Source organism: Pelecanus crispus, chromosome 7 (genome assembly GCF_030463565.1).
Source record: "Pelecanus crispus isolate bPelCri1 chromosome 7, bPelCri1.pri, whole genome shotgun sequence".
NCBI classification, from domain to species: domain Eukaryota; kingdom Metazoa; phylum Chordata; class Aves; order Pelecaniformes; family Pelecanidae; genus Pelecanus; species Pelecanus crispus.
The window spans coordinates 21,424,977-21,546,872 of NC_134649.1; the positions used below are offsets into that span (position 1 = coordinate 21,424,977).

The 121,896-nt window shown below is 40.0% G+C and overlaps 2 protein-coding genes across 3 annotated transcripts; one reads left to right on the top strand and one right to left on the bottom strand.

Annotated features, from left to right (window-relative positions):
- The first annotated feature begins 22,018 nt into the window (after window positions 1-22,018).
- On the top strand, window positions 22,019-85,307 carry TMEM266 (transmembrane protein 266). The gene is made up of 9 exons (XM_075714186.1): window positions 22,019-22,032; window positions 24,261-24,449; window positions 50,068-50,311; window positions 52,918-52,974; window positions 54,732-54,870; window positions 56,400-56,515; window positions 66,260-66,446; window positions 78,803-78,853; window positions 84,712-85,307. The coding sequence occupies exons 1-9, from the start codon at window positions 22,019-22,021 to the stop codon at window positions 85,305-85,307; spliced, it is 1,593 nt and encodes a 530-aa protein (XP_075570301.1).
- Window positions 85,308-85,964: 657 nt separating this feature from the next.
- Window positions 85,965-119,785, bottom strand: ETFA (electron transfer flavoprotein subunit alpha). 2 transcript variants are annotated; one of them, XM_075713875.1, is made up of 12 exons: window positions 119,747-119,785; window positions 112,318-112,467; window positions 110,409-110,490; window positions 110,226-110,308; window positions 108,631-108,730; window positions 107,302-107,412; window positions 105,956-106,057; window positions 105,074-105,142; window positions 103,946-104,028; window positions 90,601-90,666; window positions 86,949-87,029; window positions 85,965-86,058 (listed from the first exon to the last, which is right to left on the bottom strand). In XM_075713875.1, exons 1-12 carry the CDS (start codon window positions 119,783-119,785, stop codon window positions 86,020-86,022), a joined length of 1,005 nt encoding a protein of 334 aa, XP_075569990.1. In that variant the 3' UTR covers window positions 85,965-86,019. The 2 variants fall into 2 exon arrangements, with proteins under 2 accessions (XP_075569990.1, XP_075569991.1); XM_075713876.1 differs by lacking the exon at window positions 112,318-112,467.
- Window positions 119,786-121,896: the final 2,111 nt, after the last annotated feature.

Consider the following 121,896-nt stretch of genomic DNA (forward strand, 5'->3'; position numbering starts at 1 on the left):
AGCACAAGCTTGTAACATAGTCTCTAAATGCATAGCAGATACTAAATTCATTGTTCAGAAGTAGTTTATTTTTTAAAGTGATTAAGTGGGACACCTTTAAGAATCTTTGTTAATTTAGGTCTTGTGTGTTTTGGGTATATCCAGACACTTCTGTTTATCTATGTATCAAGGATCAACACTGGCAAAGAGGAGTCTTATTGTCTTTGGCAGCATGAGCGTGTGTACTTTTTTGTCATCAAATTACTAACATTGAAATCATAATAACCTAACTTTCTTCTAATTATCTGAAGGAGTACCACTGAAAAAACAATTGGGCTATATTTATACTATAATATTCTGAGATCTTATCTGGAGATAAGAGTACCTCCAAAAGTAATTTTTAAATTCAATTTATTTTATACATATGACAGCTAACTTTCATACATTGTCTGCTTTGTCAGTCAATAGTTTGTTTTTCATGTAGCTACATGGAAAATCCTGTATTTTTTTAAAACTGGAAGAGGTGGTTATAAAATCAGAAAGTAAGTGGGAGAGTCAGAAGCAAGTACTTATCTGAAACAATCTTTCTTGCTCTTTAGATCAGGCATCCTCACTTGTGATTGTTACATGCATATTTATTATGCAGGACAGTGCTGCAGTGACCCCACTGTGATATGAAAGTGCTTGTGATAATAGTTTTGGCTTTGGGGAGGGGAGTGGCTAGAGTTTGTTCACTGCATTCTTTAAAGTTTTTATTTTGTTTTACACAGAAGCACAGTCAAGTTTCTAACACAGCATTGGGATTTTTTGCCTTTTTTCCCTGCAAGAGTCAATTTAAAAGACTGTATGTCACTTTCTAGAAGGCTTTTGTCCTGTACTGAAACAGGCAATGAGAAAGATGTTCATTGCAAGTTTTCCAAGAAAATCTAAGTATTTTAAAATGGAAAACCAACCCTCAGTACACAGCTGTGAAACCAGGCTTACAATGGGAATACTGAGTAGTTTTGGGGAGAAAGAAATATTTAATGGCTTCTATTACAGTCTCATGACATCTATTGGTGATCTACAGCTGAATATCTGTAGTAGGAGCATCGCTGAGGACAGCCAGCTCTGCTGTCTGAAACTGATTGGTAGGGTCTGTTAAATCACTGCTGAGCTGCATCTTGCAGTACTTTGGATGGAGGTAATTCTTATGTGAAATGTTGAAAGACTTGTGCTCTGTGGAATTTTTTTTTCACATTCAAAAGGACAAAAAAACCCACAAAAGGCACAGAAAAAGCCAAAAGTTTGCTTTTGGCTCCCAAATGGGAGAACTTCAGAGGCTAGTTAGTGTGTGGTGGTTGAGTTTTTTAAATGCATAGTGTTGCATGACTTGTGCTGAAGCCTTTTGAAGATATATAATTTAAATATTCAGGAGTTTGTTGAAGGATAAATCTGTGATGGATGTAACTGTGACAGGCTGAGATTTGTGGATATCTTCCCCAAACTTGGCTCCCAGCTATTGTTTTCTAATGTGAAAATGAGGAAGAATTCCTTCAGTAGCCTGCTTCTTGTGAGGCAGAAATAACTGGTAAGGTAGTTTCTCTATGGTCTTAGAAGTCAGGATCAGGTCACTATAGTGACTCTCAAGACTAACTAAATCTAAACTTTTTCTAATGTTAAAGATATTAAAGATATTTAGTTTAAAGATACTGACCATTTTCTTGCATCTATTATTCTGCTGTAGAATAATTAATTGTTGTGCAGGTAAAATAACATGGTTCTAGCAAAGCAAGAGACTGTAACAGTTATCTTAAAGTGCTGCTTTTAGGCTGGTACCCAGGCTTCATATCCTGCCAGAAAGTGGAGGAGTTTTGATGTGTAAATGAAGTATTCTTTGAAATGCTGGGAAGGCCCAGAGTGCCAGGCAAAGGATTCCCTCAACAGCTGGAGGAATAGGAGCTAAGGGACTCTTACAACCCTTTGGATATTGAGCTACATACTGTCCAGCTGTAAGGGTGACGGGTTTTTTTAATTACCTTCTCTCTTGATAAAAAGTGCTGATCAGCAACTCCCTTGTACTCTTCTGAAATTTGGGAGCTATGGAAAGAAACTTGGTCCTTTTTCCTTTAGTGGCTTGATGTTGCACCCAATCTGAATGCACTGTTTCAGTCTGAAGATTAGATAGGTTTGTTGCTTTTGAAGAACTTGTTTAAGTCTTAAGATTTCCCTTTTTTGGGGGGGAAGGGAAGGGACTGCAGTCAAAGTAGCTGGTGGTCTGCCAAGGCCTGAATGTGAAAGCGCTGGATACAGTGAACTAGCAAACAAAGGCTAATTGGTTATTTGTTTGACACATTTGGAAACATGGCCAGTTCTTGGAGTGACTAGGTGACTGACATCAGCTAGTATCTGATTGATATTTGCTGGGTTAAATGAAGTAAGTATATCATCTAGTGAGAAATGATCCACATCCTCATCTATAAACACTGTTAACTAGCACTTTCACAGACTGCCTTGGTGGAGAGATTTCATAGACTTGAGTGAACATGTGATGTGAGCTTTCTTCTGCTTCATGCCTTCAAATAAGGATTAAGGCACATGGGACAAATTGACTGGGAAATACAGGCTTGCACAGTTCATTTGTCAAGAGAGGGAGGACTTCATGCCTTAGTGCCTGTGTATTTCACAGGCTTTAAAAATAATTTTAAAACATGCTCACTTTTTGTTGTTGGCTGTGTGGGACAGGAGCTTTCTCTCCAGGTAATGTCTAAGGTAATGAAATACTTGTCTTGATTATGATGCCATCATAAAGCAATGCAGTGTTTTAACATAGAATGAAGTTAGAAAAAGGGAAGGCCAGTGTTCAAAATATTAAATTATAAAATGAAGAATTTGGTATCGGAGGAAAAACAGGTGGTGGTGGTACTTTCCCTAGGACATCTGATCTTGAGGCTCTACACTGTTTTTTTAAATGGTTTAACAAAGCACTTCAGTCTGAAATAGACTGTTTTTCTATTAGTTTCACTGGGTGTATAAAGCATACTGCATGAACAGCATTTGGCAGGAGAAGAACATAATGTATCTGAAACCTTTAATTATATGCTGTAGGCAGCTCTGTCTAGGTCAGAAGACACCATATTATCAAATAACATATTATAGGCATTCAGAACTTGCACAGTAGCTTGATTATTCATTGAATAATTGGTCTTTGTTAAGCAGATAATGGCACTGTTTGCATTCAGAGCCTAGGTTTGAAGTGTGTGATATAGAATGTTTGTATTTTAAATCATCTGTTATCCAGCTGATGTAAGAACTAAATAGAACAGAGTTCAGTAAAAGCTTTTACAGCAGCAAAGACTGCCTATTCTACTCTGCATGTCACACTTCTACATACTGTATGCTACCAGCAGTTCTGCAAGTGTCTTAAGATTTTTTTTTTTTTTATTGAATTTAATTTTGTATGGGTATTTGTCTTCAGCAACACTTAGGACCATACAGACTGTATTACAAACACAAAACAAAAAAATGCCCTGAAGACTAAAACAGTTTAGAAGCTTCCCAAACTGCTTGAGGGATGAAAAGGAGGAAAATAAATAGTGAAGGAGAACAAGTACATGATTAAGACACACAAGTAGGAGTTACAAGAGAAATGGCATGTCTTTGTCATACACTGTACCTTATTTTACTTATCTATAGAAGAGAAAGTATTTCTACCTTATGAACAATTACTTAGGCTTTTAAATGTTTTAAGATCCCAAGGTGGAATAGGGAATTATTGACTGCAGTGTCAATAGCTGATATTTTTGCAAGTATGTCAGAGTATGATCTAAGGTAAACTTGCAGGTTCCTCTGGGCACTCACTCACATAAGCTTGTGCTTGGAGGTAACTATCAGCTTGGTAAAATCGCCGGTTGCTTCAGTACTCTGTTTTAAAAGGGCTGGGGAACAGGTGATGACAAATGGACCTTTTTCCTCTAGATTTCATCCTGCTTAAGACAAGCATCTTATTTTCTTTTCCCAAGCTAGAGTTTAAAAGGAAAGCAATAAGGTAATAAAATTATTGCCTTAAAGGACAACAAAAGTGATCAAATCCACTCAAAGTAATGGTTTTATTGTATCAAGTGCAGCATACTCGGTTAATCAAAACACGTGTTCTATATCTGTAACTGTTTAGCCTGCAGAAGATCAGTCTGCCTTGCAGTAGGGAAGTTGTATTTTCAGTATGAGCTATATACCCATTTGAGCTGTGATCAGCACTCTTTGCCTTCCCTAAGGAGATGGCAGTGATTGTAGCATTTATCATACATAAAGGAATCTGTCTTGCTGCATATAGCCGCCAAAAGACATGTGAAAAATAGGGACAAAGAAGGCAATGTCCATGATCTCAGTAACCCTTCAGACAACAAAACTGATGGTGAATTAAGGAAATCGCTTCCCCACTTCTCACCTGAACCCCATATTTAGCCACAGCAGTAGTTCAGTTGGGCTGATTTGGTAGAGTATCTGTAAAGGAATCTGCTAGCAGGATATTGTCTGAAATGCTGGTGTAGTGGTCTGTGCATGAAGCTGTTGACCGGTGCTGTGAAGAGATGAACTTCTAGGTGAAAACAAACTCCAGAAATTGAGTACACAGAATGCTGTGGCTTATGTTAAAAATGGTTGCTTGAAAATGAAGTGAGATGATGGGCAAGAGTTTGAATTGTTAGTGTTCAAGGAAAAATCCAAATGCATACCAGTGTTTTAATAAGAGCAGGGAGTTTGTCTGGATTATTTAGGATTGAAAAAAACCCCAGAATGTAATGCATGTTCTGCTACCATCAAGCAGCCCTGTGACTGGAGCGGAGACATGAAACCAAGGGCAAAAGTTCTATTTAGGGAAGATCGAGCAGACTGAAGTGGCAGAGCACTTTTCCAAGGAAAAACACTGAACATTTGGACTTTGCTTTAGTCCTCTGTGCTTTATAACATGTAGCAAAGATGATGGATCAGTGATTCTTCTGACTTGGCAAAATTAAGGCTGGTTTCTGGGAAGTGCAGCAAAACAGCCTCAAAGGCTGCTCTGGAGATGCTTACAGATTTGCGCTCCTATAAGAAGTATGTGCCTCTGCAAGGGAAGGAGAAGGGAAGGACGTGAAAGCCCAGATCAAAACAAAAAATAATATATCAAGGTGCCGTACGTGACCTGATTTTCACTTCTCTGCTATGGGCAATGAAGCTACATGGTACTTAATTTCTAATGACTTTCCTCATACCAGGCTAAGCATTCTCTTCTTTTCACCCCCAAAGGACTGAACTATAAGGGTTCTTGTGATTTGAACAAGGAGAGAGATATGTAGCAACGGCTACTCAATCTACACGCTGGACCTAGCTGCTCCCCTTCTTGCCCATCGTGGTGTTTGGTGTCAATAGCATTCAAGTTGCTAATTGTTAATTTAATATCCAAATGAAAAGCTGAAGATACGGGTATGTCGATACCTAGAGTATGTGTACCCCTATACAAGGGGTATGACAGTGTTGTATTCAAGCTTAGATTTTTGTTACTTTTGAGATAGTTTTGTGTTTGTTTTAGTGCACGTATAAATGCATGTTTAAACTAGTCCTCATCTTTTCCCCAAGGTATAGTTTTGCATTTTTATAATAATTTATAACTGAAGTGTTGGAGGAAACTTTTCAGGCATGAGTATTTAATGAATTAAGATCTAGTAACACTGTTTGCTGTTGCAATCCATTTGCCTAGAAAATCCTACCAGGTTTTTCCTTAAATAAGCAAGTAAGATCTCTTGCTTTTCCCTGGTTTTGCACAAGTTTGACACTGTCCACTGACAAAAATGTGTAGGTCAGGTTGGGAAAAGTATGTTCACCTTGTGGAATTTTTGTCATTATCTAGAGTGTATGTATGTACATGTGGATCCTGTAATTTTTGTGCCTTCAGAGTTCTCATTAAGGTCATCCTGCTGCAGAGGTTACAGTTTGATTCATACTTTATACCAAGTTGTCTCTGATACAACCTCTCATCCCATTGATTTGCTGTGATATTTTTATGCTAACGGTAGCAAAAGGAGAAAATGTTTAAGGAGAACTATCTTAAGAATTGTAGATGTACTTTTCATCTTTTGGACACAAACTGGTACAGCAAAGGGGAGGAAAGTCAGCATAATGTGACCAATCATCTCTAAGTTGTTGATGGAGCATAGTTTGACAACATCTGGACTGTAAAATGCATCTCTTGAACTTTCATTGATCGGTTCCTTGGGCTGTCAGCCATGAAGTATATTTTTAGATACTTGCAGCAAATCTTACTGCATGTGAAAGAATGCCAAATCCATAGTTTGTTAGCTGCTGTTTTTCAGTAGGGAAGGAAAAAGGGTTTGGGTTTGAGTTAAATAGTTAATTTGCTGCTGCATTGCAGACTGCAGTTTGTACAGCTATACCCGAGTTAGCTTTAAACGAGGCAGCCTGGCAACTAGTATCAAAGTCCAGCTGCAGCAGTGCTAGCTCAGCATGAGCTGCTGTAATCCTTCTCTCTAATCCAAAGAGGAAAACTATTGGCCTGGACACAGTAAAGCAATCTTTTCTTTCAGTAAGCCATTTTCTCTAAAAGCAGAGAGGGGAAAAATGTATGTGTGTGTTTAATTTTTATGGCCCATGTTTTACTATATTTTTTTACAAGAACAGAGGGAGGCATAGTAATTTAATGGAAAATGAATGGGTTGACTCATTATGTGGGTGAAAGTTCGATGCATGCTAAAATTATGTATCACACTATAGCATGGATATTCCTTGGGACTTTTGAAATGGGGCATGCTTTTGTTGAAAGTAGGAGAAATTAGTTCTGCCCTATAAATGTGTGCTCTGTCTACCATCTGCAGCAGTATGCAAATTAGTGGTAAGATGCTTTAAAAGTGTACAGCTGCCTGAACTGATCTAAACTCATTGATTGTCTTAGTCCCATAGGAGTTAGAAGTGTTCTGCTCTTGGATGAGCACGCACTGTGTTTGGCCTGTCTGCACTTGGCAGATTATTTTGCTAGCCTTTGGATGCTGCCTAATGCTTCTTTCTGAGTATTCTCTGAAGTTCATTGTGCTTTGTTTGGACACCTGTCTGTTTTGTGCTTAGTAGAAGGGTGTTTCTGTATTACCAGCTGTTAAAGAAGAGTAATGGGCATTAAAAAAAAATTCCTTGGTAACAGAATATTTTTTCAAAAACTTGTTCATCTTTGATTCAAGACAGATGTTTTCCTGTCCTGAGGCATTCCCTGTTTCTCAAGCTATTTATCCTTCAATTTTTCCTAAAAGATCCTATCTTCAGTATCAGAATAAGTATGATAGGTCTGTTAAACCAACCTGTATTTATAAGCTATTTAGTATATACTTGTTCAAAACTGTGTGATGCTGTTACTGCAAACATTGTCTCAAATTAGATTAAATACTTCGGAGCAGTGTTTATGTCACTTTAAAAAACACCTTCTGAAGTACCTAATGTGTCTGTAAGTAGCATGTGAATAACAAAAGTATGGGCCAATTTTTCTTGCCCTGAAAGAGTGTTCATTTCTAGAACTTTAAAAATTATAGAATTCTGATTGTCGTCTTGGTTATCTTTCCCATCTCAATCTTGCAGTGAAGTTTGCAGTGCATGCATTTGACAACTCTCACTGAGAACAGATGCTTGATATTATCTGAAAGCTTTCTATCCTGCATTTTTCAATGTTATAAACTCAACAGGTCACGACCTGTCAATTGTCAACATCATGTTTGAAATCAGTATATGGAGAGAGAGAAGGATAACACAAGAGAGTAAGTTTTCTTAAGGAACAGTATTTTGGAGCTATGAAGATTAGAAATGAATGATCACAAGGTATTGCCTCTTTAAACCCCTTATTGGTCTTTGCAGTAAGCAGTTTGTCTCATTTCTACTGCTTGTTTTTACAGTGTCAAGTGCAGTAAATCTCTGACCTGAGGCCAGTATAATCTTAATTCCTTGCAGATATTCTTGTTTTATTGGAGAATTTGTACTGATTTTGCAGTCTTTTATATTTCTGATTCAAACAAGACTTTCAAACAAAATTAATTTTATTTTTGGAATATTTTATATATGTATTTAAAAAAACCCCAACAACCTACACTTATAATACTGGACGCTCTTCTTTCTATTGGGAAGTGGCATTTTTCACCGAGTGCCAGACCAGAAGTCAGAAACATGAGTTCTAATCCAGACCCTAGCACCTCTTTGCGATGTGGTCTTGGACTGTGGGTTTAGGTAAGGAGTATGTACTCATTAGTTTACTTAAATTTTATTGAAAGTGCTAGTCAGTCTTTGGCTGGAGATTGGTTTGTTATTTAGCAGATAGTGATTGGGTTGGAGGGATTAGTGCAATGTTGATGTAAAAATATGTCTGAAAAATTTACAACAGTTTGACCAGCTCTTCATGTTTTTAATCCAGAAGCTATCACAGATAGTTTTCTTGGTCTCATCTGTCTGTCTTTGGACACTTTTTTCTGAGTTTCCTACCTTCTAGCTATGTTAATGAATCTATCATGGTAAAGTTTTTTTTAATTTTAATAAAGGTGAATTGATAAATCATAACAAAAGTCTGTGTTTGCAGCTGTAACAGACACAGTTCAGTTTCAAGCAGGTGGCTGGTATGTGTTACGGGTTTAAGAGCAAGAATGTGTTTTATTTATAGCTTAGCATTTGTTTAGTGTTTTGGGGGTTGCATTGCAGTATGGATCCCTTGCATAACCATTGCTTGAAAAGCATCCTTTTATCTGATCAGTGTATTAGAACCTCCTTACTGGATATGGGTCATAGAACTAAATAAGATACTGCTAAAACAGAGCTGTGGAGGGTGGCAGGATGACTGCTATGTTGGATCACACAGTAGTGGCCAAAGCTTTTCTGTCTGTGTGGTGTCAAAAAGAAGCAGAATGCCCCTAACTTGCTCTGGTGAACGCTTAGGAAACAGCACAGAATGTTGAAGAACAACAGAGGTTTTTCTGTGGGCCAGTGTGGTTGGGTTGTCCTGTTTTCTTTATGATCTTCTGTTTTAAAGAAAATAGTGAGCAAACAAAGCTTTTTCAAATACATCTGCTTTACATATTCCTTGGACTGAACTCCATGGTGGCAGAGTCTGGTCCATAAACTTGTCCATTGTACTACATTTCTGCAGCAGACACTGTCATGTGTGAGAGAAATGTTCACAGAATATTGTTGTATCTCCTTTAATAAATGTTTGTTATAATTATTTAATACACAGGCAAAAGCAACTGTAGTCTGATTCAGAGTTAGTGCCAGGCATTTTAAATGAGAATAACTTTTCTCAATCAGTTCATCTCCCCAACTTTTTTCATCTGTAAATAAACAGCTACGTTTTTAGGTTCTATATTTAAAGAGCAGCCTAGGAATTAACATGACTTTCAGTTGAAAATACATGAGGTTTTTTTATATGCTATTTGTTTCTTCTCATGTTGCTATGGTTTGGTAAGTATTGAGTAAGACGGTTACTGAGAAGTTCACTTTTGGAATTGCCAGAGAAGCTGAAGCCAGGTCCTTGCCTGTGCTGTGCAATGTTTCCTGTGCTTTCTTGCTGCTTTGTCAGTGACAGCAGAAGCCTCGCTGGGCTCTGCAGTACCTCTGGGGTCCTTGGTGCCACTTCAGGAAGACCAGTTCTGAGGTGAGGGTCCTCTGCATTTTTGTTACATTCATCAGTTGCTTTCCCTTAGCATTGCATCTTATCACTATGCTATCTTTAAGTTTATGATCAAAACTTCTCTAAGGCAGGGAAGTACTCTTCCCCCCCACCCCCTTCCTTGAAGGGAGAACTGTGGTCCAGGAAGCCACGATCTAGTCCTGTGAGAGCACTTGGGCACCTGAAGAGGCATGCAGGCACTGAAGTCCAAACAGCTGAAGCAGCGTCACTGCTTAACACTCCTGTTTGAACCATAGCATGAATTTTATCTGCCTCTGACATATTGAAGTGTTGTTCTTATTGCTCAGTGCCTCTCACTAATATTCTGCTGGGGTCTTAGTTGATTATCATGGTCAGCTGTGATAGTGCTCAGTTTTACCATGTGTCTGTAAGGCCCTGATTCAAAGTGCATTACAGAAAGCCTGTGAGGGAATATAGACTAAATTTGAGATCTGAATACCAGAGTACCATCCTCATTGCATTACCGCATGGATTTCTTAGTATGTTAGTAGTAGCCCCAAATTGGTGTGCCACAGTGACAGCTGGTTCTCTGCTCACAGTTACAGCAAGATTGACTTCCTAATGAAGAGGAAACTTTGTGAGCCCTTAGCAATTGAGAATTTAATGTCAAGTTTCTCTGTGATACTGATGCTGTCAGTGGAAGAGCACAAGCTGACAGTTTTCCACTTTAAACCAAAGGGAGTTAATGGGTGTGTGTTCCTGCATTCTTTGGAATTTATTCAGTAGCTTGTGGTGCCTTCCATTTACTCATGTGACAAAAGTATCAGTTCTCTCTGCTGTTGCAGGGTTTAAGAGACAAGGGCTGGGCAGGGATGGTGATGTTAGTTATGTATTCTTGAAGGGGGAAAAAGATCAGTTTAGCATTTTTTACTTTCCATGTGTGGTGTATTATATGACATCATATTCATTCATCCTGCAGGAAAAATTCTGCATGCCTGTGCAGAGCAAATACTTTTCAACACTTCCAGAAATTAATCCTCTTGCATACCTCAGTGACCCTTCTTGTATTCCTTACAAAATAACTAATGAATCAGTTGCCTCTAGTAAAGTTCTGAAAACCTAATGCTTATGTTAAAGTTCTTAAAAAAAAAAAAAAATTGTTGTATTTTTCTAAGTAGAAAAACTAGAGCTTCAAAGTTCCAAAGCATATATTTAGGCACAGATAGTGCCTGAAATTGTTATTTTTAAATGAACATACTATTTTTTTTAAGCTCAAAAATAGCAACTTTAAATGCACAATGTAAGGTAGAAGTGTAATTATTCATGAGGTATATTGTTTGTAGTTGTATATTGAACTAGGGGTGTTGGCTTTTTGCTGTGTGAATTCTTCACCAGGCCATATCTTGGCATTTGGCTGCAACGGGTGTCAAACCCGATCCTGTCCCTTCTCTCTCCATGCAGTTTGTTGCTGTGCTGCTTATCATAGAATGATTTAGGTTGGAAGAGACCTTTAAAGGTCATCTAGTCCAACCTTCCTGCAATGAGCAGGGAAATCTTCAACTAGATGAACTTTTGCAGAGACTGTTCAATTTTCTGCTTTTTCTTTCCCCTTTATGCATGGTAGGATTGGGGAAATTATGCTAGTCCTTGCACTGTAGCTACTTTTTGCTGCAGGACAAAGAGCAAGCACTTCCCATCCTGTTTCCAGGTCCAGTGGGAAGAATTGATCTCTTAACTATGCAGTTCGCAGCAGACAGTCTAGGCAGACTCCAAACATACACTAGCCACGTGTGTCTTCTCTGTGATGTTGTCTTCCAGACTTCAATTAGAAGTGAGGGGGGAAGGTGCAGGCTTGGCTACTGAATGTGGAAATTACTGGCCAGTTGACATGGCTGCATTGGGCGGGCTGCTTCCTTCAGATTGTATGTAGGACTGTCAGGGCTGGATCTGCTTACTCACAGCTTGGACTGAGTCCTTCACCATCAGTATTTTGTGGCAGAAACCTGGCCTATAATTTGTAGTAAATGCACTCCATCACCTGCTGAGGGAGCCAGGGTTACACAGTTAAATGCACTAGCTGTGTATTAAAATAATGACTATCAGTATGCTGCATGCTATGATAAGGCAGTCAAATCTTGCATTTTAGGTTCCCAGTGGTCAGGAAAGATTTTCCCAGCCACAAACAGTACAGCTGTTGTGTCCCCATGGCACTGTGTGAAATAACTTCCCCTAAAGTACCAGGCAGGATGTGAATTCAAGAATTTTTATTAGCTGTCTGATCTTGCAGAGTAAGGTTTACCCTGTATGCATCACTAGGATGAAATACTGCAGCTATTTGTAAATTTTCAATCAAAACAGCTGGGCTATTTGTTTCCAAAAGCTAAACTACAAAGCATAGTGCTGTTTGAGAGAAGACCAATGTATTTTACATCAATGGGCTAATTATTACACAGTTGCTTTTAAGATACACAGTATCTTCCATAAATTCATATAAATCTATTGCATTTTGTCTGGAATGTTGCCCACAATACTTATCAGAAATGACAGAACATAGATATTTCTCAAAAATATTTGTAGTATAGTTCGTTCTTATAATAAAATCTTTACTTCCAGATGCTGTTTTTGACTTGTCTAATAGCTTGACCGGATTTAGTACCGGTCTACTTGGGTTTGTTTTGATATCTGTACTGCTGATTACGTGAGAGACACAGAACTGGTCTACGGAACTTTCTTCTCGGTCTCCTTCTTATATAGGATTATAATATTTACAGGTGTCACAGAAGCATAATTGGTAAGGTGCATTGAAATCCTCGGCTCCAAGAGAATAAATAAATGCGAAGAATTTCTCATGAGGTTTTCTCTGTACTTTCCCTCATTCTTATTGTAGTGTTGTAAATGTTTTGTGTTTTGGTTGACATTAGCTACTCTAGAAAGTTAGAGAATACTTTTAAAATTTTCTAAAGGTGTTTCAGTCCAAAATCTGTTAGGCCTAGGATTCTAAAGAAAATAAAATTAAGAGCTTGAGGAAGAGTCTTGAGGCTGAAGTCTATGGCTGAAAGGCAATCTTCAAGTTACATTAATCTAAGGGTATGGGCAGATACTCAAGCTTGTATTATTAGAAGGTTAACCTCCAAGTAAGATGAGCAGCAGATATTGTGGATGGAAATTAAAATTTAAAATTTAGTGAGTTTTAACCATTTTCATGGCAGATGGGGGAAGGGGGGTGACCATAGTACTTTCACATGACTAAGTGTTCCCTAAGACAGACAGCATCACCCCCCTGAATTGAGACGTACATAGTACTGAGGGCCATCTCAAAGCAGGCTGACTCAAGTATTTGTGTTACTCTGTTGCTAGTGTTAAAGGCCTGAGTGAAATTCCAGCTCTGTCCAAATAAATTTTGCTGTTGGATTCAAATGGACTTGTATTTTTACCTGAAAAACCATTAGCAGACTGCAAAAATTTAAGTGCCTGTGTGATTAACTCAAATCTAATCAGAGAAAACCTGCCAGGTATCTACATAGAACTAAAAACATTCATGCTAGCATGTTGAAAAGTATATGTATTTTTTTCTTTATTATCCTAAAGAGTGGCTGGACCTATCTTGCGTGGCTTGAAAACAAAAGACATGGCTGCAGGTCTCTGGTTAGTGGCTTTTCACTGCAGTTCCAGGGAGTGAGAAAGAGAACTAGAAGCAAAATCCAAGAGTTGACTCTTGACAGACACAAGTAAACCAAACTTCTTTGAAAATAAATTGATGCTTGATGTGCTTCCAATAGTAATAATTTGGCTTAATACGACCCAGCTAGGTTATTGTCATCCCCAAACATTTGAAATTCAGAAATGGAATTGTTGTTAGCCAAACAAATACAAACCAAAGTTTGATTTGGTTTCAAATTTAGTATTTTAATATTTAATCCAAGGGAAATATTCTTTTTTTGTATTTTTTTTTTGAGAACCAGAATTTGCAGCACAAAAAAAAAAAAACAACCTAGCTGATTTGGGGAGAGCCGGGGGGGAGTGCCTGTGTTATGAAATGTGTCCAAATGATCTTCTAACCATGTGCTGGCTGAGCCCAGAGTCATTTAGTTTCCCAGACTGGAAAAAAACAGATGTTTTCCGTCCAGTGGAGCTGTTGATGCCAGGCTTGTTCCTATCAACATGTGCAGCGGCACATTGCAAAAGCTAGCTAATATTGAGCTTTCCAGCTGTGAGCCTAGAAGCAGTATCAACATAGCATCCTGCCAGAGCTATTTATCCAAGCCCATGCTCCTGTTAGTATCCTTGTGCTGGGCTGTAAAGCATTGGAACAGGCTGCCCAGAGAGATGGTGGAGTCACTATCCCTGGAGGTGTTCAAAAAATGTGTAGAGGTGTCACTTTGTGACATGGTTTAGTAGGCATGGTGGTGTTGGGTTGATGGTTGGACTGATGATGTTAGAGATCCTTTCCAACCTTAATGATTCCTAGTTTTACTTTCATTAAAAAAATAATCCAGCCACCAAGCCAGGAAACATGAAATTAATTATTACTCTACCCTTAATTGGTTTAGTGGTGGACTTGGTAGTGTTAGGTTAATGGTTGGACTTGATTATATTAAAGGTCTTTTCCAACCTAAACCATTCTATGATTCTGTGATCATCTCACTAGGAGCCATGTCTGGTCTAAGTGTTCTGCTTTGCATGTGTAGATATGGCCTCACTTTTTCTCAAATGAAAGTACCATCTCCAGCAGTTGGAGGCGTAAGCAGAGCAGGAGATGTTGAGACAATGCAGCAAAATAGTGTAAGCTGGCAGCCTTGTGCCTAATGCTCATGTGAAACACCAAGCATGCTTTTGTGGTTTCCCTGCTTATTAAGCAGGCCCAGACTTTGAAGACTAGACAAATCTGTAAAGGGACCTTTTAAATATATGATTGCTCTCTCTCGTCTGTTCTCTGGACTCAAGAGTCCTATAGTGTGGGTGGGGATTTTTTCCATTTTAACAGCATGGGGAAGTGACAGAGAACAACTGTTGGGTTCACCAATTTATTACAGTTAAATGGGGACAGTTTGTAAAATGGTGAGGTAAATGGCAAGCTTGGAGAGTTACTCCAGAGTAAGAGATCAAAAGGAGTAACCTTCTTGCTGAATGAATGCATGTTCTTTATTAAGGAGCTAAGAGCAAACTTTCTATTTGGGTAGCCTTGATATTTACTTGCTTCTTCCAGATTTTTGGGATGCCATATTGATCCCATTATTTGCCATAGAGTGTTAAAATTTGGCAAGTAGAAGGCCCTCAGTCCAGAGAAGTACCTTTTCTTTGCTCCATGACATCTTCATGCATTAGCTACATTGTGGATTGCTTCAGTACCTGCTGGACATGTGCCTTTTCTGGAAAATGTTGGTAGTGTATCAGAACAACTGAATTTCAACAGTGCCAGCATGCACTGTACAGCATGAACTGGAATGAGAGCCCAAAGGAGCTGCCTGGGAAGCACCAGTATGTGTTGAAAGCATATTCATGCTGGGTACATAGCCCCTGCCCTCTCTCCACAGTTTCTACGTGAAGAGATAGCAGAGGGAAGGAGCATGAGTGGAGTCTTTTCATAACCATTCCAAACAGAGCAGGTCCTCCTGTTTCTTTCTGTCTGGAAGTACCATGTGCTGCAGATCTGCCAACTCCTTTGAAGAAGGTGAGCTTGACTGGGCTGTCCTGGGAATTTGTATTGGTCTAGTCCTCTAAATGCTTTCTTCCAGCTAGTGTTATTTGTCCCATAGTCCAGATTTGCAGTGCTAAAAAGTTCAAGATCCTACCAATGATCATGATGTATTTGCAGAGAGATTATGATAATTGTGCACAAGATCTTTTTTCTCTTTTTTTTTTTGGCCTGTCTAAACTTCTCTCTAGAAAGTATGAGCTATACTTATGAGTAATGAGACAGTCTTTAGTTACATGATTACATGCTCTTTTTTCCCCAGACAGCTTTCTGCTTAATTTCAGCATACAGGATGATCCCACAAGGGGACAGAATTAGAGCTGCATGAGCAAGTTCAAATCTGCCATTTCCTAATTTCTGAATGCCTGATTTTTTCCGATCTAAATACCTTTCCTGTGATGAAGGGCTTTTTTCCTTTTTTTAATGTGATGAATTTTGAAATTTAACTGTAGATCCTTCCATAAAAAAGATGCAAAATTCAATGTCCCTTCTGCCTGGAAATAAAAAGCTCTATCTCTTGTACCTCTTTCCTTTTATGGAAACTGGATGGGAATGTTAAAGCTATGAATGGAACTGGGAATCTGCAGTGTTAAAATAATACATATCAAATGTACTTGACTTGTTAAGGAAGTTAATTTGCTGTTTGTTTTCTGTGTGGCATCTCTGCATTCATAATCTTTTGACAAATCTAATTCTTTTGTTTAAAAAAAATAAAGGAAGTATTCCTTATCCACCTACACAGAGCCATATAAACAAATACTTTATCAAATTATTGGCTTAACTAAAAGTGGGATTACAGAGGGTCAGTTTAATCAAAAGAAATTTTAATTTTTCATCACAATGAACTTGTTCACCCATTAGGGCAAGAAGGAAAAAACAATCTTGTTCAACCTGAAGTGAAGCGAGGAAGTGCTGGGACCTGTGCTGCAGGGGATTTTCAGGGTTTCCCCTTCAGAAGTGCGGGTTGCTGGATTTCTGAAGGCAACAGTTTTGACATACATGACCAATAAAACTTTATAAATGCAGATGTGTGGAGCTGGTTAAAATTCTCAGAGAGGTTTAAACAAAAACATTTGTCAGAATTGTCAGGTTATGATACCAGGGAGCCTAGTTCCATTTCTGGAAAAAATGTGACTTATACTAGTAGAGAGATAAGTGATCACATCATGTTCATGCTGATCCTCAGGGCAATATCAATGATGTTAATCACAAAAGAAATTTGGCTAGTTCATTCACAAGAGCTAAATGTAACTACTCCTAAATCACACTTGCCCTTTCTCTTTGAAAGCTTCTGGGGTAATGTCTGGTTAGGTGTTTCCCCTACTCCTGTTTCAAATCACTCCCTCTTTCCCTTTCTGTTTTTCTGGATAGCTCCATGACCTCCTTAGGATTGCCCAGTAGGAACCTTAATACCTTCATTTGAATTTGAGCTTTAGCCTGTATAAGAATTTTAATTCATAGACTGAAATAAGAACATACCTTTTTTGCACAAAGGAAACAAAATTCCATTTCCTGATGTGTACTAGATTCAGAGTAAAGAGCTCCAGTGTGACACAGAAGGAGGGGAAAAAAAAACCCAAACCACAGAAGCCCTTTTTGATTTCTGCCCCTTTCTCAATCTGTTCAGTGTTTTCAGGTTGGGTGCTTACTCCAGTTGAGTATTACCAATGGTGAGGGCTCAACACATCTTTGATTTTGAGTGTTTCTGATCTTAAGTTTTTCTCCACTATGCTGTTTGTTTATATGGCTGTGCCCACAGTGCACTGCCCTACCCTCTCAGTTTTGCTGACATAACTATTTCTGGAGCTGTACTGTGACCTGTATCAAGGAAGCCATCCTGCTTTAAAAAAAAAAAAAAGTGCAGGAAAAGAAAACTAATTTTGATGTTGATTGAAATGCCAAATCAGTTTCCTGGTCCAGCTCATAGTAATGGCCTGTGTGCAGGTGCATGGCTGTGGCATGGGCAGAGGAAGGAGCGGAAGCTGGGCAAGAATACCTAAAACATGGCATGCTAATAGCAGTATTTCCTCAAAGCGTGGCCTGTTGCATTCACTTTGAATACAAACTGGAGGGTGTCCATGTGTCTAAGCTGCTGTTTGGGGGGCTGTGTGGAAGACTCTTCAGTTAGAAGAACATGTCAGAATTTGGTTTTGCAGCTACTTGTAGTACATAACTCAAATGTTTCAGTTAGTGTCTGTATTTTGTGCAGGAGCTTATGGCTTCATGATAATACTCCTCAGAACATGAGCAAATAAAACAAACAGCTCTGAACCATGTGGTCTTGACTTCAGCTCAGCTAAACATCGTGCAAGTTAGTAGAGACTTTGGTGAAAAAGGCTTGAACTAAACTGTCTTCCTACTCCCTACCCCCAGTTGGGCCTTCTACACTGTGGCACATATTTTGTAAAACTCTGCTTAAACCAGTGCTAAAAGTCATGGTTTTCATGCATGAGTGGAGAACAGATTTTTTTTTTTTAAGGTATCTTCCTACTCCCTACCCCCAGTTGGGCCTACTACATTGTGGCACATCTTACAAAGATTGTGCTTAAACCAATGCTAAATTTTTATTTAAAAAAAAAAAAAATCTTATTTTACCTTGGAGTGTATGTACAAACAAAAAACAGTCTCGCTACTCAATACGCTACTATCTCACTGCTATGCTTTAACGTATGCTTTCCAAACTGTTCTATGCTTAGTGTTGTTTAAGCTGGACTTTATCTCCTTATTAGCAAGCCACAGCCAAGATGCAGTGACTGACAATAGATGGTTGATCTAAACATTAACAAATTAACTTGGTCAGGATGTGTGCTGGGCAAGGGCAGGAGCATGAACCTTTGCTCAGCTATAGCACATGACCCCACTTTTCAACCTGCATGATTCTGAGCATAACCCATGATCTGTAAAGCAGTTGCTTGCCAGTGCCTCCACAGAGGAGGGGGTGAAAGAAATCAGAATCAAGCAAGAGGAACGCTGGCATGTGTAATACCTGTGCAAAGAACAGAGGAAAGCTGAAGGTCTTGGAAGGCAAGTACAGCGCTTATTAAGCACTTTGAAGGTCTTGCCTCAGGAAGAGCTCAGTGAACTGGCTGCAACTTCCTTTACCTACTGCAGAGGGGGGAAGAGTTGAGTCAGCTTTGCTGAGATTTGAACTGTGATCCCACACATTTTAAGCTGGGCTACTAGTCTACAAACTTGTCTCTATACAGAAAACCAGATGCAGAAATATGCTTCCCATCATATTGCACTGTCCTCTTGGTACATACAAGACAGTATGTCAGTCATTTAGTCCACTGAATGTTTCTGGTTTTTTACACCACTTCAAAGCTTGCACTAGAAACTTTTTGGGACAATTCTTTCCTTTCTGTTGTATCTCCTTTTTAAACTAATTCTGTTTAACTTGGGAATCTGTGCTCCTTCTATAGCCATCTCACCTTGAAAACACATCACAGAACAAATAGAATTGCTGAACTCTCATGAAATGGGTATTGCTCATACTCACATGGCAACTCAGCATGCACCGTGTGCTGTCTGGTCTCAGTTCCAAGAAGTGAAAAACCCCAACCCTGGAACTGTTAACTAATTCCCTTGGATGAGACTGTGAGAGATGAGGATTTTTTGTCTACCGAGCACTGAGTGAGATAGGTGTGGAAAGGGCTGTCTGGAAAAATTTCAGCGCTCGGGTGGTGGATGGAATACCCAAAGGTTGCCCCTCTGCCCCCTGCCTGTCTCTGTTGGTAGGAAGGAGAGCCACATCATTGCTCTTTGCCTATACTATATCCTATAGGAATGCAAGTGAGAGGTAAGTGCAGAAGAATGGAATCTCTCTGCAGTTCCTTGTTGCTTTTAAACACCACTTGATTGCACAGAACTTTCCTGTGGAAGTTGGAAGTGCTTTATGCTGCTGTAGATTTTTTTTTTCTAAGGAAGTTTTGAACATAACAGGTAGATGAGATTGAGTGGATGGAAAGAATAAGTTTCTGCAAAATATCGGTATATGTTAAGACATTTCTGTTGCTTGCATAAAGCCTAGAAAGAAGCATGGAATCACTGTAATCCCTTTAGGATATAGATATACACAACCTTTTATGTCCATTTTGAAGGTTTCAGTTGTGCTGCCCTCTTATCATACATATTAACTACTAGTCTTTTTAATTCATTAAATCAGCTAATACATTAGTCATCTGCACCAGAAATTACTCACTTTTTGCCACTTTTTCTCTCAGGAAGGGTCCACTGAGTCCTTTGGAGACTTGACTCCCTCTGTCTCCTTTCAGGTCTCTTTCCACGTTAGTCCTCTCACCTTTGTGAGCGCCTTATGTCATGGTAACGATCCCTTCAGCTAAGGCGAGTTGGACTCTGCTCCCTGTGGAGCCACCAGAGCTATCAGAAGAGCTTGCTGCCCAGCTGTGAGTTGCTCCTTCAGTCATGGTGGTAAGCAAACTTTAGCTATAGAGCTGCTAACTCCAGTAAGAGGCAGCAGGTCTGCCTTATTGGTGTTGGCACTGGTCAGATCTGGTTGAGTTGTTAAAACAAAGTTCTGTATGAATGTGAACATATTTCCAGCTTTTTTTTTTTAAAAAAAAAGACTGAGTCTGTATTCTGGAGAGGTAAATATTTCATGTTCACGTCCTATATGTTGCTGGCCCCACTGTTACCACTTTAATCTCAAGATTTTGAGGGAACTTATCTAAAAAATAAGAATTTTTAAAATCTAGCTGTACATTTTTTGTCATTGCTTTGTTTTCTTAAACTCCCTTTGGGAGAGAGGTATGAGTATTAGCACTGTGTTGTCTCCCAAATACATGGTGAGGTTTTTACTATGTTAAGAAATTCTCGTATCTATATCTGTCTGCATGTCCTCTGAGGCCAGTTTCGATCAGTTTTATTCCCATTTCCTAAATCAGCTGTATCCCCATTTACCTGTTATTTTCCAGGCCTGCAAATGCAGTTATAACAGGATTCTCAATTGTCTCACAAGACAAGTGCACAGTACCTCATGCCTTTACCATTTTGTCAGGCTGAGTGCTTAGAACATGGCTTGGGTAAAGTTTTTTGTTAAAAATCATTTTTTTGAAAAGTGTTGTAAAATGTCAACCCAAAATGAGATGTTAAGGAGTTAACATTGTAAAACAAGGCTGATATTTGTATTTTAGTTTTATTGTGTTGGTAGGTGTAACAATTGCTATCATAAAGCTGTCATCAGTACAGATTCACCAAATCCCTGCAGTGCGTGATTTAAACATGCATAATTTTAGGCAAATGTTTTAGTATTTTGCTACCTTTAGAAATATAATAAATAATTCGAAGACTACAAAGACTAGGGAAGAGGCTTCCATTGATATCGAATGGATGTTGAATCAAGTCTCCGCTGTATCAAGAAAGGTTTATCTGAAAAAAGTTTGCTTCTTACTCTGACTTTAGAAGCATGACAAGGTTATAGATAAATGGAGTGTGTTTTTCTAAAATATTTGTATTTTTCTGTTTTAAAGGTGGTTATGTTTCTTCATATGAATAATTAAATTGCTTTTGGCTGACTTATCTACCTGAGGAGGGTGATCACAGTGTAGACCCTTTCTTTTTGCATACCCAGATGCATTATCTGGAAAATCTGAGAATGCATTGACTACATTTTACATTATTATAAGGTTACAAGACATGAAATAAAACCTTGGAAATGGCTCTACAAAAGATGTAAGTTCAATTTTATTATTTGGTGATTGTTAAGGGTTGTACTGTTGCTGCCTTTATATGTCTCCACTGTAAATACCTGACTGATACTAACAATTCGGCCTTAGTTTAGTATAAGAAGCATTTTTCATTGTCATGAATTTTTTTTGGTGTTATTGCCAGTCATTTTCTAATTTGCCAATGACTATTCTGTTTAGTTAAAATAAGATTATGTTTTTATGTTACTTTTTGAAATTATTTAGCATATAATCTTGACAGTAGCTTTACAAAGTCTCTCAGGATAATCTTTTTCTGAGAATTTTTGTTTATATTATATGGTATTCTCCAGTGTATATTTTTCCAGCTACCAAAACCAATCAATTTTGTTGATCAAAATATCATCTTGATAACAGCCCATCTAGAATGTTTGACAACATGAATTAATTCTTGGAAGAGATTTTCTAAAGTAGCAAAGGGAGTCAGGAACACAGTTTAAATTGGAAAATGGAGAACAAAACCCAAACTTTGACAAAGCTAATGCTCATCTTTATAAAGTATATTAAATTGTAAAAAAACCCCCAAAATCAGTCAGCTTCCAGTAGAATTTGCACTCCTGAAGCCATAAGCTTTCTTTGAAAATCTGCTCTGCTCCTCCCCACCACCCCCCCCCTCCCCCCCCCCCCCCGCCCCATTTTGGTTATCTCTCTCATCAATCTAGTGGTTTAAAGCAAAACCGGTGTTCTTATGGAAGTATGTGTGTGAGCAGGTGTCCATGTGTATAAGTAAATACAATGTAAGTTTACCGCTTCCATACTATGGAGGAATTAACCTGGAATAAAACCACATTGAAAAGGAATCATGGGGGAAATAAAATTATTAGACAAACTTGCAACATGACAACAAATATCAGTGCTGCCCTTTGGAGGTCTTTTGACTGGTTTTTAGATAACTTTGTTTTCCTTCTCATAGAGACCTGGAAGGCTAGAAGTTCTGTGCAGAGCAGCTGGAAGTAGTTAACTGGAACCACTGCTGATTCAGTTGCATCCTCCAACATGACCAATCCTCAGTAAGTACCATGTGAGGATAGTTATAACTTATTTTAAAAAGAAGGAAACAGGTTGCTACCTGTAGGAGAATGATGTTGTGACATCAAGAGGGTTCTATCAGTATTACTGGAAGGAAAAGTTGATATTTTGAGAAGGAGTAGTAGGATTTGGTCAGTTGTCTGAAGAGTGTAAATTAGCAGAAAAACAATGAATGCTGTAAGCATGTCTGATGTGTTACTAACAGCCAGTGGCTGGAAACTAGTATGTCATATTATTTTCAGATCTGTTTGCCTCTTTTCTTTCCTGCTACCAAACCGGTCCCAAAGCTGTTTGCCAACACTAGTCTGTTGGTTTGTTTGTTTTCAGTCAAATCAGACAATATCTGTCATTTAGCCTGTCTGAGAATACAGAAGGTAAATACTGTTGGGAGAGGGAAGGCTGCACCAACCCATTTCCTTTTTCCTGTACAATACTGGAAATTGGATCATTGTATGCTCTTTCATGCAAAACTGAACTGGCTTGGACTTGTAAAGGTAAATGTCCACAGGATGGCACTAAAGGTGAAAATCAAAGAAAGAAAATTCTTGCTAAAATTAGCTCCTCTGTCTGGGCTTCTGATTTCAGATTGTTTACAGAGGAATACAGTTCTGTTGGAAATGGAAGAATCTCATTACTTTCCATTATTAGTTAGACAAGGACTAAAATAAAACAAGCCTTTAGGTTATTCAAGTAGTACTTCCTTTACCTCTACTTTCTGCCATAGTATGACACAGTTGCAGCCTTTCCTTGCCAAATACTTGAGATATAACAGCATTTTCCGATTTTTAAAATTACTTTCTTGTGTAATGCTGGCAGCAGTTAGCTCCTTTTAATTTAGGAAAAATGTTTTCTGTCTGAAAGGGTTAGTCTAATGGTGAGGCTCTGACCAAGAGAATCTTTCTCTGTCTCTTTCACATAGAATTTTAGTTCCTTCATCCACATCCTTAGACTTACAATATATATGAGTTAGGAACTCTTCTAAATTACTCTTTTTTTGGGCAGGGGCAGAAATGAGGTGTTATTCAGGTTGCTTGAATAGCTGGAAGATTTTAATAAGCTTCTTTAAAACAAAATCACCAATGCAACTTTTGCAGTCAAATAATAGAAGGAAGTTGGGTGGCTAAGCATTTTTTAACTGTATCCCTAAGGAAAAAGAGTATCTTCACACCTGCTGTTGAAAACCTCTGACAAGTAGCCTGAGATTTCTTCAGAAGTTAACAAGCTCCCCTGGATGAAAGCAAGAGAAGTTTATGCTTGCACCTACTCCGAATCAAATGGAGCAAGCACCTTTCACTGGGTACTGCAAAGGATCAACCCCTGCTGGGGCTTGACATGCAAGCTCTCTCCTACAATGAAGTCATCCTTCGCGTGCACTAGATAACATGCTAACAAAGTCTGAGTTTCTAGATAAGTAGTATCTTGTTATAAATGTGGGAGACATATACATAGTCAGATTCTGGTTTTACCTGCATGGAGTTCCCATTAATGTTAGTGGGGTGGTAGAATAATACACATTCAGATTTAGAAGCCGTACATAAGGATAGTTAAGATAATCTTTATAAAGGAGTCCATAATTTTTCTGAATTGTTCTCCTTTCAGAATTATTTTGAAATAACTTGTAAGACAATGATCCTTTCTAGTTGAATGATGACAAAGTAGTCATCCATCAAAACTATTTGAATATTGACCCATTGTGGAAGAGGGGTCAAACTGCATCCATTAATTAACAGTTGATTTGTATATAATGATTAATGAGCTTACCTATTTGTTGCTCACTGATACAACTTACGAAGCAGTGAGTTTTTAGTTGGCACAGTTACATGCCTTCTTTCTGTTTTGCACAAATATTTTGCTTTTGGGTTCACGCATTGTTTCTGTATTTGTTTGTTTGTTTATAACACATCCATTTATATTTAGTGCTTTTGAAGCACGTTCAGCAGAGTGAAATGCTGTTCTCCTTTGTGAGGTTTCTGTTGATTGCAATGGGATCTACAAAAGACAAGTTTGGAGAGATTTAGTCTGCCCTGTCAATGAGGACACCTCACTCAGTGACCTTGCAAAGGCCTTTAAAGTTGCTGGCTTTTTAGGATTCTGTGAAGTTCTTGTCTCTAACTTACTTTTGCTTGCTTGCTTATTTATTTATATTTGTTTGTATGTATATGTGTGTGTGGAGAGAGAAGGTTTTTTATTTTGTTTATTACATTTTCAGGCCTACAATAGAAGGCAGTGTTTCAGAAGTTGAGATAATTTCACAACAAGTGGAAGAAGAGACCAAAAGCATTGCTCCTGTACAGCTTGTTAATTTTGCTTATCGAGATCTACCTTTAGCTGCACTTGATCTGTCTGTGGCTGGGTCCCAGCTTTTGTCAAATTTAGATGAGGAGTACCAAAGAGAAGGGTAAGTACAAAGGACAGAATTTTGTTTTATAGCTTTAGGTATGAATTTTATGGCCTGTAAAACAGAAAACCTTGAGCTGGAGAAGTGCAGCCAGTTGTCCTCAAACTCTTTTTAAAACCATTGTCACAGGATGGAAGTGACCTTTTCTAATATAACATATCTGTGCTGGTTTGGGGCTCTTTATAATTTTAAGTGATTCATAGCTGCTATTTGACCACAGTCTGGAAGCCTTCTGTCAGGGAATACTAGACTAAGCATCTAGCCCGTCAGACAAGCAGAATGGCCTAGTGAAAGCTCTTTGTGAAAGGTGTTTCAGGAGGATTTCAGGATGACAGAGTTGGCTGCTGTGATTCCTGTACATAGTTGTACATCTCCTGACTGAGAGATAATGACTTAATACTGCTGATTCCTGGACAGACTGTGTACTTTTCACAGAATAATTTGAATTGTGTCATTTGCTTATGTGAGAACATTGTCTTTGATAATATATATACATATTACTCCTGTTTTCATAGAAAAACTGTTCCAGTTTTATTGGAATAAAAGATCTTAATCAGTTCATAACATTTGTCCAAACATAACCCAGTGTCAGATTATGTAGCATTGTTGTCCTATAGGATATTAGAAGTCATCCTTATGCCTGGTTCAGGCTTGAAGTGGCTGTAGGTGGACTCATATACTAATTTTTTCATGACAGATTTGGGTCAACTGGAGAGAATCCAGAGGAAGGCAGTGAGAATCATTAGAATCTCAGAAAACCTGGCATGGAGTACTGATTGAAATAACTGTTTGTGTTTCATGTGAAGAAGAGACTTTCAGGGGAGCTTATAAGAGACTTCAGTGAGGAAGAGAACAGTGTTATTGATCTCCATGATGTTTAGGACAAGAAGTAAAAAGCTTGAATTGCAGCAAAGAAGAGAATAATGAGGGTAGCAAAGTGCTGGGGTAGAGTACTGGTGTGTATGAGGAGGAGGGGAAGTCTTTAAGAAGATGCATTTGTCAGGAATGGTAACACTATAGTTTAACATCCCTTGGGACAGAGATTAGGTGAGCGCTTGTGCCTAGCTCCTCTGATTCTGTGATTACTGTTCCACTGTGTGTTGCATTGAACGTATGTATATATATTCCACTGTCAATAAGATCCATCTAAAAGCACTTCACAGTAAGTCATATAGAGCTCTCATTGATGAAGACATTAAAAGGCTTTATATAAGTCTCCATTTATTAACAGCTCTGTGTTTTAACCTGTGCTCTGAAATCAGCAGAGAGACCTGCTTGATCTCTGCTCAGCAGGTATTCTCTATGGTAGTCAGGAAGCAGTATGTGGGGAAGGCTCTTGCCTTTAATTTCTTTCCAAATTGGATTTTATGAGATATCTCCAGAAAGCTGTTACTCCAAACAAGGGGAAATACATTTCAAGTAGGTTATATAAGTATGGTACAACTGTAACATAAAATACCCTGCATAGCAAAAGAGGCACTTGAAAATTAATTTGAGTATGCAGGTGTAACCCTCAGGCTATTTTGGTGCTGAGTAAATACCAGTTGAGTTCAAATATGCATTTTTATAGATTTTTATGATCTGAAACTCAATTCTTCACTGTGCCAAAGTGCACAGATCTCTCATTGTGACCATTTGAGCAGCTTTGCAGTCTTAAGCATGGAAATAGACTTGTCATTCCTCAGCAGAGATCTCTTCCTTCACATAGACTTCTTCTGTGGCTTTATCAGCCTGAACAGAAATAAGCAGGTTCCATCCAGACCTCCCAGCTTTAGAATGGATTCTCTGAAGAAAATTCAGAGCTTTAGTTTGTATGTCTCAAAGCATTTTGGCTGAGCATGTTCAGCTGAGTCCCAAGACTGTGTCTGCCTTGTGGGAATGGCAGCTTCATACCTTCAGAAGCACTGATGGCAACTGATGCCCTGTGAAATTTAGGAGCAGAGCTGAGCTCAAGAAACCCAGCAGCAAAAGTAAAATACTGGCCCCATGCCACCTCATGGCTTGGTTGGGAATACATCTACTTTTATGAATGTGATGTAATTGCTTTCTCATGGCCTTGTTAGATGTGACTGGCTTCCACCTGAGTAAGAAGGAGATAGGGTGGGTCAGATCAGTTTGGTACAGGAACTGACAGCTACATCTCCCTCGTGTATGAAGAGAGTGATGTGGGAAGGGCAGCACAGGAGGTGGCAGAAAATGTCTTAAGTCCCTGTAGTTTCTGCCAGCATCCATATTTGTAACTGTGAAGCTCTGTTACCCCAATGCTGCCATACAGGTTGTAGGTGGAGATACCAGAAGATACTGCTAATGCCAAAGTACTAAAAGGTGATGTAGGACTGCCCTTCCCTGGCAGTCTGCCTTTGTTGCAGACTCCAAGTGTTACCTTCTGTATACTCATCCCTGAGAATTTCAGGGAAGATGCTAACCTGTATGACCTGCATATATTCTGTATGGCTCTGTTGTTGTAGATCTGTAGCTGATCTAGGCAAGTTGTAGTCCTTCTAACTGCAAGGCTCTGCTGCAGGAAGGTCTGGCACATACCTGTGCTTGGAAAATGCTGGGTGGTTGTTATGAGCTGCATCTGTCCGTGACCTTGTGGTTTTCAACATAATTGTCTACAGTCCCTAGTTCCTGATGTGGGTTGTCACACTTCATTGCTAGTAAGTCTCCATCTCCATGCACAGAACAAGAGAGACATCAGACTAGAGGTGAATGAGTGGGCAACAAAGGAGTCTTCTGATTTAATGGTTTGGTTGTGTGGACCCCAAGGCTTTCCTCTTTAAGGAATATGTAAAGCAGATGTATTTAACTTTTCTTCTTTAAGGTCAGAAGGTGTTCAGGGTCCAAGCACAAGTGCAAATTTAATATGGTTGCTAACTAGGGGAGCTTTTTGTTTTGCCTGAGAGAATGTTTCTCTCAATAAACCTGATATTAATAGACAACCAGGAATAGGTAGGTCGTAGCTCAGTCCTCTTTGTGTGCCTGGAAACTCTCAGATTGCAGCAGATTAGCTACCCTTCCCATGAGAAATGAAAAAAAGAAAAGGAAAAGCAAAAAGATAGGAAAATTATGGTCTGTCTTTTGTTAGATTATATGTAAACTGGCATTCGCATGGCTTTAAAGATACTGGAATAAAATTCTTATTTTGTGCAGTTTGATGGGTCTTTGCTCTATTATATCAAATGCTCAGGGCAGTCAGTTCCCATCTGTCAGTATTGTTTTGTGGAATTTTGTGGACAGTTTGAGCTGTATTTGTCAGAAATTTAGTTTACAATGCTGATCCCTGTGCTAAGCAACAACGGAAGGACTGCAGATTAGACAGTGCATTAAGCCTGTCTCTGAAGTACACCTGTAAGTAGGGAAAGGGTAATCAAGCAAGAAAAACTTTTCTGCTCTCCCAGAAACACTCAAACAAAATACAAAATTTGTCTTCTAATGTGGGTTGAGCAAAAATTCTTTTCCCTCTGTAGATTTCTCCAACAGGGAAAGGACAAAGATTTACATGATGGAAGTTGATTAAGTTGGATGGAATCTGCATTGCAAATATTCTCACTCATTATAAATCATGTGGGTGGGCTAGCATTGCCGCCTTTGCCCTGAAGAGGAGTAAGGTGCCCGTGGTCTCCGTGTGTGGGATAGCAGGGATTCCTGCATCTGGCTTGCTTCCTAGCTGCAGTGAGGCTGATGTGCCTGGTGTGAGCTGTGGGTCTTACTCTTCAGGAAAAGGAAATTTTCTGATAAATGCCAACAATATATAACTAAAACATTTTGAGTTTTATGTGACTATAGCAATCTCTGTTTATGAAGGTATATCTCTTCCACCCTGTGTAGCACTGTGAAGAAATAGTAGCTTGGTTCACAGGACCAATATGAATGCGATGTTCATTACTTATTAGTCCCGCTGATCTGCCCTGCAGTTAACTTGTTAGAATCATCCTTGGATATTGCTGCTCTGCACTGTACTCCATGCTTTTGGACATTGCAGAAATGCTCGAGGCATAGGCTGGAGACATGCATATGAGAAATAAACTCATTCAAAAAAATGTGCCTTGGATGCCAAAGGAGAACACGTGGTGTACACTTCTAACATATCTGTAAGAGATTAGGTGATGCTCATGTATGAAAAGCAGCAGCAAAGTTGCCAGTTTTCTCTGTGAATTTAGTGGAGAGGCTGTGTCTGCATTGAACTCAGTTTGCATGAAAAGAATATGTAAATGTTTATTTAAGGAAAACAAATCACCCAGAAAGCTAAGGAGATTTTTAAATGTTAACATTAGCTTTAAGTGCCACTCTTAATTTTTTTTTTCTAATCAAGTATTCTGTTTTCCAAAAAATACTGTCTCTCTTCTATTTTTGCCTCAATGACCAATAAAAATGATGGGGAATAGTTGGAAAACTGACAACATGCAGAAAGTGGTACATGTGTGCTAAAGAGAAGCAGGGATAGGGAAAAGCTCTCCTGCCTGTATTTTCCTTAAGTTCCAATTAGGAGGTGTCGTTCGTAATAAATTATAAAAGAATTTACAGATAGTTGCACAACAGCTTGGTTGTGGGGGGGTTTTTGTGAATATGCAGTTAGGCAGTGAGCCTGTCTCTTGAGAAAGATCTGTGTTTAATGGGGGTGGGAAGCAAGGGGAGAGAGATGCACCAACTTTAAATTATTTGTTGTATTTGTTTTAGATTGCAGCTCTTGAATTTTTATATGTTAAACAAATTTGAAACAAGAAGGTGCTTTCAAATACTGTGTTTTACATCAACAGCTGTAAAGGTTGGGAGTTCATACAGTTAATGTGACTCACTTGACATTAGCTGTAAATAGTCATGCCATTGTAATTTAATCATTTATGATCATCTGTTCATAGCCTTAGATTTGTTTGGTTGCAGCTAGAAAGTGCATTAAACACTAGGAATATCTGAAAAAAGAAAGCTATAGGAAGGGGGAGAGAGATAAAAAGGAAGGGAAAACAAAACTGAACAGATATGTACAGAGATTCAGAAGTTAACACGGGAAAGTCGTGAGCTTTTCATTTTAAATTGGTTGCAAGCCTTCACTGATGGATGTACTCACCTATCCTGGGAGAAAAGGATGTCTGTTCCTTCAGTCTGTCTTCTGTAATTGGATCAAGAAGATGCCATTATTTCTGGCTTTCATATTAATTTTTCAGTTTTTATTTTGATCTCTTTGAGGTATTTTACTTGTATTTTCTACAAAGCTTAAAGGTGCTTTAACTAAAAGAACTCCAATGGGCCAAGTTCTCACATTTCTCTTGTTTTCTGGTTTTCTTGTCTTTATGTGGCAGCATAATTAAAAAACAGTCCCTTTTCTGAAAAGTTCTGTGCACCTCGTGCAGATCCTGGAGCACATGATATTGATAGGTGGTGAATAATGAGGTCCAAGCTCGAGATGAAGTGCAAAGGTTTTGGAGGGCAGAACTATTTCATGTGGCGAGCAAGCTCCTTGTATTTACAAAAGTTACTTTTAATTTATTTTTAGCTGCCAGCCACAGTCTGAATCCAGAAAGATGGTGCAAAATCTTAACAGCAAAATACAGTGAATAAGACTGTAGTGCTGATTTGTTCTTTGTGCAGTACTATATCACTGCTACCCTCTGTGCTCTGGTCCAAAACTAAGACCTGCACTGCAGCAGGAAATGAACATTTAGGACAACAGAACCTGTGAGGTGACCAGCTCTTCACTAGAGAATACATGAAATTTTGGGCTATGTTACAGGGATGTTCAGTGATTTAGAAACTTCTTTCTCTGTACAGGTCCTTTTAAGTGTTTATCTTTGTAAATGTTGTTTTGCAGCTCATTACTGTGTTTATGCTAGTACCTAAATCCCTTGAGTGGGTCCCTCTAATGTCTTTTATCAGTAACACCGATTGGTAGAGGGAGCTCTACTCTAAGTAAAAAAAATAATTCATTTGCTAGCTCGGTGATTTTCAGACTTCTTTGGTTTGTAATCTTTCTGTATTTTTCCAACAGAACTTGCTTTTCCCAGGTACTTTTTGTGAGTAGAAGTGTAGTAGTTCTAGCCCACAGACCACTCTTTGCAAGGCTCTTTATTGGAGGGGGGAAATGACATGGGTCTAATTTATCTGGCTTAACACTGGAATTAATTGTCTAAGTTGGCGAAGATATGGCTTGGTGCAAAAATTGAGAGATGGATAACCAATAGGACAAAGAAGAAATGTGGAAAAGACAAATATTAGTCTGGAAGGAGAGTCGATGAAAAGGGCAGGTAAATGCTAAACATCAGTCTAAAAGCAAATCAGATGTTAGGATTCATTAGGAAAAAGAGTAGAGAATAAAAGAGAGGCTGTTGTTGTGCCTCTCTGTATATCCAAGCTTTGCTCACATCTTGAACATGAGTGTAGTTCGGGTCCCTGTCAAAAAGGATATGGTAGATATGAAAGGACTGGAAAAGATTCGAAGGAAAACAGTGATCAGAGATGTGATACGACTTCTACTGGAGATTACTATGTAAGCTAGGACTCTTCAGTCTGGAAAACAGAAGGCTGACATTAGATTTGATTGCGATCACAAAATCTGTGACACAGGTTAAAATAAGGTTTGACACACCTCCCCACCTCACCCCCCCAATGCAGGTGCTTGGGTACATTAATAGATTAAGGCCCAGTTCAAAAGAAACAAAAAGAGGTTGCTCTTTGCACAGAGGGCAGTAGATGTGTGGAACTACTTTCTAAAGGATGTGTGGCTGCTAATAGCTTATCTAGCCTTAATGGGAGGATGGACAAGTTTGTGGAAGAGAAACTCATTGATGCTTACTAAGTAGAATCTGAGAAACCACATCTGTCTCGGGAAGTCACCAAGCTGAAAATAGTTGGAGGCTGTGAGAGTTTTAAGGGGAAGTATTATATGTTCACCATGTTCTTACGCAGCTTGAGACATCTAGTCATGGACACTATTGGAGACAGGATACCAAGCCTTTGTTCTGACCTAGTATGGCTGTTCTTACATTTCTTAAAGGTTGGTTTTGAGCATGAGATGTTAATATTTCGCTGAAGACCTTAGCATAAAAAGGAAAAGCCTAATAAGCAATTTTCTAATGAGAGGAGTAATATACCAGGTAGTCACAGGATGTCTGTGAGCAAATGGTGTGATATACACCTACAAAGAAAGCACAAATGATCCTAGAAAGCATAAAGTACTTCAAATAGTGCAGGGAAGCATTCATGTAATTAAACCTATTCCAAAACATTATGTACCGCTCTAGTTTTCTGTATTCACATGCAGAAGGGACTACTGGGACAGTTGTAGAAACTGAGTGTCAGTTTTACAAAAAGCATGGGCTTTAAGTAAATTAAATGAGGGGATGCCATTGTTGTGTATAAATGCATCATGGACAAAGTGCCAGCAAGGGAGAAGAACTAATCAAGCTACAGAACAATATTGGCACAAGAGCAGATATGTATAAACTGGCCATGTGTGAGTTTAGGCAGAAAACTAGGGGAATCTTTCTTGCCATTTGAGCGACAGAGTTTTGTAGCGGTTCTCCAAGAAATGTCATGGGGTTCAAATAGGGAAAGAAAGGATGAGGGTGCTCTCAATAGTTAAACTTCTGTAGTTAAACTAAGCTTCTGGAAGTCCAGGAAAGGGGTGCAGAGTTCTATGTGTTCCTTAGAGTTGCTCAAGGCCTCCAGCTGCTACCTGTAGCCTGCTGTGAGGCTCTGCTCTCTGTTTTGTCTAAGCCAGATTTGTATTGTTACTCAGCCTTTCTGTGTTCCTGTCACTTCCTGACTTTGGCCTTTCTACTCCTTCAGATAGCGATTTGGATCTCATCCATCCTTCTGTTTTTTGATCATAGCCATCTTGTGAGACGCAAACACTTGCTGTTTAGCAAAAAAAAAAACCCCAAACCAACAAAAAAACCCCAACCAACCAAAACAAAACAAAAAAAACACAGCAGGGTAAGGTATAATGCAGATTTTGGGGTATTTGTTAGCAAGACCAGAAAACAGAAACAGTGACAGCTGTTAACAGCTTGAACAAATTGTTTGTAGTGGTTCCTTACCAAATAAATATGTTAAACCTTTCCCAGTTTTGCCTTATGTTCTTTTTTCCAAGCTGTTTATTAATAAAACTAGCAGTGGTGATGACAGATTGGTTTTCTACAAAGCCATGTGTGAAATTATCTTTAAAAAGAATTACCCCTGGTAAAATTCCACTAAATATATTTTAATGTCTCATAACGAAACTTTACAGGCCTGTATCACCATCAACCAAGAAATTCCCATGCTAGTATATTTATTTACTTCATCCAGGCATTATAAGAAAGGTAAATATATTCCTGTTGTAGAGATGGAGTAACTGAGGTACCTAATGAACCCACTTGAAGTCGCCCAGTAAAGTTGTCCTAAGTCATACTTTACTTGTGTCCGTGTAGTGCATGGCATCCACAGACAGCGCAGTCAGGACACCAAAAGAAGTTGTACTTGTTCTCTGAACAAAATAGGGCACTTTTTTTTTTTTTTCTTTTTTTTTTGGACTGGAGTGAGGGAAAAAGGTGTTTTACTTGTATATGGTTAGTATGTAATCTCTTCATAAATTTATGAGCTGTGTAAGTTAACTTTTTTTTTTGAAAGGTCTGTGTAGCTGAGTCTCTAATCTGAGCTTTAAACTTAGTGTAGCTTTGCAGTATCACAGGGAAAATGGCCAGGATTTGGAAGGTAAAGTTAAACCCACACCAATTCTGGTAGGGATTTGTTTTTCTCAAATACCAGATTTCTCATCTGTTGAGTGAATGAGCCCTTACACATCAGCAGGGAGAGATACTACTCTACTAAGACAGGTCAAAGAGTTGAAGGAGATGAGGAGATTTGTGTATTAGGAGTCAGTGTGGTTAGCATGTCAACAGGTTTATCTAAAATATATTTCTAGTTGGATTATAGTTCCGTTTATTATTTATGTCCATCCTTTACAAGAGGTACAAAGTAAAAAAAACCCCAAAACCAAAAAACAACCACCCAAGGCAAGATCAGGACTCTACTATACAGCAGTGCAGAAGTACAGCAGGGAATGAGCTAGCTAAGCAGCACCCAGGAAAGAAACCATCCAGTGCTCCTTTTAGAGCACAATGTGATTGTTAATGGTAGTGGATCCAGAGGACTTAGAGGAGGAGGTCTGGGAAGAGGTCTGCTAGGCAGTGATGTGAAGATCCTAGTCACTGTCCGTTCACAGGTCAAGTGTTGAACAAATGCATCTTGGTGTAATAAGTTAAGATTTGAAACTAGAGGTAGTTTTTCAGTGCTTAAATGTCAAATACTTTTGTGTCTTTGAAATCAATCTATATATTCTATGAGTGATATATAGGTGTAAACATGCATGTGATCTGCACTTGACCTCTTAAGTTGATTACTTTTCCCGTCATAAACTGATAGTTCCGTTCAGAAGATTCTTGGAATCAGTGGAATATTAGTACTGCACAGACAGAATAACTCCACATTCTTTAGCATTCTATTCGTAATGGTTAGCTCGAATACTGATTATTGTGGCTATATGTAATGTGTGCTGAGTATCACAGTTGGTTTATTCTTACTGGTACATTTGGTGTATTTGAAAATCTCGACTATGTAGAGATTTTAAAGGCATGTACTTAGGCCCTCTACTGATCATTCTGAGAATAGGCCAGAGCTAAAACTGCCCTGGAATATTAAAATGCTGGCAAAATGGGTCTTTTTGGAAAATGGAAGATAAAGGTAGGAAGAGAATAGACCTAAAAACTGTTCTGTTTGAACAGGGCCATTCCCTAGCACTATTTTTAGAAAGAGCTAAAAAAAAAAAAACCCCACCCAAAATAACAGTTGCAGTAAACACAAGTTACCCTGTTTTGAGATGATGTAAAATAAAATCCGTTAAAAGATCAAGTTTGCAAAAAGGCCCTATCCTGATGCCTTTTTTCCCCTATGCTTTAAAAATACCTGTTTAAAATCTAGTGTATTCTGTATTCATGCTAGAACCATAACAAAGTTAAACTAAGGGCAAGTCCCTGATAGTAATACTTGTCAAATCTTCTCTGAAGTTTTAAGAGTCAGTTGAGGAGGTCTTTTACAGTCAGGTAATCAGGCAATCTGAGTACAAGTATTTAGCTGATATGCTTAATTCTGAGAAGCTGCTTGAAAGTGTCAAGTCCCTGAGCACTGCTTAGCATCCCTTTTTCCCTCATTTTTAAGTGTGGGTATGTCAGGGAATGTTTTGCAATGTTTTTCCAAGTGTTTGATTATAACATGAGTTATTGTGTCTAGAGCTGTTTATTTGGAATTGATCAGTATCATCATATCTTTTGTATACCATTGATTTAACAGTTGGACTTGATGATCTGAAAGGGCTTTTCCAACCTAAATGATTCTATGATTTCTGTGTATTGGTATTTTAGTTCAGACAGTGTGGTTACTGCACCACACTGTATGCTTTCAGCTTCTTAAACCCTAGTTAATAAATGTCAGCTCTTTAATATGTATTACACTGCTTTGAAAATGTGAAGTGTCAGGCAAGCATCAGAACTTTCAGAGGTGGGCCAGAACAAGAACAATACAAAACACTGTGATGAGAAATGATACAATACTGTATCAAAGAGAAATTGTGGGGGGATTTTAGGAGAAAAAAAAAAAGTATCAGGATGGGCTTTATGCTTCTGAAGTCCATGTAAGTGTTATTCCTATTACAAATATTTTCAAAAGAAAAAAAAAATTTTTTTTTTTAACAACCTACTTGCAAATGTGTTTCTGCATTAACACAATACTAGTGCAACATTTACTGATTCATCAACTTCCTTCCAGAGTTCTGGTCCTCGTAGCCTCCTCACAGCTCCCTTCATCTTGCCTAAACCTTCTTTTTCCTCCAAAACAAGGTGATCTCATCTAAACTAGGTTTGGGAGCAGTCCCTGGGGTGTGCTGTCCCCAAAACTGTGCTACCCCGAACTCTTGGAAAGTCCTTTTTGGCCTGGCCCATAAACAGATTGGTGAGGATTAGACAAATAGACAAGCTAGACAGCCCTGGCCGGTGGCTTGACACTTTGCCAGGCTGCATATATTTGCTAGTATAGGTGTAGCTGTGGAGTCACTGAAGTTATTCCTTGGTGTTTTCCAGATTCCTATTGCTCTTTTCCATGATGTCATGTTCTGATTATTGCAAACCAAATTTGGCAGCTCTTGTCTGATTTGTCTCATACTAGAACAGGGATAAAGGTGCATGACCATAAAATTCAATAGCAGAGAAATTCTTAAAAAAAATCATTATCTTCTAACCTAATAGAGTCCTGCTATGCCTTGGTACTCACAGTTAAGTGAATGCAGCATGTATGTCAAAATAAAAACACATGCAAAATAGTAAGAGAGGAAGAAAGTAGAAAAGTATGTATGATAATTAGGGTTGCGTTACTCAGTGCATTGGAAGGCACGTGAACACTGGTACGCACCAGAGGGTTGGAGAAACACGCAAGATCCCCAGGGTGAAGTTTTTTGTGAAGTGTTTTTCTTGGTAAAGAAACTAATAAAAGTGAGTTTTGCAAAGTCTTTGTACATTATTGCTGAGTGTATCCGTAACAGCAGAACTTGTAATTTTGAGTTCACTGCTCTTTAGCTCTCTTCCTTTTTCACTTCTTCTTTTCTTTTCTTGTTTTTCCTCTTAATTTTATTTCCTTAGATCTAACTGGCTAAAACCATGCTGTGGGAGACGAGCAGCTGTGTGGCAGGTATTTTTGCTCAGTGCAAGTCTCAACAGTTTCCTGGTAGCCTGTGTAGTATTGGTGGTGATTCTTCTGACTCTGGAGCTCCTAATAGATATAAAGCTTCTCCAGTGTGAGTAGGAGGATTTTTTTTTTTTTTTTTTTTTTTTTTTTAATTTTGGTGAAATAAAAGCTTAACTTGCTGGGAGGTTTTTGAAGGGGGGAGGATGGTGGGGATTTTTTTTTCTTACTATTTAAATGATTACTAGGCTAGGTAAGAAATGTATTTTTGTGGAACCCTGGTATAGTGAAGTCAGTCTCTTCCTTACTTTGCTGACCAAATTCTGTATAGGACAAATTTTCAAAGATACAAGCAGAGTGTATATACAAAGATCTGCACATACTTGAAAAGGTCTGTCCTTTACAGACATGCTCCATATACACAGAAGAAAGATCACTTGTGCATCATTAGTGTCTTATACTTTTCACATGCATGTGGGTAGACAGAAGTGATGAACTTGCTAGGGTATTTGATGCTATCTCCATTATTAATTTACTTCTACTGAGGTGGGTAGGAATTGAAATTATGGGTTTCTGTTTTGGAATGCACTGAAATGATACAGATCTTCATTCTACTTTGCTAATACACTGGGAGTCAAATAATAGCTTAAATGGACTTTTGCCTTCACTTTTGCTGAATTCACTCTACGCAGGTTCCACAATGGAAGTTTTAATGCTGCTGTTTTGCTTCCTAATTAATCTTTTTTTCCTACTGCTCTTCTCCCCCCCCCTTTTTGTTTTGCTTTTATGATACAAAGCTGACATGAACATAAATACCAGCTACGTTTTTCCCTATGCTAAATGTTGATGAGCAGCCTCTAGCATCTCCGTACAATCTCAGATATGTTGAAATGGCAGTGATGTGATTCAGACAGTCCCATAAATGCAAGAATACATAGCATGAAAGAGTCAAGGTCTGGTATCTTCTATGGCAACTTTAAACTGAGCGAATGAACTTTTTATTCTGTTGAAGTCCTTTTTATTTTTGTGATTTGTCAATTGATATTAGTGGAGTTAGATTTCACTGTAAAGATTTAGGTATTGCAATTCTATTAAGATTACTTTAGAGGACTTTCTTGATAATTGCAGCTATTTTATAAACCCTATAAGATGAATAAATGACTAAACTGTCTTTCTACACTCGCCCACCGTTTATACCCTTGTCCATACTGCACGCACTGTCCTGCGCGTGGCCACTCCGTTACAGTTATTTTCTGTAGTCTCTGGTGACTTACCATTTTGGATGAGGAAGCCCAGAATTTGGACAAGTCTGCTGCCTTTGAAAAAAGTCAGGAATGCTAATTATGGGTGTAAGTCCTTAAAAATTGAATGAGGAAGAAGTTTTCAACAATATTTATTGAGGTGCCACATCTTTCTGTTTATGTAGAGAATTGTCAATTCCTGTAGAGACAAGGGGTTTAAAAACTGTTCCTGTTTCTCTTAGATTTTTTTTAACACAGTTTTGGAGACTCTCCTCTGGAAGCACCTGCTTTCTTACCATTTATTTTCTGAAGAATCTTCTAAAGAAGGCTTTATTTTAGGGATCATTCCTCCTCTATGTCTCTAGTGCATATGATACTCTTAAAAGCTCTCCAGCTCACACCTTGTGCATGACCTATAGGTGTTTGGTCGAGCCAGGTGATTTCACTGTTCAGAGGCTGCCCCTGCCTGTATGGATTTTCTCAGCACCTGAGAAAGGACCCATTCCACTCTGTGTTGCTACTTTGCATTTTAACTAATGAATCAACCCATCAAGCTTCTTGCCTTTGTTAAGTTGAATACCTTCTATTTTGTTTTAAATCAGATAAAGGCTATCTTGGTGGGGCTGATGTAAGTATTGCAGTTGTCATATGAGGAATGTGTCACGCTAAGGTTTGAAAAAGCCATTAGACCATAATTATGTTTTTCAAAAATGTAAATACAGTTTTAAATGATTCCTTATTCTATATGAAATCAACCAATGCATTAGGATATATTACAGCACGTCACTGCCAATTTTGTTCATAACAACTGCTAATCCACATTATAGACTGTAATTACTTAGGAAGCCTCCTTTTTTAAAAAAAAAAAATCTGGTGTTTTCTTTGGCTGTGACATTTTGAGAGCATAATTTTCTTCTCATACTTTTAGTGCAGTCTTTGGTTACACTTTGGTTACACTTTCCCATACACGAAACTGTCAGCGTCAGTGATGGAGACCACATTTGCAAATGTGTAGGTCACACACATGAAAAGGACAGAGACCTTTTAGGGTATTTTAGCACAAAGAATGTTCATGCCAGAATTAGAAACCCCAGAAAGCAGGGGACATATAATAGGTCCTTTAGTATAGGTCTCTGTTCTATAATAAGCTTTTTTAGTTCTATCTTCAAAGCTCTTCATATGCATTAACAAAATAACATCTCAATGCCTTGTGATGTTTTGCAAATGCAGAAATAGATGTATGTTAAGTCCTCATGTATATATAAGCACCTCATTTCAAAAAAAGAGGGTCATGGCAGGTTCCAACCCCCACTCCTCAGAAATATAGACCATGCTGTACCTTCCTCATCTTCAGTAGTTTTGGGGGAAAGCAGCTCAGGAAATGGTCTTAGTATTGCCCTCCTCCTGCAGTCAACTGCAGCAGGTGTGTCTGTAAAAGGCATCAGGCCTTCCTGAAAACTGTGAAGCTGAAAAGCTCCACTGGTGTCTATTTGGTTGCTGCATCAGGGCCTTGTCTGAGTATATGCATAGCTGTGCAAAGAAAATGCACATTGTGGTGCAGCAGTGCCTCAGTAAGAACAGCTTCAGGGCTTACCCAAACCACGCAGTGAGCATCTGCTGTCTGGTCCTTGCAGCAGCAGTATAGTTTGTATCTGCCAGAAAATCATCATCAAGAACAACGTCCACCGAAAGCAAGTGCTGGTAGTACAAGCTTCTATAATGGCCACTCAGGGTTTGTCAGGAAGTATTCGTCATCCCTCCCCTCCTGGATATACATTTTGAGGAGATGGGAAAAGGGAGAAGGTAGACTGAGTTTGGGTTGTACTGTGCATTTTATACTGAACCATGTTCTTCATGACTAAAAAGCATCTGGATTTGTATTCCCTTCTTCCCCATGGCACCAGACAAGCAAAATGTGAAATAAAGAACAACTTCTGGCTTTTAGCTACAATTTGGGGGAAAAAAGGTTACAAGTTCAACAAATGTGAAATTCTGTTCCAGATAAAAGTAGAAGCTGAACAGCTTAGGTGCTTTGCCTCAAACTGAATTCCAGTGATGTATCCAAACCACCACAGAGCAGGGATGAGCACCTCTTGGAGAAGACCCTTCTCCCATTTTTGTAGCTTTTTACTGCAATTTTTGAAAGGGAGTGTTTTAGAAGAGGCAAATATCCAGATTCAGTGTATGGGCTAGTGATTCAGCTCTTGTACAAAAGCTTCTTACTTGGAAGGCTTTTTCAAATTTACTGTTTTACAGGCAATTTAATTGCACACTGTCTGGCAGCGCATTCAGCACTCTGCTACAGTTCATGCAGCGCCAGAAATTTATTTTCTTTCCAAATTCGTGGTTGTTGTATCTTTTTTGTCCACTAAGGGGCAGCTGGAGCCTTGTATGTCAATCCACAGCTGTTTGAAAAATAGCTTACAAATGGTTTCCATTTCTTGTTTTTTATGCCACCCTATAAAGACAGTGTCTTGGGAAAGTTAAAGATGTTATATTTTGCCGATTTGTTTCATCTTTAAGTAGTTCTTCTACTGCACCACAGCAAACCCTCTCTTACCAAGCCCCAGCTGTGAGAGTTTTAGTGGCAGCCCATACTAACAGTTTTCTTGTATCCTGATTTCTCCCTACGTCCCTTCCCTCCCCTTCCCATTTTAATCAGTTTTAATTTTAAAATAAGATGCTTTATTTAGTGCATGCCCTATATGTTCTTGGGACTTAGTTAATTCTGCCACAGTCATCAATTGCCTTAAATTTTGCTGTTACACAGTAATTCTTTGAAACTGCAAGACCGCATAGACTATTTTAATCTGTCTGCCACAGGGATGGTAGACTCGCAAACACCCTGAAGTAGAGAGAGAATTTTTTTCTTTTCATTCCCTTATTCCAAACTTGAGAGCATGTGACCCTCAGAGCAGGAGTTGCCAACAGTTCAGATACTGGACCCTTTCAGCTGTCTGCTTTGTTTTGTCAGCAATGAAGGGAACTTTGATCACAGAATTTCAGTTGAACTTACTTATTAAGGAATCCTCCAGATTTCAAGAGATTCATTTAAGCCCGTAAAGACAACCCATATCATAGAGCTTCTTATGTAGTCTTGCAGCAAACTCATTTCTGAGTTTATTTAATTTTATTTCTAAGCAAAATAAGTTGAATCAAATGAAAGTCTGATTTAATGCCAGTGAGTGTCTGTGCAAGGCTTTAGTACTCTGTAAAATCGTACTTTTAATGAATTCAGATAAGTTTTCCTGAGTGTTCCGGCTAGTCAGTTCCTGAAAGGACTTTTGTTCAAAGTCATTCCACTTTGCAAGTGGAATAACTGTCTCAACAATCTGCATGCGTAAAGAGTATCTATATGGGAAGTCAGTGTGTAGAATCCAGAGTTTCATAAATTACCATTTTAACTTACCATTTACAGACTTCTTTTCATGGAGGAGTTTGAAATGAACATAAGTGATTTTAATGGTCACTGTCTTTCTGAAAAAGAGCGCTTACAAAGGAAATTGTGTGTCTTAACCACAATTTTATTTAATTTACTGTAACTTTCTTGAGTGTTCTCATGGAAACTTGCTTGAAGACAAAGCTGTCCATATGATAGCCATGTGTCCTGAAATAGACTGTACAAAAATAGTCACATTATGTTTGTTGTACAAAGTAGAATTGCTGATATTTCACAAAGTTCTTAAAATTAATATATTAAGATTTGGTCTTATTAACAATGACATTGGTTCTTTCTGTTGCTTTTCTCACTATGGTTTTCCTGGAGTCAAACCTGACTCTGAGAGGAGTGGGATCTGAGCCAGTTGTGGCTGCTCATGCCACATCCAGAGAGCTGTACCTACCTAGGTTATTTATTTAGAAGATAGAAATGTATTTTGAAGCCCAGTTTGAGCACTAGTTTTTAAGCACCTGTTCCAGATAATTACTGATCTTCTGAGCTGAATTGTCAAAGACAAGGAATAATATGGGGGTAGTAGAGCATTCTGTTGCCTTACAGAATTCTAACTCTGGATTTTTAGGTATACAGGATTTAGTCACACACTTACTCTAAGCAGTGCATAGAGTAAGAGCATGGAGCAGCGCCAGAGTATCAAAGACCTAAAATGTGTATGTCAGTGCTTACCAGCAGTCTTATCTGTAAAAGCTCTAATCAACAGCTGCTGCAGCTGCTAACATGCTGGCCTGAATTAGGGTGAGCAGCTGACAGGGCTGGAGTTCCATGTCCCATTACATTCCATCCACTTCCTGGTACTTCCATTATAAAATTTAAGAAAGCAAGCTTCACCCATATGTAAGTTGTAGCAGTACTAATTATATTAAACACAAGTTGCATTCTGCATTATAGTAAATGATGCTTCATTGTATTGTGTTAATTGCAGTTTCAAGTGCTTCACAGTTTGCAGGAATAATTCACTGGATCAGCCTAGTCATCCTGTCTGTTTTCTTTTCAGAGGTATGTATAATCAAAGTATTTCACCACATAGAGAACTGCAAAGTATTTTTATGCTGTCACTGGAATTAGCAAGCATTTAACAGTAATTTGAGTGTGAATACAGTGTACTTTAAGAAAAAAAAAATTAAGTTGTCGCTCTTACTGAGCAAACTAAATCTTGTTTAGATTAGTGCTGTTTGTCAGTTGCCTAGAATTGGCAAGGAAACATCGAAGAGACTGTCTTACAAGTTATAACTGGAAATCTACAAAAAGAAATTATCACCTCCGAAGCATTACAGGCACAGGACAGGACTAGTTTCATCTGTTTGTTCTCACAGAAATCTTATCAGTTGTCACTGGGTATAAGGTATAGGAATGAGATATATTCTTCAGGAATAAAGATCCACAGTTTATTTTACAAAAAGATCTGTTTTAAGAGTGGAATTACCTCCTCTCACAAGTTATGTAGGTAGTTTAGATGTTCTAGGTTGCTGCATATAGACACAGTAAGAGAATGAAACAAATGGTGAATTTCTTTGCAAAAAGTTTTATGAATGTATGCATTGGAAAAGGCTGTAGTCATGATATTATCCCAGTTTGGTAATTTGTTATCTGTTACAGTTTTCAACTTTATTCCAAAAAGAAGTCATTGGTATTGAGACATTTAGACTGCTCCTGAAATATCCCCAAATATTTTTAGGGCTATTTTTCCAGGTCATAATGTGTTACTTGTCACAAAAAAAAAAAAACAAACCATTTTGTTTGTTAAGTTGGAAGACAGCTTGGACTTAAATATTTTAAAATATTTTTTCTAGTTCCATAGGAGAAAATATTATCATCCAAACAGATGGCAAAGTCTTCACTCTGTGGTAAATTTAGGTGAAGGTTGCAAAAAAAAAAATTTTTTTTCAAAAAACAGGGAGCTGTTATATCTGCAAATGGGTTGATAGATCACTTGTGTTGAATTCATGCTCATCATATTATATCACTGCTTATTTCCATGGTTCTGTTAATGAAATACATTTATTTACATATATTGCTTTATATTTCTACTTTGTATTTCTACTTATAACAGGGGTTTTCTAGCTGGTGTTGCCAGGCTGTCAGTGGGTACTTTCTGAAAGGATTCCTCGAAAACAGACAGGGGTCTCAAGGCTGATTTGCATCCTAGCCTTCTGGTGCTGCAGTTACACAAATAGATATGATTACTTTCTCTATCCTTTGATGGCAATTGTGGGTTGTAGCATACATGTAAACTGACTGAAAAAAAATCTCTAACAATTAAAAGAATTTGCAGTCTTTCCTTTGTGAGTTGCACATCTCAAAGACTCAGGTTTGCTAGATGCAGTCCATTCCCTGTAAAGAAATACTTTCCCTTCTCCCTCAAAATCTTTCTTCAGTGGAGCTCCCTGTAATCCTGAGCTTCCCAACAGGATCCTCCTGTAACTCTGCTGCTAGCAGCATGGCTGCACATGCATGCTCACCTGATCTTCACCACTTTCTGGAGCTTGTTTCACAAAAAACTTCTCCTGTGGTCCTCAGTTTCCTTTTGCGTGGGGTGAAGTCTCAAGTTCTGTTTTCATGCATTTATTCCACCAACCACCCTTCTCAAACCCTGATGCAGTGCCTTGCTCCTGTATCCCTTTCATAGTTCGTACCCTGACAGTTTTTGCTTAGTTGTTTGTGGCAGTGCAGACAGATCCTCAAGGCCAGTGCTCATCTGTCTCAAGAAAGAAATTAGTTGTTTCAGTTCTACTGAGACAGAGTATCCACATAAGTGGATGAACTGGTTCAGAAGTGTTTTGCAGGAAAACAGTAATAGAAACACTTCACAGAGCCAAAACTGGTTGCCTGACTCACCGTCCTCATTTTGGATCTGTGCTGGCTTTTTTCCTTCTCTCTGTGCTAGGTATTTGGAACTACTTTTCTTTGTCTACTTGCTGTTCTCATTTTTTATAAACCTCTTACCACTCACTTTATTATCTGTTTCTGTCTTCCAAAGTATCTTCCTTCACCTATTTGATTATGGTTTGAATTTACACCAAAGAAAAATGAGGCCACAAGGAAGCCATGTAACGTGCACAGAGGGAGGTAGATTTTTGGATATTGGTTCATTTGGCAGCTCAGAGTCCTTGACTGGGTTAAAGCAACAGAGGTGGCTCCACAGAGCAACTGGATGTGCTTCAAAGACCACAGATCTGGAAGAGAATGAAGTTGTACCTTTCCTACTGGGTTTGCTCGGGTTGGCCTTTTGCCAGGTTGGCTTAATGAGCAACAGCATGTCTGTCTGTGTTGAAATGTGTCTCATCAGAGGAAAAACAGAGTTCAGTTTTTTTCTCATCCAAATCAAAAACTTTGATTTTTCAAGAGGTTATGAAATATTGTAAAAATTGCAGATCACAGAAATTATGTTTTTTTCATCCATCTTATTTACTCCTTTGGTGCCTTCAGAGGATGTTTTGCCCTCTGATTCCCAATGCCATGAGTCGGCTGTCTTTGTTTGGAATTATTTGTTGATAAGATGGTGTGTTATAGTAAGATTTTGCAGCCTGTGACTATTCATACCGGGATGATTTTCCAGAGATGGGCAGGTTTAATTAGTTTGCTGGGATATAACAGACAGCCGCTAAGGATTGATTAGTCCTTCAGTCAGTGCCTTTTTTCTCAAGCAAGGATTCAGGGGTTCTGGTGTTCAGAAAGGGTTGTTTCCATAGCAAGTACCATGTCCGAAGTTTGGATGTTTATTGTTTATTCTGTAGTTTGGTTCCCATTGGTTGTAAGTGTGGATACATAATTCTTCAGGAAGGCCTCAACTCAGAGAGCAAATAATACAAAATTGTAAAAGACTTGTTAAAAACTAGAAAACTTTCAGCACAAAATCTGAATGTTTTGGAAAAATATGACTGATTAAAAGCTAGTGCTATAAAGGCATTGCAAGTAATTACAGTCCTATCATGCTGGAATTAAACAGCCACTGGCTTTCTGCTTGGTTAAAATGAAGGGGACAAAGATGCCAGCAGCTGGCAAATGCCAGCAGAACAGCTGCCAACAAAATTAAGTAGCTACTCTCACAGCATATTCCTGTTCTCTCTACGCTTGTGTTATAGCCACAAGCCTTAAAAGAATTTATTGCACTGTGTTAATTTTATATTCTCTGTCATTGTCTATGACTTTCCACATTAAAGTACCCTTATTCAAGTGAAGTGCACATCAGCTCTTTTTGCCTTTTTCCAAGTATTTGAACAGGATTTACTAGTGGTGATGATCGTGTATGTTTGTCTCTGTTTACATACATCACTATGATTTGTCTGTGCACCAAATGTTACCCAGATGTTAAGACAGAAGAGAAGAGAAAGACACTGAGGGGTAAACCCCGGTACCAACAGCAAGGCAAGGCCAGGGTTACACCCTGTCAAGAGGGCAAATTGAGCCTTGGTAATAGTTGGCTGAGAAAAGGATGATGGGGAATGTCACAGTGTTTTGGTAAGTGGACTGGAGTCTGCTTGTGTTTTAATGGTCTTATCACATTGCCACAAATATTTGAGTCTGTAGCTGTTGTTCAGTTCTGCTTTTCCACTATGATTGATGAGGTTGTTTGCGTGCAAGAATTGAGTTCTTTGATATTAGTTGTTTGCATTGCTCTGTATGTGCTTCAGTCAGCCAAGCACTTAGGCATTCTGCTAGCTTTCAGCACTTCGAGTATTTCCCTGGGAGTAACGAAGTCTTCTGATGTGCTTAAAGTCAGGCAGTCACGGAATTGCGACTTTTTTCCTGCATCTATGTCCAAGAAACAGGTTCTCAAACTGAGTAGAGTAAGTGTGGGGTCCTAGCTGATAAAGAATTTGTTTCATTAGCTATGGCTCACAAGTGCATTTTAGATTTTCACTTTTAGAAGGAAAAAAAGAAACAAACCCAAGACTTTGCTCATCCCATGTGTTAAAAGGAAGCGTTCATAGTAGTCTGACACTTTACTCCTTGTTAATAGCAATCCTTGGAAGGAATAAAACCTACTAAAGGAAGACTCTACTATTAGGGTTCTGTTAAGAAAGAAAAACATCCCAAAGGACAGAACTAAGAGAAAAGAATGCCCTTCCCATATAGATTTTTTCATAACAAATTCATAATTTTATATTAGAGAAATCAGGTGTGTTACTTTTGTTACCTTTTTTGTGAGCTTCAAACAGGTGAGCAGAAAGATAATAATCTTCTATTAATTCTATAATTCTGCCATAAGCTGTGGCTTCTTTTCTGGATTTTTGCTTTCATTCCATGTATACACAACTTTTCTCATGGTGCATAAATGCACTGCATTGCTGGCTGTGTATGTTTTGATTTTTAAAGGGATTGATTAGGAGGGATCTAGGAACAAAGATATGGATTTTATATGCTAATGTAATTTATATAGGTAAATTCAAGCTTCCTTCTTTGCTAGTGTGTAAAAAATTAACTGTTTAATATACTGTGAAATTTCTTTTCTAACCACTTTTCTTGCTTCACAAAAAAGTAGTTACCAGGGGAAATGGTTTTGTAGAGGTCTAGGAATTTAGAATGTTTTGGGTTGGAAGGGACCTTTAGAGATAATCTAGCCCAACCCCCCCTGCAGTGAGCAGGGACAGCTTTAACTAGGTCAGGTTGCTCAGAGCCCCATCCAACCTGACCCTGAATGTTTCTAGGGATGGGGCCTCCACTACCTCTCTGGGCAACCTGTTCCAGTGCTTCACCACCCTCATTGTAAAAAATTTCTTCCTTATAGCCAGTCTAAATCTATTCTTTTTTAGTTTAAAAGCATTGCCCCTTGTCCTGTCACAACAGGCCTTGCTAAAAAGATTCCCCCCATCTTTCCTATAGGCCCCCCTTTCAGTACTGAAAGGCCGCAATAAGGTCTCCCCGCAGCCTTCTCTTCTCCAGGCTGAACAACCCCAACTCTCTCAGCCTGGCCTCATAGGAGAGGTGCTCCAGCCCTTGGATCATTTTTGTGGCCCTCCTCTGGACCCTCTCCAACAGGTCCATGTCCTTCTTGTGCTGAGGGCCCCAGAGCTGGATGCAGTACTCCAGGTGAGGTCTCACCAGAGCAGAGCAGAGGGGCAGAATCACCTCCCTGACCTGCTGGCCATGCTTCTTTTGATGCAGCCCAGGATACGGCTGGCCTTCTGGGTTGCAAGCGCACACTGTTGGCTCATGTCCAGCTTTTCATCCACCAATACCCCCAAGTCCTTCTCCGCAGGACTGCCCTCAATCCCTTCATCCCCCAACCTGTACTGATATCAGGGGTTGCCCTGACCCAGGTGCAGGACCTTGCACTTGGCCTTGTTGAACCTCATGAAGTTCACACAGGCCCACCTCTCCAGCTTGTCCAGGTCCCTTTGGATGACATCTCATCCTTCTGGCGTGTCAACTGCACCACTCAGCTTGGTGTCGTCTGCAAACTTGCTGAGGGTGCACTCAATCCCACTGTCTGTGTCATTGATGAAGATAGACACCTTAGCTAGATACCTTCCTGGAATGCCAGTCTACCCATTTAATTTCCAAGAATACACCTGACTTATATGGTGTGCTCTGTCAGTGCTTCATCTGTGCTTTCATTTCTTGATAGTGACAGTCCAGGACCTTCTACATGGTGCATTTCAAAGATAAGAATTAGTGGTAGTGTAATCAAGCCCAGAGGGAACTTCTGATGCAAGGTTGCTTAAGACCGGTTTTCTATCCAACCTGCATTTACCGTATGGTAGTATACTGCGGCTCTAGTAAGCCATTTCTATTCCTGAAAAGCCCTTTCAATTCTATCCAGAGTTGTCAGGTTAAAATTCATTATTTTTCTCCATATTCGAAGAAGAAATATTATGGGAGAACATAGGAACAAATACAGCTGTAGTGTTTATGCAAAGGTGCATTTGGAAACTATATGCTATCATAATACAGTATTGGCGGTAGTCAGTGAAAAAGAGTGTTCTGCATTCGTGTCTATTAGTGTCACCAAGCTTTTGCAGTTAATTATTTCTGTGTAACCACATGTGCCAGTAGAGCCACAGCAGTTAGAGAGTTCAGTACATGGGGAGTGTTATGTACTGGGTGATATGTGAGGTGAGGTCGGGAGTTACACTTTTCCTTTCAGAGCCTTGATTGAAGAGAAACCATGTGAGGAGGATGCCTATGCACTAGAAACAGAAGAGTGTCTCATTTTAAAGATACTAACATGTTCTTCCATGCTCTGGTGGCCTGGGGATAGCATGCAGTAGAACAGCTAATGCAGTATCTCAGGAGAGGCACACCAGAAGATGGCAAAAGAAGATTCTTTTAAGTAGTGAATTAGCTAAGTCCTCTGTGGAGTCACCCAAACAAGAGAGGTTAGAAATTACAGATTGGGTGCAAGATGTTCTTTCTGGGAAAGATTTCAATAAATATTTGGTCTTATGAGATACATCCAAAAGGCAGAAGCTTAATCTTCAGAGTTTCTGTACAAGCCAGATGTAAAGACCCTCTGTAACAGGTAGATTAGTTTTGTGGCAGGGAAGGAAGGGCGGGCTCTTCTAAAGACACCCTTTCCCCCTCACTCTATCCTGTCTGTCTCTTGTACAATCACTACCTCATCTCGAAATGCAGAGTTGCTCTCCTTTCCTGTTAGCTAAACGTGGTGAGCCAGCTTCATTCACCTCCTGTGCTGCCTCCTCTTGATTTCTTTACACTACGGATGAATTTGGCACGGTGAGTCACTAAGCAGTAAATTGTATATTAACTGTGCAAGCAAAAAGTATTTAAAATTACCTAATGTACATTGCAGTCAGCTGACAAATGTAGCTAGCTCATGCAGATTGTGGGAATTCACATGGCTGGCTCAGCAAAGGGCTTGGCCAGGTTTCCTTACAAAATGAGAGAGAAAACCTGCAGCATCACACAGTTCTTCATAAACTTCACTGCAGACAGTTAATGTTGTGCAAACAACTGTGTGTCACCAAGGGATGCTGTCAACCTCAAAATTACACTTCTGTCTGAAAAATGGTTTAAAATTTTACTTTTATCTGGCTTTACTCCAATTTAAAGAAGTTAACAGAAGTGTTCTGTTACTTACCTTTTATTAGTGCACTGGACAGACATTTATGTAATGATTTAGCTTTTCTCAGAAAACAAAAAATGTATTTCTGATATAACTATATATATTTATATATGTTAAGGACTTTCTAATTAAAAGCTTTCCAGTCAAGAAAAGTTAAAGCATTCTTTTTCAAGTACAAAAAACCAAGGTGGCAGTGGCGTTTCACAGAAAAGTACTCACACTGGTATTTAATGTTTTGCTTTGCTATGTGTCCAAAAATGCAGAATGCCTGTAGTGTAATGCAAAACTATACATGTGCATTTGCTACAGTGCTGAAAGATGCCTGCACATCAGTAGGAAATGGAAGTACCGCTCCATTTTTTCCCTATTTCTTGTAGATTCTTGTATCTACAAATGGTAGAGTCTGACTAACATTTATGTTTTGTCTGTGATGAATGTTACAGTTGCAATTCTCTTTTCATTTATACGCATTTTTCAGTTTGGTCCATTGTTGTGGTTTAACCTGGCAGGCAGCTGAACACCACACAGCTGTTCACTCACTCTCCCCCTCCCCAGTGGGATGGGGGAGACAATCGGGGGAAAAAAAAAAAAGTAAAATCTGTGGGTTGAGATAAAGACAGTTTAATAGGACAGAAAAGGAAGGGAAAATAATAATATACAAAGTAAGTGATGCACAATGCAATTGCTCACCACCCACTGACTGATACCCAGCCAGTTCCTGAGCAGTGATCGCTGCCCTCCCCGGCCAACTCCCCCCAGTTTCTATACTGAGCATGATGTCATATGGTATAGAATAGCCCTTTGGCCAGTTTGGGTCAGCTGTCCTGGCTGTGTCCCCTCCCAGTTTCTTGTGCACCTGGCAGAGCATGGGAAGCTGAAAAAGTCCTTGACTAGTGTAAGCAGTACTTAGTAACAACTAAACCATCAGTGTGTTATCAACATTATTCTTATACTAAATCCAAAACACAGCACTATGCCAGCTACTAGGAAGAAAATCAACTCTATCCCAGCTAAAACCAGGACAGTTTGGTCCTGGAAGTGTGTAGGAAGTTTCCTGGATTATTAATTTCTGTCTCTGTGTTTTTCAGATTCTGCTACAGGCTCTCATTTTTTAAGTTCTTTACAGAGAAAGTACACAATCAAATGCAATATGCATTTGTTTGAAAGATATTTTTGATTTCTTAGGAAAAATACTAAAATGTCGTTTATAAGTAACACCGATGCTTTCATTTCAGTCAAAGTATTTATTATATTGAACAGTCAGGGAGATTTGCCCAGTGAAGTCCAAATTTGCTTGGTTCAAACTCGTCTGGGTAAGAGTTATGGCAGCAGCAGTGGATGTGATCTCGTGCTTTGTACAAACAGAGGGAGAATAGAGAAAGCTAAACCTAGTTTGGAGTTGCCACTAGTGAAGACTAGCCAGTGGGCAGTAAGTGTATGGCATCTGTGTCTCCAGATGCACACAGCCTGTGACTCACTCATGGTACTTTCTTGGGGCGCCCGGTTCCCCCAGGGCACCAAGGAAAAGCTGCCTTACATCACTTCTGTAGCTTCAGTGGTGATGTGAGGTTTTTTGTTAAGAGTGACAAGCTGGCGAGTAATGCTGGTGCATAGTTTTGAGACCTTCCATACAGAACAAATGTTTTTAAAGCTTAACACTCAGTTGTGCCAAATTTGTTCTGAAGGGTGTGTCTCTCAGATGGGGAGCTGGGTTCATTCTGCCCTCATGGTCCCCCTTCCTACAGTGTCTGCTCTAGCTGAGAGCAAAGATGCTAATCATCAAGGCATTTTTTTGTGAGGAGGAGACCTATCTTCTAGACGTAGCACCAACAACCATTACTGCATTAAATGTCTGCCGAGTAGACTTACAGTCATTGCTGACTTGTGCTGATTCACACCAGCAGACTGAAAATGAAAACATTTGTGCTAGCTTCCAGCCTGTGGAACTGCTCAGACCCATTAATATGACAGTAGCACAGTCCAATTTAAACACTGCAATGAGGAATTGAAAAGGCAGAAAGGAAAATCCTTTTTCATGTTCCCTCAACAGCCCCATGTTAAATCACATTTAGGGTTGTGACACAGTGTTTCTATTTTCTTTGTGTAGATATGCCTTATTATTTAAGTGAAAATACCTTTGTACACACCTGTCCAAAGGAAGAAAGATTTTCACCATCAGTTACTGTAAATGTGTTAAGTGTTCAGCCATCCTTTAGTTGCTCATTGACCTAGCACTTCATAAATGCTGCCTAAGCGTAGAAGAAAATGAGTCAGATTTCTCTGTGCTGTCAACAGGGTTGCTGTAAGAAGGGTAGCGTCCCAAGCTTCAAAGAAAGCACTGCTTTTCCTCATGCATTTCCTGACAGGTGTCTGCTGTGGAACTTGCTGCAGTGGACCCCAGGTTAGCTTATCTAGCTGAACCTGTGGGCTCATAAGGAGCTTGTACTTAACCATTTTGTGCAGCTTCTCAATGGGGAATGAGGGAGGTGCTTACAGAGGAGCTGGGATGCTTCTGTCTGAAAGTATTCTGCTCAGGGCCTGAGTTGAGGCTGCAGGAGTGCCTTGGTTGTACAGCAGCATGTGTACTTACACCTTGCACTTACATCACATTACATCATGCTGGTGAATTCAGAGTCATTAAGGGATTTGAGGAGCTGCTGTTGTGCATCTCTTCCTCCACATATAAACCTCGAGCATATAGGTTAATAAGGAAATTGCTGTGAATAGGCTTATTCCTATGCTGCGCTTGTAAAATGCTTTGGAAGTAAAATGTTCTTTTTAGGAGTACAGACCAGCAGCATTAGCAGTTCTTGGTGTCTATGTAGAGTCTCATTATTTTTTGTAGAGGAAAGAGCGCGCTGCATTTTCTCTTCTGGCTAGCAACTCCCTTTCTCGGACAGACTTGGCCAATGCTTCATATACGCCATTTCTGAGTAAGCGTTGGCTGGTTCTCTTTCCTGCTCGCTGATGGTATGAGGCTGGGCTCTGAAAGCATCATGTCTCTCACAGCAATGTCTCCCTCTACAAAACAGGATTAAGTGCTGTTATCCAGGTTTGGAGTGCCAAGATAGAGTTCAGCACAGTCATCCCGGGCCAAGTGAGGCAATTGAGTTCATGGGGTTTGGCAAAACTGTGCGTAGGAACAGTACTGAAAAATCCAGTGTTAGACTCTGCAGTTAGATTCTTGATGTCTGTAGTGTCTGTCAACATCTGTTGATGTTGCTGTTGGCAGAAAACATCCCTACCAGTTATGCTTTTATGTGAATTCAATTTCAATCATGAGTTGGTTGCTTGATTTTTATTTTTTAATTGTGTCTTCTGAAAGCTGGGTTAAAACTCAGGAAAGATGCTATTGGATTTTTTAATTGGAATTCACCATTGGTTCATTCTGTGTTCTTTCTTTATTCCTCTTTTCTAGCTACTGATGCTACTTATAGCTCTTGTGCTTAATAGTGGAGGATCATAGAGATATTCTGCTCCCTTATCCTATGACTTTCTGGGATTTTATAAGATGACAACAGCCCTGTACCCTAGAGGGGGAGAATAAGAGCCTCTGCTCTTCAGATTGATGAAATGTCAGTATCTTTAGGCATCAAGAGGGGGCAGTGCCTCTTTTCTTTTCTTAGAAAATAGTAAGCACTGGCATATCAAAGATGAATAAAAAAGAGAATCTTCCCCCATTCCAACTGAGGGGGCCCCACAGTGGATCTTACATAGGCTTGGGTCAGGGGGCTGGGGTGGGGAGGGTTGGTAATCTGCATCTCACAAGTCTAAAAGAGAAATTTTAGGAGGATGGAAAGACTGATGAACATTTGAACTTGGAACTTGTTTATGGAAGTTTCACTGAGTGGTTGGAAAGCAATACCTGCTTTTATAATTCAGAAGTGTAGCTATTTCTAGATCCTCATTATTATTGAGAAGAAATGTGTAATGCTTAAATAAGACAAGTGACCCCTAAATAGATAAAGGACTAAATGTTTATCAAAAATTACAATAACATTCATCATCTTTTTCCCCCCTAATCTATTTTACTAGACTATTTTGAGGATTGTGGTCCTTGGCATATGGGATTACATTGAAAACAAAATCGAGGTAAGCACTCTTACTCTTCGTACTGTTTTCCAGGCAGACACAGTAAGAATATTAAGAAGTGCTTTGGGTGGCTTTGTTATAGGCCTGATGCAATACAGTATCTTTTAACTCAGATAAATATGCACATTCTTCTCATTATATGCATCTGTATGATGTAGTCCCTTTTTCTGGGAGAGACTCAGAAGAGTGAGATATTTGGAAATATTTTATTAAGGAAGGGATTGTGGGGTTTTTGTTCTATGTGTCTATATATTTTGTTGCTGGAGCTGTGCTAGTCTAACTGTTGATACTGCTACCCTGAGATAATGAGCAATACAAGTAAAAATTGTCATGTGACTTGTGTAACCCCATTCCTGTAATCAAGTTGAAACTAGAACTGGTTGAAAAATTGTGTGCAGTTTTCTGATAGAAAATACTGGTTTGGCAAAACCCCCAATTTTATTGTGAAATTATTTTTTAATTAAATTATGATAAACACTGTAATTTGTACCTCAAATTAAAAATTATGTAGAATGTGTATACTGTTGCAGAGGCAGATAAGGAAATGCATGTGTTGTAAGTAACACATAAGCCCAATCTGAGCAGAAATCTGCAGATAGGGAAATTAAAGCTCTTTCTTGATACTGTCTGATAAACTAATACTGCACAGGATGCACCAGAAGAAAGTCTGGGTTTTCTTGGAGCTTAAGTGAGTCTCGAGGCTTGTGTTGTAACACTTTTAACTTGTTTTGCTAAAAATCTGAAGTGAAACTTAAATTTTTGATCCAGAGATTCTTATTATTGAGGCTAAATGCAGCAGTTTCTGATGATTTATTTTGGTGATTTGGAATGGAGTGATATTGTTCACTGCCTAACAAACGGTGGCAGTAAGAAGTGTTTCTTTTCAATACACTGAATTGTTAGGCACAATTCTGAATGCATGGTGCTTATAAAATCTGTGTCCTGCCTCCTTATGCAAACCATTAGTCAATGGGTTTTGGCAGCTGGGAAGGGTCTCAGTAGGAATGAGAACGTGGTATTCTGTTCTACCCTGCTAGGCGAGCGTAGGACAGACACACTGCTATTGCCAGTTTGCTCTGAAATGTATTTACTCACGCATTTCTGTCTAATACCTTGCACAATTGCCTTTTCTGATCTAACCCACAATGCAACCAATGTTATACAAATCATTCTGAATAGTCCCAGTTGTCAAAATCCTTGAAAACCTAGCTGCCCAATAAAGGTGAGAGCAGGGAGTCTTTCTGTCTTGATGCATGGCTGTTCCCACACACGTTGTGTAGTCAGGACATGGCCAAGAGCCATCAAGCCTCTTTGCTCCATCTTTTTCTACTTGTCTTCTTGATCTCTTCACTTAGACAGTAAGATCTATGGGCAGGGACTGTATCCTTTTTTGGGATGGCATTATGCCAACTAACAGGTAATAAATACCAATGATAATAAAACTCTTTGGCTGTAATAGCATTTAGGCTATCACTTCTGCTTGGGGATTTTGGCCAGCATTTCCAAATACCTTTCTCTTTCCCTGCCCTCCCACCACAGTTTATCTCTCCTCACCTCATAAAATGCACTAAGGAATTCTCTGGTGCTACCTAAAAAGGATGCAGCCTTTCTGGGGCTTGGCCACCTCTCATACCCCTTTCAAACATGTACCATAATTGCATCTCTTTTGGGCGAAGTGAGTGCCCTTCAAGACCCCAAGCAGGAATGGCAGGGTTATGATCTTTAGGAAGGGTTTGAAAAAACTGATTTCTCTCTAGGTGTTTGATGGTGCTGTCATAATCTTGTCCTTGGCACCAATGGTGGCCTCAACAGTGGCTAATGGCCCCAGCAGCCCATGGGATGCTATCAGCCTTATTATCACACTACGAATATGGAGAGTGAAGAGGATCATTGATGGTGAGTGGTGATTCAGTTTGTGACTCCAAGAATTACCTGGCAGGCTGGGAAAAAGAGATGTAAAAAATATTAAAAGATTGCTTGCCACCACTGTTTCCATTGTTCTCCTTCCTCTTATGTTTTAAAAGCACTGAACATAAGAGAGTTATGACTCCCATGGAGGGGAGTAGGTCTCAAGTTCATGACTGTATCTCCTGTTCCCTATGAGCCTTTATAATTGATCAGTTTGTTTTTCTGTTAGGAACCTTCACATTCCCTGTCCTGTAAAGTAAATGCCCTGTCCTGCTTCCTGTCTCTTGCCACCAGATATCATTCCTGATTGTGCAAAATAATTGTTTCAATCTACTTTTCTGATATTTGCTGCACCTCCCCATTTCCATACAGATAGCTCTGTCTTGGGGCTTTCTTTTCGAAGTTCTTCTCTGTAATACAATTTTTATGTCAGATTCCAGGAGCATTTTCTTACCATAGGAGTTCCACGCTGAAGGTGTTCTCTGCAATGCTGATGTGTTGTACAGCATAATAGTGAAGCATGTATTGGTACTGTTCTGCACAGACCTCTGAGAGGAAGCACCAGGGGAGATAAGAAAGCCCCGGCAAGTCAAAGTTGCAGAGACCAGAACCCATGACTGTGCAGAAAGCAAGGAATTTAGTGTAGGCTACTTTGTGTTCTGTGGTTTCAGACATTTCAGGTTACAGGGAAAAGAGGTTGAAAAGGAATAAATGAAAGGTCACTTTGCTCGTGTGTGAAGGATCAGAGTCAAGTTGTTATTTTGGGTTTAGATGCCTGAGAAACTCTGTATTCAGAGATGAGGAAAAGTTGTAGCCCACTGACTGAAGTGTACAGGTTCAGGATCTTGTGTAGCTTCAGGAAGCATCAACATCAAGAATTGCAATGTGCATTGAACAGCTTTGCTGGTCAGTCTGAGCTTGCCATAGTTAAGACAGGAGCACAATTTCCAGAGGCGTTCAGAAGATATATTGAAAACTAGGCTGTAGCTTGAAAAGCAATAGAAGATAAATGCCTTTTTGTTTTTTAAAATATCCTTCTTAGCCTGCTATTTCCATTAAGGACTTATTTCTTACCACAAAGTCTAGGAATTAAATGCTTAGGGCTCTGGAATAGTTCTTTTCCTAAGGGAGACATGCTGTTCAGGTTTAGAGGGGATGGGCCTAACTCTAAGCAGAAAATCCTCCTACCCAGCAATTCAGGAAATCTGTGGTAAACACTGGAAAAGATCTGTACTAGCGGAGCAGAAGCTAGGAAGAAGCATGCAGGGTGCATTTCAGCTCAGCCAGGCAAATGGAGATCTGGCCAAACAAGATCTAGACCCTGCTGATGACCTGCATTTCACATGTTAGAAATCCGTTCCCACAAGAAACACTCTAGTGCTATTTCTATAAGAAATACTCTAGTTCTCTAGATGCAAGTAAAAGGGGTGACATTCTTTGGCCTGTAAAGGTTTTCCCTCTAATAAAAAAACCAAATCACAACTGGGTTACTTTAAGTACTTATTTGTGTTTTCCAGCCTATGTCCTTCCAGTGAAAGTGGAGATGGAGATGATGATTCAGCAATATGAGAAGGCAAAGGTTATTCAAGATGAGCAGCTGGAAAGACTAACCCAGATCTGCCAAGAACAAGGGGTAAAGTTCAGTTAATGTCTTTATTTATGCATAGCTTGTCACGGCAAATCAAAACAGTTCATGTACTTTGCTGCAAGCTAAGGTTTGAGAAGTATCACTAGGACTTCTGTTGTAAGGTGACAGGTCTCAGTGTTAAGGAACTATTAGCTGTAGCCAGGATATTGTCAGCATGCTGTTTGTCAAACAGCAGTTGTCTCCCTCTGCTGCTGTAGTTGTGTCTTTATGGTAAGGAAAACAAATGTGAAGAATAGAAAAAATGCTTCCAGTATGTAATTTATTGAATGACTACAGATAGTTCGACATAATACTAAGAATATGCAAACATCATTGTCATTGTTGGAGACTGCAGCTATATTAAGGCCGTATTCCTAGGAAAAGTACATGCAGTTGAAAGCTGATGAATCTCCTTGCTTTAAATGCAGAAAGCAGCTTCCCTGTAGGTCAGTCAGAGACTCTTGGCAGACTCCAAGTGTTGCAATAGAAGCTTCTAGTTGCTGGAAGCAAGTCAAGATTTAAGACTCTTCCCAGGCCCCCAAATGTTCAGTGACTCTGCCTTTTGAAGTAAGGGAAGGGGAAGCTTAAAACATCTCAAATTAATATATTTATGTGAAAAAGGTGTAAAATCACAGATCAGGCAATAAGCCAGGAGTTTTTGCAGTTTGTATCATGCAAATGAGTTCTTGAATAACCTGCTTTAAAGTAGAAACTAGTGATGTATGTTGAGGCCCAGGCTAAGTGGGGCATTCAGGTGACCATCAAACCGCAAGAGAATGATCCCCTAAGTGACTTACTACTTCTTTCAGTTGTAAGGGTAACTATGAGGTGTCCAAATAAAGCCTGGAGATTTCTAGCTTTAACTCCCCACTTGTAGTAGGTGCTTTTCAAATGCAAAATGAGGAGACCTGTAAGTCTGAATGGCTCAATCAGTCAAAAAGTTGAAGGACCTGAGCAGATAGGAGGAGAGGCAACTTGTCCCGGAACAGAAAAACTGCCCAAAAGGTGCATAATCTGAAGCAGGGATTTAGGTGCCCATCTTTTACGGAGGAACCTAAAATACTTGTGAAACCATCAGCATTTAGGTCCCCAAATGGCTTTTTAGCTTTAGTTCCAGGTCTCCTTGATCTCAATCTAGGATTCTGCAATGAACTCTTGGTGGTGTTAGGTTGCCTTGTCTGTGTGATAAATTTGGAAGACCTGTTGACCGTGTGTGTCGTTTCATAACCCTGTTTTTGACAGTCTCTCATGTTAACCATAACAAATTTCTAAACCTTAGGCTTGACTTTTGCCAAAAATCAGTTACTTGCAACTATGTAAGTATCTTCAGTGGCAAAACTGCAGTCCTCTTCATTGCAACTTTGCACAATGATATTAAGTGATTAATGCTTCTCTCATAGTCGTGAAATGAACAGGGAAATGGTGTATATACCCCATTTCACAGAGGAGAGACTATCCTTTGACCAAACACACTAGGCAAATCAGTGATTTCTTGAGTCCCGTTGCAATATTTTGTCTGTCAGACCATGCTATTGGGCTAAAGTTCTTGACAATCATAAATTTGAAAACATTCATTTTCAGGAAATGTATTATGCAGCCAGATAACACTCTCAATCTCTAAACAATTTTCAGTGTTGTTATTTCATAGTCTTTGAGTAAAGGTGGGCTTGTTATCCCAAGTGGGGTCCAGGAGCAGCTTTTGCCACTCTCCATGCTGATTCATGTACTCCTTATCTGCATGCCTGGCTTGCAGAATGTCTGAGCACAGTAGCCCTAATCTGAGCTCTGATGATTACAGCATAGCTGTACATCAAGCACAAAGAAATACTGCATTGGTAGTTGAGTAAATCTGTGAAAACAGAGCAGGTTCTCTCCTAGCTTTCAAGTGTCACCAGCTATGGAAAAATATGGACTACAGAAAAATGACAGTATACTAATCCCTCTTATTTTACTGGCCTGACTTCCTGCCAAACAAACGTCTCAACTGTATAATATGAGGTAAATGTACTAATTTGCTACAGTTAGCAACATAAGACATTGAAACAAGTACTGCATTGTTCCTCTGTAAATTAATAGCTTCATAATTCAGTCGAGAACAAGTTGTCAGCATTATAATATTCACATTAACATTGTGTACAGTATCTGTTGGGAAAAATGTCTCCTGATGGTATTTAACATCTAAAATTCTGCCAGCTTTTTGCTTTTTCATTTGATCATCTTTTCTGACCTTTTTAAAGGATAGCTTGTTCATGGAGTTTAAGTGCGCATGTCTGTGTTTTTGAGTGAAGGGTTGCCTACAGTAGTCTGGCTGTTCTTAAATCTGGAGCGCCAGCAAGGAGGGATTCCAGTTTGCCTTGTCTGTGTGGTATCACCTCTGGCATGGGCCGATGGGGTAGCTGGGAGCTGCACATAGAGGTTGTTGACCTGTTGCCTCAGATACCTGCTGGGGCACACTAGTGCCAGCCCAAGTATGAAGAATGGGCAAGCCACCATAGTTGCCTACATCCCAGCAGTGGATGTAGATACTGATTCATCCTGAGGTTTCATCTTTGTGACTACACTGATGATTTCCATTTCTTTACTAATTATAGACAGGGCCAAAAATTCCTGTTAGAAAGATTTCCCAGCACTTTCTTTTCTGAGATCCTGTGTTCAGTTTCTTACTGCTTTGCCACTTGACAGGCAATTGGGATTGACATTCTCAAGGTCTGGCATCTTCTGCACATGAAATTATTTGGAAAGTTTCAGGCAAAATATTAATTGTTTCTGAAGAGGAATTGGGAAAAAAAAATAGCCTGTTTTGTTCAGGATTTAAAACAAAAATAATTGGTGGCCGGTTCTCTGAGAAGTCTCATGCCCTCCTGTTTTGAAGCTGGTACTTAACACTTGACAGGCAAAAATGAGTTCCTGCTTTAAAAAAATAAAAGCAGGAAAGATGCAACCTCCCTTCATCTTACTTTTCAAATTCTGTTTCTTTTGTCAGTTGTATATTTTTTTGGCCAGTGATAGGGTATCACAACTATAAAGTACATTTCCATTCCTGAATGACATTGGAGACGTACTTTTGCAAACACGAAAACTCTTTCCAGATGTTGATTTTTGGCTAGCCATACATCTGAAAACCAGAATATATTTTATAAATTACAGTTGCACGGACCACCGCTTTGTTCTCTGTAGTACCCCACTGAAACTGGTTGAATAGTTTGCTGTTTTATTTATTCTCCATTGGCCAAGAAATAAGTCATTAAAAAGGAGTGGAGCATGAGGGCAGTCAAGGCAGAAAATTCTGAAAGGGCTGAGATGGCTGTACAGGACTTCACAAAACATGAGAAACATTAACAATCACAGTAACAGGGTTTTCTAAAAATGCGTAAAGGTAAAAGGTAAAAAAGTCTCACTGCAATTACTATCAAAAATATGAACAGAGTATATTGCTGATGGTATTGTTTTACCAGAATAACTTACCCTAAATTGCAAAACAAAGTTCCATTAACAATGCAAATTCCAGTCAGGGAAGATTGCTTTTTTTCCTCTGGAATCACCTGTAAAGGAATTTCCATTTCTGATAATAGATCTACTTACGTGGTCTTTTCTGCTTAACTTTCATAAGAGTCATTCAGCTGAATACAGTCCAGCCAAGACTATGTATTCAGCCTTATCACAAGAGCTCCTTTTCTGTCAGCTCCTATAGAATTAGGTTTTTCATCATTCTCAAAGCTGCAACAACTATGGAAGCTATAATTTATTTTTTTATCTTGGAATATAATTTGTACAACAGCTGCTAGCCTAATGACAGGGCTATTTAGCTGGTAAAATTACCTATCGGAGAAATAACTTATGTTATCCTTTTGCAATAATTTTAATTTATTTCTAACTACCAGTCATTTTCTTGGTGAATGGAAGGTAGCCAAGGTCATCCCGTGTTTCATTCTGCCCATAAATCATCAGTTTGCAACTGTCTCCTGATTTTTATTGTTACCAACAATGGCTAAACTAATGGAAATAAACATTGGATTGTATCCCAGTGGCAGATGAGTTTTAGGGCAGGGCATTCTGTACAGACAGCACTAATAGAATTGAGCAAAGTTATTGCTCCTGCACTAGGCGCGAGTAAGCTTCTAGCTGAAATGTTCATTGATCTCTCTGAAACTATGTCAATCATACTTTTGTTGCTAGACCATTAAAGGGAAGTACTGTATGATTCACTGCTAAATCTGTCCCTTTTTGAGTCTTATATGCATGTTGTAAAACATCAGATAGGATGGGTGGCACATTTTATAAAACCAGGCATGTAAACTGAGACATTATCTAGAGCCCTGGGTAGGTCTCTGTCATTTTACCTGCTTATAAACAATCACCTAATGCGTTCTTTAAATGAGGAAGTGCACAGGTGTGCCCCATAGTTCTTTCTGGTTTCTTTCCTGCCAAAATATTGCGAAGTTTGTGCTACAAGAGGACATGTAACAAATTTTGAAAACACTAAGTTAAGTTTAAATTTACCATCAATGAACTTTCTCTTCATGCCTGACAACCTAGTTACTCATTCTTATGTAAGATGGTCTGTATCTCCCTTTTTCTTCGTAATAAGTGTATTTTCACATTAGCCAGTTGTATTAACACCTTTACTGCCATCTTCAACTCCCTCATGGAAGGGTATAGCCAGGCTCTCTTCAGAGGTGCACAGTGACAGTACACAAGCTGAAATGTGCAAAATCCCTATTAAATATAAGAACAAACATTTTTACTAGGAGAATGGCCAGGCACTGGAGCAGATTGCCAGTATAGTTGTATATACAACCTTGGAGATATTCAAAACTTGGCAGGACAGGTTTTTAGCAACCTGAGCTAAATGGACTTGCCTTAAGCAGGGTGTTGAACTAGATGACCGTCACAGGTCCATTTTAGCCTAGATGATGCTGTGATTCTGTGAAGTTTTCAAATACATTTTTTCCATTGCAAAGTATGTTAGGAACTTACTGATAAAAGAACCCACCAGAAGCTACCAAAGTGTATGCAATTAAAGATAATGAATATCATAGGTGTCCTGGTAAATAATGTCAGTAGCAGTCTCAAGTGGACGAGTGCTCAGTTTGTAATTATATTGAGTCAGGAGATGGGTTACCTTAGTCTCCTTGATAGCAAGAAGTTATCTTCCACACAACAGCATTATTTGCCCACTGACTTTCTGTGGGATTTACAAGATTCTTAACACAGACCGGACACCTATGAGTAAGTCTTAATTTAAACAAATCAAAGCATGTGTGTAAGTTTGTATGCTTTTTTTTTTCCTTTTTACCTCATGATATGCATAATATGCATCCTTCCTTACAGGCGGAAGGAAGGATGGATGGTCTACCTGAAAATATGAAACATGGTTTTCTCAGTACAGCTCTCCTGCAGTACTCTCTATTACAGAGGCCCAAGTCTACAGATAGCTACCTCAGCTCCTACTGCAAGTAGAAATTTCATTGTTTAACTTGGCCCAGAATTTTTACTTAAAAAGACTGTTACATTTTTATACCTTTTAATGATTTATTTAACCCGCCCTGGACTGCATGACATGCAGTCAGAGCAATCTCATTAGCTCTTTTACACATTAGAACTGCCTGAGGTCAGTGTTCAATATAATGTTCAATAGATATAAGCACCTACAACATAATTTGTTCATGCAGTCCCTCATTGAATTATGCCTGTAAGGAACACCCACTTCTCTTAAACTTAACCTTTGTTTTTAGTGGGTTGCTTTTAGTGGCCAAAACTGTATTCCGGCTTCTGCAATATCTTGGAATAATTTTTAAGTAATAATTGGAAACACTATTGAACTGATCTCCTGAGTAGATGTATGCCTTTTGTGAGCAAAAAATCTCTGTTTCTTGTTTAACTTTTTCTAGATATTTTATTGAATGTCCTTTCATTTTCTTAATCCTTATGATAAATGGTGATTTTTTCCATCCCACCCACTCCCTTTTTGAACGCACTAGACACTTGGAGAGTTAGGGTTTGCATTTAGAAGCAGTATATTGAGTTAGGTTTTGGCTCTGTCTTATGCTCTGTGTCTGTAACAGAGTTACGGTTCTGCATCGCTGTGGAACACGTATGGATCCCTTTGCATCAGTAACAGTGAATGTGGGAGTGAGACTAACACCATTGCTACAATGAATACCCTATTCTCTGTCAATAAAAAAATTAGTTACACACACAACAGTATTTAATTCTAGCTTTCCACTCTTTTAATGATTACATAGACTTTAGGGCAAACACAAATGGGACCTGGAAGCTGACTGTCTGAGGTAATGGAAAAGTGGAAGGGACAGCCTGTGGTTAACCAGCTGCAGCTGCGTGGTTTTGTAGGCAGCATCGGTTTCTGCTGTTATCTTTCTGAACATCTCTGTGTGCTATTATTCACCTTGCACATGATGCTGAAGTCCAGAGCACTGTGCTGCTTTACTGTGCCTAGGAATTCAATCTGCTTATCTGCTTATCAATATCTGCTCTTGACAGTCTTGTGTTCAATTCTGGATTTTAGACCAGCTGAACTAGCTCAGTGTTAAGAGCTGAAAATAAGACAAGCATGTGGATTGTGTTTGCAGCTAGCAGTAAAAGAGGGTTCGCATATCACTTAAAAAGTTTCAAGTCCTGCGTACACTTCTAATCCTCAGGCAGTGGATGAGGGAAGCGTGGCATGAGCCAAGCCATCGGGTCTAGGTTTCAGTTTCTGCTTGTTTGTGCGATCTTCCTCAGCAGGTGCTTCCTCTGCTGTAGGCACAAGCATGTATTTCTACCTTTCAAACATAAGGTGGCAGCAAAGCCCCTTCTGTTTTTAACATTACCAGTGGTAGTAACTGTTCACCTGACTGACTGTGGTAGTCATTTTCTCTGTGGATTCCAGTTCCCATGCTGTCTGTGTAGTTGGATTCAACCGAGGTAGTATTTTTTCCCATATAAATAGGAAATAAAGAATTGTTTGGACAAAGTGTACTTGTCCAGCATGGGGACCCCAGCCATGGCTGCAGACTGCTACTCTGTCCAGCACACCAGGCTGAGTAGTTCATGGCTTGTTGGCAGAGCCATATTAAACAATAAAATTTATGAACTCATCTATTAAAAACTGGATGGTGACTGGGCATGGAAATTTTAAAGGTTGACAATAATCTGTGGATATTTGGAAATGCTTGCTTTATCGATTGGAACATGTAAGTGGGCATCAGAGAGTCTGGTCTCTTCCCCCTTTTTTTGCTGTAGGTTCCCTGTAGCAGGAAAGATCACCTAATGTGCTTCCTTTTTCACATCTGTAAAATGCAGTGATTCCCTTCAAGCTTTTGATTGTTACAAGGTACAGCCAATCTTTGTAAATGCTTAAGCTGGTTAAATGGGTGAGATGCAGAAATACAATTGTTGAACTGACTTTTAGGTAGTTTTATCTATTCGTGCTATAAACTATCTGCCAATTTTTTCTCTCCCATGAAAAAAGAAATCATATCCTGCCTCTAGGCCAGAATTAAGCATTTTAGTAGCAATATTGCTTTTTCTGACACACAGGAATGTTTTTGAAGGATGAAATGTGAAATGTAGAAAAACAGAAATTATGCCTAATTCTTATCGCCTTTTAGTTTGAGCTAGGCAAGTAGATATGGTTAGGCAATTTTTTCTTTTTTTTTTTTTTTCCCCCAAAATCTCCACATTTATTTTTTTGCCTATCATGTTTGAGCACATTTCTTCCTTTAAGCCAAGGGAGTGTCTGAAAGGGTATCTTTCTCCCTTTAAAGGTGACATGTAAGATATTTTGGGATTTCTTTTTTTTTTTTTTTTCAACTCAAGGATAAAACCTGAAATTCTCTGTGTTGTAAAGTTGAACTCCAGACAGTCCTTTCACAGCTGAATGACACATTGATACTGGCACCTCTGGTATGGCACTGGTGCCTTAAGCCTCAGGAAGCTTAGGGCTGGCTGGGAAAACAGCACTACCAGTTTGCTACTTCTTCCTAGCTGATAGGTTAACACAAAAACCACTACCTAGGAACTGCCATGGAGGCTTCATTGAAGGAATCAAGGAGCAGGGCTGTATTTTGACATTTGCTGATACTACCTGACTCCTCTGACTGCCACTGCCAGAGGACCTTTGGTTAAGAGCAATGAGCATTTCATGCAGCCAGCTGTCTGCAGCTGCCAGATCTCTGTCCACTAATTTCAAGATAAAAAGCAGTGTGCTTTGTTAGATCCCTATATTAGGTGGTTTGAATGTGATCTGGAAAGCTTAAACTGCCCTTTTGCTCTCTAGATTTGAGTCTTGCAGTGGGCCTTCCAGTTATTGTGGTTCCTTCCCTTATGCTCTGGAAAGCAGATAAGTCTCCATATGTGGCAAACTGGAATCCCTTTTTCTTTCCCCCTTTTTTTCTTTCTGAAATCTGCAGAAACCCTCTCTTGTTTCCCCTCCAGTCGCTTACACAGCTTGGAGGAACTGCTGGTGCTCTGCAGCGTGCCTGGGGTTTGCGCCGTGTCTGATTTGGACCATGGTAGAACAAACTAGGTCTGCTGACGGATTCCAAAATCCGACAGCAAAGGAATTTGAGTCAGCATCTGAGAGGCAAGAGCCAAAACCAGGTTCATTTAGCCTACATGCTGTTACACACATTTTCAAGCACTGAGGTGCTAATTCCATCTCTATTGTAAATGCGGAGTGACAGGTGCAGTGTGGCTCACCATAGCATCATGCTTTCTGATGGCTTTTGAGGCCTTGAACTATGGGAGGCCCAGCAATGCTGTTTTAAATGCTTTAGCCTACTACTCGGCTCATTTGCTTTTCCCTCTCAGACCCTCTATAATTAGACATGACTTGGTCACTGGTGTACTACTGATCTTAAAAAGAGTTTAAAAAAGAGAAACCCTCTGTCGTGCAGCTCCATAGCTGAGCTGGATGGCAGAGGGGAAGGACAGTGGGATCTTGTAGTGCCTATTTTATTTAAGAGCTTAAAGGGTCTCTGCAGCCTCTCCTAGAAAAATTACTTTCCTTCTTGCATTGTGGAAGACCTATGGCTGTCAAACACAAGGGAAGTATGCTGTGTCCATCAATCAGATTGTACCTGGTAGTTTCTGTCTTTTCGTTCAGTGTCTGCTTTATAACACCAGGCAAGAGGCAAATACCCCCCTGACTGCAGAAAGTCATTAACTGCCACGGCTCATATATTTGAGGGGAGTGGCCAGAAAAGTGGCAACCTTCCCCCAGGGTTTTCTGCACACTGTTGAGTACAGAAGATTTCAAGCTGGAAGAGACTATAGTGTCCCTGCCCCTTGCCCAGTTAGTGGGGGAGGACCGTTCTGGGTATGGCTTAGAGAACCTCCCTCCACAGAAATCCTCATTACAAAGTCCAGCAGATTAGGGATGTTTGTCATGAACCTAAATCCCTAGAGGCCTATTAAGAGTGGCCTTCTATAAAGATTTCATTTGATTTGCCAGTTAGATGTGTTAAAAATTGTCCAAAATCATATCTTCAGGATGCAGACATGTACAAAATAGAAGACCAGCATGAGGCAGTCGTCATTTTTAGATTGTGTGAACAATGGTCCAGCTCACATGGGCTCTGGGAGAGCATCAGCAGCTTGGACTTGCACCCTGGCTCAACCACATTGTATTTACTGTCACCAGTTTGTGATGATTTAGTGATAAAATGAGTAATAGGTCCCCAACTATAGAATATGGACTTTGGGCCATGCTTATATGACATCAGTTTGTGGTATTGTTTTTTCCTCTAGTTTGAAATCAGGCAGCTGAGGGCACACCTTGCTCAGCAGGATTTGGATCTGGCTGCAGAGAGAGAGGCTGCGCTGCAGGTCCCACATGTACTGAACAAACAGAGCAGCAACAGGTACAAGGTGGTAGCATCTGAAGATTCGGATGATGAAGCCACCGAGAACATCACTGAGCTGCGACCTGCACGAGGTGAGTGCTGCCTGCGTGCTGCTACCTGCTGGCACAGCTGGTCCCTTACATGGAGTTATTGAACCCACTAAATACTTTCACTCTACCAGTGAATTGATTACTTTCCCTGGAGACTGCATTTTGCCATTTTTGCAAAGAGGCTGCCTCTGCTTCGAAGTGGCAGGAGCTGCTGTATTTGCGAACAGATTCTGAACAGAGCCAATAAAATGACTCAGGAAGAAAATGACTTGATGTACCTTCCCAGTGTCCTCATGATTCTATCCATCAAACACCAAAGAAGCAGCAGCCAAATCAGAATTGGCAAAACAATAATCACTTAGAGGTAGAAGCAGGGAAATTGAGAACAACATTGAAAACCAGTTTTGGTCCTTGGCCACTTGCGTTTCTGTGGTTTAGAGAGGACCTGTGCATCAGCTATGAAGTTTGCCTTGCCTAGGGGCTATGCTCTCACCAGGTTGCATAAAACTGCCAGTGCTAGACAGCCCAGCTGTGCTTGGACAGGGCAGCTCTGGTGCCAGCAAAGGAGTGATGCACTGTAGAGGCAGCTCCTGCTCAGATGTCTTAAGTGCCATGTGACTATAGTGAAGAGCAGTCCATCGTCTGTGAGCTGTCTGTTGGGCAGGTGTGTGGTTCAGGGCAATATCAACAGTTATATTTACTTGGATCCATTTTTATCACACAATACCAGAAGTATTTTTGGAAAAGACACAGCTTGTTTTCCTGTGATCCCCAACCCTTACATGGACTGCAGAATGTGTCCTCATCTCAGTAACACTTAACGTAATATTCCAGAGGAGACAACACTTTCTACCTAAGTGATATGTTAGTCTTCCTTGGACATCTTAGCTTGATGATATTAGTAGATGAGCAGTATGTGAATATACTTGAATTAGAGGTTTTCATGGTATCCTTATTTTGGTCAAAATCCTTAGGATTCAAGGCACAGAAGTACTTTAATCAAAAGGCTTAAGAGCAAAAGCTTACCAGACGTTTTCAAATTATAATCTTTTCCATTCTCTACACAGTAATGAAAGCATGTAGAAATTGTTTTTGTTTTTTCCTCTTTATAATATCTAAGCGCTAACCACAATTCAGCCATTAATTATTCCTGATTTGAAATTGTACTTAAAAGCAGGCAGTTGAGCAGACAGCCCCCTAAAATGCATTTCCCCTTTTTGTAGGATTTCAGAGGTTTCCCCAGTGGATATGATTTATGTATGTATTCCTTGAGGGTTACATTTGGAACTGGAGAGTGTTGTGCACATTATAAGGAGGTTTGCTAAAATTTTAGTGCTGTGGAGAGTCATCTAAAAATTCTTCTGTCCAAGGTATTCATTCCATCATCCAAGTTAACACAAGTACTCATTATTTGTTTCTCCCTGTAAAATGCTGGCCACACATGCAGCAAAGTAGACACACAATCTTCAGGACTGGTTTCTACATTGTTAGGTTACATGATTAGAGTGATTCATGCTTTTCACTGAAAAAAGACATTCAGTAAATAAGAAAACATGCATTACTTTATATATCAGGTAAGGTGCAGTTATGTTATATTTAAACATTCATACTGAGTATACAGAATTAATTTCTGATTCCCAGAAGTCATCAAAAAATATAGGAGGAAATAGTTTTTGCTCATTGTATCATATATTGCATACTAAGCCTTTCTAGATGCATTATTTTGAGCACTTGTCCTTAGAAGCTAAATTCAGGTAACTCCATTTAAACAATTGTCCTTTATGTTGAATGAGGCAGGAGTCGGACAGAAAAAACTTCCTTTCGTCTTATAGCAAGGGATACCCATCCGTGACAGTCTACTGTCATGGTGGACTACTGACGAGGGGACCTAGTTAAGATTGTGTGAGAAACCACAAGCCCAGCAATAACATTCAGTGCTTTAGTTCACAATCCAGGTAACAGTCAATTGAGGCAGCAGTTTTTGCATGTAATTTCCTGGATTATTTTGCAAAGGAAAGAAGTAGTAAGCTACCAAGGCTTTGAATCCTGCACTAGCAATGCTGGCTTCGAGGCTGCTTCTGTGTAAGCTACAGGACTTCAAAACCTCCGCTAACAGCTTGAGAAGGCTGTTATCCCTGGGGGAGAAAGATCATGAGCCAGCCCTTGCATGGTCCTTCTCCTTCCTTATCTCAACTGGGTCTTTCTTCTCCAGCTCTCCCAGCACCAGCTTGCACTCCCAGTAATATGCTGGCTGTTTCTGCAGCAGCTTTCACCATTATCCCTTTGGCATGCCACCAGCATTTTCTTCATCTATACCATGGCCACTCTGACCAATACATATATCAGCAAAATCATTCAGATTTTGGGGTATGTCGGATGGAAGAAGAGCATGTCTTCAGCTGAAGGTCCCTCCATGTGCACACTATAGAAGGGATATATCTGGTTGGTGTAGGATCTCCCTACCTGCTCAGGCACATGAAATATTCCTGAGACCTGGCTCTGCAGAGCAGAGATGATTAAGATGTTTCCATTTCTGTATCCTCCTGCTTCTCATGTGCTGTGGTTACAGTGGCTGTGCTATCGCTATCTTCAGGGCTTTCCACACCACTTGCTCTGCCTGGAACTGTAAGCCACCAGTGTTTTGAATCCTGATGTTTGGGTCAGGGGTTCTGTTTTGCAAGTTACCCTCTGTGTCAGACCACATTAGGAATTGTTTTGCATCCATTTTCTCTAGGCTGAGTTTTTCCTCCTTAAAGTTTCCAGGGTGATGACTGCAGTTAATCATTCTGTGTGCCACATAGCATTTGTGAGCTTTGAAACATATCTGCAGTTGCCTATTACACCGACTAGTTGGAGGAGAAATAAGGGACCAGGTTGCTAATACTGTTAAAAGAAAAGCTACAGTTCCAAGCCACAATACAGCTGTTAGGCAAAGCGGGCTCTGATGTGCTGTTCTCTTATGCTCTGGCAGAACATTAGCCCTACATAGAACACCTGAAGGTAGGGCATGGCATGGAATGCATGTGTTTGTGCCAAACTTAACTTTGTCAGCCTTCAAAAAAAATCACCGTCTTTGGAGAGCCCTGAGTTCTGCCAAACCAGCAAGCTTGAGTTGGCTAGAGAACATACTGCATGAGAAAATGGGATATTCCATCTCAAGCTAATCTTATTTCCCCCGTCTATATTGAACAATGGAAACATTCAGTGCAGAATACTTTACCACAAAGGGGTTATGGAATAAGAAAGCATTCAGGCTCATTTCCCTACCTGGGAGTTTTATGGGATAGTGCATAAGTTAAAGCTCCTCGGGGGCAGCTGTCGCTTGTACTCTGGTATTTACACTGGATTTTGTGCAACCATTTACTACAGCATTCAGTAAAGTAAGTCAGGTAGACCCAGCATCACATGGTACACACAGCGCCTCAGGGAATTTGTGCAGGGACCCACACTGTGGCCAGCACCAGGAAAGTCCTATATGTGCTGGCTGATTTGGTAGCTTTCAGTACATGTTTTTACCCAACCGTTCGTTCTGCGGACCTCTTTCTCTTTTTATCTGAAGTGCCTTAATTACTGGTACGAGACTGGGAGAGGCAAGAGCTCTAGCCCAATCATCAACAGGCTCTGAAAGTGTCCCATAACTCCCCACCTAATATTTCGTGCTTCTTCTTGAAGGACCACTTCTTGAGGTGGTGCAGCTGTAAGCTCTTCATGGCCTGGTCAGTCCTGTGCTAATTCTCTGAATAATGAGCTGGTTGCTGCCTCACATGCTTCTGTCTCCTCCGAGTAGTTCACCGAGAGACCTCCTAACATAGTAGGAATAACTCTGTGGAAAATGTGTGGATATATGGTATTTCCTAATTAATTTGGTTAAGAAGCAGGAAATTTTTCACCTTTAACTTGCTTTGAATGGAGGTTTTATTTGTCTTGCCAAAAAATTGATCTCCAGAGCGGACAAACATGAAGGTTAAAACACAAGCTTCAGCATCCAAGTCAAAGGGTGCCATTATCAACACCAGGAAAGATGACTGACGGGACTCTAGGAGCTATAAACCTAGGGCAAAGCTGGGGCATTTGCTGCACTGTGAGCACTTTACGTAGCTTCTCTGCCTCTATTTGTAAAGAGCTTAGGGTGAAAGCTGTTGCATGTGAACGCACAGCAACAACGCTAATGATTTTCAGGACCAGCCTTTCTCTAAGAGCAAGGGAAATATCCTAAGTGCTGTCATCCCCTTTCTTCTTCCCAGAGATGGTTACCATTTGACCTAATGGCAAATATTATCTTATCTGTTTATCTCTAAATTATAAAGGAAGTTTTTTCTCTTGCTGAATTCTTACTTCGTGCAGTTTGTAACTGGTCATGGTCAGAATAACATCTAATGTTTTCTGCTCCTGCACAAATCATTTTTAGTGTTTGGTATACAAAGTTCCAGGCTTCAGGGAATGCCAGGTTCACAGTGCCCCATATAGCCATTAATACTTCCTTCCAAAATTTATTATTCTTTAATCTCTCCCATAATATATGAATTACAGTCCCTAGTGGAAATTCCTCATTTTCCTGCATATATCATTTCAGTTCTTGAAATTCTACAGTACTGCCATAGTTTAAGATTAATATGCCACCCTTCTATTCCTTTGAGCAAGAACCGGATCCTAGCTCTGTTACTTCACATTGCAGAAAGCTTATTTTAGCTATTCTGAGTCAAATTTCCATTTTTATGGGGTTAGCAGTAAGTCTTTTGCTTCAGGGGACTGCTGCAATTTATGATCGTGCTTGGAGAAAAGTAAAGCTTGCTCTCCCCATAGGTACCCACTGTTTTGTAAGTGAAGAAAGTAGGATATTGGGAGGGGAACGTGAAAAATCCTGGAGCTTTAGAGAGCTTCCCTTAAGATTATTCATAAGCTGTCTGAGAAGGCAAAGCAGGGCACTGGAAAGGATTTTGTCAGTTGTTCCTTGCAAGGCAGTCTGAGCTGGTTGAACACTTTTAAACTCTAAGCCAGTTCCTTTGGTGATCATCTGTTAGTGCTCTGAGAGCCCTGTTACTGCAGAACAATAGATAAAAAAATAGTTTATGGTTACTTTCAAATATTGAAATGTATCTACTTTGAAGCCTACTCCTGGAAATGGTTATATCTTAAGTGCACTCCACTTCCTGTTTGAACTCCATGTATCCGTAGAAGAGTGAGGATTTGGCTTCTCTGTAGGTGCCTCTTTCAGGCTTTGTGGTTCTGTGTGCACTGATCATCCAGGCAGGAATCAAAGGAATTAAACCTTAAGAAACACATACATAAGTGTGTGTGTAGTTAGTGAAGTTAGGCTCTTGAATTTCATATTCACCAAATGGGTGGGGTAGAAACTTTTCACTTCCAGAAGTGGTGAGCGTACAGTCACGCGTGTGAGGTTGAAGTTGTCTCCCATCATTAACATGCAGAGGTGTGGAGACATAGCTGACAGGTGAAGGAACACAGAACTGGAACATTTTCCACTGTCCAAGCATGCAGCCCCTTTCATAATAACCCCTTTCATAAACAGATCGTGCTCCATGTGACAGCAAGTGATGTATTTTGTCCTCTGCCACCATTGTAACACTGTTCCAGCATCTCACTTTTCTAAATTACTAGAAATCTCTTCCTAATTCCCAGTCTACCTTTATTCAATGCCAGTTCATAACAATTTGTTCTTGAATCCTTTTGCTTAAATTATTCTTCTCTTTCCCTGATGCTTACCCAGCAAATTATTGTTTTGCTGGTAGCCATATTCTTTCTCAACCTTTGGTTTTTTTAGACTTAACAAATGTGGCTATTTTGCAGAGACAGACCCAAGTTCCTCTGTGTTTGCTTCAGGCTGACTGTAACAAACCAACTCAGATGTGGATCTGCTGATCCATATTCATAGAGGACAAGGCTGGAAAGAGCACTGAGAGGTTCCCCAGGCCATTCTTTACCCAAAGCCACTAGCCATGCTGACACACAGATGTCTCGTATCTCAGCCATGCTCAACTCAGCACAGAGTGCTCTTGCAGCATGATCTGCTAAAGCAAGGGCCAAAGCCACCCAATTTGTTGTCAGTTAAGGATTTTGGTTTTCTGTCCCAGCAGTATCTGCTAGTAATGGAGCCTGTTCCGTATCCCAGGATTTCCTTGTGCACGACAACTTCCATCTCAGGTTGATTTCTTACTTAGCACCAGGAGAATCTGTTGCTCTATTTTCTGTGCAAGCTAACTTTGACAGTTCCTCTCGAGGTAGATTATTCACATGCTCAGGCATCCATCCAGCCTCTGCAGGGACTGGATATCCGTCTGAGTGGAACAGGCGTGCGAGTGCCGCAGCTTGCACTGATGTGGCAATCTGCCTTCATTCGAAAAGCAGGGGAAGTCTCCTGGAAAGTGCCAGCTGGCTCTTCCTATTTCCTCTTGGCACAAACTTTCCATGTTGCTAGAGGGAAAGGGAGAGAGACCTTCTAGGGCCAGCACAGCAAAGGGGAAAAAACTCTGCTCAGGTCATCTTGCGCAAAGCCAGAAAGGTGAACTAGACAGTACAACACAGCCTAGAGAGCACGCATATGCCTTAATAAATTAATTTAGAAGTGAGCAGTGAGCTATACTTGGACTGCTGAGGAGAAGAGGAGGTTAGGTCTGGCTGAGGATTTGGCGATGGTCAAGGTCAGACAGATCTGGAATGCCAGAGATTGCATAGCAATCTGCAGGGGAAAACTCCCTAGGAAGGTTACAGCTTCATTAGGGAATTTTTCCCCGTGGATAGCCAGTCTGCTCTCAGAAACACCTACAGATGTTCTTTTTAATGTCCATTCTGTCTTCCACTGCACTACAATGTCATACTATAGGTACGTTCTTTTCATGCAAAGTCAGGTTGTGGCAGTGTTACTGGCTAGTGGCAGAGCAGCGTAGCTGTCATCACTGTTCTTATTGCCCCTAAACACTTGTAGAAATAACTTGATCTTGTAACTTGTGACTTGAAACCCCCCCCTGCTCAGAGCGTATCTTAGTGGTTTTTATTGCAAAGTGTATTTCATCCTACTTTTCTTTCCCAAATGCTTCTAAGTACTAGCGGTACTTTAAGGAGAAGATGCTGGTGTCAGATAGCAGCGATGGAGTTGAAAGATCTGCTTCTTTAGAAACCTCCTAGTAAAGATTGCTTTCTGGAGGAATGTTGGGGTAAGACATTACTCTAAGGAATTACATCCTCAGTGGGAGGCTACACAGCAGAAAAAATAACCTTCCTGTTTAGAAAATTCAGCTTTAAGAGACAGAAGGCAGTACAATGAATGGCAATAAAAATAGGAAGTAAAATAATAATGAAATATTTCAAAAGAAATCCCTTTTTTAAGGCCTCTAGTCTAAAAGATGTGCAGGGGTTTTGTATTTGTATGCAGGGGTTTTGCAGACTTATTCACTAAAGTCATTGATGAAACAATTAAAGGTCACTGTTGAGGGATTATAGAACTAAACGAGAGATCTGCCTTGGGTGGAATGTCATTTATGTGTTTCACCAAATTTATTAGGTTTTTATAGGGCCAGGAGAGAGAGAGATTACAATGTTGTCTCTTGGGTCAGATGAGATTATATGGGACTGTACTCTACATAGTTTATTACTCCCTGAATCATTTTAGCGTATGTTCTGAATCTTGCAGGAAAAGATCAGGCAGATAATTTGAAAACCTTCATCAGACAAAATCCAGTAGCTGTCAGGCAGATCCTGAGTGAAGAACTGCACGTTTTTTCAGTAGCAGAGATTTGGGTAGCAGGCTAAGAGAGGAGACTTTTTTCCCCTTCTTGATTTGACTTTGCTGCACTTACAGGCTTGCAGAAGTGGTTGGTTACAGTGTCAGGGAAGGCTGTTTTGGTTTTATGCGAGATGGTAGGAGGCTGAGCAACCTTCCCAACCACATTCCCTTTTGTCTAGTGAAAAGTCCTGATCCTGTTGGAGTCAGCCCTGCTGTCTATTTGTGGTCTCACATTACTCTGCTGCCTCACCTCTTACATAGTTGACATCTTCCACTAGTAGGTGCAGCAGTTCCAGGTGTCTCATTTTGTCATACTATTTTGGCAGTCATTCACACCCCACACTACTTGAGCAAATAATGCTCACGGACCATATAGTTTCTGCTCATTCCTTCCCCCTGCCCAGCAAAACCTTCTCTCAGCTGAATTCCTCCACAGTGCTGCTGCATATCCCATCGCGCTCGCTTTCCAGGGAAGATTGTAGAACCATCCTTGTTTGCCACACGTTAGGATGGGTTTGCACATGGGGAAGAGCTGCCTCGCTTTTCCCATTCTACTTTCTCAACTCACAACTATTGGATCTTCATCACCAGTTTGTCACCAGATTTCCTGGGAGTAAAGGCTTTCATTCATTATGTGTAGACATGGCACTTAGGGACGTGGTTTAGTGCTGGACTTGGCAGTGTTAGGTTTATGGTTGAACTCTTATGATCTTAAAGGTCTTTTCCAACCTAAACAATTCTATGATTCCTCCTGGTGCATCTAGCAAGAGGATCCCAGTCACCATCCATAGACATGTTCCTAAGGTTGCCATTTCCAGGGGAAATAAGAGGGAGATGTGGTTTTTTTCTGCTTACTGCCAGTTCCTTAATTTACTATAAATACCATTTGGACATCATTACGGCTACGGACTTTTAAATGGAGAGTTTCTCTTCTGGAAAAGGAAGTGCAGGTAATATGGCTGCGTATTTGAAGAGATGGGTTTATTTCTAGGAAAGGAGGAAAATTAAGTCTTTGGGATCCTGAAAATTCCAAGGTGGCAGAAATAAGAAAAAAAAAATGTTTTAAAAACCAGGGAAACTATGAAGAATGAAGTATTTCTTAAGACAACTCCCTTTCTGGAGCTAAAACTAAAATACACTGACAGCAGAAAACACTGTGTAGAATTTAAATAATAGAAGCAATCTGCCCCTCTTGTAAAAGCTGGTCTCCCCTACTTACTCATAGGAACATCCTACATGCCACCAGCTACAAATGTAGTTGCACTCCTGATGCCATTTCACTGCACATACTGAGCAGTGGGGACTTCACCTTGTTGAAAAACACTAGATACTTAAGCAGGCTTCCATAGTAATGTGCAGTACTGTACTTTTTATTTGTGTACACGCTTTATATGCACAAATAGTTGCTTTCAGTTGTATATCTGTGGCTTTTTTTTTAAACTCCTTGCTTTCAGCAATGTAGAATATAATGAGAGATAACTGGTATTCTTTATAGCCTTTTATGCCCATAGCAGCTGAGACTCCCATACGACTAAGATGAGTTTGTTAATTGTCAGTTTGTTTTAATGTAATCATTCAGAAACTTAATCTGTTGTTGAAATATTTATTCTGATGTTGTTATTCCATTACTCTTTCTTGGGTTTTTTTATTCATAAGAAACTATTGAAGGTAAAAAATATATATTTTATATTTCACATGCACATGTGTATATATTTATACATATCTATTTTATTTATAGGTAGATAAGCAATGTAAAACAATGACGTTAGTAAGGCCATCACATAATTACATGAAAGTAGACAGCGAGGCAGCTCTCCCAATCTTATGTGCAAGTGATCACACACAGCCAGGACAATCTGTGATTTTCCTCACCACTCAAAGGGATCTGAGTGAGTGCATTACAGGATTTCCTTTTCAGGTGTTTGGCATTGGCCTTTGCTGACATAAAGAGCAGAATCATAGAATTGTTAGGTTGGAAAAGACCTTTAAGAGCATCCAGTCCAACCATTAAAGTAGTCTGTATCTCTTTGTTAAATTGGTTTGAAAGCAACTGGTTGGTTTGAAATAGTGCCCCGGTACATTCTGTTAGCTGACAGACAGATGGTTAGGGCAGTAAATGTATGCAATCCTAAAGAACACTTGATTTGAGCCTTGCCATAAGACAGGAAAAGCAGATGAATAACTTTTCCAAGTTGTTTTCGGTCTTCAGTGCAAAGCATCTTGGCATTTGGGGCAAACTTGAATGAGAGCCAAAGGAAATGAGAGGACCCCAGTGCCCCATGCATTGCACAGAGTGTGGCCATGTGCTTTTGCTGGCTGATGAGGAGGGGCAACCCCCCCGCATGCAGAACATGCCCTCGTCCAGGCCAAACTGTCGTTCTGTTTTCCTCATTTCTCTGCTTAGGATTAGACTCTAAGGTAAATATGATGAAAGTGCATTACCAGAAATACAGCTATGCAGGTATTTTCTGACTGTAGCTGAAGGTTCCATGCCTGAACAAGAACCTGTATCTATACAGGCTGGCAGGTTTGGTGGCATTTAGAGTATAAATTATGCATGACTGAAATGAAGTGTATTTTAGTGGCAGAGAGCTGAAAAGCCTTGCAATGTACTCCTAATTCAGTGGCATTGCCTTGAGCTACTCTGAGGCCTCTTTTTTAAACTCAGACATTAGCACAAAGCACACCTCTGACTGCAGGCATTTAAAGATCAACAAGGGCCAAAAAAGCTTTTAAGATCCAATGAAACCAGGAAAACAACCATGTTGCCTTTCAGTGTCAGGTTAGATTGCCTTCTTATGAGTGCAGCTATTTCAGGTACAGAGTGCTTAGTGGTTTGGGTCTTGTTGTGTGGGGAAAGTGTTCCCCGGAAAACATCTGTTTCTTTCACCTGCAAACCGCAATGTGCTGTGAAAAGGCAGGACTGTAGCCACAGAGACCCAGGGGGATGAAGGAAATCTGGCTCAAAGGGATGAGCATGGTTTTCTGAAACACGGTATCAAAAAGAGCACTTAAAAAGAGAGAATGCTTTTAGAGCACACGATACACCACACAGTGGGCAGGTCAGGTTGCTTGTAAGCTTGAAATTCTTCCTGGATTGCTGATACTGTTTTCTTAGCGGCAATATTTGCATTCTGCTCAGAACTGCAGCAAGAGGAGTTTGTTATTTTCTTTTTCAGCAACTGGAAGATGTTCTGCTTTTCTGCAAGGTAACAGGAAATCCCCCTGTCATCTGCAGCATCTAAAATCTGTATATGCAATATAGCTGCTGCTTTCCCTTTTGTGGTCATGTCTTCATTTTTATCTTACCATTTTTGAAGTTCAGGTGTAGCTCTCATGTATGTACTGCAAGTGTAGTACCACACCCTTGACTTGTAAAAATCTTTATAGTATATTTTAAGCCAACAGTTAATACTATATAATGTTAATATTATGCTATATATTACCTAAGCATATGTAATATGCAACAAATTTTCATTCAGAATGAATAAAGAGAGTAAAAGACGGTTATTTTAGAAGTAGGGATTTACACATTAAAACGACATGGATTTACAACGGCTAGAGAGCTGGCTTGTCTGGCTGTGTTTTTCGTTTCCCACAGCAGCACTTGTGCTGAGCCGGAGAGGCATTTCTGCTTGTTTTAGTAAAATTGTCCTGTGGCTTTTGGCCATGTCATCCAAGGTAGAACTGGGGAAGTTCTAGCCATTCTTCTGGAAACATACTGGCTATCGTTTCCTCTTTTCTTAAGTCAACTGCGTTCCACAGGAAGGAATTAAAAACACTGAAAGGAAACAGAGAGTGCAGAAGTACAGGGAAGCTGCTCAGGAGCAATGGTTGTGTCATTGCTGTTCAGCATGGCAACAGCATAGGTCTCGGGAGGGGATTGCAAATGAAAATGAGGAGCAGTGTTGGGCCACATGAAAAAAAATACTGAAAGAAAACAGAAGTATCCCTATAGGAGAAATAAAATCTGCCTTCCCAGTGCCCCTGCCTGGAGAACTCCTTGGCAGAATCAGGGGATGGCTGCAGGCTGGCAGGGAGCAGGGTGCCTGGGCTCTCCCAGGAGCGCTGGGTCTCGCCATGGAGAGACGAATGTCAATGGGAGCGAGAAGGCAGCTCGGGTCCCACGTGGGACACTGTGCCTCCCTTTCTGAAGAGTAACCGTGTAGAAGGAGGTAACTTGGTGGTGTAACTGCGCAGCAGAAGTAGGTCTGTCTATGCTGGTGCCCTCAGTTCAGCCTGTGAGGATAAACGCAAGCTCTGTCCTTGTGCCGTAGGTGGGAGGGGAGGGCCCTGCTGACCAGAAGGCAGCCAGCGTCACGCTTGTCTTTACAAGTGGCGAGGAGATGGGCCTGGGGAACTGGTCAGCCCTGCGTCAGTCTCTGGAAAGATCACGGAGCCCATTTTCTTTGGAACCCAGAATGCCTCATTCCCAGGCTGGTGCCATAAAGAACTGCAACCAATGATAATCCCTATTTTGGCTGCAGCCATGGAGCGCATGGGGTGTGCAGTGTGTCGCCAAATCACACCTGCTCTTTCTGGCCTGAAAATACACAAAAGGTGGTGCTCAGGGCAGAGGAGGGCCTTTCACGGGTTGGAATTTCAACCATTTAATCAAATAAATGGTCTTCTAATGGCTGCCTTTTTGCTCTTTCAGAGGATGACATGAATAATTACATGAGCCGATACCACAACGAGCCTAGCAGTGGTAAGTTTTGCTTGAAAATGTAAACGTGAACTGCATTTTTGCATTGCACTGTTCTGTAAACCGGGTGAGACTGAACAGTGATGTAGATCCGTCCTGGAAATGAAACCCACCATAGCACCTCTTGGTTTGCTCCATGGAATTCTGTACCAAAATAGTAATTCTCTTACAGTTGAAGGGCCCCAAGTTTGCTCCTGCTGAAGGCACTCATAATGGTTTGGAGATCTGGGAGAGGTTAATTCCCCCTGGCTAGGCTGTCCAGTCCGCAGAGTGGTTCAAATGGACCCGAGAATGAACAGTGGGACAAAATAAACGGAGAGGAAGGAAGCAGGGAGTTAGCTTAGCCCAGCGCCATGCTTGGGAACCTTTCAGAAAGGTTAAACTGAAGGGCAAGAAGCCTCAGCAGCAGGAACCGTCTGCGACCCGCGGACGGCGCCTGGCAGGGGCCCGGAGGGCTCTGCGCGCTGGGGCCAGGCTCTGCCCGGGCTGCCTGCCCCAGCGCCGCCGCCGCCGGGAGGAGGCTGAACGGGCGCGCTGGGACACCTCACGGTAAGCAAGGCTGGGCGGGTGGGCGTGCGCACGCACCCCCCCTTACGTATATAAAATTTCAGGCAGACGTATTAAAAAAAGTGTGTGTGTGTAGGTAGAATGTATTATGTATGTGTATCCCCATATACACACAGGGGTATATAAAAACAGATGTGTATGTCATATACACGTACATATAATATATAAAAGATCTGTGTATATGTGTGTACACGTATAATGTATTAGATGCATACATCCCGTATATACATCCCTATATATAGTATGTATACACACAGTGAAATATAGACATATATAAAAAGATACATATATCTATATAAGGATGTGTCTGTGTATATACATACATATTATTACATATCTAAAATGTGTGTGTACATATATGTGTATGCATATAAATCTATAATGTATTATATATGTATATCCCACATATATACACACATACCCAGATACACATGCATATATATAAAAAGACGTAAGTAAATATATATATGTTTGTACATATATGTATATAATGTACCATATCTGTATCTCCAAACATCCCCATATATATGAGAGAAGATTTATATACATATAAAGGTGTGACTGTGTATGTTCATATATATAAACATATATGTATATGCCTTTATATACATATAAAGATGTGTGTGAGAGATATCTGTGTATATACAGATATTTTATCTAAATACATATATTAAATATATAAATGCATATAAAGATATATGTAAAGGGTCAGGGGGCTGTGAGAGAGGAGGAGAGATGGTCTCTGAATATATGTGTATATATTATAGACATAAAGAATGTATCTATGTATAATGTATATTTATATCCCTGTATATACATACAGGGATATTTATATCCCTGTATATACATACACACATGGAGATATATACAGATGTGTCTGTAACATGATAATAAATAAAAGTGTGTGTAAGTGTATGGTTGTAAATATATGTATAATGTATTTTTTATATATATCCCTGTAGATACATCCCTACATTGATATATATGGGGAGATTATATATACACACTTATTAAAGATATAATCTGTTTTTTGATGCATATATAAAAACAAAGCGTGACTGTGCGTACACATACATATTTTGTATGTATTCTGTATTATATAAAATATGAATGTGTGTGTATATATAAGTATAATGTCTTATTTATGTATATCCCCAGATATAAAAATGGATATATATATATATTTATATTAAGGTATGTCTACATGTTTCTATATATGTGAAGATCTATAAAGATGTTTGTGTGTGATTGTGTATATACATATATATTTTATATGTATTATATATAAAATACAAATATGTGTGTGCATATGTAGATATAATGTATTATATATCCATATATATACATGGATATATATATATTTTGATATATAAAGATATGTCTCTGTGTGTATACATATGTAAGGCTATATAAAGATACATGGAGGGGTGTGTGTATGTGTGTGTAACTGCATATACATAAATTTATATATAATAAATATATATTAAAAGGTGTGTGTGACTTACAGATTTTATATGTATTCTATAGTATGTGTGAAGTGTGTGTGTATACATACATACTATATACCTATATACATATATAGGTATAATGTATATGTCTCAGAGAGACATATATGTGTGAGAGAAACTGTATATATGTATATTTATTATGTAATATATATAAAAAGTGTGTGTGAGTGACTGTATATACACATATTTTTAATATGTATAATATGGGTATATCTTTGTGCATTATATGTATCTATAATGTATTATATATCTATATCCCTACATATAAATTCCCTATATATACATATAGGTAGGGGGATGTGTGTATATATTTTATTTTAAAACAGATACTTATATATATTTTAAAAGTGTGTGTGAGAGAGACTGTGTCTGTATATATAAATATCTAAGATATGTATTTGTTGTTATTGTTATCTATAATCTCTATGATGTACATATTATATAAACAATATGTGTTTGTGTGTATATACATATATAGGTACATGGTACTTGATATATACGTATATCCCTATACATCCCCCAGTATGTGTGTGTATATATAAAACTACTTACGTATGTGTATGCAGATGATATAAAGACAGATAAAGATGTGTGTGTAGCTACATAGGTATTTCATATATGTATAAATATATGTAAAGAGAGAGATATGTGGGTGGGTATGCGAGAGCCTGTGTGTATATATATGTAGTTTATACATTAGAAAATACATGAGTGTATAGATACACATATGTGTTATGTATTATATATAAGATATATAAAATGTGTGTACATATATAGGTATATTATAAATGGAGATACATATACACACACATTCTCTCTATAAATATGGATAAATGTATATATAAAGATATGTATATGTGTATATAAAATCTGTATATATGTGTGTGAGAGACTGTATACAAACATAAATTATATACTTGTATAAAAAATATGTATGTACATACACATCTAAGTATACGGTATTTTTTTTATATCCCTCTACATACATCCCCATTATATACATGGCTATATATAAAGATATATGAATCTATACATAGGTTTAAATAGATAGATGAAAAGGAGGGGAAGGTGTCAGTAACCGTGTCTGTGTATATCCATCCATCCATCCAATTTCATGTGTGTGTGTTCATGTATAGGTATAATGTATTATATATGTATATTCATATGTATACATTCCCTACGTATATACAGACACAGTGAGAAAGACACATATATTTTTATATAAAGGTAAGCTATGTATACATTATGTACTGTATATGGGGCAGAGATATACACACATGTATTCCCCATATCTATATGGATAAATCTAAAGATTATGTGTATGTAAAAGAGGTGTGCGTGAGAGAGACTGTGTATATATACCTACATATTATATATAATATGTATGTGTGTGTGCGCACATACATATATAGACAGGTATATGGTATTATTTATAGATGTACAACCCTCTATAGACATCCCCATAATATACATGGAGATACATAAAAAGGTGTGTGTATCTATGCGTGTGTATATACACATACAATTTTATATGTATAGTAGGTATTACATATAATATGGATGTGTGCGTGTGCCCAAGTATAGGGATAATGTATTACATATGTATAACCCTATATATACATTCCCCATGTATGTACACAGTGAGAAAAATATATATATAAAAAAAGGTAAGTATATACGTGTCTGAGAGTGAGCGAGTGTGTTCTATTTATAGATAGATAGTTATATGTATTTAAAGGATGACTATATAGCATATATATCAAATGTCTGTGTATATAAAATGTGTGTGACTGCATAGACACATATATGTATTATACAGAATATGTGCGCACACAGACATAGAGAGAGAGAGCGAGATGGGATTATTTATAGATGTTTATCCCTCTATATTCATCCCCATGGCAATGCATATGAAGATGTACATATCTATGCATGTATGTGTAAATATAGCTATATAAAGGTGCGGGTGTTCATGTTCACCTGATCTCCTCCTATGACCTGGTGACCCGCCTGGTGGATGAAGGAAAGGCTGTGGACATCATCTACCTGGACTTCAGCAAAGCCTTTGACACAGCCTCCCACAGCATTCTCCTTGGGAAGCTGGCGGCTCAGGGCTTGGACGGGCGTACTCTTCCCTGGGTAAAAAACTGGCTGGGTGGCCGAGCCCAGAGAGCTGTGGTGAATGGAGTTAAGTCCAGTTGGTGGCCAGTCACAAGCAGTGTTCCCCAGGGCTCAGTTTTGGGGCTGGTCTTGTTTAATATCTTTATCAGTGATCTGGATGAGGGGATTGAGTGTGCCCTCAGTAAGTTTGCAGATGACACCAAGCTGGGTGGGAGTGGTGATCTGCTGGAGGGTAGGATGGCCCTGCAGAGGGATCTGGACAGGCTGGACCAACAGCATCCTGGCTTGTATCAGGAATAGTGTGGCCAGCAGGAGCAGGGAGGTGATGATTGTCCCCCTGTACTTGGCACTGGTGAGGCCGCACCTGGAATACTGTGTTCAGTTTTGGGCCCCTCAGTACAAGGAAGACATTGAGGTGCTGGAGCGTGTTCAGAGGCGGGCAACGAAGCTGGTGAAGGGTCTGGAGCACAGGCCTTATGAGGAGCGGCTGAGGGAACTGGGGTTGTTTAGCCTGGAGAAGAGGAGGCTGAGGGGAGACCTTATCGCGCTCTACAACTACCTGAAAGGAGGTTGTAGTGAGGTGGGTGTTGGTCTCTTCTCCCAAGTAGCTAGCGATAGGATGAGAGGAAATGGGCTTAAGCTGCACCAGGGGAGGTTTACGTTGGATATTAGGAAAAAATTTCTTCACAGAAAAGAGTGGTCAAGCATTGGAACAGGCTGCCCAGAGAGGTGGTGGAGACACCATCCCTGGAGGTGTTCAAAAAAAAAAAAAAAAAAAAAACAAAAAAAAAGTAGATGTAGCACACACTTTGGGCCATGGTTCAGTCGGTGTGGTGGTGGGCTGCCAGCTGGACTGATGATCATAGCAGTCTTTCCAATCTTAGTGATTCCTAGTTTTTACTTTCATTATAAATAATCCAGCCACCAAGCCAGGAAACCTGAAATTGCTACTCTAGCCTTAACTAGTTTAGTGTGGACTTGGTAGTGTAGGATAATGGTTGGACTGGATGATCTTAAAGGTCTTTTCCAGCCTAAACAAGTCCATGATTCTATGAATCCCAGGAACTGCCTCCATGTTTTTATTTGAAGCTATATAAATAGTTTGGGGGGGGGGGTGGGGTGTGTGTGTGTCCATGTATAGCTACATTTTCACAAACGTATGCCACCTTATATACATTCTTTCTCTATATATACATTCTTTCTCTCTTTCTATACACACATATACATATATTTATATATAAAGGGGTGTGTGTAAAGTTACATGATATGTGTGTTTGTATATACACACACACATGTATTTTATATTATGTACACAGCTTGAAGTATCATTTATATATGTATATGCCTGTTTCATATATATGGAGCTCTCTCTCTCCCCCCCCCCCCCCCCCATAAAGATGTGTGTATCTATACATATGTGTGTATAAAAAAAAGCAGGGCGCATGGTATACGTAGCCATTTTACGTATGTATGAAGTAGATTATGAAAAGCTGGGTAAGGGGTGTGATGTGCTAGAGGGGCAGAGGTGCAGTGGCTCTGGACCCATGACTGTTGGAGGCCTCCTGGCCCCATGACCCCAGGCCCCTCCCTGCTGTGGAGAGTTGGCTGGGGCCCTCGCTGCCTGCCCCGGCTTTCAGCCGCCTCTCTGTGCTCTGTTCCCTGCAGACAGCGGCATCCCCGAGGCAGCCATCTGCATGGTCACCACCGCCGCCATCGACGTCCATCGCCCCAACATCTCTTCCGACCTCTTCACGGTGGAGGTGCCAATGCGCCTGGGCAGCACCGGGACGTCCGCCAGCATCACGTCAGGCAGCGCCTCACGGTCGACCGTCAGCTCAGGCACGCAGGCCTGCAGCGAGAGCAGCCAGACGCTGGGCTCCTCCCCGGACTGCAGCACAGCCTGCGACGATGCCGCAGAGGCTGGTGCCAGCCCACGGGCTGACCTTGTGCCCACCCGGCAGCGGGCGGCCCACGCCATGGTGCAGGAGCTGCTGTCGTCCCTGTCGGAAGAGGCCTGCCTGGCGCAGAAGGGGCTGGATCCTGTCAACCTGAAGCTGCCCAGCCCAGCGGGCTCGGTGGGGGCCAGCCCCAACCTGGGCCACCACCGGCTCAGCGTCTACAACCACAGGAACCAGGAGAGCCTCAACGTCTTCCAGCTCAAGCCGCTCATCGACTGCCCACAGGGTGCCCCAACAATTGATGAGAAGTATGGGGCACTGGGGCCCCAAGAGCCACGCCTGGGCAGGGTTCCTGAGGTGTAGGGACAAGCCTGGGAGAACGGGGACAGCCGTGGGGACACGAGGCTGCCACAGGCAAGGTGGCAGCGCTGGAGGCAACCTGTGGCATCTCCTGCAATGGCCACCAGCCTGGGGTGAAGCCCAGCATCGCCTCTGCCCATCAGTGCCCATGACGCATGACAGACCTGCCCTGCCACCAGCTCCGGGCCAGCTGCGACCTACAGTGTCCTCTGGGGCACAATGGACATTCCAGCAGTCTTAGGCCAGCATGGACCCACAGTGCCTGGGGGGACAGACAGACTATGGACACGTCCTGCCACCAGCCTGACCGTGCCTGGGAGCACCATGGACCTTCCACCAGTCCAGGGCCAGCACGGCCCCACTGTGCCAGGGGGCAGGACAGAGCTGCTGGACAGCTTGGGCCCAGCCTGGCCCTCTGGCCTGACCCCACCCAGGGGCTGAGCATGGCTGGGAGGGGAGCAGGGATGGGAATAAACACTGACAAACACATGCTGCCTCCTGCCTTGTATCCCTCTTTCATTCCATCCTTCCCTTCCTGTCTACTCTTACCAGCCTTCCCTTCCTTCCACACAAACCCCCAGCACTCTAGGTGCCATCCCACTGCCCAGCAAAAAAACCCAACACCACAGTGACCCTACCTCTTTCCAGTACAATCATTTATTTGCCTATTCCCCACCCCACACCCCAACTGCAGTGCAGGGTCCATCGCCATCACTCACTTCTTCTTCAGGAGCTCCGTCATCTCCGGCACCGCCTGCAAACACCAGTGCTGGGGTAGTGTGTGCTCTCCCTCTGACCCCCCAAACTCTCCAGGTGCAGCACCCAACCCCCCCCCCAGTTACACTCCCCACCCTCCCACCCCTCACGCCCAGCACACCACTCCAGGGGCTGTGGGTCACCCCAGCTCACAGCACTCCCCACTTCTCTCCTGCTGAATAAAGCCTCTTAATTATTTAAGAGAGCTACATTTCCATTAGGTGGAAATAATGCATTCGTACAAAATTTATTAAGGAAATTGTCTACATGGTGTTTCTTCAGAATGTGACTTTGTCTCTGGCTTAGGAAAAGGCCCGTGCTCACCGCTAAGCCAGCGGGCATTAGTTCAGGAATGGCATTAAGTGCTGGCAGAGTTTCTGCCCACGCCCCTCCACAGAGCCACTACAAGCTCCTGCCAGTCACATGTGGACGCGCACACAGGCGACCCACACATGTGAGCTGTAGGCACTCAGACATGGGATAGCTCTCAGCTCAGTGTTCCCAGAGGGAGCTGCAGGTTCCTCATGGGCATCAGTAAGGCAGCAAGCCCAGACAAAAATAAGACCTCCTCCTGCCAAGTCTGTACTTGCATACTTCATGAAGCTTAAAAATACATGTAAGCACCTATGTGCAGTTATTCCTCAAAATGGTTCATAGTCAGGAAACTAGAAGAGAGGCGGGCCGGCCGTGACACCCCCCCCAACACACATGATTGATAGCTTCTACCTGCAGGGGTTGAATTTTGAGCATGCAAATAAATCATAAAGCGAATTCTTTAACAAAACAACCCAGAGCACAGACATCTTGAGCACTTATTAGATTATATTACCTAAGCGATCATTAGCTCTCCGAAACAATTATCCCATGCATCTGCAAGTTTAACCTCACCTGAAATAAGTCTGCCACCAGTCCATAGTCTGCCACTTGGAAAATTGGAGCTTCTGGATCCTTGTTAATAGCAACAATGGTCTGCAAGCAACAGTAAAGCGCCATGTGAATAGATAGATAGATAGATAGATAGATAGATTAACATCTAGGGCTGGATTACAGCAACAGGTTTTATGTAGGAAACATAACCTAAATTCTCTCCAAGCCCCTTGAAGCAGAAGATATGGATCACAGCATTTAACAAACATTTTTCCTTTCCACCTCAAAAGCAGACAAGCAAACACACACACACACCCCCCATCGCCTTCCCTGCTCATTGCAGACATCGGGGCTATCCTTCCCTGTTGAAAAGACTCTAGCAAGAAAATTACTACAAAATATTATCTGCAAGAGCTAAGCTATATGATCAAAGAAATAACTCAGAGGTAGCATTTAAAACAAGTACAATAAAGCCATGCCTAAAGGCCTTTGTACTTACTATGGGACACATCATTCAGTTTGTCACACAGTAGGGAAAAACACATGATCAAAACCCCAACACAACAGTCCGGAAAATGTCTTTATTGGTTTAAACTCTGCCACACAGGTAAGTCATTCTGTAAATGTCTGTGACAACTTCCAGCAAAATAAGTGTGGGTGTCCACATCAAAATCTACAACAGGATGGGGAGCACTCCATAAAGGATGGGAAAAAAAAAAAGACAACAGCTCCTAAAATGAGCCTTGCACCAAGCAGGGGTCTAAACCACAGCACTGCACTACTGCCTTCCCACCTGAATGCTGCCAGTGTGAATTCAGATTTGAGGCAGTCAGACTCCTCAGGACAGCGCCAACCCAACAGTTACTTGATACGCTTACCTGCTGCTCCCGGGTAGCCACAGTTCATTGTGTCTGTTTTACTCCCTCCACTGAATGTACTTGCCCAAGAAAATTAATGGCTCAGTAGCAGGTGCCTAGTGGCAGTAACTCAAAGATACAAGTTTGCAAATCCTGTGTTTTTAGGCCCACAGAAATGTTTTTTCTTCACAGGTCATTTGTATCCTGTGACTCACTATAAAGAAGGACCACACCATGTGTGCCACAGGGAAGTACCTACAGCAGAGTGCTGCTGCTACCCTCTTGCCAGCTCATAAGCAAAGGCCTGCAAGTATTCCAGTACTGCTGCCCCTGAAATATCTTTCCCAAAGTTTTAATGTTTTTATTTCAGTTACCCCCCTTTGCAAATGCAAGCCTCCACTGATAATTCTACAGTGCAGGAAGTAAAATCCAGGCTGTGATACCCGAGGATATTAGCTCAATAAAGACTTTCTCTAAGGATACTCTGAGGCTCCTACCATGCTTTGCAGAACCATTCACAGGGGCTAATGCTGAGGGCTGGCTGAGGCCAGCAGCTGGTGACACCTTGGGGGCTGCCGGCTCTGTCCTTATCACAAAAATAATTAATACCACTTGCTTGCAAAACTGTCTTAAAGCTTTAGTGTGGCAGCCTAGTCCTTCCTCTGTCTCCATTAGGTGAACTGACTTTTTAGCAAGATCTGGTTCTCCACCTCATCGCTAAATCTGGCTTTCCATGGTAAGAAGGAAAAGCAGCACCTTGCTTGCAACAGAACTTCACAAGTTAAATCTCTTAGAAAGAAAAGATACTGTAACTACCTCATGAGGGAATTAAAAATAAGGAAAGAAAGCAGTAACAATTCTCCAGGTCTTCTCAAAGGCTGCATTTTCTACCTTGCTGTAAAAGGACAAATAAATTATACATTTCACTTGGTAGAAAGCATCTAACTACTTTGGAAAATGTATCCTGAAGTGTGCAAGTTCACAATGCCCGATAATTCACAGTGCTGAGGGAAGACAGGGGACACTCCATGGCTGCATAATTCTTTGTTTGTAAAAATTGGATCTTTTCAGTAACTACAACACCTATACGTTTGGCTAAAGGGAAAGCAGAACACATTTCAAACACAAATAAGCGAAACTGAATTTTACAATAAACATTTGTTTACACTAGAAAAACTACAACATATGGGAGAAATTAAACTCTTTAAGTATGCATCTCGTATTGACAAATTTCATCTGTCCTTATTTCCCATAAAAGAACATCTCAAAATATCAAACATGGCACTGGAAAAGCCAAAAAAGCAGAGGTTTTGCTGTTACAGTACAGGACAATATTGCTGCTCAATTTTTTGTATCAAAGGAAATCCTGGCACTTAAAGTAACAGGTTCCCAGTATTGCTGGTAGTCTTAACTGAGATAAGGCAGGAGATAAGTACAAACAGGGTCAGGTCAAGTTTTAAGCAACTTTAAATACACAGTTCTCAGCCAATGGCTGATACTAATCCCACCTGCCCATCTTCTCCCTCACCCGAAAGCACAGTTGGAGAATAAACGCCTCGAAACAAAGACACTGTGGCCCATCAGCTACTAGCAGAGTCCAGAGGGAGCCGAGGGTGACCGTGGTAGTACCGCATCAGTGCTGCTCTCGCAGGCTCTCCCGCTGTCTGACCCTGTTGCTGCACTGCAAGCAGAAGAGACTACGGCGACGCTGTTCCACTAAGACCAGTGAGAATACACTGCTACAGATACTGTTATTCACACTTCCCAACAGTGACCTTCATCCCTGCCCATCATTCATCTTTAATTTCTAATTTTGGTTGGTTTTTCTCCACTGTGTCGACTAATGCTAACACCACTTGAGTCCCTGATTTTAGAAGACTGAGGCCCCAAAAAGGGTGCTGCATCCCAAATCCAGCTTACATGACTTTCCCCCCAAAATATTTAAATCATATATGCAAAAAGAACTGAATTGTAAGAAAGCACAGAACATCCTAGCACACAGGCTGGCTTGTGAGGACAATTACCAGTCACATAAACTCACTAGTCTGTCATTGGTTAAACACAAGGATCTGCCTGTAAAATCTGGCAAACCTTTTCCTCAGTTTGATAAGCTATGCAAAGTTCTGGGTTTGGTTTCTGCCAGTTTGTTCCCTGGAAATAGAAAAAAAATAGGTATCTTTTTTCTAAAATTCCTTGCAGGGAAGCAGGACAATCTACAGCTTTTGATGTTTGGCATTTAATAGTATGATTCAGCAGGTAATTCTGCTCCTCCTTCCAGACACTGCACTGTGGACCAAACTGGCGATTCCAATTTTGGATAATTTGCTTTGGCAACTAATGAGTTAAACCTTTTAAAGTTTTACTGCCATTTTATAATAGGTTTCCATTTGAATGGCTAAATGCAGGAATGTCAGAGACATCTTTTACTTTACGGAATAGCAAGTTCATAATTCAAATTGCACATTGTTATGCATGAATTAATATGTCATACTCTGAAATAAATGCAAATGGAACTATTGTATAGAATTCAGGCATATGTGGTTTTGGGGTTTTTTAAAAGAAACAAAGTCAATTAGCTGCTTCTACTTACCACTTTGGATTGTAGCACAATGGTTTTTCTACTATGTTAGATGTTTTGCCACAGCATCTTTTTTTGGCAAAGCTTAGAGGGCTAGCATGTTTTAAAGAAGCAGACAAACTGGCAATTTTAACATTTAAAAAAATTGGAAAACTGGCTAAAGTACTGATGTAAAACCAAGGAAGTCAACTCATTTCCTTCCTCAAAAATCTTTTCTAGCATATCCATCTTTATATACCTTGCTGTCTTTCATCCCAGCCAAGTGTTGGATTGCTCCAGATATTCCCACGGCAATATAAAGTTCCTAGAAGAAAACAATGAGACATTTTTGGTACCCACGACATAGTTTCGGTAAGCTCTCACAAACCTTACTCAAAATCAATTACATGCAGTAGTTTTTACATTACAGTAGCTTTCAATATTAAAGGCAGCTGATGATTGGTTCCCTTCCCCACTTGGGGATGCAATGTAACTGTAAAAGGAGAATCCCAAAGGAGCATCTGGCAAAGAGAGATGAAGGAGAAAAAGAAGGGGGGGGGGGGGAGAAGGAGGGGAAAGAAAAAAAAAAAAGAAAAAAGATCTGCATCAAACATAAGACACTGCTCAGCTAGAGGACAGGGCAATCACTGTTACCCATGACCCTGGAGATTCCCAACGCAGATATTAAGCAAGATAGCCTAGGTTTTCTCTTTAGGCAACTGCATTATCCATATGTAGGTTTTTTTGTTTGAAGCCCCTAGGATCCTTTAAATAACACAGAATGCCCAAAGCTGAAATTCAGGCGTTTAAACCTTTAAAAAGTTTCCTATATGGCAGGATGAAACATTTCAGATACTGAAGTGGGCTAGTGCACTATACACTTGTAGCGACAGTTATTTACCCCAACCCTCAATGTTTATACGTCCTAAAACTTTTCTTCCCCCATTCACTATCAACTCCTACACAAGATGAGTAAAGAAGTGCTTCCCTGGTAGGCACCAACATGTAGTACATCTTCACACTTTGGGGCTCCCAATCTAGCATCTCCAAAGAGACTTCTATTCAAAATAGATGAAAATTTATAGGCAAATAGATTTATATCAACAGTTTTAATTCACAGCAGAAAAGTATTTTTTCCTTCCCTCGGGCTGAAAGTCATCCAGGCTATAATCTATCCAAAACCAAGTATATTTTCAGCTCCATGACAGTTTTCCCACCACCACAAGTCCAAGCAGCAGTCAAACCTGTACTGTTTAGCTATGTAATTTTACAGACAAACACCAAAGAAAGTACTTCTTGCCAACTCATTCAAATAAGAGGAAACTGTAACACACAAAACTAGTTAGGGGATCATCTGCCAAAACCAATTATAAGGTGGTATTTATACATGCTTAGAAAAGATGCAACCTCAAATACTAATAGAATTTTTTTTAAAAAAAATACCAAGGTTAGTCCATATTTAAGAACATACAAATCTAATTCAAGAAATTATTTTTGGGGCCAGGAAGGGTAAGAGGGTCAAAAAATCTTATCCCTGTGCAACTGAAGATGTGCATTACAGTTAAGTGGCTTTTAACATGACAGAACAAAGCACAGCTGTGGAACAGGCACAGACCTACAGAAGAGGCTGGCAAATGAAGGTGTTCAAACAGAGACCATGCAGACTGCTTTTTCCATACAGGCCTGACAGTCATTATATCAATTAAAGAAAAAAAAGATTACTGCTTTCTGATGTTTCTACAGCTACAGATTTCACCTATTACATTGGTTTTTCAACAGGAACAGATAAATAAAATTTATGAAGCTTTTCTATACTTTTCTACAAAAGCTATCTCCTGTAAAAATTGAAGAGGAGGGAAAACAGAGCAGGAACAAAGTACTTCCTATTAAAAAGGCTTGCTTTGAAATTGAAACACAGAATATAGTCTCTGTATTTCCACAAAAACACACAGCTGTTGAAGACTCAGAAATTTCTTAGCCTCAATAGCTTTTTACTGAGTAGATTACTATTGGAGGTCAATCCATTTTAACCACAGCTGCCATGTAATATAATATGTGCATATAAGAACTCATGGTAAGAATGCAATATTTTAATTATACCAAATAAAAGAACAGATGTTACAGGAGAAATTATTCTAACATCATATAGCCTTTAATACAAGCTCTTTTTAAAAACACATTACTGTAATTTGATTTTTTTTTTTTTTTTGAGCAATTCATTAAGGGCCAGTCATCTAGACTACCAGATACTCTTATCAGTCTGTTTAACATTGTGAAGTTCAGCCTTTGGATAGAATCCAGCTAACCAGGAGCCAGATGCCTATGTATGTATTCTATTAAAATATCTAGGGAAGACAAGGATGTTTTATTAAAAGGACATTTGTAAATCACCAGGCTCGTCTAAAAAGCCTTTATTATGCATCTAAGCCATGCCCTTCTAGCTCATGTGCTTTTGGCTCTCTGGCTATGTTGTGGTTTAGCCTCAGCCAGCAACTAAGACTCCCCCTACCCCGATGGGATGGGGGAGAGAATTGGAGGAGTAAGAGTGAGAAACACTCCTGGGTTGAGATAAGAACAGTTTAACAATTGACATAAAGTACAATAGTAATGATAATAACAATACAATACAATAATGATAATAATAATAACAATAATAATATACAAAGCAAGTGATGCACAATGCAATTGCTCACCACCCACCAACCGATACCCAGACAGTTCCCAAGCAGCGATCGCTGCTCCCCGGCCAACCCCCCCCCCAGTTTCTATACTGAGCATGACATCATATGGTATGGAATAGCCCTTTGGTCAGTTTGGATCAACTATTCTGGCTGTGCCCCCTCCCAGTTTCTTGTGCGCCTGGGAGAGCACAGGAAGCTGAAAAGTCCTTGACTAGCATAAGCAGTACTCAGCAACAACTAAACCATCAGTGTGTTATCAGCATTCTTCTCCTACTAAATCCAAAACACAGCACTATGCCTGCTACTAGGAAGAAAATTAACTCTATCCCAGCTGAAACCAGGACAGGCTAAGATAACTAGTCCACATTCAGTAGGCTGTAACACTTACTGTAGATCACCTCAGTAATGTTTTCATACAAAGAACACATAGGACAGCACGTTTCTTATCAACAGCTCCATACTTTAGAATAGATTTGACTGCTTAAATCTTAGTTAAAATCTATGCTACAATTTAGTAGGAGGGAAATAAAGGACCCACAAGGTCTGAATGATAAGGATTCAGGACTGTTCAGTGCTCTCCAAGGAGAGAATTCAACAGGTCATCCAGAGAGGTCATAGAAGACTCACAAATTTGAGTGTCTCGGTTGCTTTCAGGGTAATACCCTTGTTTTGATGTTTTTCCTGAAATCATTAACTTCTGTCATGCCTTTTGCTGAGCTGTATCATTTCTACTGTGTTAGCGTTCAAAGTCCCAAGTCAGGACTGTAGCCCCAAGCACTATGAAGTAAGCGAGGGAGGAAAACAGAAAGCCAATCGGTACCACAGAGCAGTGTTGCTTCCAATCGTGTTATGCTACACGCCTGCCATCGCAGCAGAGAGCACATTAAGGTCTGGAAGGAGATCTCAGTTCTTCAGAGCTCATCTACGCAGGAGACCCACGCCAAGGCACAAAATGGCATGACTCAGAGTCTGGATTGCACCTCTCAGGTGCCAACAAAGATGGCTTTACACCAACTTCAAGTTCCTGCTTTTTGGATCCCTGGAAGCTGCTCTAATTACTGCTGTCAGGTGGCTGATCCACCCCCTACAATTACAGGTACTTATGTCAAAGTCCAGGACATGGAGTGGCATTTATCAACTCCCTGGTGCTTGTGCACAGGCAGGTTTTCACTGAAGGGCTGCTGCCAGCGCTGTGCCACATGGGAACAGCGTAACAAAACAGCACACAGATTCTGTACCAAGGGGCTCACTGCACTGTCTGATACAAATGAAGTCCCAAAAGATTCCAAGTCAAGGAAAGTGAAAATTTTGGCGGTGTAACGGCATGGCATCAGATCAGACAACTGTCTTGCCTCACAGTAACTTAATTTCACACAGGAAATAATTACTGTACATATGTCACAGCCATGCCACAAATCTTTTTTTTTTTTTTTTTTTTTTTTTTTTATGAAGTGGATAGCAGACGTCAGCACAGCGGAAGGGACACCAGAGAAGAGAGCTAATGGTAAGAGAGAGCACAATGGAGGAAACACACAGCACAGGAAGCTGAATGGACCCAACAGCCTAAGAGCATCCGAAGCAAAGGGCAGGGAGGCACAATCAGGAAGTACTTAAACTGAAGATGTGCTATTGCAGAAAGGGCTTAGCACGTCAGTAATGGGAACACGTGAAGGTGGGAGCATCAGCACGTAACATACCCATCAGGCTCCTCACAAGGGCTACAGCAGCAGCCAAAGCCGATTTTGCCAGCAAACTGGCACAAAGGCCAGTGTTTTAGTTTGTCCTGCCACGCAGTATCCCACAAGACTCCAGTGGGAGCCAGGACCCTGACAGAGACCTCTAAGTTTGTAAGCACAGATTTGCACCACAACAACCCTAAAAAGAAACAAAACTCCAAGTCCCAAATTCATCTTATTCAAAGGCAAGATTCCAAATCAAGAATCCAACTTCTCATTTGCTCTTTAAAGTAATAATCTAGCCTTGTACTGTTTTTTTGACAAACATGACCACGGTATGTCTTGTAGAGAGAGTTACTGTATGCTGATGATTAAAATGAAAAAAAATCCCCCTTAGCCATCCCTTAAACTCCTATTTCTGCTTTAAATGTACCCAACTTACATACTAGCTTCTACAGCAAGTCCATGAGACTTCATGTGCATGAATTTGCACAACTGGCTCCAGAATCCATATAGCCAGTTACACACTGTTTGGATAAATGTCACGAGAGTGCTATATGTGGATGGTTATAATTACCAATACACCAATGCAGTTATTTTCCTGTGCATACTGACTCTTCCAATTATTTATAGAATAATTTCTGACATATAATATTACTTCATTTTTACTTATGAGAATATTTAAAAACGCCTTAGGCTTCCTTGGGGCAGTTAAGGTACATTTGCTTAAGAGAACCCAAGAACAGTTTTTAGTTGCAACTTACAGTGACTTTGAATGCTGCTGTAAGAGACTACTGTGCATCCACAGGTGCAACATAAGATGAGATAGTTACTTTGCAAGCATGCTGTCAGCTACTATTGATTTTTATGCCAATTTTTGAATTACACTGGAAACCTTCAGTATACATCAATTTATCATCCTACCAGTGGCATGCTTTTAAACAAGCTAGTTTAATAAACCCCTCTGGCACATGTACTCTTTTTAAAGGCAGCTCAGATATTTTATTTTCTCTGCAAGAGTGAAAGGACAATGAAATTAGAAAGAAATCTTTGTAATGAAAATCTCTTCATGTAAGAGATTCCTTCTAATTACAAGCTATTAACCCAATAAAATATTTTCCGGCTTGACACTAGTTCATATATATTACACTGTATATCAAACAATTATCCAGTATGTGCTACTTTGATGCAGTTGAATATGTTCCATTCAAGAAGCACACATTACTAAACTACATCCCAACTACAGTTTCTTTTTCACTTTAAGAACCCTTGATCAGCCAAGCTATGTAATTACTCTTAAGCATGGTTAGGGTGTCTGCTGGAGTGCAGGGCCATACAGAATTTTTTTCCCCTCTCTAGGGAAAAGCACATCAATTGCTTTCAGCTAAATGCACTCACATATGAATATTTTAGTACAATTTAATGTTTCTGCACCAACCCCAAAGGAGCAGAGCATCAATTTGTGAACATAGTTTTCTTGGAGTTAAAAGCTACACTGGATAATGCAGGATGAAAGGGGTTGTCAATCCTTAGCTTTTTAGCAAGTCAGGGAAAGGTAGTCTGTAAATTCAGTCCCAGCTGCATACAAACAGCTCTCTAAAGTTTGCCCCTATAAAGCTACTTTCCAACAATAGTGAATTATCAAAGGAGATATTCCAAAAACATTTTCCCAAGCACGGTCAGTTTTCCCAATGCTATTCCCATCTGCTAGCTACCTAACAGCATCAACCATTTATACAATGAAAAGTGCACCTGCTGGTCTGTTAATAAAACCCACAAATGTAACGTACAAATAACACATTCCTACAAAGAAGCTAGCTGAAGGTAGGAGAAATTAAATAACGTACCATGTGTTTGAGTAGAGAAAATCTAGTATCTCAATATTCTCTTGTATGTGTAACAAATTAGGAAGTAATGAAAATCTTATCATTGATAAGCAAGGAGCAGAACATTTTTAAAGTGAGTACAACCAAGATGACAGAAGTGACGCTTCTCATGAAGCTAAGGAAATTGCTTAGTTCATTCTGTTGTTAGTAATTTTAGCTAAGAGCCAGAGGGCAAAAGGGAACAGAAATACTGGAATAAAATATACCTTGTTTCACTTTCCTTACGCTTCCCCACAAGAGAGTGAAGGGAAACAAAACTTAATAGGTATGCTTAACCTGAGCAAGAAAATGATCCCTAAGAAAGCGATGGGAAGTAATATTGAAAAATAGTTAGTATCCACTTATTACGCAATGAAACCATGAGTCACTCATGCACTTTAGAGAAAGCAAAACCAGGCTAGGTGAAGTATTTGATTCCTTTGCCACCGAATACAAAGAAATGTGAAATACAGGAATAATGTAAATAATGTGATATTGTCTTTCCCCCTTTCTGCTACTCCCAAAGCAAGAAGACAACTACTAAGTGCTAAAAAGCAACTCACTGCAGTGAAAGGGACTGCCTAGTAAAATACTGGGGCATATACAAGGTCAGAAAGCATTCCATCCTCTTGTAAAAGAAGTGGAATAACAGGAATTCCACTGCTCTGTAGAAGACCATTCTGCACCTTCATGTACCTCTCTGCCAGGAAATGCTTCCTTGCCATTCAGCTTTCCTTTTCCTGCATCTAATTTCATCCCATTCCTGCATTTTCTACCTAATATAACACCTTAAGTTGTTCCTGTTCTCCCATGGCTTTGGTTCCTTTCAACTGAACCAACATCTCACTCTTCAGCCTCTCAATTGAAGCTGTACCTCTTTAACATGCCTCTCTTCCCTCATTATTACTGTCAATTCCTGACAGCTCTAAACCTGCCTCCCTTTTGAAGTTCCTGCAATCCATTATATCCAGAGAGACCCTCTGGTATGAAATCGAAGCTTAAGCACTGAAGGTAAGCAGGTCAGCAAGTTTACTCCTGGTGATCATATCAGAACGACACTGAATTCCCATCTGCCTTCCCCACCTGAGGTTTCTCAGCACATGCAATATCCAAATGCATCTGCCTTCTGTGCAATCATATCACATTTCTAGCACAATCATCTAAGCCAGCGTCAATTATTACTACATCATATATTTCCTAACTTCTGCCTTCCTGAGTTTTCCATCTCAGTTTCTTGTCGCCTGTTAGTATTTTGTGCCCAATGTTGAAAGTAACAAGACACCAGCAACTGAACACATGAAAAAAAGGAGTTCTGCCTGGCTGCACTTTCCCTGCTGGATACACCCTCTGTACTGCACCCTCCTCAAGAAGGAAACCTCACAATAAAGTCTGAGATGGGGAAGGTGAGGCTTTCTAGCCGTGGTCCACCAATGGCTACCCCTGGATGGATACCTTGAGTCCTACGATTGTGAAATACTGGTCTGGCCACATCTTCCCTATTGCCAGCTAGGAAAACCTACAAAGAAAGCTAAAGCAGTTATAGAACTGGGCCCTGAAAGAACACAGACTTCAACAGAGAAAAATAAAGTAAATTTAAAAAGAGTGAAGTGAACACTTAAACTCTGAAGAGATTAAACTAGAAGGATGCGTTTCAGGCAGCAGCAGATCCTTCACAAGGTCCGAGGATAACAAAATAAACAGCCTAAAATGACACATACTTTCTGAAAAAAAAGCAACTCACGGTGCCACTGAGATTTTGTTTGTTTTCTGGGGGTAAGAAGTTGAGAGCGAGATAATTCCCATACAACCCCATCTTCCTTCAAAAGCCAAAGGGAGACTATAATTAGAATAGGACACAAGGGAAAACTTGGGAGACCATGGGAACAATTTGGGTGTCCAAACATATGTGTGGAGTGGCATTGTAGACAGTGTAGGATTTCCCACCTGAAGCCTAAATGCTGCTCCAGAAGGAAGTCTCCAGGTCCCACAGTAACTACCAGCCCTGTGAATGTACTTTTCATACCCCAGATGGCTAAAATGCCATTAGACACCTATTTCTAGGCATTCAATCATCCCCTACATGCCCCTTCCTCACAAATGTCACAGTGCAGAAACCAAGAGAAGCTACTTAAGGCTTATAGCAGTTGCTTTCCTTTTCTAAGTCGTCAGAATTTTTTTATTTAAATATTAGACAAATTACACAAGTTCATGAGAAAGATTACATACTTCTTTGTATGTTAGAAATGTTGCTAATTCTACCCAGGGTAAGGAAAGCTAATACTGAACTAATAAATGAAGCATTCATGTTCCATTTATAAAAGTTTTAAATAACTGAAAAACATTATTTACCTTCTTTCTTCCTCTCCCCCCTTTTGTTCTTGTTTCTTTTTTTTTTCCTGAATCAGATAGAAAAAACTGGGAAGATTTTTACTGTGAAAACTAACACCCCTGACTATTTGAAATTTCTTATCTAAAAATAGCAGTTACTCTGGGGTGGTGGTGGGAGTCTTGATTTGTGCAGGGAATTCAGTATTTTCTAACTGGATATACTTAACTAATACTTAACAGTAGGCACTCAAGGAAAGTATATTTTTATGCAAAGCCAGCTAATTTGAACATTCTTACAAGGGCTTTTTTCTTAAACAGAAACTATATACAGTGAATTTCATTTTTCTGCAGAACATCTGCATATAAGAAATAGTGAAAAACAACTGGCTTCTAATTTAAAAAAATACGCTCCTAAAACGGTTGTCACTGATTAAAGACATTGAAAATACTAAATTACTTTTCCAATTAGGAAGGTTAACACTTTATATTTTAATATATCCACTTATGCCTAAAAATTTCCTTCCTTCCATCTCATCAAATAATACAAATCAGCCTTCTCTTTCATAAGACAGAATGTTCAAACAGGAGCTGTAATCACCTGAAATCAACAGGTAAAAAAAGAAACAGAAACAAAAATAACACACCAAACATTTTAACAACTGGAATAAAACTGCACCAAAGAAGAATTACCAAAGATCCAGTCAAAAAACAACAAAATGCACGAATTCCAACATGAACAAAAGGTTAAACCTTAGAGATCCAAGTCTATCTTGGAAGTGTAGATGTACTGTATAGAACTAATTCTCAAACAGAAAAAAGGTGAAATTTGTACTCCTTAATTAAGTGAATTATTTCATTACTTAAGCAAAACGAACTAGCATTGTTTCTTGACTGGTAGTTTGTTCATGTATTAATACATCAGCATTTCAGGAAAGCTGCTGTGGCTGTGAGGCTCTCATGTCCTGTGACGCGCTGTCTGGGCTGCACGCTTAAAAACTGAAGCCAGTCACGGAATTACTGAAGGACCAATGATCAAAACTACCCTTCCTTCACCAAATCCACGATCAAAGACACAAGGGAAGAAATAAGCAGATCTTTTAGATTATTACCTTCTTACCCAATGATCAGCACAGAAACACTCCCCAGCAGTCATACACAAAAAGGAGCAGTAGAAGCACCTCCCCTCTTCCTGAGCTTGTAACTCACTCTTATGCCTCGCTAGTCTCAAAAATGACCCAATTCGGGAGTCCTTTAAAAACAATGCATTCCAATCCTCCACTGAGACTGGGCAAGAGGCTATTAATAGAAGAGTAAGAGCATACGCTAAGATACTTTCCCACCAGAAACTAACAGCTGCACAGGAGAGCAAGTATGTCTCAAACTCCAACAGTTTCTTGTATCCAAGATTCCTCCCCTGCTTAAAACCCACATGCCCAGGAGGGCATGCACCGTGTCAGCTGGAGTTCAAAGCTAAACACAAAACTCAGGTCTCAGCTAATATAACTAACCAACGTACAAAGCTGCTTTGCAATTTTCCAGATAAAACATCGTAAGCTCTCCCTGAACTAGTGGTATCAAGCATATGTCACAGGAAGAGAAAGCAGTCATCTTCTACAGGATTGTTAAAATAGCAGTATAATCTTGATCTGATCAAGAAAGTTCAGTTCTACTCCTTTAAGTGAACTCTATCTTCCACTGCACAGAATAATTTCCTGGCTAAAGCACCAAAAAGATGGTGAAATAGAATTAGGAATATGAAGTTAAGAATTTGCAGCTTTAAACTGCCTCATGTTTAAGATACCTACCCAGCACATTGAAAAATTAATTCCTCTAGTCAGCAACTCTCAGGGCTTAGTATCAATTCAACTTGCACTTTCATTACATTTAATATAAAGTATTTTCTATACTTCTAAGCCACCGTATGCTGTACTTGCATGTATTTTAAGATCCAGAAGAAATATCTAACAATTTGAAGAGGGGCATATAATTTTCAGTACTCTGCATAACTCAATAAATACTTGTTAAGAAGGGAGAGGAGAGAGAAACGCGTCATCCTGCTGACAAAAAGATGTAGCACCATGCAATTGTGCCAGTTAGGATTGTTTATTGACACAATAGTTAAACATTCATTAGTCAGGACTGACTAATGGCTATTTTAACAATCCTCCAGAAGATGACAATGATGACATTGATGTGATCCTATGATGTCACTGTATGTTCTTATGACTTTCACATGTTGCTATGAGCCATCTGTGGCAAGCTATAGGGCTTTATTTTCATCAAAAACTAGCCTTCTTTGTCTCAACATAGGTGTTTATATGCCCTTGACTCTGGAATGAATGTTCATCGTTGAGCCTCGAGACACACAAACCAGAGCTGGGCTGTCTTTAAATTAGCATTTTCCACTTCATTAATGGGTATTTGGGTACTGAAGAAATAAGGATGGTCAGTCTCATCTCATGCGCTTTCAAAAGACACAGTTAAGTGACATTCAGCTTATTCCCTGGTTTTCAAAGGTTTGGGTATGCAACAACCAACTAAAGATTGCCTCCTTACGACAACCAACTCTGCCTTCTTTGGAACCTGCAATTTCCATATATGTTGCAGTTGCACTTACTGAATTAGTGCGGATTAGCTTGCTGAGACATATAGCTGCAATACGTTGAATCTTATGCCTACTGTGTGATCAAAAGAAAGTGCATTATATTTAAATACAAATGTTCCCTTAGCAAAGAAATACCACGCTGGGGGCTATAGCTGTCCCATGCTATGTCCAAAAAAAAATAACAATTACATACTACGCACAAGACAGACATCACCAGAAAGAAGAGTTAGGGTTGCATTTATAATCTGTAAAGCCTCACAGTTTCCCTGCATAGCAGAGGTAGTATCAGTGCTATCAAGATTTTGGAAAGACACAATATACCACCAGACGGACCTTAAGTCTTATCAATAGGTCTGTTTCTCAGAAGCTGTTTTTTATAAGCAGCTGGTTATTGTCCTAGCTTCCAGCTGGGATGGAGTTAATTTTCTTCCTAGTAGCTGGCATAGTGTGGTGTTTTGGATTTCATATGAGAATAATGCTGCTAACCCACTGATGGGTTTAGTTGTTGCTAAGTAGTGCTTACACTAGTCGACAACTTTTTCAGCTTCCCATGCTCTGCCAGGTGCACAAGAAGCTGGAAGGGGGCACAGCCAAGACAGCTGACCCAAACTGGCTAAAGGGATATTCCATACCATATGACATCATGCTCAGTATAGAAACTGGGGGGAGTTGGCCGGGGGGGAGTGATCACTGCTCGGGGACTGGCTGGGCATTGGTCAGCAGGTGGTGAGCAATTACATCACTTGTTTTCCCTGGTCTTGTTTCTCTCTCTCTCCTGTTGTTCTCCTTTTCATTATTATTATTATTATTATTGTTTCAATTATTAAACTGTTCTTATCTCAACCCATGAGTTTTCTTACTTTTGCTCTTCTGATCCTCTCCCCCCATCCCACCAGGGAGGGAGGGCGAGCAAGCAGCTGTGTGGTGCTTGGTTGCCAACTAGGGCTAAACCACAACAATTATCATATAGATTTACAGGTTAAACGTTAGTGTGCCTAGAAATAGCTCCACTTAACCCTACAGGGCTATCATCAGAAGGCCTCTGATGAGGACTTAAAGAAAAAGCAGCAAACATCCCTATCCCCATTTCAAGACAGAAAAACTCAGAAGCACGAAGTATCCTATTCAAGAAAACCCAGCAGGCAGAACTGACAGCAGACTGCAGGAATCACAAGTTCCTGTCTTTGATATCTTCAAGCACGGCTCTATCTTGCTGAATGCATTACTGGAAAAACAATGGTCATGGTTTGAAGTTTTCAAATTTGCAGCTCTTAATGGTACGAAGGCAGTACATTTCAGATCCTATCAAGGCTTTGGACATGTACAGCTTTTTAGTATTATTTAAATTACTGCAATTTGTTAAATGCAGCATTTGAAATATGACACGTTTCTCTACTAAGTTCCAGCTCGCTGTCCCTTTCTGGGCTCATTAAACCATTAACAAGTAAAAAGTTGCTCTTTGGTGCCTTCTGTTGCCATACACACTCACCAAAGAGAACTGCTTCCTGAAAGGCTAAATGTTTCCTCGATTATGTAGCTCAAAGTGTACATCTGATATTGCCATACCTGCCCACATTCTTAGTCACAATTCCCTACTCATGACATGATCATCACATCTCAGTACGTGCTAGCGCGCATTCTACCCCACACTGAGATGAGCTACATTTGTACCTTCTTATTTACAAATGCTCAAGCGTGCTTTATCTGTCTACCAGTTTCCCCACATTTCCCCAGGTCATAAGGAACAATGAAGGTAGTCTCAGACTTCTACATGACAGAAAGGCCTTGCCCCCAGATCTGAAAAGACACGAATCGAAATCAGTCCCCTGATATCAGGATGCATAGCAGAAAATACGTGCAGCAGGGTTTTTCCCAATATTAAGCCACTCTAATTGAGTATGCCCTTCTTGGTATTTCACTCTACAGCAGCCGACCTGTAGATTATTTATCTCTTAAGTTTCTTGCAGTTCCATCTCTTACAAAAATTTTGCTTAGAATATAATGCAATAATCCAGTTACAGTTACCAAAACTTTAAAAAAAAATCATCACCTGTAAAAAAAACAAAAACCACACTTCCCAGAGATCAAGCCACATATCAATATAATTTCAAGTTTATGTTGGCAATGACATCTTGTAGCATATCAGTGATGGCTGTTAGAAAACTAAAAAAGGTTCAGCACAAGCAACTATGAAAAAATCCAGCATGCAAAACGTCTGACAAAACTGTCTGCAGAACACTTCCGATTGACCCAGAGCAGAGATTTACATCACAGCTTGCTGCTGTAGTTTTGCAAACGCATGGTCAAGTGACAATATCACAATGAGCACACAAGATTTTCCTGTTAGGCTCAGTATGAAGACTTAGGTAATTTCTAAGCATTTGCTTTGAAGGCAAATGCATGCTAGAAAACATCACAGCTCTTTTATGAAAGATATTTCCATACTTACTGGTGCCACTATTTTGCCTGTCTGTCCAACTTGCATGTCATTAGGAACAAAGCCAGCATCAACAGCTGCACGGGAAGCTCCAACTAGTTGAAAGAAAATATTTCCAGTGTTTTCTTTTAAAATATTAGCGAGCCAAATTTCTATCACCATAAAAGCACATGTATTTTACTGAAAAGTCCCACACTCCAAGGGCACGTATTTAGAAACTTCCCTCTTAAAAGCTCTCACAGTAATCCTTCTCTATACCACTGGCTGAAACTTCCAAATACTAAGTGCTAATGTACTTCATAAGCAACAGGAAATCCTTACTCCCAGCACCAAAGGGCCATATATTTAAAACGAAGGATTTCAGTCTGGCATATTTCCATTATTTTCTCTTGCTGCTTTGTCAAAAGAGGATTTTCCCATAAATGCCTTCCCATAATGTTCCTCCAAATTTGAACAGAACACATGTGCCATCTTATATTGCTGTGGAGCTCAAAAGTCAGGCATAGTAAAGAAAAATATCAAAGTAAACTTGAAAATGCCACACGGACATTTAGTTAGCAACGCCACAAATTTAAAACCAAAGCCATTCATGTAAAACTGTAAATTTATTATTACATGTGAAATCTAAAACTAATGTAGTTAAAATGTTAATGCAAACAGTTCCTCCTCCTCCCCTAACCTTTACTTAAAATATTTTTGCTGAAACACTGTACATGGTCAGTTTTCTCCTATTCATGCAAAAGCACAGCAAAAAGACAGAGCCACTCAAACTACAAGAACTGTGAAAGGGATTTTGTAAAGGAATAGTACATAAGGTTGTACGAAGAAAATATCAGCTCTTCAAAGTAAGCTACAACCATTTTTTAATTTATACAACTTCGCTTTTTGTTTGTGAGCTTGTGTTCTGGAGATTCGAGAACGACAGAGAATATTACAGTTTGCTTCATACACAGGCATTTAAATACACAGTTGACCACAAGGACAAGACAAAACTTTATCTACAACTAAACTAACAGGATTTTGAGAATTTATTTAATAGAGACATGAAAATAAAAGACTTAAGATAAACACTGTTTTTAATGTGACCTTTTTAAATATAACAACCAGGGTTAAAAAAAAAAAGGAAGAAAACAAGTTTACCTGCAGCATGCAATTGATCCGCAAGATCATATAACAACTTAAAATTTTCACCACTCTTCAAGCCTCTCCCTTAAAAGTTAAGAAGAAAAAAAGGTAAAGAAAGAATATAAAATGCTTTAAGATTTTTTTTTTATTGCCTACATAAACTTTCTGTATGAGTATTTGCATCTGCAAAGGCACAAATATATGCTTGCATAGGGTATTTTTGGATATATTACTAAACAGTACTTAATATTTGGAGATTTAGCTTTTGTTTTTGTGACTAATATTATTATTTCATATGTATAAACCAACACCACTCTGTCTAGTTTACTTCCTGCACACAGCACCATCAAGATCATTCTCTGAAATCAGGGAAACAGGATTTTTTTACTAATTTGTGCTCCCTCTGCTGGCTTTAGGTATGCAACTCTGTGGTGGGATAACTAAGGAATCATTTTTTTAGCCATAGGCATACAGTAAAAAAATCACAGTCCATCACTTTGTACCTGAAGAGCAGAATACAAACACGATGATTTTTAAAATCATTAAAGCCATCATTAAATAATAATGTTTGGACTGCCTGTGATGATAAGCAATAATTTTTAACATGACAGATTTGGATCTAAAAGCACTTCATATTGCTTTAATTTTCAAGGGACTCACCAAATATGACAATGTTCTTCAAAAGCCTACTAGCATATGTTAAACTCATGTTTTGCCTCTTCACGAAACGTACACGTTGGGTGCATTCCCACTGGCCCCCTATGCCGTATTTCAGAATTACATTGTAAGGTTTTTTTTTCATGTATCACACTACAGTGTTCTGCTACAGATACTATTTAACGAAGATGTACCATTACTTAAATGCAACATAACCCAGTTTTAATATTATCTACTTACCACCTGATACAACCACTTTTGCACTAGTAAGTTCTGGTCGATCGCTTTTTGTCAACTTCTGCTCAATCCATTCAGACAGACCAACAGGCGGTGGAGGAGTTACTGCATTCATCAGATGAAAAAAACCATCCGCAAGAAAAAGGATAAAGTGTGTATTTTCAACCTTTTAAATTTGAGCTTAAACTTAATGCAAAAGTTAATTCTATAACCAATTCTACCACAAGCTTTTAACTACCATCAGCAATTGCTCTGCAGCTCTGAGTTACAAGCCTCTTTAATTAGCTGTGTTTAGGTAATCTATACCACAGGCTGCATTAAAACAAAGGTCTGTTGTATAAGCAATACACTGATATCAACTCAGCACAGTAAGCGTGGTTCTTATTAAGACAGGCAAACAAGCCAATTAAGTAGTGCAATGGCAGTGCAATATGCTAATCTTAAGTATCAAGTAGCATTTGTTTCCTAACATCCACAGATGTTAGGAAATACAGGATGGTTCAGGTGCAGGTAGTAAGCCACCCAGAAAAATATGAGGACTGGGACACACACACAGAGCACATTACTAATGATTGCCTCTGCTGGATTTACAGCACAGGCATAGAAAGGCCCACAGCAAAAAACAGTAGAGGTGATCAAACACTGAAACAGGTTGCCCAGAGCAGTTACGAAGTCGCCATCTGTGGAGATACTCAAAGCCTGACTGGACACAGTCCTGGGCAACCCGCTCCAGGGGGGTTAGACTAGATGATCTCAAGGGGTCCCTTCCAACCTCAACTGTTTTGTGATTCTGTGACTGAATTTCTCTATTATCATCAAAGCTACACTGACTTCATTAAAAAAATAATTTAAACTGATTTAGTTAAAACTGATCTAAAACAACAACTGGGTGTTCTTAAATCAATTTAAACTGCTACTAATTTAGCTAGACACTGTAATGACCTATTATCTCAATTGAAATACGACCGATTAAACCAAACTTGTGGATAGCTAGCCACTTTTATTTTTGTTCAATCTTGCTTTGAAAAATCAATCTGGCTATTCAAACAGCTGTAACTTTAAATAAGGGAAAGTTTCAAGATTGCAGTGGCAGAGGTTTAAGCAGCGAGTGAAAAAGGCACAGATTTCAGCACAGATAATCTCCATTTCTAGTCAAAGTAGTGAGCAGATAACCCGTATCTTCCCTTACCAGACACCACTAAAAAGGCAAGTACCCGTATTAAAAGCATAAAGCTACGATTACAACAATCAGTTTGCTTTGACAAAACACTTCTGCAAAAACATCACCGTGCAGTGAGCAAAACTAACTCAATTACATGAAATGACAAAATACCAGAACAAATACTCACACTTTTCTAAACTGGCACTACCACCACTTGTTGGTGCAGCCTCAAAAGAAGTTCCCCGTACGGTAAATACTTTAATCGCTTCATCACATTGCACAGTGCAAAGAATATTTCCTAAAAAGGGGTCACATTATATTTTTGAAGAAGATAGTATCAGACATACTATGCTTTTTAAAAAACAAATAAAATTAATATCAGAAACACATTAGCAGTTGTACTAGAACAGGCAACATTCAGAAAGTTACTTCCCAAAACTGCACTTTTACATGACTAAAACTTGAAACCTAGGCACTTAATAAATGTAGATTACAAATATTTTAATTTACTTTTTACCTCCATGTTTCTGAAGCATGATAACAAATCCTCTATTTTTAAAAGATACAGAGCATTCAAAGCATCTCTTATGAATGAGCTTTTAAATTTCACAAGGGAGGAAAAAAACCCCTACTTTGAAAGTGTCATTCTTAAAGAGTGTCCATAATTCAAAGTAGATCTTTTATCCTGTTGCATGAATTCACCAGAACAAAGACAATGAGGCCTGCTCCAAGTATCTGTGGGATTGTGTTTCTCTCAATAATGTATAATACAAGGTATTTACTTCACACTGGAGGCAGCAGGGAACATTACAAGAGAAAAATGCTGCAACACCAGCTATTCATAAACAAAGTCATCTTGAAACTGTGAATTACTAGGAAGCAACTTAAAAGTGCAACACAAACCACATTCTGGTAACGTTAATTCGAAATCTAATATCACGCTGGTACACACAGTACAATCTTGTAGAGTAAAATTAAGGAACACAAGCTAATGAGCTCATATCTAAATTAAAACACTGTGTCAGACAAGCATTAGAGAAACAAGACTGGAAAAAGAAAGAACTGCAAATTAAGTCAATTAAATATTATAAATAATTAGTTCAATGTCTTCATAATTAGGAAAAATAACCCTGTGGTATCTTAAATCAGAACTAATGCTAGTCATATTAAATAAAGCTGGACAATTAACTTAATGTCTTACATTTTACAAAATCTGGTCAGAAGTACATTAACAAAGAAATGCAGTATGTATAAAGGAGATTACCAAATTCTATTAATTAAAGTGATAGACCTGGTTTCTAACTGACAGTACCAAGGTTGTGGGGATTACTTGCTTTCTCACACATGGAGCTTCATGTCCATCCCCAGGTTTCATTTTTATGAACTACAGCAATTCAGATCGTAAAGTGAAAATTCCTACTATATTCCAAGGTACTAACAACAGGATTATGTAGAAAAGTTATCAGTATTGGGTCCTTTATTGCACAAATAACACATACCGTTTGTGATTACCCACCTGCATAGATAGTTCTCACAAAAGTGTCTGGTGACTGAATTTCAATAATGTCAGAAACAGGGGCAACATCAAGTTTGCCAGCCACTCTGGGAATAAGATTCTAGAAGTTAAAAATTAAAAGTTAGCAATGCTAAGTAAAATGCACATGGTCAGTAAAAGAACGTCTGTTGTCCCAATTTTAACTTCATATCATGCTATCTGTGAGTAAAAAGGCACATACAACTGTAAGATTTTTGTAGGGCTATTCATATAGCTTTAGCAGCCAAATAAAATCCCATTACTGCAATAACATTAGACATTTTATGAGACTTACCATAAGTAAATCCTTAATTCAATATCTTAAATTAGGAGGCTTATTTGCTTCAATAGTTTAAAACTGAATGTAGATGCAATTTACTCAGAAAATTTACAATTATGGATTGCTGAGCTCTTAGCACTTCAAAGAAAAAGAAAGCATTTTTGGAAGCTAGTTACCAGAGACAATAGAAAAAAAATCCCTGCACTCTCCCTGCAAAAGCCAAAAAATTGTTACTTTAAAAATTAATATTAAAATATATATTCTTCTGCTCTGAAATTGACTCTAGAAAATTACTTAGCACCTTTAGGAATGGGAAGAAGCATAAAAAGAGCAACATATATCATGAAGAAATTAACGATAGCAAGAGCTTTGCTTGCTTTTTGCCCCCCTCCTGATCTGGTACAACACAAACCAACCAGTTCTGAAATCTTTACTCACATTAAGCACACAAAAATGGAACCATAAGCTTTAAAGCAAAAGCTATTAACCTTTACTAAGACACTGCAGATCAAAAATAAAAAGAAAAAATAAAATTTAAAAAACCCTAACATTTAAGGTATGTAAAGATTTCTCTTAGCAAAATTACAAGTATATGGACTGATTCTGATTGGAAGTGAAAGTAGTCAGATGGAAGGCTGATGTCATTATTCATCCCACATTGGCAAGATTTCTGAAGTATCCTTTTTCTCTAATTTAGCCGCACCACCACGTTGACCAGATTGTTAGTACTGAGGCTCTCTGCGTACTTAAAAACACACTCCTTAAAAAATGAGTTTTGAAAAATTGTATTTTCATTAAAAAAGATCTTGGCTAGGACTTGGATCTGTGTTAGATGTATTTACAGACATTTCAATTTACGTGACTTGCATCATAGATGCAATTACCCCCCTCCAAAAAAAATTTGCTTCCAATAGGTCTGCACACTTTCATTTCAACATGCAAATGATACATTTTTATGTCAATTTACTGTACTTTTCCTTACAATTTTCATAATGCTTTCAGATCACTCAATCTATTTTGTGTTACTGTACGTTTTGCCTTGTGTACACAGAACTAGCTGGTTACCGCTAAATACTTCTTCTACATGATTCCTTTGTCCAAGTCAGCCCATAATAAAACTCAGACTTGAATCAGCGTCTCTAACTAATGACCTCTTAAGCGAACTACTGTAACATTTTTTTGGAAACTCACAACCGTCCATGGCTGACCTCTCTCAGGCATTTGATTCACTCTTACATACAACAGTGTCTACGTCTCTTTTCTACAAGAAATTTTTGATGCACTTTGATCTACTTACCTTCCCAAAGGCAGATGCTCCAGCGCAAATGTGGGTGTAATTAAATTTTTTATGAGTTTCCACAATCAAGGGAGTCAGCTCCTCTGAGGATAAAAATATATTGCTCAAAATTTACAACTATCCTATTTTCAATCGCAAATATAAATACCATTTCTTTTGTCAATAGGTAAGAACAACTCTCACCTGCTAGAAATCCCTTGTATACATCGTGCTGAGCCACTAGAACTTTTGCAACACCCTGCACTTTGCTGAGTTCTTGTGCTACCTATGATTACAAATGAATTATTATTAGTTTGTATTACAACAGGCACCACAAGCAAATAATGAGAGAGAGTCCCTGCTGCAAAGAGCTCACAGCCTATAGATTTGTTAAAACTGGAGCACAAAAGTATGTGAATTTCAAAATCAGAATGAACCTGATGGAACAAAATGCAGATCTTCCAACTCATAGCATAGAGCCTTATGGGATAATGAAAATGAATTTTGTGAATAAGAAAACTACAAAGCAAATCAAACATACAAAAGCTTGCTTCCTTTATGCAGGATTACACAATGATCTCGTTATTTATTACAACAGATGACAACAATCACACTTGAGGATTATTGCTCAGTATTCTGATATAATCATCAAGAAACCAATCCTACTTTCTTTTGAATTGGTCAGTATCTACTGCACAAGCATACAATGCAAATACAAATGTACAGCAATGTTATGATCCTTGTCCAAATTTTAGGAGCAATCCTTTGTTTGCAGCTGACTCTTTGCCTACTGATGCGATGTATATTTTCAATTCCGTATTTATGCATTTTTTCCTTTAAATTTGCAGAAGTGAAGTTTAAATGATAAAAGGGTTGTTGCAGATCAGAGAGAAGGGGACTGACAGCAGTGTCTGGAGACCACATGTATCATCCCAGAACTAGCACAGTTTTACTGAGTTTGCTGAGTATCAGTTTACCCTCAAAAATTAACAAGAGAAAATAAACAAAAAGTCCATACTAGCTGCTACAGAAGATCTGTTTCAGTAACTGGATCTTTTGTCCTATCAACACGGATTCTTACCAAGACACCTAAAACACCGCAAACCTTCATTTTTTGTAAAGTACTTTTTCCCAGCATGACATACATTGCCAAATAGACACAATATACTCAGTATTAAAAAACAAACAAACAAAACATTCCCGATCATTTTTCTACTATGCAAGTGCCAAAGAATAAGGAAATGCAAAGACAGACATATCAGGCAATTTTTTTTTTTTTTTTTTTTTTTTTTGATCTAGATAAATATTTGCTTCCAGGTCTCCACCTCAAACACGTGGGTCTCAGTTTACAATGGCCACTGAGGGGTCTCTACCTATTTGTGAAGTAGCTGCCTTAAGTATGCCTCCTACATGAGATACACTACATATTGCTTTCAGAATAACAATTCATAAACAATAGCCTAGAGTGAAGAATATTAGGCATAATTATTACAACAGTACCTCTACTGTTCACACAAGAGTACATCGTGCTGGAATGAAAAGTGTCACTAACTATACTGTCTCTAGATTTTGCATGTAAAAATTAGACTAACAAAACAACAGCTAACACAAAAGAAACTTTTTTTAGACTTAAGCTATATGATAAAGTCAAGAAGCACTAATTTCGGAATTTTAGGTTGCAAACAGACTCTGCAATTGACTAGTAAAAGCAAGATGCTCAGAAGCCCTATTCGTCACTGTGCTGTTTCGTTTCTGCTGGTTTCCATCTGAACAAGTGCAAGCTTCCTTCCAAGTTCTTAGCACTGCAGTATTTGTCTTTCAAACTTTACAGGGAAATATTGTTTTAAAAGTTAACTGTCCTTTAGTCCTACAAAAATTTGTTTGCTTAAGCTTGTAACAACTGATATTGATATTCTCCCATGTGAAATGAAATCTATACCCATATTTTCACTTCAGAAGAGAAGCACTTCAAGTGCAGGACGTTTCCGGCAGATTAGCAATTCCTGGCACAGTTCCTCTTCACTACGGATTATTTTTCAGGCTGACCAAAATGCTACCAAGTATTGTTTCACTGCATTCATTATTTCATTCATATAAAAATAGCATTTCCTACCTTGTCACAACTGGTACCAGCCACTAAACAAGAAACTTCACCTCCAAGACGTTTTGCCGCAGTGATAGCATTTAGTGTAATGGGTGTAAGAGTCTCATTGTTGTGTTCTGCTATGACTAATGTACTCTGAAACCTCTGGAGCAATGATGCCTTGAAAGAAAGAGAGAGAGAGGAGTTTTATACTTAGCATTTAAGTAAAAAAAATGTTCCTAAGAGCATCAAAAGCTTTACAGAAAGTTATTAATTATACAAACTGTAAAACACTGCTGTCAAACAAAATAGGCTAAATCTAGGTAATTTTTATTAAGCAGGCAGAATACATAATGTATAAAAAAACAGGTATAAACTTGCTTGACTTCAGCATATCTATAACATGCAGCGTTTAAACTAAACCTCCACAGGAAAATATTAAACAATATTAAGAAAATAATTTTAATAGATTACATTCAAGCTCAGTTTAGACCAGCAAGACTAAGGCTCAAGGAAATCAATGGCAGCAAATAAGTATTTACTTGCTGTTTTTTTGGGGTGGTTGTTTTTTCTTTTTTTTTCCCCACTACAGGTTTTAGCTAAAATTTAGCTAGAGAACACACTTTTTAAATTAGTTATGTATAAAGGCAAAATTGTATGCAGTGGCAGGATGACAATTAAGCAGCAAGGGCTCACAGCCTGAAAACACACTAATAGAACTGTTGATAAGCATCAGGTTCATTTTTTTCTATTTTCCTTTAAAACATTTGACACTTGACCACTTGGTCTACCACCACAATTTAACAGTCCTTTAATAATAATTTTGCCCAATTCACCATCCACACAGACTTCAACTTCTAAAGCAAAAAAAAAGGAAAAAAAGAGGGGAAAAAGAAGGCAAAGAACTGCCATGAAACCAAATCAAAATATTCTAAGCTCTGAGACTTTCCTCTCTAATTTTCAGGTGAATCTGAAATATTCCTCCAAGCCTAATACTAGGGTAGGGAAAGGGTTTGGGGTGGGAACAGGACTATTATCCTTCAAGTCTTTGTTTTCCTACATAAAGGGTAAATCAAGACTTGAGTTATGATCAATATAATAAGGAACACACAGAAAACAAAATATATTCATTAATATGGCCAAGGCACAAATACTAACACAACGCTAAAGACTGCACAGCCAAATACTACTTTTTAAAACATATATTCTCACCCCATCTCCCTTCACGCTTAATATGCACTTACCCACCACGTAAACTAGAAAAAAAAAGCTTTAGAAAATCTGAGAGGCTAAAATTTGGATGTGGACTTCAACCACACAAAGCCTACCAACATGCTAAACTTCACACGGAGAAAGCAAATACCAAGGACTTCCCTGAAGCTAATCACAGTATAAAAATATAAATACAAAGATAAGTTTTTGCAGAATCAGGATTGTAATTTGTCATTTTGATTAAAACAATAACAATTCCTGTAAAAGTGCTCCGCATTTCATCTTTCATGCTTAAGCTTACTTGTTATGATTAAAGATCCTAACATTATTTGAAGCCAATTGCCAGTAACAAAATATTTATTGCCAATATAGATCAGACACCATATTTTTGATTATGTTTCATACATCATTTGCAATAAAAGTTACGAGGTTTTAGTCACCATTTGAAGACTAAATCCATGCTTTTGTGGCAAAAAGCCCACTTTTCCAGTGATTTCTAGTTGTGTCGCAGGGTAAAGTGGACCGTGCTCCTGAAAGATTCTGAAGTTTTCAAATTTTCAAAGGGAGCTGCATGCATTTTAAACACGCACTTAATTCTAACTATACTATGATCTTTTCCCTAAATAAGTAACGCACCACCAGAGGGGCTCTGTATCATTCTGTCAAACAATTCTAGAATAAACTGAGAAATAATTTTTTTAGCCAAAAAGAATAAGAGCAATGGATGTTGCTTGAGCAGACTGGATATTACAGCATTAACTAGGTATATTTCTAAACTGATAACTGCACATTTTATATTTGTGGGAACTGCACACCGAAAGGTCTCTTTATGCCTACATGCATGACATTTCTGAACACAAAGACAAGACCAGATTTAAAATAAATTAGAAGTCCCATTCTAAATCTTGGGTAAAAATCCCAGATGACAAATAAGTTTCCTATGCAAGTCTGAATTTTAATGTACTAACACATGTAAAATTGTTTTTTTTTAAATAAACAAAACCAAACTGACTTTTGTTTGTTATAATAAAGATTCTGCAGTAAAACCAGAGGGTAATTCATCCAATCACATACGATCCTGAAAACTGAGAATCTGCAATGAGTCAATGAAGAGGACAGGTAGTTATTTTGATGAAGTAACTTGCCCAGCTGCACGTATGTGAGAACGGCCCATTATTTCATGGACATAATTTCTCCACCTGTACTTGGGCAGGGTGTCTAGTTTCCAGCCTAGATAAAATCGGAAGGTTGAGTATAAACCCAACCAGCTGACAGCAAGGATAAAAAGCACAAGTAAGACACACAGAACAACCAAACTGTCGAAAACAACGCCTTGAGAGGGAACAGCACTCAGCGCTTGTGCCACAAAAGGCTCCTGGTGAAAACCAAGCTGCGGAAAATCAGGCTATCCAAAGAAATCAATTACAGTTAAACATCCTACAAATTTGGGCAATCGAGTGGCTTCTCAAGCTTGCCAGTAGATTATGAACATGTATCAGCAACCAGTAGAACTGTAAATTTATTTCACCTAGATTTAGATATAAGTCAAAGCTAGGCACCTACGTTCCCACTACAGCAGAAACATCTACGTTTCCTCTCTGGTGGAAACTCTAGACAGTGATTCAGTTTATATTAAAATAAACATTTAGGAAGGAAAACTGGAGTTTCCAACTCCCCCCTGCATTTACTGTAGAGCAAACCTGGCCTCTGACTTCCAGATGTCTGAAAGTTGGTAAGAGTAACCTAGATGTGCAGTATACATGAATTAAGTCACTTGCAAAGTACCAAAGGATTCACTGAATCTATCATCTCAAGTTTCCCCAAAGCTTCTTTCTGCTCCCCACCTGAGAAACCCAGCAGTATTTTCTAAGCAGAACGTGAAAAATTTAAGAATAATATCTGAATTTCTAGACTTCAGACAAAATAACTGAGACTACTCACTGCTACTGTCCCAGCGAAATGTTAGAAATCTGGACGTGCCCAGTACACGCGCACAGATAAACCCACGCATGAGGCCAACACCCCATACATCCAAAGTACTCATTCAGTTTGCACAGGTGATCTGCTCTTCACAGCAACACCAATGCAAACTGAATGTATGTTGGTCTTTCAGCACATAGACAGGTCACCTGAACAGCGCACAAGCAGGTCTGGCACTTTTTAAATACAGATTTGCTGCTTATATGCTACAAAACATACATATTAACAGCTGGAAAACCCCAGACAAAAGTGGTGTAAATCTTTGCTTACTGCTTGGCGAGACTGGTGAGCAGACAGGTATCAATGCCCTCTACAGTCAATAGTCGATAGCTAACTGCCTGCAGCCTGCTCCAAGGACACTCGCTGTAATGCATTTTACGCATTATGAATTATGAATGAATTATGAAATCGGCTCTGGAAGTAACACACGTGGCAAGCACAGGAACAAAAGATGTGATGGCCAAAACGTCTTTCCAGAAATGCAAGAGCTCCAGCATGTGTATTCTACACGGCCCCACACTCCAAATATGCATGAATATAAAATAGGCTGTTAGAAACTTCACCCAGGAAACTGAAGTTTGCCTCCCAACCTCTTCAGAGGAACCACTGACAGTTTTGGGAACTAAATCAAAATAGAAATTCACAAGGCAAAAGGACCTAACAACTGGATTCACAAAGGTATCTCTAGAGCTGATTTTCTTAGCTGTAAAAGCAAACTGGCCAGAAATCAAAATTTTAAAACTGCTTAGTAGGAATTATGTATCTCATAAGAGGCCCATTACCACTGGGCAAAATTCCCAAGAACTGACTCCAGGAACTAGGAATTGGGGTATTACTATTACACTCCTATACATCAAAACAATGCCTAATTCTATTAATATACAGTCTTGTAGCTGCAAAACTTAAAAAAAAAGAGAAAAAAATATATGGGAAGCTCAGGGAGAGGAGGGAGCTCTAGCAATAAAGCTTATACTTCTCCTAGAACCTCTGTACAGATCTGGCTACAGAAGAGGTCTAAGTGACAACTATTTAACTCCAGGAAATGCTAACTAGAAAGACAACACTAAAGGCACCTGAACTGAAAAGGAGCTATAACTGCAGCAAAGAACAGCAAAAGAAATAAAGAAAACACTTATAAAAAGCATTTATTTAGGAATCACAGTAAAGACTTAAAATTAAAAAGGAATTGCAGCAGCAAGAGAAAGCTGTAATACAGAAGAAACTTTTCCAGATATATCCCACGCAAGCCATTAACACAAATCAAAGCAATAAAGCTGTTTTGAAATACAGACAACACTACTGAAAATGAACTCAAGATAAATGACTATATTTTAAAAGTTAGTAGTCTGAGCTTATCAATGACAATTGAAGGATATGTACAAAGTATTCCCTAAGACTACAAATGTAGCCCAGTACTTTCTGAGTAAGGTGTGTTTCAGGCGATTAAGCCTATTTATCTGAACTATCTCAGGCTAAAAAAAAACCAAGAAACCCACACATGCATCATGAGATATATATGACTGAAATAAAATCCACTGCTTTCAGGGACACCAGGAAATTGAAAGCTCTGAACAAATCAACAGGAACTCAAAAGACTCAACAGCTGTGAAAACTGGGTCCCCCCAAAACACTGTAAAGATAAAATAAGAGTACCTGCTCAGCATCAGTAAAAATTAAGCGAGTGACATTTCACTTTATTCAAGAGCTATTATATGGTAAAATACTACACTACAAAGTGAGAAAGAAAACCTGATGGTTAAGACCACTTTCACCTGAAGATCTCCAACAGCTTCAGAAGAACATGCCTATTATTTTGTTTAAGCCAACTCTAAAGCATCTCTTGCCTCCAAAAAACCATACTGCAGAAGCAAATGCAGCTTTTATTCTATCTGGACCTTTAAAACAACAGAACCCTGAAATATTACACAAAGCAAAATCATTTTCTTAAGAAAGAGCCACAACGTCCTTCACTCTTTATTGCTGGGCATTTTTTGATGGAGCGTGGAGGTAGAAGTGAGGGAGATGAAGAGATTCATTTATGACTTGAAACAGTCAGACAAGCATGCTTGCCCTTCATGAATATCCTTAGGATAAACTCTAACTTCAACACAGGTTGAATGACAACTGGATACAAAATTAAAGGCATTGGCATTATATCCACCTACAACCAACTTGGCCCCAGACTGCTGTGTAATGTCATATAAGAAAAAAGGGAAAAAAAACTCCAACATTGTGAATAGGCAAAAAGGCAGACACTTGTTATATGATAAAAATGATAAAGAACAGAGAATGTTAAGGGAATACATGATCTGTTTGTTGTTGTATTAAGGTAGGAATGTGTGACCTCAAAATGCTCCTTAACTAAAAGTCTGCAAGACAATCCTGATTATCACAATTTCCTATCTTTACAGGTTTGGAAAGGACCTCAAGAGCTCGTACAAAGCTATCTTCCATCAGATGCCAAGCAACCATACCTATGTTATTTCCAACATATCCGCGTGGCTTATCATTAGCATGTGTCAATGACGAAGACTCCTAGGCAACCTATTCCAAAAACTTACTATCCTTTCAACTAGAAAGGATTTCTTAATGTCTACCTTAACTCTTCGTAGCTATCTTAAGCAGCTTTCTTGAAATTTAAGCCAACTGTTATTTTATCATCCATGGACTGGTGAAATGGCTTATTCCCATCCCTGCACCAATTTTTTGTGTACTTGCAGTCTCATATTCCCCCCACCTTTAAGATACGCAACTCCAGCCTTTCCTCGTTGCTCATACTTTACAGGTCTCGCATCCTGTTTTTCTCTAGAGTCTCTTGAACTGCAGGAGCATTAGCAGTGCTGAACTGGACTTTGCTTTGCTTCTCTTGCAGACTATGTCACTACCCACACACTGAAGATGCACACAATGTTTTATTGGCTTTTATTTTAGATTTTATTTGAGTTTAGATGCATACGGCTGAAAAACAAGGAGCTGCCCTCACGTTTCCAGGACGTGAAACCGGATTGTGCAGTGATCATGAGAGTAAAGTATTACTGACACAGCCGTACCACATGTTCTAGGAGCTCCAGAGATCACCAAGACCTTTGCTCTGGAAAGCCTACAGCCTAACAATAGCTGAAAGATGTCCATGATTACAACAGTTATAATTTTCAGATTAACTAAATCACATATGTCCTGGTCTACCTTTGCTCTTCTTTTAAGCCATTTTTAGTACCTGAAACTGATTAATATATACGTAATTCCTATTTTAAAGCTGTACAGAACTGTAATACTTGTAAAAGCCTTGAAGGGCTCAAAAAGAAATTTGCGAGATTTAAAGCTCTTTTAGAAGGGCTATTGACACACAGTTCTAGTGGGAGTGTCTCCTAGTGCATGCTATGAGATCGAACAGATATTCAGGGACATTTCATGAATCATCTACTCCAACTAACCTTGAGTTCACCTAGTCGTTAAATTTGGTAACATAGCCACTACGACACATCGAGCAACAAACGGCCTTCAAAAGCTCAGCACTCCTCCCAGCTGAGCAATATGAAGGTCAATAGAGAAAAGCAACAAGTGTTTCCCATTAGCTTCGGTCCACAGATTGTGATGGTTAAAGCAATCACATTTCTGCACAGCTGAGTTCATGTAGCTGAGAAACACTGTATTAACCGCTCAAAACCCCAGAAAGCCTCTCCTTTAGCCGCAAATTTCTTTCTAACGTTGTCAGAGTTTGCAGTGTCAAACTCCAAGAGCCTTTTCCAGCTGTAAGGAAAGTACTCCTGTTCCTCAGCTAGTCCTGTACGAGGGTGGATGAGAGCGACCACTCCCCGAAATTTAAGACTTCCCCTTACGACTAGGTTAGCTCTTCACACAGGACAACAATCCTCAACTCTTGCCTGCAGCGAGCACTGGAAAGGGCCTCTTAAACACCCGGCACCCGCTCAGAAACTTTATCTTTCACAGCCGCAGCGTGGAAGAGAAGCGGAGTCCGGCCGAGGCGTTCGGGCCCGGCGGCGCCTGTTGCCGCCCGCCCCCCGGACACCCCCTGGGCCACCGGTGCCGGGCGGGCCGAGCTCGGCCCCGCGCCCCGCCCCGCGCCACCTCTGCCCCACTGGGCGCGGAGGGAAGGCGGCCGGGGCGGAGGGGAGGCGGCCGACCCCTCGGCACCCCGCGCCGGGCGCCGCGGCGGAGCGGGCCGCCCCGCGGCCGAAGGGACACGAGCGAGCGAGCGAGCGCGCGCGCACGCGCGCGCTTCCCGCCCTCCACCGCCCGCACTCACCGCCCGCCGCAGGCGCTGCGCCGCGACCGCCCGCAACATGGCTCCGCCGCCCCGGCCCGCGCCGCTCTCGCGAGAGCCGCGCCCCACCCCGCCGCCTCATTGGCCGGGGCGGCGGGCCAATGGGCAGCGGCAGCGAGTTCTTCCCCCCCCCGCCTCGCGCCGGGAGAGGGGCGCGCGGGGCGGCTCGTGCGGGACGGTTGTGGGGGGCGGCGCGCGCGGGGTGCAGCGCCGAGCGATCGCAAAGCGGCAGCGGGCGGGACGGTTCTTTCCTTGCGGGCAGCAGAGACCCGGCGTGCATCAGCGCCGGCGCCCGCCGCTGCGGGGGCGAACCGGGGCGGCCTTCGCCTCGGGGGACCCAAGGGCGCGGAGGGCTCCGCGGCTCCCGCCCCGCAGACCTGCAGGCACGGCTGGCTGGCCCGCAGCCCGGCCGGCGGCTGGCACCTCGGCCGCACCGGTCGGGCGGTACCAGAAGGCAGAGCGAAATCGCGGCAGCTGTACGGGTGCGCGGACAGCGCCGGCGGAGCGGCCCGAGGGGAAGCGGGCAGCAGTCCGTCGCGCAGCCCTGCCCGCCCCAGCCGACTTGTCACCGGCACCAGCCTTCTGCGGCCTCCTTTTTCCCTTCGCCACTGCGCTGCTTCCGCAAAGGGTTAAAGCCCATTGAAGAGAAGAAAACAACAGGAAGTGGAGTTATGCAGGCAAATGCCTATGCTCCAGACCAAATCCTGTCCCAAGCCAATAAAAATGTGCCTCGTGAAGAAAAAGAAGGGAAAAGTCTTCATTTGCGGCTGTGGAGCCAGCTTGGAGTCTGGGAGGCCACGGTCGGCGGGGGCAGGCGGCCAGCCTGACCCTGGGGGCATGCCCAGGCCTGGGGCTGCCCGCGCCTTGCCAGGTCGCCCCAGCGTTAGGTGCACAGGGAGAGCACAGGAGATCGCATGGAAACAGAGCGCGCGGTGCGCAGGAGAGGCCGGACGTCATGGCACTTTCCAAATGTCGCGACCCATCAGTTGTCCGGGTCTGATAGCTTCAAAGACCGGTCAGGGAACACCAGCCCAGGACAGCATCCCCTCGCCGGGAGAGATTTACAGCTGCCTCACCCACACCCCTGCGCTCGGCCCTGCAGTGGCATTGGAGAATAGCTCATTTGCGCTGAATAATTTATAGATCTTTTTTATTATTATTCATTATTCTAATTTCTCAGAACTACAGCAAAGCATTTTGTGCCTGCCACTTGCATGGCACCGGGGTGCCACAGGGACCAGGCCAGGACTCACACTTGTTTCCATACCTCCAGGTTTTTTTCCAGGTGGCAAGGAGAGGGATTTAAAAAATCAATGAAGCAAAATGTTTCAGGCCAAATTCACTGCTCAAGTATGTGCTGTGGCTCTCTGAAAACCTGGTGTCCTGGAGAAGCTGGCAGCAGCCACCACACTGGAATGACCAAGCCACCGGCCCAGGAGCCCCAAGCGCACATGGATTTGGGACATTCCTGACCAACTTCCCGTCCTGGAAATCGCTCGATAGCAAGCCACAAATGCAGTTTCTTCCTTCCCATCCTGCAGTGGTTTAGAGAAGGAAAAAAAAAACAAAACCCAACCAAAACACAAACAACAAACTCTGAACAATTATAGCCATTGGACCGTTATTCCAAGAATAAGCGGTGATCTGCACCATGTCAGTGATTCGTTCTGCATTTCTGAGGCACCTCACAGAAAAGCAAAAGGCAAATTGGTCAAAAAGGCTTTTCGGCTTTGCCACAGCCTTGGCACAGTATCACCCCTAAAATTTATTCTGCCACATGATTTTCACATCCGATGCCAAAAAGTACTACTGCTTTACAGCAAAAGCTAACCAGGTCCAGCAATGCAAGCATCTGAGTGGACAACTTACTTTGTCTCAAATGCCTCTGTAATAAGAGAAAAGCAGCTGTACTGCATATTCCAGCTTCCTGGCCTCAGAGCACTACCTAAACTCCCCAAACCCCGAGGGAGGGCTGCGGAGGGAAGAGCTGAGGAGGTGGCAAACCTCCTTCAGGGCCTGTGCCTGATTACGTGGACTAAAGTAGCTCCAGGGCTGCTCTAACTTCTGCCTGGGCCTGGCTCCACCCTTCAGCCAGTCCCCCAGAAATGAAGAAAATGGAATGAGTGTTTGGG

Bases quoted from the DNA above. Each gene is read 5' to 3' on its own strand.
- TMEM266 (XM_075714186.1), top strand. The intron at 56,516-66,259 runs GTAAAGTTCAGT...TTTTTCCTCTAG, and splicing joins AGATCTGCCAAGAACAAGGG to TTTGAAATCAGGCAGCTGAG. The intron at 78,854-84,711 runs GTAAGTTTTGCT...TGTTCCCTGCAG, and splicing joins CCACAACGAGCCTAGCAGTG to ACAGCGGCATCCCCGAGGCA.
- ETFA (XM_075713875.1), bottom strand. From the start codon at position 119,785: ATGTTGCGGGCGGTCGCGGCGCAGCGCCTGCGGCGGGCG. The intron at 105,143-105,955 runs GTAAGTAGATAA...TTAACTTTTAAG, and splicing joins AAAAGTGGTTGTATCAGGTG to GGAGAGGCTTGAAGAGTGGT. The intron at 104,029-105,073 runs GTAAACTTGTTT...TCTTTCAACTAG, and splicing joins GGATCAATTGCATGCTGCAG to TTGGAGCTTCCCGTGCAGCT.